The following is a 144,179-nucleotide window of genomic DNA, read 5'->3' on the forward strand; positions in this document are numbered from 1 at the left end:
TTTTTGAATATGTTTTGCACTTAAGTGAAAAGTAGGTTATTGTGTTGATGTGGGTGAAACACTTGTTTCTACTATGGGCTCCTTTCATTTGATAGATGTTTGTGTTTTAGTTGAATTTGACAACATTTGAGTGCCATCAATGGTAATTTGTCTAAACAAAGTAGTCTCATAAAAGTTTGTAGGGACAGTGACACCATCTTTGATAAGGTTTAGGTAGATTTTAGTTTTATTTTCCATAATGAAATTTTCTACCATTTCCAAGTTATATGGGTCTTCTAGAAATTCTTGAACTTCATTAGGAGGATTAGTATCCTAAGTGGGCTCTTCATCTTGAGATTTTTTTTCCTTATTTTGTGTGTTAATGCCCATAGTAGTGTTTTGGAAGGGATTCTTGTATTTCCTCGTTGATGTCAAGCTAGGCATACCAATGTTCAAACTAGGAGAAGATGAGTCCCTTAGTGGTGTTGATCGAGGAGGGAAAGAATTCTCCATCTCCTATTGTCTTAGTGATTCCAAAAAATGAGACATGGGATTAAATATGTATCTATAGGATCATGTATGTACCATATAATTGTTACCATATTATGGGTGTAAGATTGTGGAAGAAAGGGGAAGTGTGAGAGAGAAAATGAACCTATGTGAAAATAGGGAAATTGCCTTAAAGATTAATTGATTTTGATTAATGATCAAGGAATTGATTGCAATATTGATTAGATGTGATGCTAAATATTGTCCAAGGTATAAGACAAATTCTGTGTGAACAAGAGAACTTGTGAGTTTGCAAACCAATGGATAAATGATAATAGTATCTCTTTCCTACTAAGATGGGAAAATAATCTTAAGAAATATAGGACACAAAATAGAGGACTCAATATTCGAAGATGGACTTGTCATTCAAAATGGGTGAGTGCAACTATGATAAAAGTTTTCTACAGTTGAAGGTCTAATGTCTTGCTACCTAAGATTGGATTTGAGAATTCTAAGTTGTGTGATGTTTTCTCTTGGAAAAAGGATTGTGATTAAGATCCTCTTTGTCTCAAGGATTATGGTCCAAAATATGGTTCTCTCTAGAGTAAAGTTAAAAAATGGAAGACTAGAAGGCTTGGAAGGATGGTTTGGAGATAGACCAATTTGAGAAAGGTGAATGGTTTGGTCACTATGTAGGTGTCTAATCAACTCTTTCTAGAAATATGAATCTTTGGTTTACTCCCTGATAAACATACCACTCTAAGAGTTTGGCATTGTATTCAATTTTGTCATAATGTTCTCATCTATCCTCTTTCTATTTGGTTTCCTTAATGGTGTATTGGAATTGATTATCACTATGTGCTAGGTTCTTTCTTTCCTTGTAGGCAAATAATTTTACTAATTTCACCTTCTTATGTTTAATCACTATGGACATGCAAGGACAAAATCTCAAATGTTGAACTAAGCACAAGGACTCTACAAAATGTTTGAAGATCAAAAGGACTCACTCACAAACTAGTTTTGCTTACTACTGTTCAACTCACCATGTCACTTGTTTTGACTTGTTTGATGTTTGGTGTTGAAAACATAATGTAGACAATAGTTGAAAATAATCCTACCAGGGACAAAGAAATTTGGATGATGTGAAGTAAAGTGATAGTTCATTTTAATGCAATTAAGAAAATGTTAGACACTTGTATCCTAGGCCAATTGGTTTCAATATGTTATTCATGAGAACACAACTTGGTGACTCCTAGTTCTAGTGTGATATTTCCCTCTCAATCTAAGAGGTGAGTCAATACAAGAGTTGATTGACAAACTTACACATTAGAGAACCTTCAAGGCATGGAAAATAGAAGTCCTCCTTCTATAGAGAAAATGACTCTTAGTGATGAATTCCAAGAAGCCTTATGCCTCTACTAGGGGAGAAAAATGGTGAGAAAGTTCAAAGGATTTGTTTCCCTTGCATTGTTTAAAACAATATAACATGAGCAAGCCCATACTACACTTAATCAAAATAACATACCAAGGATAAATGGGTGGGTACTAATTGGTGCATAATAATATATGTTGTGTCCTCCCAAATGGTTTTTACATGCATGACCCACTCAAGAGTCTATTCTAACCATTTTGAAATTGTAGGAAATTTTTCCTATCTCAGACTACCATAAAAAACACATTGCCCAAACTTGTGTGGATATAAGGTGAGAGTTCTTTTTGGAACCTTGTTTATATATCGGCCAAGGTATTTATTGATTTGAGGTCACTATCCAATAGGGATGGACTTACCAAAGGACATGGCTCTCTAGAAGCACTCCTAGGTTCTTGTGAATGATCTTGCTAACAAATTTTAGTGCATGCATCACATATTTAAATGGATTTAAACTACAATAAAAGATAGCTTATCTTAAGAAACAATGTTAGAAAGTAAAGTCTACCAAGATAAATGAGAGGGGGGGGGGGGGGGGGGGTGAATAAGTTATAAGATCAATACAAACTTATCAACATTATTAAATCTTAAACATGTGATCAATAATAAAAATAACCATAAGAAGATACACAAACACAATTATACTAGATATGTTAACTAAGGAAACCCTTGATCAGAGGGAAAACCCTTGTGAGGATGGTACCCAAAAAATGATATACTAATATCTAAGTTCCTTGTAAGAGGATGGACTCTGTTAGGAGATAATGAAATATATTTAGTACATTTGAATCACAATTAAGAGATTCCAACCCTATTAGGAGTTGTGCCAACCCTATTAAGAGTTGTAGAAGGACCCATTGTCCAAACAACATCAAGGACAAGACCACTAAACTCACTGTCCAATTGGACTCTGTATTATCCCTTTTAGAATAATAGAAATTTAACCAATCTTAGTAATTAAATACTTTCTTTGTCCTCTTATTGTGCCTATACTACACCAAAACACTTCTTAGATGTCAATACCAGATATGCAAACTCACATCAGAATGATCCCTTTGACCACTTACTCAAATTTACTAAATTTGCATACTACTCACTACTAATACACTACACACATATCATCACAAAGAAAATAAATTTACTTTATACCAAGTCCTCAAAATAATTCATTGAGTCGACCTTGAGGCTTTCCCAATTAATTATACCCAATTAACTATAATAGGACCTCAATAAGATAATACAATTCATTACATCTTTTCATAATTACAAAATACTGTTGTCTCATAGTCTTCACAAATTTTCACATGTGTGACCTCGAGCTTCACACGCTCACTAATGTGATCATCAGGATTATCTTTTGTCTTTGTCTAACTTCACTCATCTAGATTCTATCGTTGGTAGGAGATACAATCTAAATACTAGAAAACCATTTCTCAACTACTCTATCTACACATTGTATTCTATAATTTACAAATAACTTTCACATGTCTTTGACTCACTGTACGCACAGTTTTCCACATCATTAGGAAATACTACTGAATATTTCCTTAATTGTGCTTAATCTCATCATTAATATGTGATCCATATGACCTTGTTTTCTATCTTTTACTCTATTAATCTTCATAGTAAGTTGACATAAATGACAAACATAGTCATGAATGCAACACACAATCATGCTAACTGCTCCAACAATGCTAGAATACTCCCCCATAGGAATATCATCAACATTCATGCTAACAATCTCCCCCTTTGACATTGATGGCAACAAAGATAGAAAATATCTAGACTATAAGAATACCAAATTCCACTCTACTATTGTTGTTGCTTTCATATTTTCAAATCTTGTTCATCCATCAAATCTAGAATTCTCAGGAATAATTGATGCTCACCCAATGATAAACTTCTTGTATTCCCATTCATGCGAGATGCACTACTTCTCCCCATTTTGTATGATTATCATTCCATGCATTCATTCTCCAATATTTAAGAGATGTTTTTCATGCACTTTCTCCCCCATTGACATTAATGAAAAAGACATCATTATGTCAATTAGCTAGTCAAAATATTCAGCTAGTTCAAGTGTTCAAAGAGACTATTCAATACCAACTACCAAGAGTCCTTCATGAACTTTCTCATTCACATATACTCCCCCATAGAGGAAGCATCAAAATTAAGTCCATATAAACAAAAGTTCTATGTACCACTAGAGTGATGCAACCTTTGTATCATCTACTCTGAAGTAGATAGGGACATAACACCAAGAATACCTCTCAAATGCTCAAATGTATCCTTAGGTAAAGGATTTGTAAAAATATCTTTAATCTACTCTTTTGTACTAACATACTCTAATCTAATCTCTTTCTCTGCAACTCTCTCTTAGAACATGATAATAAATATGCATTTTTTCTTAGAATGTAACACATGATTCTTAGGCATACTATACTTGTGTTATCACAAAGTATATAAAAGGTTATGAAAAATCTATCCCAATATCATTTAGCATATATTTCATCCACATGATGTGATTGCAATTATTTCTTGCTTCTACATACTCTATTTTTGTTGTACTCTATGAAATACAATCTTGTTTCTTGCTTAGCCAAGAGACCAATCTTCCTCCAAGGAAAAAAGATTCACCACTTGTACTCTTTACCATACTTCTTGCCCAATCCACATCAGTATATGCACATAGAGTAAAGTCATTTGATCTATCATATCACAACCCAAAATAAGGTGTACCCTTCAAATATTTGAATACCCTCTTTACTATTGCATGGTGTGATTCCTTAGGGTCTTCTTGAAATCTTTCTATTATTCCAACTACATTTTTATATTTGGCCTTGTGTGAGTTAGATATTGCTAACCTCTAATCATCGACCTATACTTCTTTTGCTCAACTATGGGTGCCTCATCTTTGCTAGATAACTTGTGACCAGTTATCATAGTGTACCAACATGCTTACATTTTTCCAAGCCAAATCTCTTCAACAAGTCTTTCAAATACTTAGTTTGTGATAACATAATTCTATGACTATTATGCACAATCTATAAACCTAAAAAATATTACATCTCACCAATCATACTCATCTCAAATTCATTCTTCATTATCTTCACTTTCTTTATCATTTCCTCCAAAGATTATATCATCCACAAATATCACAATAATCAACAAACGATTCTCAATTTCTTTCAAATATAAGTTACTATATGAAGTACGTTTAACAAATCCCAATTTTTCCAAATATTTATCCAACTTCACATACTAGGTTCTAGGTCCTTGCTTTAGTCCATACAATGCTTTCTTCAAATTGCATACCATATCTCCTTTTGTCAAAGGAAATATTTCAGGATTCTTAATGTAGACTTTTTCTTGAAGTTCTCCATTCAGAAATGTTGACTTCACATCCATCTGATACACTTTGAACTTCTTATTTTCTATATAAGTCAAGAACATCCTTACTACTCCAATTCTTGCAATAAGTATAACTGTCTCTTCATCGTCTATGCCTTCTTCCTATGAATATCCTTTACATACCAATCTTTGTTTCTCAAAACTTCACCTTGTTCATTCATATTGTTTCTAAAAACCCATTAGTTCCTATAAAATTCTTATCTTTAGGTCTAGGGACCAATTCCCATGATTCATTATTTACAACCTGATCTAGTTCTTCCTTCATTTCTTTAATCCAATGATTATCCTTGCATGCTTCATATGCACTCTTTGGAGAAATCAAACATAATTCTTCATGTACTCTTTTTCTTGTCATAACTCATTTATCTTTGCTTCTAATTATTGTGATGTGGAGCCTAACTAGACTCTAAGGTTCATTCGACACAGTTCCCCCTAGATTATTTTTGTGCGGGTTTGGGGGTAGCATCCCCAAGAATACTATTGTAAAAGGTGTTGGATGATTTTTTTTATTGGATGAATTATTCTAGCCCTAATTTTGTAAGTGGCAAAAGCTTGTATAAAATGGCTTACAGTTAGGGATTTCATAATGTATGATGACATTGTAGCCTCTTGCGCTAGTATTGAGTTGTAAGGGATCATGAAAATAATCATTAGATAATAATAATATTGGATTTTTTATTGGTGGATGTAGCCCAGGGATTGGTTGAACCACATTAAATCCTTGTGTCTTGTGTTCTATTATGTACGATTTGTGCAATCCTCATATTAAAATTCTCTCTATTTCTTGGCTTTTCCTTCTAATGGCCATCATAAATCCTTATGATAAAGATATTCTTCCATTTGTATTTTCCATAACTAAAAGTTTTTCCCATTAAACATCTCAATCTTAAACTCACCCTCATCTTCCACCACTCTCACTCAACTATGAGACTCCCACTCAACTATGAGACCTTCTTGTAGAGGATAGCTAAAAAAATGACAGTCTAGGTTAAAAAACAACAGTCTAGGCTGAAAATACATGATGAAAGTTTGGCTTTGATGCTACTTGTTAGGATTAACCATGGATAGAAATAATAATAACATACAAATATAACCAATATTAAAAAATAAAATTTTAGATAGAAAGACACTTGGAAATAGTCAACTATGCCTGGCACAATTGGTGACATTTAATATTAGAAAAGTGAAGACGATAGAAGAGTTAATGCAAACCCTAGAAAAATTGTATGAAAAGCCCTCCCCTTCAAACAAGATATTTCTCATGAATCATTTATTTAATATGAAAATGGTAGAAGATGGATCTTTTGTAGATCATTTAAATGAGTTTAATACAATTATTTCTCAATTATCTTCTATAAATGTTAATTTCAATGATGAAATTAGGGCTCTCTTGATTTTTTGTTGTTTGAAAGTTGGAATGGCTTGGTAATGGTTGTGAGTAATTATGTTTCTAGATATAATACCTTAAAATTTGATGATGTAATTGGTATTATTCTATGCGAGGAAACTTGTAGAAAAAGCTCAAGTGGATTAGAAAGTGCAATGAACACATAAAATAGAGGCAGTATGACTGAGAGGGGAATTAATTTTGGAAATCACAGGAAATCAAGAATAAAATCAAAGGGGAAGAGGTCTCAATATAGAGGACCAAGAGATTGTTGGTACTATGTGAAACTAGGGCATAAGAAGAAAGATTGCTTGACTCGAAAGAATAATCAAGGAGACAAGCAAGAAGAGAACAAGGAGGAAAATGTGGTAAGTAACAAATCCAAAGAGGATGCTTTTCTTCTTTCTTTAGAAAGTGTTGATGATTCTTTGGTTTTAGATTTTGGGGCTCCATATCATGCTACACCCCATAGAGGCTATTTTGTTGATTATGTCCAAGGGGATTTTGGGCTTGTTTATTTGGGGGATAATGAACCCTGTCATATTGTTGGAAAGAGAAAAGTTAAGATTAAGTTGAAAAATGAGAATCATTGGCTACTATATGAGGTAAGACATGTTCCATGATTGAGTAAGAATTTAATTTTAGTAGGACAACTCAACGATGAGGGTTGTGTAGTTGCTTTTAATGATAAAGATTGGAAGGTTTCAAAAGGTTCCCTTCTAGTAGAAAAAGGTGTGAAAGTAGGAACCTTATAACTTTTTATAGGTTATACTCTTCCTTCTACTTAATTGTTTCAGAGAAAAATAAATGTTTAGGAACAATTGCTATAGTTGAGTAGGAAGAACAATTTTTGTAGATTCTGATATAATGCTATGGAACGACAAAATTGGGCACATGAGTGAGAAATATATGAAATTACTTCATTCAAAGAATTTTTTACCAAGTTTAAAATGTATCAATATATATTTCTATGAAATTGTGTATGGAAACAAAAGAGATTGAGTTTTGTGAAGAGTGAGAAGTAAAAGAAAAATGAAAAATTAGAGCTTGTGCATACAAATGTATGGGGACCAACTTAGGTATCTTCCCTTGGTGGTTCTCATTATTATGCTACATTTATTGATGACACAACTAGAAAAGTATGATTTTATTTTCTTAGACATAAATATGATGTATTTCAAACTTTTAAGAAATGTAAATGCTTGGTTTAAAATGAGAATTGTAAGAGATCAAAATATCTTAGATTTGATAATGGTGGTGAGTATTGTAGTTATGAATTTGAGGATTATTTCTCTACTAATGGTATTCACATAAATAAAAATATTCCAAGGACTCCATAGGAAAATAGAGTGGCTAAACCCACAAATAGGACAACAATGGAGCATGCAAGGAGCATGCAGTTACATGATGGGTTGTCCTTAAACATGTGGCTGTAAGATATCAAGACTTCTATATATTTGATTAATAGAGTTTCCTCTACTCCTTTGTGATAAGGTATTCTAGAGGAAGCATGGACTGGTAAGAAGATGAGTTATTCTTTTCACAAAACCTTTGGTTGTGAAGTATTTGCACATATAGATTCTAAAAATAGAACCAAGATGGAAGATAAGTCAAAGAAATGTGTATTTTTTGGATATGGCATTGATGAATTTGGCCACAAGATTTTGGATTTTGAAAATCATAAAATTATAAGAAGCAATGATGTCATATTCAATGAGAAATTGTTGTACAAAGATTTGTTGCAGCAACATAAGAAGAAAGAAAATAATTATATAGTGTTGGATGATACTAAAAAAAAAGATGTTTTGACAACCCCCATGCTCTGCAAAAACTACAACAACAAATGCCACCCACCCTAGTGAATGTTAGATAATCAACAAGGCTAAGTAGACCTCCAAAAATATTTTGTCATTTTTTGTACTCTATTTTACTAACTGATGCCGGTGAATTTGAATGTTATGATGAAGTTTTTGTGACATGGAGCTTAATTAGACTTAGAGGTTTATTCAAAGTGGTACCCCCCTAGGTTATTTCTATAGGGGTTTGGGGGCAGCACCCCTATGGGATCCTGGGGCAACACCCTAGTTGTGCTCCCTGTCACAGTACATATTGTAAAAGGCATCAGCTATTATTTTTCTATTGGATGAATTATTCTAGCCCTTATTTTGTAAGCAAAAAAAGCTTTTATAAAATATCTTAGGTTTAGAAATTTCACAATGTATGGTGATATTGTAGCTTGTTGAGGTGGTATTAAGCTATAAGGGATTACAGATTGTAATAATTAGATAATAATAGTAAATTGGATTTTTTGTTGGTGGACATGGCCTAGGGATTAGGTGAACCACGTTAAATCTTTATATCTTGTGTTCTCTTATGTGCAATTTATTATTTTTTGATATTGGTTATATTTTCATGTAACTATTATTTCTGTCTGTGATTAATCCTAACAGAATTTGTACATGTGGATACTAAGATTCAGAGGGAGTCTATGATGATAAAAGAAATGGACTTCTTACTGAAAATCAGACTTGGGATTTACACAAGTTTCCTATAGGTAAAAGGGCTTTACAAAATAAATGGGTAACAGGTTGAAAGAAGAGGCTAGAGGTAAGAAAATATTTAAATCCAGGTTAGTTGTAAAAGGACTTGCATTGAAAAAGGGAATTTATTTTTATGAGATATTTTCTCTTGCTATTACAATGACTTCTATTCATATTGTTTTAAGTATTGTGGATACAAAAAATTTGAATTTGGAGTAGCTTGATGTTAAACCAAGCTTTCTTCATGGTGATTCAGATGAAGGGATATATATGGCACATCCACAGGGATTTGAGGTCAAAGGTAAGGATAACCTAGTGTGCAAATTAAAGAAAAGTTTATATGGCTTGAAGCAAGCACCTTGGCAATGGTATCTGGAATTTGACAGTTTTATGCATGAGCATGGTTATACTCAGTGTCATTCTAATCATTGTGTTTATTTTTAGAGGTTAGATTATGATAGCTACATTACTTTATCTTTATAGGTTGATGATATGCTTGCAACTATTCTTACATGGATCACATCAAGGGGTTGAAATGATAGTTAGCACATTCATTTTCTATGAAGGATTTGGGGGTAGCAAAACAAATCCTTTGTATGAATATTTGTAGAGGTGGGAAAAATAGAAAATTGACTTTATCTCATGCTAATAATATTTCAAACGTGTTGCAACATTTCTCTGCGGAGAATGCTAAAGCTGCCAACACACCTTTACTTGGTCATTTAAAATTGACATAGGAGATGTGTCCCAAGACACAAGAAGAAAATGATAAAATGTCCAACGTACCCTATGCTTCATCTGTAGGAAGTTTGATGTATACCATGGTATGTACTAGGCCATATATTGCACATGTAGTGGGAGTTGTTAGTAGGTATATGAGTCATTGAGAGATTGAGCATTGGAATGTAGTTAAATGGATTCTTAGATATTTGAGAGGAACATATAGTAAGTGTTTACATTATGAGGGCTCTACTACTAATTTATAGGGCTATGTTGACTCAAATTTGGTAGGGGATATTGTCACCAGGCAAAGTACTATAGGTTATGTATTTACTATTAGTGGGGTAGTAGTGATCTGTGTTTCTCAATTATAGAAGGTGAGTGCTTTATCCACTACAAAGGAAAAGTATGTTGTTGCTACAGAGGCATCCAAGGAGATGATATGAATTTAGTTCTTCATGGAAGAATTAAGACACCCATAAAGGGATAATTATTTGTTCACAAATAACTAGAGTATCATTGATATTGTGAAGAGTTTTTCTCTACATTCAAAGAAAAATAAATACAAATGTTGTACCATTTCATTTGGTCAATTTTGGATGATAGAAAGTTAAAGCTAGAGAAGATATACACAAATGATAATCCCACAAATATTTTTACCAAGGTAGTAACAAGGGAGAAGCTAAACTCCTCTTTAGTTTTGGTTGGTCTTAGACTGGAAAAAATAAAAGAACAAAAGAGTCTAGGGTGGTTTGATATTCCAATGGGAGCTAAAGGTTCAATGGTGCTGTGATTAGTCTCCAAGTGGGAGGTTATTATTGTGGTGTCTGATCAGTCTTCAAGTGGGAGATAGTTTCTATGTAGAGCCTAATTAGATTTGGAGGTTTATTTGGCACATTTTCCCCTTAAATTATCTCTATGGGGGTTTGAGGGCAGAAACCCTTACGAGGTCCTAGGAAAATGCCCCCGGTGTGCTCCCACAGCCGAAAATGATGCTACTGTTATAAAAGGTATCAGCTATTACTTTTCTATTAGATGAATTATTCTAGCCCTAATTTTTCAAGTAACAAAATATTGTATAAAATGTCTTAGTGTTAGGGATTTCATAATGTATGATGATATTGTAGCTTCTTGCAGTGGTATTGAGTTGTAAGGGATTACACATTGTAATATCTGAATATAAATAATATTGGGGTTGATGTATGTAGCCCATGGATTGGGTGGACCATGTTGAATCCTTATGTCTTATGTTTTCTTCTATGTGATTTAGTATTTTCTGATATTGGTTATATTTGCATGTAATTTTTATTTATGTTTGTGGTTAATCCTAACACCAATAATCTGATTAGTAAGGCGATTCTTTGTCAAATTCTTATTTGGTGTTGGTGCCAATGTCTCAAATTTTACTTCTTGTCTAGGCTCATATCTTTGTTCTTCTATTTGTTCCACAACTTGAATGTCATTCTATAAATCATTGTTAGTCTCATAGAAAATCTCAACATTTTCTTGGATTGTCTTAGGATTAGCTTCTTCATCATTAGGATTATAATCAAGCATTCTCTCTTTAACTCCAAACTTCTCATCCACTTTTACATTTTTGTTCTCAACAATAGTCTTAGTCCTTTGTTTGAAACATATATAAGTTTTCATTTTCAATGAATAATCAAGGAACATACCTTCCTCGCTTCTTGCATCAAATTTACCATTGTCATAATCTCTCTTGATATAACATTTACTTTCTAAAATTCTAAAATACTTCATTGGCGGTGTATGTGCAAACCATAATTCATAAGACGTCTTGTTCATACCTTTTCTAATCCACACTCAATTCATTGTATACACTATTGCTTTAAATGCTTCTTTGCAAAATGTTTTTGATATATCTGATTAGAAAGAAAATGGAAACCCTTTTTACAACCCTAATTTTCAAAAGGAATGATCCAAATTGATAAAACACAAGAAGGTATTCAATGCAAAAATAGATCAAGTGATTAAAAATAAGGAGAAAGAGGGGGGTTTATGTGTGATCTTTCTATTATGGGAGAGTATGTGTCAAAAACCTAAAATAGATAAAGGAGAAATCTCACCTTGAATTTAGAAAATCCTATTTTTTGATGCCTATATGTAGTTTCTAGAAAATCTGTAACCTGTTCTAGGCTGGAAATGTCGAGACAGAGAAAACACAAAAATATTTTGTCTTTTTGAAGGGAGATCAATCTTGACCCTATTGGTAGGAAGCAATCTTACCCAAGGGCACAATTGTACCTTGAAAAGTTGACCTTGAACTGAACTATTCTTACAAAATCTCTATTCATGGATCTTGCAAGTTCAATGAAAAGGGTATCTAAATCTACTCTTTGATTCATTGTTCCACACGTGTATATGGAAGACAAATGGTTTTGTTTGTTGGATAAGGGGTTTATCTCAGTCAAACCCCAATTTAGAATTAACCTTGAAATATAATTGAAATAATATATATGCATAAAAAAAGTAAGTGGAACTATTCACCTTGCTTATGTGAAAATCCTTATGGAGGATTCGAATCCTTGAATCCACAAGTAAACATGCTCTAAATGTACGTAGGATGTCTCAAATCAATGTTATTGGATCTTGAGCACCACTCTTGAATGTATCTTTGCATAGAAGAAGGTTTGGATGAATGTGGATAAAATCTTCAACAAGAAGGCTCCATAGAGATTGAATCCTTCAATGGCTAACAATGGATCTCCTTGATGAATTGGATGCTTGAATGCTTGAATGCTTGATAGAACTTGACTTCATGGAATAATGGATGTAGTAAGGTAATAGTTAACCCAATACCAAAATGCATCTTCTTTCTTAGAGAAAAATGAGAGGAGGAGGCTTCCTTATATAGAGATCTAGGGTACTACCTCCTAGAGAAGCTCGATATAGGAGAATTAAATCCCATTTAACCTTAACTCTTAGGAATAGACTTAGATTAAATGTAATTTAAGAGTCTACCATTTTGAAACCTGAAACAGTTGACCCGGAAGTGGGAAAAGAAACTTTTCAAAGACCAAGATCCCATAACTCCCAAAAATTGAAAATAGGACCTTGGGTCAAGGATGATGTCGACCCTACCCTAGGTTAGGGTCAAGGTCATCCTTGACCTTGACCCATAAGGTTGTCCTTGACCCAGAGACCAAAGTTCTTAGTTTCACAGAGTAGTTTATCATAAATAGGCTGAAAAACAGAGAGAGAGAAGCCTAACAGGGGGAAAATAGTTAGATCCATGCATAGACCCATTCAAGGCACTTTACATGACCCCAAACCAATTAATTAGAGGGATAAATGCTCTTAACATGAAAGTGCTTCCATTTAAAGATGATACAATATCATTCACAAAAATCATAGCTCTTTATGCTTATGTTATAAACCTATTTCTTCTTTCACCAATTTCATCGTGCTTAGGAGTCTTAAGGGCTCATAGATGCCTCTTAATACCATTTCCTTCACAAAAGATGTTAAACTCATTGAAAATAAATACTCCACCTCTATTTGATCTTAAATATTTAATCTTAAATCTAGACTCATTCTCAACTGTATTCTTAAATAAATTAAACATCTTAAATGCTTTAGACTTTTCTTTATGGAAAAGCTACCCACATCATCCTAGTAAAGTCATCAACAGTAATCATGAAGTATCTTTCACCGTAGAATCCTCTTGTCTTAGTGGGACCACTTAGATCTATATGAAAAATCTCCAATTTTGTTTTTGTAGAAAACTTCTTGCCAGGAAAAGAACTTTTCTTTTGCTTAGCCATAACACATTCCTTGCACACAACATTAGTAGGCTTCACAATTTTTGGTAAATTTTTAACAAAAAATGTACTACTTTCTTTCACAATATTATCAAAATTTATATGAGAATACCTCCTATTTCATAACATTTTTTTATCAACTTTAGCAAGCAAACATGTCATCTCTATAAGGATTAGTTGAAAAACATTACCTTTAGATCTTGTACTAGTGCCAATCGACTTACCATTTTTGTCCTTAAAAATGCATGTCTTTTCTGTGAATTGTAACTAATATACCTTATCAAAAACTATCCAACACTTAATGGATTATGTTTTAATCCATCAACAAAATAAACATCATATGTGTTAGTTTTCTCATCAATATAACAAGCCAAATTGTTACCAACTCTAATAATTCCTCCATCACGGCTATTGAACTTAACATTTTTTTTATATTGCTAGTCATATGATGTGAAAAATCATCTTATATGATCCAATATCTTTATTCTCAACCTATGATACCAGAGCTTTCTCTTCTCTAACTTCCTTTTCAAGATTCTCTTCTTTTATAGCCAAAAATCCTAATTCATCATCACTTTCACTCTAAACTCTCTCATCAAACTAATCATCATCATTTGCATGGAATCATTCTTAGGCCTTCTAGACATGAAATTATTTTTGTAGTTTTTCACTCTTTAGAATATATAGAAGCATAATGACTAAATTCATCACAAGTCCAACATTTAAAGATTTTCTTACCATTTGGTTCTCTCCTCACAAGGAAGGTAATTTTTTCTTCAATCTTTGTGTCTTCCTTGGATCTGGATCTACTGCTGCTAGCATAATCTCCATTGGTGCTTTCACTTCTAGACAAGGAAGGGTGAACACTTGATGCACTAAAAGTAGTTTCAACTCTAGGAAAATCTCTAAATTATTTCAATCTTACTTCTATTGCTTCCAATCTTGCAAGAAGAGTCTCTCTGGAAAATTTCTCAGTACAATGTATCACTTTCTCAATTATCTACATTGTATTTTAGAATGGTGGTGCCAAAGTCTTCAAGATCTTCCATGTAATCTCATCCTCATTTTTAGTTCCATTACAAGACTCTTCTTGTAACAATTTCATATATTCTACCAATATAGCTTCTTATAGGTTCATCTTCCATCATTGTAGCCTCTTGAAATAAACATATCCAATTTGCAATCTAATTCTCTTAGCATGTTTCTCACCCTCGAAATAAATTTTAAAGGTGTCCAAATTTTATGAGAATTTGCTAAGGATTTTACCTAACTATTTTCATTTTTATTAAGAGCTAACAAAAGTTCTCGTCTTTCAAGTATCTTACACATGAACAGATCTCTTTTAGCTTCACTACATTCTTCATTTTTTCTTTCTTCCATAATGGTCTTCTCATTCTCTATCATCAACCAATATCCTAGACCCATGCATAGAAAATGTATCTTAATCTTCACTTTCTAGCTATCATAGTTAACTCCATCAAAGTTAGGACTTTATTTTCTAAATGTCCTTCCATTGATCTCCTTAAGATGTTAAAATTCTCCTTAAAGGACTTGATGCTCTAATACCAATTATTAGAAAGTAAATTCCACCAAGATTATTGAAGAGGGAGGGGGGTGAATCAATTATAAAATCAATACAACTTTTATCAACCTTATTAAGTCTTAAACATATGATAAATAATAACAATAACCATAAGAAGATACACATATACAATTACACCAAACATGTTAACTAGGGAAACCCTTGATTAGAGGGAAAACCCCAGTGGATACTAATATATAAGTTCCTTGTAATAGGATAGACCATTAGGATCCAATGAAATATATTTAGTACATATTAGTACTTGTAAGGAGACTTTGAATCCCTGTTAGCAATTTTAAAAGGTAGAATGATCCACTATCCAAATAGCTTCAGGGGAAAGACCACTAAACCCACTGTCCAACTAGTCTTTGTATTATTCCTATTAGAATAATACAAATGCAACTAATCTCAAAAAATAAATAATTTCTCATTCCTCTTACCATGCCTCTACCACACCAAAGAAATTCTTAGATCTCAATACTAGATTTGCAAATTCACATCACAATGATCGCTTCGATCACTTTCGCATTTACCCAATTTACATATTACTTACTATTTGCATACTACACACATAACATCACAAGGAAAATAAATTTCCTTTATACCAAGTCCTCAAAATAATTCATTGAGTCAGCCTTGAGGTTATCCCAATTAATTACAATAGGACATCAATAAGATAATACAATTCATTACATCTTTTCATAATCACAAAATATTGTCAGCTCACAGTCTTCACAACTTTTCACATGTATGACCTTGAAGTTTGTGCACTCATTGAAATCATCATAAGGTCGTATTGTATCTATATCTAACTTTTCTCATTCAAATTCTATCCCTATTAGGAGATACAATCTGAACACTAGAAACTACTTCTCATCTACTCTATCTACACATTGTCTTCTATAATTCACAAATAACTTTCACATGTCTTTTACTCCTTGCATGCTCACTTGTTCACATCATCATAACATACTACAAACATATCCTCAACTACACTTTACCTCATCATTAATATGTAATCCATTCAACCTCATTCTTTGTCTGCTACTCAATCAATCTTCATAGTATGTTGATACCAATGACAATAAAAGTCATAAATGCAAACACACAATCATGCTAACTGCTCTAGCAATGCTAGAATAATCCCCCATAGGAATATCATAAGAATTCATGCTAACACACATAAGATACTTGGTTCATTTCCATTTGAATCTTTAGTTCACTAATTTATGCTTGAAGACACACATATTTTTAGCATTAAGGTTCTTTCCAATTTGGTAATGTGCACATACTTTGAAAATAAATTGTGAAAGATTATAAAAAAGGGAGAAAATTATTTTTAAGCACCAAGACAAAATACTTTTTTGAAATATTATTTAACCTTAGACACTCAAGATTTGATGAAGTTCTTTTTTAATGCCCAAATTGAAGTGTTCTTTATCTCTACACATGCATTCCAATGAAAAGTTTTATCAATTTACTTAAGGTATTCAAGAGTGGATTTTCTATTCATCAACTTTATTGCAACATTCATTCAATAACAAGTGGTTAAATCATTTGTATTTATTCCTTCCTAAATCTGAGGTTGTCCAAAGAAATATTTCTTCTTTAAATTAAACCGTATTAGTAGTTTTTCCATATGAAATGACCCAAGAAACAAAAAGATTATAAAATTTTACTCAATATCCAAAATGGCATAGACGATGAAACATAGTCGTAGATGTCAAACCACATAGATGATAAAACACACAAATGATAGAATGCAAAATATATTGGTGTATGCCTAAAATTTAAGCACACTTCTAGGAGTCATTATATCCAAGATTGCTCAAGAATGAGGTCTTGAATGGTGGCTCATAGCTCTCTATTCATGGAGTGCAAGGGAGAATAAGACAAGAAGATAGAAGTTCTCCACAAAAAGCTTTAATGCTCAAACTCCTCCAAAAATTCCTCTCCAAACCTGCAACATTACCATAGCATAACTGTGGATCAATCATGGATCAATTGTGGATGTCTAAAATGAGGAGAGGGCTCTCCCTTATAAAGGAAAATGTGGTGGTGGGATGCTTCTTACAACCAATATGGATAATGGAGTTTGATCCAGGTGAGACAAAATTTCACCAATGAAAAAAGAGGAAAATAATTAAATGGAATCCCACTTAGAAATATGTGCATTTAAGTGTAGAGGAATTTTTAATTTTTAATTATTTTATTTCCTCTTTAAGTGGGGATTTATTTAATTAAAAGGGAGCAAGTTATTTTAATTAAATAGGAGATATTTAATTAAATTGGGTTTTTCTCTTAATTAATTAAATGTGGATGAATTATTTAATTAAAAGAGAGGTTTTCTTTTAATTAAATGGGACTAATTTTATTTAATTAAAAGGGAGATTTTCTTTTAATTAAATAAGACTTAGGATAAAATGGTCTACCTTAGGAAAAATAAATAATCAAATTTGATCAAGGAAATTGATTTGAATTGATTTAGTAAAATATTGCAAACCATTGATTTAGGAAATTGACAAATTTACAAATTGAATAATGGGGGCCCATAGTCTAGGTGACCATTTTAGGGTACATACAATTGGCAATACCTAATACTTAACCTTTGAAGCGTAGATGTCAGAAAACGTCTGAACTTGCCAAAATGTGTAGATACAAACCTACACATAAGAAAGAGTTAGCTTTAATAGATTTAAAAAATAATTTAATATGAAAAATGATAGTTTTATCTAGTTTAGGGTATAATTAAATATTAAAAAACCAAAAAGTAAATATGTTTGAAATAGTGACAGATAATCAATAAAAGCTACAAATCCTTAATCCTTGTAAACTCTACTAGAGATGAAAAAATGAAAATGATGATGATATGGAGATGCTAGACTATGGAGATGGAATCAAAGGTAAGGTGAGGTTTAGTTTTCATGCGTGTGGGGTCTTCAAACACATATGCCAAAGTGCCTAGACATCAAAACACAAAGATGAAAGAACATCTTCACAAATGAAACTAAAAGTGATGTAGATGTCAAAGTGTATAAAGATTCAAATAAAAGGAACTAATAACTATCTTGAGTTTTACAACACTAATGCAAGCAATAAAATATAAGCCCCATGCAACCTCAAAGAATATCAAGAAGGGCACCCAAATGGACCTTGTTAGTATGCTCAAGATTGAGGGATGTGGATATGCTCTCCCCAAACACAACTATGGAATCCCAAGATGATTGAAATGAAGTAAAATGTATATGAATGGATGCTAAATGATGGAGAACACATAAAGAAATGGCTATGGAAGAAACCATTCTTGAGAGCATTCACCGATAATGGAAATGGTATGAAAGAAATCAAACTAACAATGCAAACTACTATGATAATGTAAGAACAATGCAAGAATTTTAAAGAACTACCACAGGGTTAGCAAAATGCATAAAAATCTCTAAGCTCTAGCACTAATCTAACACGATAATAATGAAAATGAGGGAGATATGGGGAGGTATCATATATGTGGTATCCACATAGGTACCATAGGGGAGACACATGGGTGAAAGGATAAGCCATGAAAAAAAGTAAAAAAGAAGAAGGTTTGAGTGGCTCAAGGTGTGTTCACACATGTGTGAGAAACCTTGGAGAAAGGAGTTGGGGAAAAAGGTGTAAGTGTACCTTTTGGAGAAGTTAATGAAAGGGGGGTTCCTTGGGATTGAGTTACTTACACATGTGTGAGAAACCAGTTAGGGGCTAAAAGGGTATTAAAATAGTTCTTAGGTTTAATAAGAGGGATTAACTAGTGGGTAGGCTTAGAAGAATGAGAGTGATGGGTGGTAGGCTAGCCTTTAGGTAGAATTTAGAATTAAATTAAATATGATTTAATTTAATCATGGATTTAGAGAATTTAATAAAGTGGAGGGAATTTAAATAAATACAATTTGTTTAAAAGGGGAATTATGGAGCACTATGCATTAAACAAACCTAATACATTAGAGGGATGTATTTAAACTTAATTAAAATACTTTAGGAAAGTTTGTTAGAGTAAATAATTAATTTACTAATTATTTATTCTATTTACTAATCTTACTTAGGTAAATGCATTTTATTTATTAGTTGTAGTCTAAGAGTTTGTTATAAGTTGTTGACTATATAGGAGTTTGTTCTCTCCTAAGTCATACTTATCCTCTCACCTTGTTCGAGGAATTTCCACCTCATGTGGATGTATGCCTAGTTGTCACACTTATCTCCTAGCATCTTCTAGCTCATTCTGGAAGGTTCCTGGAGCTCTTTATATTCGAGCTCCCTCATTTTATTTCATATCACATTCAACATATTGTAAATACATATTTTCTATGTTTGCATATTTTTGTCTCTCATGTTTGTTTAGGGTTTTTCCCTTGCTCCATGCTCTTCTCTCCTTGGCTTCCCTTTGACAAGTTTTTGCCTGCAAGGGATCTTGGGCATCTTTGAAGTTGGATTTTATCAACTCCAACATGGTATCAAAGCCTTCCTACTGCTACTTCGTTGAAGAATTTTTGAAGCCATGATTTGAAGTCACAAACCCTAATTTGTTTGTGCATTTCTTCTTCAAATCAGGGGAACAACAATTTTTTAGAGCACTTTGGACCCAAATGGATGTTACCATTGGATCCGAAAGGCTATTTGCAGTCAGGATTCATATAAAACTTTTCGATTTTGGAAACAGGGCTTTGGAAGGCAATTTTTTTAAAGATTAGGGCCTACCGTACGGCTATATGGACGAGTTTGCGCTTTAAAAATTTAAAAAAAAAAGTTCTTGGGCCACACCACCGCCTAGTACCCACTATAGGGCCACCCGTGCATAGCTTGTGTGCTTCCCACAATCGATAGTGCCACCCTTGGATAGGTGCAGCCCGACTGCCACCTATCCGCTACTACGCCTCCACAGATCACGCCACCTCCGTCGTAGCTCAGCCCCTGTTCCACTGCCTCCACCAGTCTTCGCTAGCAGCGGGCTCCTCCACCACCCAACTCATGTGGATGTTGTGTTAGCTTACATGCAGTGATAGCACAACGATAGTTGTTTCACTCAGCGGGTGACACGTGGCACGAGTGCCACGTGGCATCTACCATGTCACCCTGCCAACTCAGCTACCTGCCATGTGGCATCCATGTGGGTAGCCACGTGGACTGCCATGTGGCATCCACGTGGGTAGCCATGTGGACTACCATGTGGCATCTTTTTTTCTATGATGGTCGTTTAGTCATCAATTTTAGGACTGTGAAATGATGACATCAGCACTACATCATTAGACCTTGCTTGCACCTCTCTAGGGTTAGTTTTTGACCTACCTTCAATTTTTTGGCCATAACTTGAGCATACGGAGGTATTTTTCTGATCCAAAAGAAGCACCGAAATGCTAGTTCTAAGATGGAGACATTGGTGTAGGTATTTTTAGGTTTTGATGCATTTTTTCTACCCTTTTTTGGTTAAAGTCAGAAGTTGTTTTTTTTTACTCCGGCATGCATATCTTTTGCGTCCCATGTCAATTTTTTGAAAAATTTATATTTTTGGAAAGTTGGTTTTGTGTACATTTAAAAAATGTGGTCATTTTCCTTAGATTTTGGTCCATGCTCTCTCTATCATATTTTTAGCATTTTTGGTCTATGGTGGATATCTTGAGTGTTTTAGGTCCGAGGATCATTTTCCTGGCATGGTTTCCTTTGTTTTGGGTTGTACTATATTTTTTTGTAGCTCATTTTCAATTTTGATCATTGTAGCTATCATTTTGAAGTACTTTTATGTATCACACTGAGATAAAGTGCCACTCTTGCATTTTGGGGGTCATGAACGTTGTTTTGAGACAATTGTACTTGCACTATTTTCATAAAGCACCATGGGGGAATATTAGTTGCCATATTCCTTTGTCAAGTGAGTGTCCCTTCCACAACATTAGCCCCATGTAGCATTAGTGTGACTGTGTCTTTATAGGTGTTTGTACCTCTTCCTCTCTTGTCATTCTTGGCTTGTTTGCAGGAGAATTTGGTTAAACTTCTTAGTTGTTTGTCATCACACCCCGCCTGCATTAAGGGGGGGTTATTCTAATGGTCTAATGTTTTCGTGGTTTGATGGTTTGATAGTGTGAACTATGTATTTAGTGGTTAATCCTATATACAAGGCGATTGCAGTAGCTGGCTACCTATGCATTTCGGTGAGATGGATCATCTACCATATAGACACGCTCGGTTCATGCCTTCTTCTTCCATGGCAGTTCTTCAGATCAACAATTTTCTTTTAGATGATAGAGTTTTTGTGGCTTCTTCATGCTTTAGTGATGCTCTTCATGATCACTCCTTGTTCCTGTTTTAGGGGACATTTCCCTAGTTGGAGGCTTCTTCAGTTCTTCACTAGGTTACCTCTTTTTGGGGGAGGGTTTTTCCCACATGGTTTTCTCTCTTTCCCCATTTACAGAGGTTCCATTTTTTTGCATTGTTCATGGGTACCTAACATGGCCTTGTTGTCAGGACCCATTTTGCATTTCATCTTAGTTTTGTGAGCTTAAGGCATTTCCCTAAGTTGCACTTAAGGGGGGGTGTTAGAGTAAATAATTAATTTACTAATTATTTATTCTATTTACTTAAGCTTACTTAGGTAAATGCATTTTATTTATTAGTTGTAGTCTAGGAGTTTGTTATAAGTTTTTGACAATACAGGAGTTTGTTCTCTCCTAAGTCATACTTATCCTCTCACCTTGTTCGAGGACTTTCCACCTTATGTGGATGTATGCTTAGTTGTCACACTTATCTCCTAGCGTCTTTTAGCTCATTCTGGAAGGTTCTTGGAGCTCTTTATATTCAAGCTCCCTCATTGTATTTCATATCACATTCAACATATTGTAAATACATATTTTCTATGTTTGCATATTTTTGTCTCTCATGTCTGTTTGGGGTTTTTCCCTTGCTTCACGCTCTTCTCTCCTTGGCTTCCCTTTGACATGTTTTTTCCTGCAGGTGATCTTGGGCATCTTCAGAGTTAGATTTCATCAACTTCAACATGGTATCAAAGCCTTCCTACTGCTACTTTGTTGGAGAATTTTTGAAGCCATGATTTGAAGTCACAAACCCTAGTTTGTTTGTGCATTTTTTCTTCAAATCAATGGAATAATAATTTTTTGGAGCACTTTGGACCCAAACCGATGTTGCCATTGGATTTGAAAGGCCATTTGCAATCAAGATTCATATAAAACTTTTCAATTTTGGAGACAAGGCTCTGGGAGGCAAATTTTTTTTAGATCAGGGCCTACCGTACGGTTGTACGAACGAGTTTGTGCTTTAAAAATTAAAAAAAAAAGTTCTTGAGCCATGCCACCACCTAGTAGCCACCGTAGGGCCACCCATACATAGCCTATGTACTGCCCGCAACTGGCAGCGCTACCCTTGGATAGCTGCGGCCTGACCGCCACCGATCCATCACTGCGCCTCCACAGATCAGGCCACCTCCGTCGCAGCTCAGCCCCTGTTCTGCTTCCTCCACTAGTCTTCACTAGTAGTGGGCTCCTCCACCACCCAACTCATGTGGACATTGTGTCAACTTACATGTAGTGATAACACAATGAAAGTTGTTTCACTCAGCAGGTGACATGTGGCACGAGTGCTGCATGGCATCTGCCACGTCACCCTACCAACTTAGCCACCTACCACGTGGAATGCCATGTGGCATCCATGTGGGTAGCCATGTGGCACTTTTTTTTACTATGATGGCTGTTTAGCCATCAATTTTAGGACTATGAAATGCTGATGTCAACACTACATCATCAGACCTTGCTTGCACCTCTCAGGGTCAATTTTTGACCTACCTTCAATTTTTTGGCCATAACTTGAGCATACAGAGGTATTTTTCTGATCCAAAAGAAGCACTAGAAAGCTGGTTCTAAGATAGAGACATTGGTGTAGATATTTTTAAGTTTTGATGCTTTTTTGCTGCCCTTTTTTGGTTAAAGTTAGAAGTTGTGTTTTTTTACTCTGACATGCATATCTTTTGCGTCCCATGTCATTTTTTGAAAACTTTATATTTCTAGAAAGCTGGTTCTGTGTACTTTTAAAAAATGTGGTCCTTTTCCTTAGATTTTGGTCCATGCTCTCTCTATCATATTTTTAGCATTTTTGGTCTATGGTGGATATCTTGAGTGTTTTAGGTTCAAGGATCATTTTCCTGGCATGGTTTCCTTTGTTTTGGGTTGTACTATATTTTTTTGTAGCTCATTTTCAATTTTGATCATTATAGCTATCATTTTGAAGCACTTTTATGTATCGCATAGAGATAGAGTGCCACTCTTGCATTCTGGGGGTCATGAATGTTGTTTTGAGACAATTGTACTTGCACTATTTTCATAAAGCACCATGGGGGGGTAGTAGTTGCCATATTTGTGCCATCTTCCTTTGTCAAGCGAGTGTCCCTTCCATGACATTACCCCCATGTAGCATCAGTGTGACCGTGTCTTTATAGGTGTTTGTACCTCTTCCTCTCTCATCATTCTTGGCTTGTTTGCAGGAGACTTTTGTTAACCTTCTTAGTTGTCTGTCATCACACTCCATCTGCATTAAGGGGGGGTTATTCTGATGGTCTAATTCTTTTGTGGTTCGATGGTTCAATAGTGTGAACTATGTATTCAGTGGTTGATCCTATATACAAGGCAATTGTAATGGCTGGCTATCTATGCATTTTGGTGAGATGGATCATCTACCATATAGACACGCTCGGTTCGTGCCTTCTTCTTCCATGGCAGTTCTTCAGATCAACAATTTTCTTTTAGATGGTAGAGTTTTTGTGGCTTCTTCATGCTTCAGTGATGCTCTTCATGATCACTCCTTGTTCCTATTTAAGGGGACATTTCCCTAGTTGGAGGCTTCTTTAGTTCTTCACTAGGTTACCTCTTTTTGGGGGAGGGTTTTTCCCACATGGTTTTTTCTCTTTCCCTATTTACAGAGGTTGCATTTTTTTGCATTGTTCATGGGTACCTAACATGGCCTTATTGTCAGGACCCATTTTGCATTTCATCTTAGTTTTGTGAGCTTAAGACATTTCCCTAAGTTACACTTAAGGGGGGGTGTTAGAGTAAATAATTAATTTACTAACTATTTATTCTATTTACTTAAGCTTACTTAGGTAAATGCATTTTATTTATTAGTTGTAGTCTAGGAGTTTGTTATAAGTTGTTGACAATACGGGAGTTTGTTCTCTCCTAAGTCATACTTATCCTCTCACCTTGTTCGAGGACTTTCCACCTCATGTGGATGTATACTTAGTTGTCACACTTATCTCCTAGCATCTTCTAGCTCATTCTGGAAGGTTATTGGAGCTCTTTATATTCAGGCTCCCTCATTGTATTTCATATCACATTCAACATATTGTAAATACATATTTTTTGTGTTCGCATATTTTTGTCTTTTATGTCTATTTAGGGTTTTTCCCTTGCTCCATGCTCTTCTCTCCTTGGCTTCCCTTTGACAAGTTTTCACCTACAGGTGATCTTGGGCATCTTCAGAGTTGGATTTTATCAACTCCAACATGGTATGAAAGCCTTCCTACTACTACTTCGTTCAAGAATTTTTGAAGCCATGATTTGAAGTCACAAACCCTAGTTTGTTTGTACATTTTTCTTTAAATCAGGGGAAAAACAAATTTTCAGAGTAGTTTGAACGCAAATAGACACTTCCATTGGATCCAAAAGGCCGTTTGCAGTCAGGATTCATATAAAACTTTTCAATTTTGGAGATAGGGCTCCAGGAGGCAAATTTTTTTTAGATCAGGGCCTACCATACAGCTATACAGATGAGTTTGCACTTTAAAAAAAAAAAAAAAAGGTTCTTGGGTCATGCCACCATGCCACTGTCCAATAGCCATTGCAGGGCCACCCGTGCATAGCCTGTGTGCTACCCACAACCGACAGCGCCACCCTTGGATAGCTACGGCCCGACTGCCACCGATCCGTCGCTGCGCCTCCACAAATCATGCCACCTCTGTCGCAGCTTAGCCCTTGTTCCACTGCCTCCACCAATCTTCGCTAGCAGTGGGCTCCTCCTCCACCCAACTCATGTGGATGCTGTGTCAACTTACATGCAGTAAAACACAATGACAATTGTTTCACTCAGTGGGTGACACGTAGCACGAGTGTCGCATGGCATCTACCATGTCACCCTGCCAACTCAGCCACCTGCCACATGGCATCCATGTGGGTAGCCATGTGGACTACCATGTGGCACCTTTTTTTGCTGTGATGGCCATTTAGCTGTCAATTTTAGGACAATGAAATGCTGACATCAGCACTGCATCATCAGACCTTGCTTGCACCTCTCTAGGGTCAGTTTTTGACCTACCTTCAATTTTTTGGCCATAATTTGAGCATACAGAGGTATTTTTCTGATCCAAAAGAAGCACCAAAAAGTTGGTTCTAAGATGGAGACATTGGTGTAGGTATTTTTAGGTTTTGATGCTTTTTTGTTGCCCTTTTTTGGTTAAAGTCAAAAGTTGTGTTTTTTACTCCGACATGCATATCTTTTGCGTCCCATATCAATTTTTTGAAAACTTTATATTTCTAGAAAGTTGGTTCTGTGTACTTTTTAAAAATGTGGTCCTTTTCCTTAGATTCTAGTCCATGCTCTCTCTATCATATTTTTAGCATTTTTGGTCTATGGTGGATATCTTGAGTGTTTTAGGTCTGAGGATCATTTTCCTGGAATGGTTTCCTTTGTTTTGGGTTGTACTATATTTTGTTGCAGCTCATTTTCAATTTTGATCATTGTAGCTATCATTTTGAAGCACTTTTATGTATCACACTGAGATAAAGTGCCACTCTTGCATTCCGAGGGTCATGAACATTGTTTTGAGACAATTGTACTTGCACTATTTTCATAAAGCACCATGGGGGGATAGTAGTTGCCATATTTGTGTTGTCTTCCTTTGTCAAGTGAGTGTCCCTTCCATGACATTAGCCCCATGTAGTGTCACTGTGACCATGCCTTTATAGGTTTTTGTACCTCTTCCTCTCTTGTCGTTCTTGGCTCGTTTGCAGGAGACTTTCGCTAACCTTCTTAGTTGCCTATAATCACACCCTGTCTGCATTAAGGGGGGGTTATTCTAATGGTCTAATGCTTTTTTGGTTCAATGGTTCGATAGTGTGAACTATGTATTCAGTGATTGATCCTATATACAAGGCGATTGCAGTGGCTAGCTACCTATGCATTTCGGTGAGATGGATCATCTACCATATAGACATGCTCAGTTCGTGCCTTCTTCTTCCATGGCGGTTCTTTAGATCAGTAGTTTTCTTTTAGATGGTAGATTTTTTGCGACTTCTTCATGCTTCAATGATGCTCTTCATGATCACTCCTTGTTCTTATTTTAGGGGACATTTCCCTAGTTGTAGGCTTCTTCAGTTCTTCACTAGGTTACCTCTTTTTGGGGGAGGGTTTTTCCCACGTGGTTTTCTCTCTTTCCCCATTTACAGAGGTTGTATTGTTCATGGGTACCTAACACGACCTTATTGTCAAGACCCATTCTGCATTTCATCTTAGTTTTGTGAGCTTAAGGTATTTCCCTAAGTTGCACTTGAGGGGGTGTTAGAGTAAATACTTAATTTACTAATTATTTATTCTATTTACTTAAGCTTACTTAGGTGAATGCATTTTATTTATTAGTTGTAGTCTAGGAGTTTGTTATAAGTTGTTGATAACACAGAAGTTTGTTCTCTCCTAAGTCATACTTATCCTCTCACCTTGTTTGAGGACTTTCCACCTCATGTGGATGTATGCTTAGTTGTCACACTTATCTCCTAGTGTCTTCTAGCTCATTCTAGAAGATTCCTGGAGCTCTTTATATTTGGGCTCCCTCATTGTATTTCATATCACATTCAGCATATTGGAAATAGATATTTTCTATGTTTGCATATTTTTGTCTCTCATGTCTGTTTAGGGTTTTTTCCTTGCTCCACACTCTTCTCTCCTTGGCTTCCCTTTGACAGGTTTTCTCATGTAGGTGATCTTGGGCATCTTCAGAGTTGGATTTCATCTACTCCAACAAAGTTAACCCATTTAATTAAATAAGTAGAAGAATATGACAAGAATAATTCTTAATTAATTAATAAATAACTAATTATAATATCACACTAAATATTAAATAACTTAATATAGTGTTTGGGATAATTTTAAGAGTCTACATTAGTAATGAATTTAATGTGGGGGCATAGAATCTACTCATTCTTCTTTCAATCATGGGGTAGTAAATATAGATTCTAAGTATGGCATAGGATACTTTATCCCTAAATTCTTGGCATTCTTGCTAAGTTATCCACAAATCTATGCATTGCTACTTCATCCATTCTTTTTGTACACATCTTGTGAATCCCTTTATGGATTATGCATAATCCTAAAGAATGGATTCTTCATGCACACCTTTAATTTGGGAAGTAATCATCCTTGACATTGGGTCTCTCTCTCTTTTTCACAAACATATGTAGAATCTCATATGTGTAAAATTTGTACAATCTTGCTAAATCCCATACATGAGTAATATATCCAAACGCATATTCTTAATCTTATATATGGATAATGTGCACAAGCTTGCTAAATCTCATGTATAGGTAATGCATTCAAGCACAAAATGTTGATTCCCATACACATGTAACATATATATATATATATATATATATATATATATATATATATATATATATATATATATATATTTTTTGTGATTGACAATGATATGCACATTTATCATTGGAGAATTAATCACACCCCTTGTCTCTCTACTTCTATCAGCTAATGATTTATCTCTTACTATGATCTTAGGGTTAACAAAAACTCAAACCCTTGAGGGATTGATGAGTTCTTTGTCTCCTTGATTGTGATTATATTATCTCATTCTCTGTGCTCTAATATACCAAGATTTTGGATCAAGTCCACATTCTCGCTAAAGTAGGGGTTGAATGTATCATGTTAAATTGGAAGCACTTCAATTTAATAAAGGTTTGGCACCTATTTAATGTGAGATCACCATATCCTTTGTTTCTCCTTCTTTCTTCCCTTTTATTCTCCTTTATCCTAGGTGAAATTGGGGTAATACCTAATTCATCCTCTTCAAAGATCCTATTTTCATGGTGTAAAGCTCGACATAGGATCTAAAAACCTAGGTCCAACCTTTTCTTCATCCAATCACTTAGAATCTACTTTTTGTACCGAAATGCTAAATCTTGAATTTTGTACCCAATTTTTAGGATCTAGGACATGTTTCAAGACCTCGAGGGAATCCCAATGGTTCAAGGCCATAGTGTGCCCCTACATGTCTTAATTAGGGCCATAGTGTGCCCCTACTTGGCCAATTAGGGATGCAATACGTACCTTCTTGGGCCCTATTTTGGGTATGTTTCTTAGATCTTATGTCTAGGTAGTTTTGGGGTATGAATTCCTAGGTGGGTTGGCCTATGAGAGTTAGTCATAAGCCCATCCATTTTCTCCATTTTTCATCTACAATCTCATATATACAAGCATTCATGCACGCTAGGATTCAAGCACTCAAGTCTTAAAGTTTTCAAGCATCATTCAAGCAATTCCTCCATTAAAGATTAATAATTTAAGCATTAAGTTGTTGAAGGAGTCTATCTAGAAAGATCTTCTTCAAGATCCTTTGTTGCATCTTCTACATCCATTCATCTTCATCTTCTTGATCCAAATCAATTAATGAAGTAAGCACATTGTAGTCAATTTGAGAGATCCTAATATTATAAGTTGAATTTGTACATTTACTTTACATTTCTAAAATTATATTTTTCTAATTTGAGATTAATTTCTAAACTAGAGTTTGAACAAGGAAAATCCCCCATCAACAAACAAATCCCTTTTTTTATTGTAGGTTGCAGATTCAGATACCCTTTTTTACTTTCTTTGGAATTGTGAAATTATAATTAGGAGCACACATAGTTTATGTAGGATCAAAGATATCACCACAAATTATTATTCCATGAGCTCACCCTTGTCAATGCAATTTACTCCTACTAGTTTTTTGAATGATTTTTGAGTTGTGTAGGTTTCAACATTTCAGGCCCAAATCCAACATTATTTATCATTTTTTAGAAGTACAACAAGCATAAAATCATATCTAAAAGGTGTGTCTTCTACCTTCTTTATTTTTATTTCAGCATATTTACTTATTTCATTTATATATCTAGCCCTAGCTCTCATTATCTCATAGTGCTTTCAAGGACTCTGTATCTTTTCCCCTATTCTACCCCACTAGACCTAGTTTGCATTGGCACTCCTTTCTCACTTGGATATCACTAATATTTCTTGATCTAGTCTCTTATAATTAGGATTGAAAGAATCAATTTCTTTGACTCCCTATCTGAGTTGTGTAAGTGTGGTTATTTGATGAACTTAGGGTTATATATCCTTGGTTCATATTTTCCCCTTAACAATATCCTTACGTACCTTTCAATTTACCACTTTAACCTTGAATGGGTGAATTAAATTATATCTCTAAAATTATTTTTCTCTTGACATGACCAAACACTAACTCTCCCTTTTTACCAATATATAAATAACTAATTCAATAGTAAAAGGAAATAAAAAGACTTGCAACCAAATACTAGACTGTAGTATTCCTAAAAAATGACTTCTCATCATATTATTATTCCCACAACTCCACTCAATACATCATAATTCATATATATGATGGTCGATAATGTTCCCTTGAATACTATTAGAGATGGCCACACAACAAGAATATTGTTGTGAGACAATAAATAGTACAGAATAATATTACTTGCAATATTTATAATGACAATATATTTTCAAAGGTATCTATCCATATGGTAAAATTATCCTATAGCTATAAAATATTGATAGATATGCAAATCTAACCATTGATCCACTATTATAAATTCAAATGTTCAAGATAGGATTGAGAATTGGTCATGTGATTCCTCAAAATGAAAAAAAAATACTCAAAATAGAAAGCTTGTAATAAGTTCCACAAAATGATCAAAATTCTACAACTTTACAAGTACAATGAAGCTAACAATAAAACCTAATACAATCCCAAGACAATAGGATTAATACTTCTTGTTGTGTTTTAGGCATTCATAATCACCAAAATTCTTGTAGTCAAATCTATCAATATCAACAACCATATTGTCTTACAATAGATCATTGTGCAATTTGTAGTGTAATTGTTAAGGGGGAAAATGGAATCAATCACCCTAATAACTAATGAAGGTAGAAAACAAAGATACACCTCTTAAGATAGGTTTTATTGGCACAAAAGGAAGTGTCAGGGCATGAACTAGTGCAAACAGATGAATTTCTTGGATTCATTTTCCTCTCACCTCCACTTTAAGAATAATTTAGGCAAGTAGATAGGCAATGCATAGTTGAAATATAAATAGATAATAAAGTGTATTAAAATAGAAAAGAGAAGATGATATACCTCACAAGATACAAACCTAAAAATGAGTTGTTAGATGTTCTCCAAAAGGGATGAATCTTGTGTTTTGTACTAAAAACATCAAGATCTACAAAACCCATAAATCATTTGATTATTTGGAAGAGTCAACTTTCCTTACCAGGGATGACTTTTCCTTGTGAAAAGAAGAAATATGGTCCTAATTAACAATATATGAACCTGATTCTAATTTCACACTTCTAAAGTTTTGCAAAAAGGATATCTAAATCCACACCTTGTTCATCTTTTAAATATCTACAACTTACAAAATAAAGGGTTATATTTGTTTGTTATAGTGGGGGGAGGGGGGTTGCCTCAGTTAAATAAAAATTTAGGAATTAACCTTCAATTGAGATAGAAAATAGAGAATGAGCTAGCAAGTAGTAGAAATAGATTTAACTCAAAGAAATGTAAATATATGCATATGGTCTTGAATTTGAAATGTAATCAAGTATGTAGATGTAATAGCCTTGACTCAACTTCAAAAACCCTATGAAAGGAAATCAATGTGAAACCAAAAACTTCATGAATGAATGTGCTTGAAATCATCCTTAGGAATGATAGTAGGATGAATGTAGAAGATACAACAAAGAATCTTGAGTGTATGAAGGGAGATCTTGGATGTTTAAAATACTAGATCTTGCACAACTTCCTTCAATGGCTTGAATGCTTGAATCATTGGTCTTCAATGGAGTAATTTTCTTGAAATTCTAAAATGCTTTAGTGCATAAGATCTTGAGAGCTTTCTTGATCTTGTGAGTGCATGATGTGAAAAATGGAGAAAACAGATGGGTTTATAAAGGGATCAAAATTAACATTATCCTATAGGTCTACTTACCTAGAAGTTAACACCCTAAGATCAATCCAGGTATGAAACTTAGGAAATAGACCCAAAATAGGGTCTAAGTAGTGACACACTAGGTCCCTAATTCGCCCAACAAGGATGCACTATGTTCCTAATTGGCCCAAAAAGGAAATACTATGTTCTTGACTTGACTAACATGGATGCACTATATGTTCCTAATTGGGAAGGGATGCACTACGTTCCTGCCAACCTAGGCCTAAACCCTCATGATTACTTCAAGATCCCAAAATAGGTCCTGGACCCTAGAAATCAGGTGCATTTTTTGAGATATGACTATTAAAGTTTAGAAAATAGATTCCTAGTATTTGGATGAAGGAAATGGAGGGTCTAGGTGGTTAGATCCTTCCTTGATATTTACACTATGAGAATAGGAGCTTAAAAGAGGATCTATTAGGTCCTACCAAATTCCTCCTAGGAGAAAGGAGAAGAAAGAGGAGGAATAAAAATAAATGATGAAATTTAATTAATGGGTGCTAAATCTTGATTAAATTGAGGTGCTTCCAATTTAAGATGGTACATTTACCCCCAACTTTAGTGAGAGCATGGATCAATGCACACCCATGATAAAGTAGAGAATAAAGAGAAGAGAAGTATCTAATGAATCTCAATGAGATAGAAGATCACTTAGTCAAAGGGAATAATCCCCCAAGACCAAGGGTTCTAACTCCACATCCATTTACAAGGGTGCAAAAATAAAGATAAAGGAAAAAAAAGCCAAAAGTTCAAAGACATGACAAGTGGTTAGTAATTAAAACAAACACAAATCAACTAGTGAAAGAGACCTTGGCTAATGAAATGTCTAACGCTCTAATATCATATTTTGAAAGCTAGCACAAGAGCATATGTTGACATACAATATGGTGACCTAGAAACCTTCCAAATAGAAAGTAAAACTGGGGTGGGGTTGATACCCACAAGCTTTAGTGTTGCAATATAAAGTTAGCTTGTTAAGGCTTACAATGATCACTTTTGATGATCTGACCTGTTAGGAGCAATAAGAACTGTAAGGTTCACCTTGCAAAAGGATTTACAAACATACAATGAAGTATGCACTCGGTAAAGAGATATACAAAAGACTGTTAAGTCTACCTTGTGAAAGGATTTAACTGTTCCACCTGTTAGGATGAACTAGTGGCTGATCTTTGATCTGCAACTTGATTTTTTGAATGAGATTCCTTTGAGTGAAATGATCACCTTGTTATGATAGATAAATCTTTGTTGCTTCTTATACTGTTATAGCCTTTTTTACTACACACTTTTTCTCTTCAAATTTGCATCATACTCATGTTATATATATTTTATGGATGTGATATAATACATTACATATACACCAATCCAATTTACAAATCAACAAAGTTGGCTACAATACAAGTTTACTCAAAATACACATAGTCAGCCCAAATACAGGAACTCAGGTTTTGAAGACTAGCTTAGTGAGATTATGATACTTGACATCCACTCTCAATGCTCAACATCATCATGGATTTAGTAGACATAGAAGCTCAGTCCATAATAATCACTTCTAAGTAGTTTTAACTTAGTTTGCACTGGTGATTGGTGAATACTATAAAACTTGGCATATAACCTGAGTCACTTGATTCACATTGCATAGCTCAGTCAATGCTATTACTATGAGCTTGGTATAGATTGAATCACTTGGTTGAAATTGTATGGCTTGGTTAAACTAGATTCAAATTGCTAAAACTACAAACTTAGTAACCACTGCACAACTCAGTTTGCACTGAGAGACTCGGTAAACCTTATGAAGCTCAGTTTACATTGATAATCATCAACCTAGTACAAACTACGCGACACAAACTAAATATCGTTACTTGAATTTAGTAGCAACTGTAGAACTTGATAGAGTCTAAAATACTTGGTTAACACTATTAACTATACAATAAGCTTGATAGATACTTACTATCTAAATAAGTGTGTGTCACTAATAACAAACTTGACTGCCATGCCAACAATATATGCATTGAAAAACCTCGTTTCTCACTTAAAGATCATAAGTGGTGATTTTCCATGAAATTACATGCAGCTTTAGACGTGTTTTTCACTTCTAAAAAATATGTTTAAGAAAGAGTGGCAATTTTAGATCCATTCATATATCATTTAAACATGCAAATGACTTCTAAAAAACTATTTTTATGGCTTGTAGCGCATTAAAATCCAAAGTGGCATTTTTCAAGCCAATGCATATGTTTTGAACATGCAAATGCAACCAAAAAGTGTGTTTTAATAACATGAGGCCTTTTTTAATCAAAAACTTCAAAGTGGTGATTTTTAGCCCAAAAAAACATATTTTTGGCTCTCAAAACTTCACTTTTTAAGGCATTTTTCTCAAAAATGAATTTTGCAGCCTTCAAATTCTCATATCTTGAGCAACACTTGGTCATTCTTAATGATCTATGGGTCATTTTTTTGTAAAATCACCCAAATAACATTTTAGGCTACTCAAAAAGGGAGTTTGTTGAGTGTTTTCTTCATTTCTCAACCCCATCTACGGCACGTGTTTTCTCAAAATGCCCTAGTTTTTAGCAATTTACACCTTTAAAATAGAAATTTTTTTTGGATTAAGGTAAGTTTAGCTTGCATTCAAGTCTTTTAAATCACTTGGTATGGTTTGGTCACCATTTTCCAAATTCACGACATGATGTAAATTGTTTGGTCAAAATAATTACTAAAATGATACAATTTTTGCCTCTAACTTCCTACACTTGGTGAATTTTGAGTCTTCTCTTGCAAGGATTGAGATAAGATTCAAATTCTATTTAACACTTCATCTTTCAATATTTATAAATCTAAGAAATCTCTTCGATTGGATTTTTAGATTTTTTAAAGTATTTTAAACGACTTCTTTTCTTGCCTCTTGATAAAAGGGTATGATTCGTTTTTATTTTCATAAGTTTTGTTGCATATATCTATTATGTTGTATGTGCAAGTCTCATCATTTCCATTTTCATATGTGAATTTCTTTTTTATTTGTCAAGTTGCTTGTTCTATTCTCCTGTCTACCTCTTCAAGTTGCATATTCAAGGTCCCATTTACTTGCATACGCAGTTGGGGTAAAATCTAGTTCTAATATAGAAGAAAGTCCCTTATTTTCCCTCATGAGAATGCAAGTGAATGCAAGTGAAAGTCCCACCAATATGCATTCCATGAACCTCCATATGGATACCCTATGTTTGAAAAAGAATTTCCCACATGGTTGTCGGATGCATAGCATGACTTATGCCTATTATAACATGCTATGTTTCCATTTCATTACACTTTACTCCTTATTTTCTCATTTTAAAGCTCGCTGTCTACAAATGTAATCCACTCTAAAATATATATTTTGGCTATTCTAGCCATTTTCAGCCATTATGAGCTTGACCCATTTGCTAATTCACTCTTTGTAGTCATCTCATATACTTTCCCTATTCATACTTTGTCCAAATATGTATTTTTACATAGAAATAAATTTTTATGGACTCCTCATATGATGATTATCTTAGATTGTGGAGCTTTCATATGACAGTTACACAGGTACATCATTCTACAATGTCAAAAGAGCTTGCATCAGTAAAAGGGAAAGATCAGAAAAATATGAAGTACCAGTATGACTAGTACCACAACTCCATCCCACCATTACTAGTAACTTCCTATAGTGATTAGGTTTGAGATACAAATGTAGCACACATGAATATGGAATATTTTTCACAAGAGTTAATGTTGAAGCCATCAAGAATATGACTTGGATCAAACAAAGTCATACTCATTTGCTAGCTACCTTATCCTGTGGAAGCTCATGAACCTGAGTTCATCCTTTCATGCCCCAGAAATTTTGATGCAACCTCTAGAACTATTAAGGACTAAGATGGTAATAACATCAATAATCTTGATCTAGATACTATTGAATAGATTTTTCATGTTCCTCACACTACATTTGTCACAAGCATCACTAGATAGAAAATCTTGGAGCGGTGGAATGGAGATCGTTCTTAATACATAAAATTCATTATTAAAAAAAATTAGCTAATTCAAAGGAGACTCAATCTTTCCCTAAAGGCATCCAAAGGTTAGAGTTCAAGGAGGAGATCAATGATCTTATCATATTTCTTAGTCGCCTATCTAGCTCAAGGATTCAAAATTTTTATACACTTTAAGTAAATACAAGTAGGAAGATTACATGTAAAGAGAAATTATATTGTAAGTATAGGATAACATGTCCCTCTACAATCAGCCCATTTAGTCAATTTGAAACTACATTAGGCATGAAACTTTAAATTAGTCAAATAAGTTCGAAGTTTGTTGGAGAATAATTCAAGGTGGTTGAGAGTCTCCCCTTTCCCTCTACCTTTCTCTCACCTATTTTCCTATATAAAGAAGGGAGGTCATTGTAAATAATAATTTTTTGGCAAGGTAAGAAATTTCTGCCAGTTTATATGTGCACTCTAAGACTTTGTGCTTGGATTTAAATGTAAATCGTTATCAATAAAAGAGGCAACTTAATTTCAAAATTTGTATTGATTAAAGGTGTTATGAGACAACATTTTTGGATATTGATTGTGAGTTATGTAGACTTTGAGGTGCCTAATGCATTCAAAACCCATTTCAACTTTTGAAGACTTTGTGTTATTGGATATAATCACTTAGATTTAAAGATTTTTGGTCTTCAATTTTCATGTTGGAGCACCTTAATCAAACTCCCTAGGTCTGGTTCTTTGTTTTGGTTTCTAGTTGGATTTTTGGCATGTATTGGTTGGAAATATAAGTGGAATAACTGAGAGGGGAGGGGTGATTCAATTGCCACAAAAACAAATCCAAGTTCCTTAAGATATCAATAATACAAAACCAAAGATTTATTGAAACTATTGTAAATCATTTAGTACATAATCACTTGGTTAACATAGTATAGCTTGATTAACACTAAGAAGAATTGTCACTCTATAAACACTCAGTTAATACTAAATACATGCATTATTACTTGGTTAACACTAAACATGCAGATCTTAAGATATTAAGTGTGATTAACCTTAATTAACTTAGTTGTAGAAACATAAAGAAAATAATATGAACAATTGAGACACCAAGATTTACCATGGAAATCTAATCTGGGAAAACCAACAATTGTAACTAGTTACTATTTTTCACTCTTTTGAAGTGAGCTCTGTTAAGAACCAACCCTGTTAAAGATTACAGAACACACTGTTAGGTTTGACACTGTTAAAGGATTTAGATCACCCTATTAGGAGTGTCCTTGTTAGAGGTCATCAAACACTTCAATCTAGAAATTCCACCTCAGTAGAGGATTTTCCAAAGCTGTTAAGCTAACTCTATTAGGAGATTTGATTCACTGCTACAATTATTAGTGAGTAATAATGACTTGCCCTGATTGCTAATGCAACTAACTTTGCTTCAGATCTCTATTCTAGCTTGATTACTTGATCCTCCTTGATTAGAATATTATTTGCAGCTTGGTCAACTTAGATACTCTTTTATCCTTCCAATTCTCTTCCTTTATTCATCTTCTTCATTTACATGACTTTCAATCCTCAACTTGACCTTATACTTATATGAATTACCTTGACAAGTAAGCTTGAATAGACATAAAATAAATCAATAATCAACCCTTAAGTCGACTAGAACTAACAAATTAATCAAACATACTCAATATGTTATAATAGAAAAAGCCTTTGTTTGTCGACCCAACTCAGTCAACTTTGACTTAGAAAAGGCTTTCCTTTGGTAACTAAGTAAACTTAGCTAACATTGCATCCTAAAATAAATTTTCTTTGGTAACCAAGTGAGCTCAATTAACACTAGTTCCATGCCAACTTTCCTTGTTAACCAAGTGAGCTCAGTTAAAACTGGATTTCCTTCGATAATTGAGTGAGCTTTGTAGATTCTAACTCTAAAATTGATTATTTGTGGAATGCTCAGCATAAACAGGAGATTGTCTTCATCACCCTAGTGAGCTCAGAAGACACTGACTTGCTTGGTAAGGCTTGACATTTTATGTAACATCAAAGGCAACATATAATTGAACAATTATTTTCAACAATCTCCCTCTTTGGCATTTATGAAACAAAACATGTCATAACACAATTAAATTTTAGAGCAAAATAAAAGTAAGGATAATATCCTTATTTTGATTTTGATTCTCATCCATGAGAACTCCCTCTATTAGTGTGAGCTCCCTCCAACATGAATCTCTCCCTCTAGAATGATTCTTTGATTACTCTAACTACAGTTTCTCCCTTTGTCAGTAAACTCTTCCTCTTTGACATCTCATTCCAAAAGCATAAACTCTCCTTCTTTGATATTTCAATCATTCAAAAAATTTCTCTTATATGATAGCATAAACTCTCCCTCTTTGACATCTCATGCTAAAGACAATATTCATTGGAATTTCATGTACCTGATGTACTAATTCCTATGCAATATGCTCTTACAATACTACATCAACCCTAACTAATCTTCAAATTCTTGGCTGATACATCACCAAACTTTGTTTAGCAAGCTTCAAATAGGGGAATAACCCCTAGCTTACCTCTTAGATACAAGAATGTATCTTTAGGCAATGGCTTGGTGAATATGTCTTCAATTTGTTCCTTTGTATTCACATATTACAATCTCACCTCTTTGTCTTGTACTAATTCTCTTAGAAAATGATATTTTATTGCAATGTGTTTAGTCTTGGTATGTATCATGGGATTTTTGGAAATGTTAATTGCACTAGTATTATCACAGAAAACAACAGCTGGATCCTTGATTTTTTCCTTCATACTTGACAATAGTTGTTTGAACCAAACAATATTTGAATGATTAACTATTGCTGCAACATATTTTGCTTCTATTATAGATTGAGAGATGTATTTTTTCTTCTTTCTTGTCCAAGATACTAGCCTCTTTCCAAGAAAGAGTGCTCCACCACTAGTGCTCTTCCTATCATCAATACTTCTTGCTCAATCAGCGTTAGTGAAGACTTTCAATGCAAGATTGCCTTTCTTCTTATACCACAATCCATAATCTTCAATACCCTTAAGATACCTCATCATCATTTTTGGAAAGCTTATGTCCACTAGACATAGGTATTCCAACTGGTCTAGATTCCTCCATTCTGAACTTCTCCAATATCTCTTTGATGTACTTTGATTGAGTGATGTAGATACCATCCTTCTTTTGTTGAGTATGCAAGCCAATGAAGAATTTGGTCTCTCCAAACATTAACATTTCAAATTCCTTACTCATTTCTTCAAAAAATTATTTGCACAAATCATCATGTCCAATGAATAATATATCATCTACAAAAATTTCTTCCAACAATATCTTCTTTTTCGGTCCTTCCTTGATGTATAGAGTGATGTTGTCATTTGTTCTTTGAAAACCAATCTTTACCAAATAACTATGCAATCTTTCATACCAGGCTCTAGGGGCTTGTTTGAGACCATATAAAGCTTTGTGTAGTCTTCAAACCATATTCTTTTTTCTAGGATCTATGAAACCTTAAGGTTGCTCAATGTAGACTTCTTCTTCTAGGATTCCATTCAAGAAAGCTGACTTTACATCTATTTGATATACTTTGAATCTTTTATGTGTAGCATAAGAAAGTAGTGTTCTAACACCCTCTAGTCTTGCAACAGAAGCAAAAGTTTCTCCATAGTCAATACCTTATTCTTGAGCATAACCCTTGCATATTAGCCTTGCCTTATTCCTTGACACCTCTCCATTTTTATTCAACTTATTTTTGAATACCCATTTTGTGCCAATTACACTTTTCTCCTTGGGTCTAGGAACACAAGATCAAGTCTTATTTATTTGAATTCATTCAATCTCTTCATTAATAGCCTTAGTCCAAATTTCATTTTCTAATGCATCTTTAATAGTTCTAGGTTCAAATTCAGCAAGCAAACATGTACCTTTTAGTTTGTTCCTTTTCATTATACCTTTTGACTAATCTCCAATGATTTTCTTGGGTGCATGATACCTTTTGACATATATAGCAAGTACAAGTATCTTCTCCTTAGATTTTAGACTTGAATGACTTGATTTACCATGATCAAAATGATTTTCTAAATTATGTGTGGGTCCCATTATTTGTGACTTGGGTCCTTCAGACTATGACTCGATTTCCACTAGCTAAAACCCAAACCCTCCTGACAGAGACTTGGGTCCTTCTGACTATGACTCAAGTTGTACTAGCTTCAACTTAGGTTGAACTAGAGATTTTGGGGACTCAGATGGTGAATACTATTGATTCCCAAATGCATTATCTTCAACTTTAGGTAAATTATTAGGTTCATAGTAAACAAAGTTTTTGTAATTTTTAGGTTCTTTGTTGCTTTGTTCTTCACTCTTTTCTACAAACTCATCAATCTTTACATGTGCACTTTCTATAACCTTGTGAGTAGTTAGATTCAAACATTTATATGATTTTCTTTTGTTGGAGTATCCTAAGAATATGCCTTCATCACTTTTCACATCAAATTTTCCTTTCCTTTTCTCTTTTAAGATATAGCATTTGCTTCCAAATACTTTGAAATAACAGACATTAGGTTTATATCCATACCACAATTTATAAGATGTTTTCTCTAAATCTTTCTTTAGCTAGACTCGATTCAAGGTATGAACTACTATGTTGATTGCTTCCTTCCAGTATTTGATTGCAAATTTTTTCTCTATCATCAGTGCCCTTACACAATCCATGATGGATCTACTTCTTCTTTTTGCTATGCCATTTTGCTGAGGTGTACTAGATGTTGATACCTATCTTTTCATTCCTCTTTCATTGCAGAATTCATTGAATTTATTTGAGAAGAATTTTCTTCCTTTTTCTAACCTTAAACATATTAGTTTATTTCCTTTTTCTTTCTCCACTCTAGCCAAATACCTCTTGAATTTTTGAAATGCTTTAGATTTATCTTTCAAGTACATTACTATCATCATTCTAGAATAATCATCAATAAATAAAACAAAGTACTTATCTCCATGGTATCTTTCTATGCTAATAGGTCCATAAAGGTTTGTATGAACCAGCTCCAAAACTTCTTTAGAATGATAAGTCTTTCTTTTGAAACTTTTCTTTCCCATCTTCCCAATTTGATAATTCTTGCACATGCCCATGTTAGGTTTCTTTAGGCTTGTTATGCCTCTCACTCTTATGTTCTTGCTTATGTTGACTAGGTTATCAAAATTCACATGACACAACCTTTTATGCCATAACCAACCTTCTTCTATTTGAGCAAGGAAATATGAACTTTCAGTTAGATCAAGATAGAAGAGATCACCTTTTGTTTGATTTTCAGTCTCAACCAGATTTCCTTTCCCATCTAGGAGCTTGGCCTTACTATTCATGAATTCTACCTTGAATCCAATATTGTTCAATTGTGCCACACTAAGTAGATTATGTTTTAGTCCTTCAACCCAATAAGACTTATCACATCTGAGTTCATTGGTCAATGCAATGCATCCTTTTCCTTTTACATAATAGGGTTCATCATTGCCAAATCTAATACTTTCGCCATCATATTGTACCAAGTTCTCAAAATTTGATTCATCACCAGTCATGTGGTGAGAACAACCACTATGCAAAATCCATGTTTCATTCTTGCTAATATGAGAAATGTGGGCCATCTTATCATTTTCATCATTTGATTCATCTTTTATAGTAATATAGACCATTACATCATCATCATAATTTTTAGAATCTTTAGCCATGAAATGAGATTTCTTACCTTTGTCCTTGTTCTCTTTGTAGCTTTTGAAAGCTTTCTTGCCTTTGTACTTGATATAGTTCTTTTCTACTTTTCCTTCTTTGTTTGAACACCTTGCAACAATGTGACCGAATTCTTCACAAGAAAAATAGATTAGAGGTCTTTTACCTTTGTACTTTCCTTTGCCTTTAGGGAATCTTCTTGCAAGTAGTGCTTCAATGGTTTCAAGATCTTAATCTGAATATTATTCATCTCCACTTTCAAATAATTTTTTAAGATTTTCCTCTTTTCCTTTTGAGTGATAGCTTAGCTTGAAATGTAGACTCAATGCTACCAGAGTTAGGAACATAGTTACCAAATTTATCTAGCTCAAAGGCTATCAATCTTCCCACTAGTGCATCCAAAGTTATATCATTTTTGGGATCACATCTCATCTCTTGAATTGATGAAATTCTAATTACATAAATAGGAAGAAGAGTTATGAGTACTTTGCTTACCACTGTGACATCATCTATTTTCCTTATTGAGGCTCCGATTGCACTTACACTTGCTTTGATTCTTTTACTGTATTTTGCAATGTTTTCATCTTCTCTCATCTTGATCAAATTGGCCTCTTAAAATTTCTACCTTAGCTCTCCTCACATTTTTATCTCATCCATAGATATCTTTTAGCTTGATCCACATCTCATGGCAGTAGGACAATCTTTGACTTCACCAAATTCAACATTGTTGAGAGTAGAGGCAATTTCAATCATCATTATGTTGTGATTCTTCTTTTCTATAATTTGTTCCACAATCAAAGTTCTAGTAGGTTCTACATACTTACTATCTAGTCATTTTAAGCTTGAGTCTCCAATGGTTTCCAAGAGTAGCCTCATGACTTCTTGTCATTCTTTGAAGTTATCTTTTTTCAACTTAGAAATTTCCCTTCCGCAAGACATCTTGATCTTTAGCTTAGGTCCTTGAAACCTTATCTACAAGCACCAACTTCTTTGATACCAATTGTTGGAAATATAAGTGGAGTAACTAAGAGAGGAGGGGTGAATCAGTTACCACAAAAAAAAATCCAAGTCCCTTAAGATGTTAATAATACAAAAGCAAAACTCTATTGAAACTATTATAACTTGGTTAGCACAAAATCACTCGGTTAACATAGTAGAGCTCAGTTAATACTAAGAATAACTATCACTTGATTAATACTGAACATATCCATTGTTACTTGGTTAACACTAAATATGCAGATATTAAGATATTAAGTGTGATTAAGCTTAATTAACTTAGTTGTAGAAACATAAAGAAAATAATATGAATGCTTGAGACACCAAGATTTAATGTGGAAACCCAATTTGGGAAAACCACCACTTGAAACTCATTACTATTTTTCACTCTTATTAAGTGAGACATGTTAGGAGCTAACCCTATTAAAGGTTACAAAATACACTATTAGGTGTGATCATATTAAAGGATTTAGATCACCCTGTTAGGAGTGGCCTTGTTAGAGGTCTTTAGACACTTCAATCTAGAAATACCACCTTGTAGAGGATTTTCCAAATAGTTGTTAAGATAACTCTATTAGGAGATTTGATTCATTGATACAATTATTAGAGAGCAACAATGAATTGGCCTGATTGTTGATGCAACTACCTTTGTTGATTCTAGATCTCTGTTTTAGCTTGATTACTTGATACTCTTTGATCAAAATATTCTTTATAGCTTGGTCAACTTGGATACTTTGTTATACTTCCAATTCACTTCCTTTATTTATCTTCTTCATTTACATGTTTCCCAATTTCAAACCTCAACTTGACCTTATACTTAAATGAATTACCTTGTCAAGTCATCTTTTTTTATTTTTATTTTTATTTATAGTAAAGAGGGGTAAACACTTTGACCTGGAGCTATGAATCAGTGAGGCCACAAATGCGGGACCTCATCCCCATTAGATTTGAACCTTGATGGCAAGGATAACAACCCAATAGCTTAACCATCACAACATGCCACTATTAGCTCCTTGTCAAGTCATCTTGAACACACATAAAATAAATCAATAATCAAACCTTAAGTTGGCTAGAACTAAAAAATTAATCCAACATACTCAATATGTTGTAATAGAAAAATCCTTTGTTAGCTGACCCAACTTGGTCAAAACTAACTCAGAAAAGCTTTCCTTTGGTAACCAAGAGAACTCAATTTCCTTTGGTAATCAAGTGAGCTTGATTAACACTAGTTCCATGCCAACTTTCTTTTGTTAACTAAGTGAGATCAATTAATAATGAATTTCCTTTGATACTTGAGCGATCTTGCTAGATACTAACTTTGAACTTGGTTATCTCTGGAATGCTTGGCATACATGGGAGACTCTCTTCATCGCCCAAGTGAGCTCAATAAACAATGACTTGCTCGGTAAGGCTTGACATTTTGTGTAACATAAAAGACAACATACAATTGAAAAATTGTTTTCAATAGTATGTAATCTAGCCAAGTCGAGAGTGTGAGTATGGACCTTTTAAGGTCATCTCCTTGTTTCAGTTGTTCCTAGGTGAAGTTTTTATTCTAGGTGTTTTGAATTGGTTGTTTAGTGTTGCTGGTTTTAGGGGTCCTGGGTTTGGGACCATAAAGCATGAGAAAGATGTAGGTTTCAACTTATCTTGTCCTCCATGATGTTTTTGCATCCTTTTTGCATGGATTAGAGATTTGACACGACATTTGAAGCAAGAAAGGGAAAATATGTCAATTGTGCAAAAGTTGTCAAATAGACAAGAATGGAAAAATCATGCAAATTGATGTCCTAAAAGATAAATCATGCCTAGACATCATTAATGGCCTATAATATATAGGTTTGGAAGTTCCCAAGTGAAGGAAAGTAAAGTTTCTCAAAGATGCAAAAAGTTGTCAAAGTTGTGCAAATTTTAAAAAGTTGCTCGACAACTTTTTGACAAAAAAAGTTGCATAATGCAAGAAAGAGGTTGATGGTTATTCAAAATTCCTACAACCTCTTTGGGTACTTATAAAATCACAAATTAAACCCATCCCAAGGGTTGGGAGTTGTAATCAACAATTTTGTGCAAGTGGATCCATGAATTATAGTCCAGTTTTTAATAGTTTTTGAGTTTCTTGGTTGTTTGTGAGGAATAATTGATTGAAATAATGATTCTATTGTTGGATCCTTTTTTTTCATGTTATATAGTACTTTTCTATTCAAATTTTAATTTTTTAGGTGTTCATTTAAGTAGGTTTTGAAATTTATCTATAAATACTCTATGTGCTGGTCTAGTTTTAACCATTTGTGCAAGAATGGCTCCCCCATGAGTTCTTCATGATTTTAGGGGACATGGGAGTAGAGATAGTATACATAATGTACATAGGTTTTGGGGCCTTGAAGAGATGGTTAAGCAATTCAAATATGATGCCCTAGGCAAGTCATTGATACTTGGTTAGGAAATCACAGTATTAGCAGGAAGGCTTTGGGGTTTGAATGTGAAGGATACTTCAAACCAAAAGTTGCAGAAGGAGGAGGGGTGAGTGATGCCACTATATTCCAATGGAGAAGGTCTCATAATGCATTTTTTAAAGGAAACAATCAGACCCTAGTCAGCCCTGTCATCCTTATTATGAAACCCTTAATTATATGTTGGAATTAACAATGGGAAAGTAAATTCTAAGCGGGGGGGGGGGTGTGAATCAACACTTCAAAAATTTAACCATAAAAACATTCACCACACATCCATCTCACAATTTATCATATTGATTGAAATAGCTAGCTACATATGTTCATCCATAGCATGAAATAAATAACACATGACATAATAAGTTTGTTACCCAAAAACTCTCCAATGAGAAGGTAAAAATGGAGTGAGGATGACACCCACAAATCTTTACTATTACAATTGTAAAGTGTAGCCAATGAAGGTTACAATAAGTTTGACCATAAACTATGATCTACCTTGTGAAAGGTCTACCCTATTAAATTCTTACAAAGACTATTTGGTCTCACCCTGTTAAAGGATTTAAACACCCTACTAGAAGTGTACCTTGTTAAAGGAATTTAAATTTTAATACAACAAGAAATCAGTTAAGAGATTTACACAAAAGTCTATTAGGACTTGAAACCTTTCAAGACTACTTTGTTAAGAGATTTTCATTGATTCACTTGTTAGAATGTTTCAACATTGATCCTTTGGTTATCACTTCTCTGCTAGATATTAGATCTTCTCTTTCCTGATCTATATTTTATCCTCCTGATTAGATGTATCTCTTATGTCCTTTAACTACTATGTTATGCTTTCTCTAAATGATTCTACAATTATAGCATGATCATAACCTCCATAGCCACCATGAATGCTCTCTTTACACTTAGCATCCTCCCTTATCTTTGCATCCACACACACAAACTCTTTAGGGTTTTCCCTCCTTAAGAAGACTTAGGTGAGCTAGGGTTAGGTAGTAATCAATGATTGTGATTCATCCATTTTTTTCTTAGAACATCCCTTAATCTAATTGGTTGCATGCATTGTAGGGATTCACAATATACCTTTGTATATATCCTCTAGAATTGTTAAAAAAATCCTTACATCAGCCCAAAAATGGTTTATATAGGAGTTTGTGTCATTATAAACAACTATGTCCAAAACTATTTACTCGACACTAGAAAGCTCCGATGCTTGACATTCATTACATCTTTAATGCTCAAACTTAGCTCCTGAATGACTTGACATCCACTAATTTACTCTGCATATGAATCACTTGGCATATATATTTTTCTTGGCACTTGAGTGAATTGACACATACCATCTTCTCAACACATACTAGTGCTTGACACTAATTTCATATATTATTCAATATACACTACTTACTCGACACATACAAAGTTTTGATAAGTAATGACTTGAGTGTTTTGTCATTGCCTTGTCAAAACCAAATTAAAATTAACAATCTCCCCCTTTGACTTAAGTGGCAAAAATACTTTATCATGCATATACAAGCTAACTAATGTTCATAACTCAGATAATCTATATCTCATACAAAATTTTAAAATTTTGCACAACTAATGACTTAACTGTCATACCTCTTCAAAATTTTATAACTCCCCCTGAGTTGAATATTCCTTTTTTTTTTTAAAATTTTTTATAACTCCTTATGAGTAAATATGTTGTAATATTTTTGTCCCTATCTCAAAAATGTACTCCCCTTTCTTGCAAAAACCTTATAATCCCCCTTTTTTGACACTTAATGTCATTTAGGTGGTATAATTTGTAGTGCCTGCCCCTAGTTCGCATTTTTGCTAACATTGTTGAGCTCTTTTAGGGCTAGTTTTATGTTGTTGGTTAGCAACATTCTTTTGAGATTATCAGATATTGTGCTATGGATTCAGTTTATTATGTAATGAGATCACTTAGACTTTATATTTCATGTATGTATGATGATTATTTTTAGTGTTCGCAATTATTGATGGTGATTATTACATTTCTTTCAGTTATTAATGATGATTAGTAAGATGATTTATTATCATATGTGTTTTCTTATGGATACTTACCCCATACTTGCATGTGTATGGTGTGCGTGTTTGCTTTGCATGTTTGCTTTTGTATGGCGTGTCTGATATGGTTAAGGAAGGGAGTCGTAGTCACCTGCTAGTCAGGATCTACACGATGCACCACTTCCTACCATTGCCTATTTAGTTTAATATATATTGTGCTTGTACATGCATGGTTTTTATGCAGGTTGCAGGTACCGGGTATCGACTTCCCTGAATTGCCAGGATGAGCGTACCCTATCACACTATCTCAATGATAAGAGAGGGGAGATAAATTCTCAAGTCCAAATCCCAACCCTTTTAAGCCATTTTGTTCTAATTGGAAAATTAGGACAAGTATCCGAGTTGAGTACCCTCCGAATATGTTGGATAACGTAATTCGTGATTTAAACCTTTGGTTTGATTTTGTATGTATTTTGGCTATGATAGGTTTTCATATTTTATCCTTGTGAGTCTTTGGTGTATTTTCTATTAATTAAGCCTAATTAAAAGATTTAATTAATGGTTTAATTTAATGGAAAATTAATATGGTATTTTAATATTTATTTTATTTAATTAATTGGGAAATTAATTAAATAAAATAATTAAATTTGAAGATAAAAGTTAAAAGTTTAAATTTGGAATGTGATAATATTTATTTTAATAATAATATATTTGGAGTTCATTTTTAAATAAATGACTAAATAATATTGTTATTAAAAGCTAACAAATATTTTAGCAATTAAGTCTTGGAAAATGAAATTTTAAAAGTGGAAAATATATTTTTAATTAATTAAAGATTCTAAATCTCATGTGATTAAAATATAAATATATTAAGATTGCAAAGTGGAATTATTAAAGTTTGTGCATGAGAATTAATAAATAAATATATTAAATTGGAAAGAGTAAATTAAATATTATATTAATTAACATGCATTATTTTTAATATTTTCTCACATAGGAGTTGGCAAATTCTCGAAAATTGTCTTATAGACAACACTGGAGTTTGCACTCTAAGAATGCATAAGTTGTCTACACTTAGGAGTTAGCATTTGTATTTGAGCACATGGTGTCTACACCCTTACGACTTATCTAGAAAGTTGGATAAGGCACATGCTTGGTTGTCATGCTTATCTTCTAGTTGTCTCTAGAGACACTCTAGATGCATCTTAGAGGCCTTTAAATTGAGGCTCTCCTAGTGTGTTTGTACAAGTTGAATGGAAGCTACAAGCTACAAGCTTAAATGAAAGCGGAAGTAGAAGCTGAATGGAAGCTTCAAGCTTACATGCATTAGAGAGGCTCATATGCTCATATGTTCTATATGCTTCTATGCTTCTTCTAGCTCTTCTAGTCACTTGGAGGATTCAGTTGGCTTGGATCTTGGAAGGATTGCGAATGATGGAGAAGAAAGGGATTTTCCATGGACTTCTGAGGCATGGCGGATTAGCATCAGTGTCCAGGTGCACTCGTGATAATCACATATTCTTTTTGCACCATTTCTCTTCCTGTCTTCATCATGTTTGTTATATGTGTCTGATTATATTCCATGAATGAATTTGCAATTTGAATCGGAATCTAGATATGTATTTATTTGGTTGAGTAGAAAACATTAGAAAACCCTAGATCCAATTAAAGAGACATTAGATCTAAAAGGGTTTGGGTTCGAATTAAAATTAATTTGAGAAAGGTGATTTCAAATCAATAGTTAAACCTATTGGATAGATTAATGGATATGTTTTAGGAAAATAATTACTTAAAAGGAAAAATACTTGTTTAGAAAAGTCCTTTAAATCTAAGTATGCATTTTCTTTTGTAAATCTGCATATATATAAAATTATATATGTGTATTTTAAATGCAATAATGGTTGATAACAAATTTTGTATAAATAAATAAATAAATAAATAAATAAATATATATATATATATATATATATACATATATATATACATATATGTAAATACATATATATACATATATTCATATATGCATATATTTGAGATACTTTATTTACAATTCGAATTTGTATATGGTGATAATGTTTATTATAAACCGAATTAATAAAAAGAAAAACGTTTATTTAAAAACGTTATATATATTAATACCGGGGGGGACGGACCCACACCCCGTACCTTCCCTCTGCGACAGTGGTCGCAGGGTACCTGCTACTGCAGGGTACCCGCGACGGGGTGCCCAACCGCCATGGCAGGCCTGTTCTCTGCCACACGGCACTGCCGTGTACTTTAGTGGCAATGACAATGGTCGTAGCGTTTGGTACCCGCGCCAATCGAAGGACGTGCGGGGTACAGCGGCAATATTATAGTATATGTATTGGTTGCAACGTTTTATAAATGGCATTTCAAATTGAATTTTAATTCGATTTTTATGATAGTTTTATATATATATATTAATAATTGTAGTATATGAATTATTAGTATATATATATGAATTATTAGTATATATATATATATATAATGTGAACAAGATTTTAAATATATAAGATTTTAAATAAATAATATAGTTTTAAATTAATCTAAACATTTAATTAGAATTTATTCTAATTAAGGTCACTAAGAAAATATAATGGAGATGAATTCATGAATGAAATTGAATTGGCAATTAAAGAATTATTTTAGATAAATGATTGTCTTTGAGGTGAATGAAAGGTTTATGGTTTGAGTATTAATAAATTAATTGTTATTAGATTATCAATGAGACTATCATTTATTAATAATTGCTAAGTATAACAAGTTACTAATGAATGATAGTATAAATAGTCGATATAATTATTAATTAGTTCAATGTAATTGACATTGATTAATAATTGAAATAATGTTATAAGTTAGGATCAATGGATTTGAGATCAAAATTAGAGGGGAAGTTTTCATTGGAAGATTATTTCAGATGTTAATATTGGTGATCCCATTAATAAGTTGAGATTTATATACATATTTATTAATTAAAATCAATGATTGTTAGTTAATAGATATAGATATGTATATAGATATTAAACGTTATTTATTGGATGTTAGTACTGTTTCAAAGTAAGATTTAAAATTACTGTTAAAGCAAATTTTATTAATATGTTTTGTAGGGTTAACTATTTGCACAGTTGACCATTAATTGGTTTCATATGACCTATTCATCAATCTAACTAAATTAGATTTAATTATGATTGGTTAGTGGTCAAAGGAGATTATAATTTATTTAATGACTTGTATAATGGGAATGTATTTTAAGGAAGTTATAATCAATTGCTAATGACATTGTTGTTAGTAAAGTAATGAAGAATCTACCATCATAGATTGGTATTAGCTACTAAATTATTATCAATTCAATTGTTAATGAAATAGAGTATAGATGATTATTATTAATACGAGTATGTTAAGAAGATATTAGTATGATGATTGTGGTCATTATGGAAAAGATTTCCAAAATAATTTGTTATAAGTATTATTGAAATATTAATATTTGGATTGAAGTTGACTTTTACGTACAAACTATTGCTAGTCAACTAATATTCATTAGGTTGATGGAATGACTGTGTAATTATTAATTTAATCAATTAATAAGAGTTAATTAGATTTAATTAATAATTAAGTTAAGTAATGGAGAATTAATTGATATAATTCTTTCAATGAGATTGCAAAAGTATTGATATCAAAGTTGATGGATCTTATTCTGATAACTTGAATAATGACTTAGATATTTTAACGGTTATTAGTAACGATTTAATTATTAAAATGATTATAATTAAGAGGCTTAAGTGTTAGAGATATTTAATTGAGTTTTAACTATTAGAATGATAATAGGTCACAGATGGTGTGCCTATGTTAATTGATGGATTTAATTGATCATTTTGATTAAGTTAAGATATCTTATACGAAGAATGATAATTGGTTCTCTTATAATTTAACGATTAATGATCCTTGTTTTATGTGAAAAGTTGAAGTAACGATAAGAAGAGTTGATCAATTTGAATATGGATCTTAGTTAAATAAAGAGAACAAGTTAATCAAAGGTCAATGATGATCAGTTTAATGAGTAAATGGTTATTCTTAAGTTATTCTCAGAATGTAATTCTTAATTATGGAAGGATAATGCTATTGGGGAACAATTGGGTTGACTTGTAGGTCAAATGATGGAATTTAGACATTTGAAGTATACTTGCAAATAGAAAACTGGAAACCCCTACACATTATTCAACTATGTGAATTTAGTAAACCAAAACATGTGTCTGCATCGTGTATTCTATATGCTTCTTGTTTTGGGTTTTGGGTTGACTAGTGTTGACCAGTCCTAGGTTGTTACCAGAGGCTCGGGGGTTATGAGATATGTTGGCATGTTGATCTTATTTGGTCTCGATCTTTATAAGCCCAACCATGGTTATGTGATCGTATGCTTTATGAAATGTTTGTATTTGTTCATCAATCTTCATGTGTGAAGCTGAGATGTATGTGTATGAGATACCTGAGCTAATAATTTTTGAGTCATCGATCAGTTATCCTTGGATTATTTTCTAGTCACCATGATGGGTGTGTATTTATATCTTGATTATGTCACTTTGTGAAATGTTTGACTCAACCATTTTGGAGTCTTCGATCAGTATGATTTTGAGATATTATTGGTTGCTTGTTGAGAACCAATGGATGTGATGGTTTATTTTGGTTATTGAGAACCAATGGATATTTATGATTATCAGTGATGCCTTCAGTTGCCAATAGAGAACTGTTGTGGTCATGATTTTCTATGGATATTGCTCATGGAGATTTGATGCTTTTATGCATATTTGATGATTTTATCACGGAGATTTGATGATTCTTATCTTGGAGATTTGATGATTCTTATTATGGATATTTGATGCTTTTATCATGGATATTTGATGATTCTTTTTATGGATTATCTTTTGGATTTTCTTTACAGTCGCTTGTACAGGACTGTGGTGATTTATGATACCATGAGCATTAGGGTAGGTAATCTACTTGTAGTGTCAGGAAGTGGCTTGCAATGGGGGCCGGGGCCCTAAGTGGCTGCCAAGGTAACTCATTGTAAGTTTGGATAATAAGTGATAACATTTACACACTAAATGGGGATTAAATGAACCTAAAAAGATAAATTTTTTGGACGTTCTCGCCCATGCCTTGAGTGCTTGTACAGGCTAGGATGGGAGTAGTGAGACGCATGGTTGCGACCTTGCATTCCATAGTATGCCTCGTCAGTAAGAGAGGATACTAGTGGCCGCATGAGATCTGTATGGACCCGTGGAGTTTAGCTAACTGCCAGGGTAACTTGTATGAGATAAATGCGATGACACTTTCCCGCTTGCAGAGTAGGTTTCCTACATGTCATTGTGTGCCTCTGGGAAGTAGATGTCTGTTTTGTGTGATGGAACCTTTGAGTTAGTATACTTTTAGGATTCCTGGACTTAAGAGATTTATGCTTTGTGGTTTTGATAGCCTGTTTGGGACTTGAGATTATCTCCTCAGCACGGTGGGAGTGGACCACTTAGGTACCACGCGGTCGGGTGGTAGTGTTTTATCACTCTTATCATTTGAGATCCATTGAGACACCGTGGCTGGAGTATTCTTGGTTGGTATTTATCTTCATTATGTTCTTGGATCATTATGCTAGATGATATACCTTATGATGGATGTATTTACTGGTATGTTCCTTACATTGATGATTTGCATATGATGATATCTTATGCTTTACTTTGCATGTTAGTAGGATGTTTGTAGGAGTGACATTCCTACTATGTTTATAGCCGATGATCTCTTCAGTGCTTTGGAATGTTACACACGGAGGGATGGCTAGGATCCATGATGGTCTAATGATGCTATTTACGGTTGGGAGGAACCGTGCACTTAGTTATTTATGTTTGTGATGTAGGATTATCTTTTATGATGGATGTATATATCTTCATGATGATGATGTATCATGTATGAAATGTGGTTTCATTAAATTATTGCATCATGGATTAATATTGGATGACGATGTACTTTATTTACATGGATGTTTATTCTTTTATGTCTTTCATACCTTGTAACATGTATAGTGGATGATTGAGCAATCTAAAATGTACACTTGTATAAGAACGTTGGATGTATCATTGTTATTTCATTGTTAAGGACGTAATGTTAGATGAATAAGTTATGGTTAGAAGTAATTCAATGTTAAGGGATCTCTAAAGTTTGTAATATGTTATGTTATGTTATTTTTAGTTGGATGTTACTATTGCTTCCGCGAATGTTGTGTATGGTTTTACATTCATGTTTTAAAAAAAAAATTGTTTGGTAAACTTAGGTAAATTCTTTGGATCCCTTGGCGGGGCATTACACAATTATAGTGTGTTTGTCCATAAATGTTTGTGGACCTCCATGATTATTTTCAATGTTGCATCCCAGTTATTGCATGCTACCTCTAGAGATCGGTATTGAACATCTAGTTGGGCAATAACGTCAACTAAGCCATCATGTGTACAAAGTTGATTATCTTTCTTCAATAATGTTTCAATGAAGGCTAGTTCCTTATGCAATACTTCCATGTGTGGGGTCAACATGGATTGGATAATTATCAAGGTAGCCCTAATGTTTGTGTCTTGTGAATGTAATGTTGCTAGTTGTCCTTGAGTAGAAAGTAATCTCTAAAAATGAGTTTGGCTTTGACTAGGAGAAAGCTTCAATGTTGTACCTCTAGATTATAAATCTCCTTATAGTCAGTCAATAGCCCTCTATGCTTCTTGTGTCAATAAATTCACATCATAAAGCTTTGTGTATAAAGAAAAGATATTCTCCAACACATTTTTCACATCCTCCATTTTGGTTGCTAAGTCAACCTTTCGTAGTGCAATATTACTAGAAATATTTTCAAGTACCTTAGAGTGAAACTTCTTTTCAAACCATTCTAGAGGTTTAACATTGTAGTCCAAGTCTTCATCCCTAATCTTATCAATAATATTGACTAGTTTCTCAATGATTGGTTTCTCTTCACTTTGTTTTGGTTGACTAAATCCATCAAGAAACATCTCTTTGATGTCATGAAGCACTTGCTTGTACTTATGCTCTTGTCTAAGTAACTCTTGTTGTTTTTTACTTTCAAGAACTTCCTATAAAATACTCATTTGTTCTATGGTGATTTATGCAAGATCAAACTTTGGTAGTTTAATCACCTCATCTAAGTTGACATCTCCATAAGATGTAATTTCATCAAACTTAGATGTGCTAGGATTAGGCCTTGATATTTGTAAGGGTGTAGCATCTATACTAAGTCATTGAAGAGTTTGACTACTAAGAGGTGATATAGAAGATGGTAGGGTAACCAAGATCTGTATAGCAATCTGTTCCTCTATCTTAGTAGTCAAAACTAACTCTTCATTCCTATCCTTTGTTTTCATCTTCACTTGAAAAATGTGAGATAGGTGTAGGGTTGACTTTCTGACCATGTGGATCTAATGAATGATGATGAGTAATAGTTGAATCTATTTCACAAACACCTGAATCTTTTCTCCCCATTTTTCCTTATGCTCTTCATGCACTCTCTTATCTCTGATGAATGCAAATGAGTCAAAAATTGACTATATAACCCTTGATATTTGACAATAAATTCTTAGTGCTTATATAGTTGTAAGCTTAGATATCATAGGATTTCCACTCACTTACACATGATTTCCACTACGCTCGGCAACCACAATGAGCTCAAAAACTACTAGCATGATTTCATCACTCAAAAAGAACATGAAAACTTATTAAACTATAGATTTCTTAATTCATGCATATGTTATCTTTTCAAATCTTATATTTTTGGGATTGATGTATGAAATAACTTTGAAATATCAGTCCCACACATACCTTTCAATTTCGTAGTTAGGGGTGATGTGATCACTTGATCCATTAGATGAAGTGACCTCATCTGAACTTGATGTACTACAATCTTCCTTCTTCTTCTATGTTTTGTTCATTTGTACTTTGACCTTCTCTTTTCCTTTATTGTTTCCATTACCCAGTGTTGGTGATTTGGTTGGACAGTTTCTACTGATATGACTAGTCTTCAAATAGCTATAGCATGTAGTCTTACTCAACCATTTATTATAGTTGCCTTTGAAATGAGTACTAATGCAATTCTTAGGAACATGTCCATTCTCTTGAAAATAGTGACAACTATACCTCGTGTTGTAATCCCAATTATAGGATTTTCCATTATGTTGTACCTTTTTTTGCTTGTTTGATGTCCACTTGGCATTAGATCTGCATTCATATACTTTATGTCCATACTTTTGAAAATTGTTAAAATATCCTTCAAATCTGTGTGTGATAATGGTCTTGGTCCTGCATTCATGTGCTTGATGTCCTTGCTTATTGCACTTATGACAATAACCCTTGAATTTCTACTTAGGGTTCATATTTGCATTGTTGCTTTTGCAAACATTTGTTGTATGAACCAACTTTCCAAAATTATGACAAGTGGGTTTATAGTTATTACCTTTGTTGTTTCTTTATTCACCACTTTTAGATGATTCTCCTTCTTCAATGCTGGTGTATCCCAAACTAGTACTATCATTATTAAATGTAGGAGATCTCATTAGTTTCTCAAAGTATTTGATGGCTTCACTAGGTTTGTTGAAACTTTCAACAAATTCCTTTTCTTTTTTTATTTTATTCTTTAGTTGTTCATTCTCTAACTTTAGGGTTGTGATCTAATTTCCTTCCTATTCAATTCATGATTGACAATCATCACTTGATTCATTATTTCTAGTTGCATGTTAGCAATCCTTTGTACCTTTGATGTCTTCTCTTCTAGTCTATTGGTTAGTGTTCTTTTATCATCTTCAATCATGACTTTGTCTTCCTTAGCTTTCTTTATCTACTCAGTCACCTCACATATCAAGATAGATTGAACTTCTTATTCTATCTTAAGACTTTTGACCTCTTTAGTTAGGGCACCATTCTTTTCCATCAGACCTGAAATGGTTGCATTGCACTCACTTGAGTTTCCATCTGCAAACAATTTAGTGGTGTCATCCTCTTGATAATGTGTGTCATTTTCCTCAATACCTATCTCTTTCCTTCTCTTTAATGAGTTCTTCAACTCATCTCTTACTTCATTGAGTTGGTGTAGGGCAAGCTAGATTTTAATCTTCTAGTTCTCAATAACCTTTCCCAACTTCTAGACTTCCATCTCCAAGATCTTTCCTCAAAGGTACAAAGATTTCCTTTCCATAGAACAAGGATCTGATACCAATTGTTGGAATTAACAATTGGAGAGTAATCTCTAAGATGGGGGGGTGAATCAACACTTCAAAACTTTAACCATAAAAACATTCACCACAAATCCATCTCATAATTTATCAGATAAATTGAAATAGCTAGCTACAAATGTTCATCCATAGCATGAAATAAATAACACATGATATAATAAGTTTGTTACCCAGAAACCCTCCAATGAGAAGGTAAAACTTGAGAGAGGATGACACCCACAAATCTTTAACGTTGTGACTATAAAGTATGGCCAATGAAGGTTAGAATAAGTTTGATCATAAACTATGATCTACCTTATGAAAGGTCTGCCCTATTGTTGACAAAGACTATTAGGTCTCACCCTGTTAAAGGATTTAAACACCCTACTAGAAGTGTTCCTTGTTAGAGGATTTAAAATTTCAATAAAATAAGAAATCGGTTAAGAGATTTACACAAAATTCTATAAGGACTTGAAACCTATCAAGGCTACTCTATTAAGAGATTTTTATTGATTTACCTATTAGAATGTTTTAACATTGATCCTTTGGTTAGTGCTTCTCTACCAAATATCAGATCTTCTCTTTCCCAATGTGTACTTGACCCTTGTAATCAAATGCATCTCTTCTATCCTTTAACTTATTTGTTCTATTATCTCTAACTGATACTGCAACTATAACATGATCATAACCTTCATAGCCACCATGAATGCTCTCTCTACACTTAGCATTAAGCCTTCTCTTCTCATTCACACACACAAACTCTTTAGGGTTTTTTTCCTTAAGAAGACTTAGGTGAGCTAGGGTTAGTAGGAATCAACGATTGTGATTCACCCATTTTCCTCTTAGAACATCCCTTACACTAATTGGTTGTATGCACTGCATAGGGATTCACAATATACCTTCTTATATATCTTCTAGAATTGTAAAACAATCCTTAAGTTGGCCCAAAAATAGTTTACATAGGAGTTTGTGCCATTACAAACAACTATGTCCAAAACTATTTACTCGATACTTGAAATCTCTGATGGTTGACATTCACTACATCTTCAATGTTGGAACTCAGCTCCTAAATGACTTGACATCCATTATTTTACTTGGCATATGAATCACTCAGCTTATACGTCTTTCTTGGTACATACCATCTACTTGGTACATACTGGTGCTCGGTACTAACTACATATATTGTTCAACATATACTACTTACTTGACACATACAAAGTTCTAATAAGTAATGACTTAGTGTTTTATCATTGCCTTGTCAAAACCAAAACGAGATGAACATTATATGCATAATTTTTTTTTTCAGGTGTACATGTGTCTTGGATACCTAAGAAACACAAAATCCTTGAGGTTTTCTAAAAGGGTACTCAAATCTAAAGTTTTTTTCCAATCTTGTTCAGAGAAAATTAGAGTTAAAACTCGAAAACCCAAGTAGGAGGTCTAATTCAATCAGGCCTAATTGGTGCAATTTGGGCAGTTTTGCAAGAATCGTTAGAAAATCCTATTGGTTTTGAGTCCAGAAAGTTGGATGATGTCCAATACTTCATAAAGAAACTCCCCACTCCTTATAGTAGAAAAAATGATGAAGAAATAAAAAATATTGTAATCGGAAAAAGTGACTTGAAGAGGCATTGATGAGTCCAAGAAGCAATCCCATTAGTGTATCTAGGTAGGGAGTAGTTAGAGGATAAGGAAGAGATCCTCTAGGGATTATGGTATCAAAGGGAACCCTAATAGGCTAGGAAAAATACCAAGTCCTTGAGAAGCTAAGGACTAAGCAAGCTACCTACCTTGTCTTACATCAAATTGTAAGTGATTTTATTGAATTTGAGAGTATCCAATAAGAGACTTTGTGCCTTACTGGTTATTCTTCTTGAATCCTCATTTGAGACAAGTGTGGGAGACTTTTTGTTCTTTTTTTTGTTTCATAAAGTATAAAAAGTAAATTGATGCCTTTGGTGTTGTTTTTATATCAATTCCAGGGCCACTGGTATTATTGTAGCAATAAGACACTTTTTGTTAAGTTGGAAAGTTAGAGTTCTATGAAAATCATTCTTGAAAAAAGAGGAATTGATCAAGAAAACCATGCTTTTTGTAATTTCAATTAAGTTCCTATTGAAGTAACCTAGGGTAATAAGAGAGCCTCCCCTATTGTTGAGAGAATAGAGAAACCTAATGAAATGTTACCCAAAGTCACAATTTTGTATGTCGTAGTTAGTGATGTAAAAAAAATTTAGCCAACAATAAGGTTGAGTTGTAAGAAAAATCTGATAGCCATGCACAAAATGAAAACATCTCATACCCAACAAGAAGTATTGTAGAATAATGCTACACCATAGAGAAAATAAAAGAAAAAAAGCATCATAGGATTATCAATCCCAAACAACCTAGGGTGCTAGAAAAGATATTGCATATGAAGTAAGCCATAAACAATTATTGAATGAGAAGAATTAAATTCAAGGCATGAAAAGATATTTTCTAGGAACAAATAAATATTCATGCATGTAACAAAGTAATGGACATCCATAGATAATAATTTTTCATAAAACAATGAAAATATATAGAGAAATGAAATATGAAAGGATTCCATCATAATAGCTAAAGAACATCATACAAACACAAGAAACATAGGAAAGATAGGAACCAACACCGATGTAGTGCAAAGAGATCTAACATATAAAGATAATACATCCAAAGAAGTAAAGAATAAAATCATCATTCACTAAGGAAATACTATAAAGAAAACCAAATTTCAAGAAGGCACAAGAAAGAAATGTGCATCCTAATAGAGGAAAATGATTTGAGAAAAAGATAGGAAGGAGGGATAACAAACTCACTCTTCCACATTAGACTTCATGAATAAGAATTCTTATATAAAGGAGGAATAATATATCCCTAGAAGGAAAGAAAAGGAACAAGCCTTTCTTCCCAGAGAAGGGACAAGAAATAGAAGCCTATTGGGATATTCGTCATATGCATCATGTAAAATAATAGGGAATCCAACCCAATAAGTGAGAAGAAAGAGTAAGTGAAATTATGAAGAAATTGTAACACCTCATGCATATAAGGAATAATTCATAAAGAAGATTTGTCCTTTACAGAGAAGCAAAATAATATATAATAAAAAATCATATGAGAATTATCATAGTGAAAGGGACATTAAAATTTGAAAAGAGACCCATCAAGAGAATGCTAAATTTTTAGGTTCATAAATAACTACTTGAATATGCACCTTCAAAGCTACTTTTTGACAAATATCTAGAAAATCAAGGTCAAGAGTAGGAAATAGAAGATGAACATGAGGTCAAACTAGAGAATGCACTATTTCCTTAGAAGTAAAATAGCCTATACCATGTTTATTTTCCTTATAATGGATATGAATAGGGTTTTTAATGCCAATTTAATTAATACAAAGTGCCAAACCTTTGTAACCTTGTTTAGCAATCATATAATATCCTCTAGTATAGTTATTCTTCAAATCCTCAATTGGAGGATATTTTCCACTAGAATCAAGAGAAAGGGTAGTGTAAGGTATAATAACAGGAGGATAAATAAAAATAACTTTGTGTTTCCCATTAATATCATCATGAGTAGGAAGAGGAGGAGAAGGTTCATCAAAGAACACTTTAACATCCTCATTATGAAATAAGGTTTGAGATTGAACATACATTTGAGAAATTATAGGAGATGAAGAAGGACAAGGTGGGTTAGGTAAAGAAGGGTTAGGAGGATGATTAGGTAGAACATTAGCTAAGGTTCTCACATAATTCAAAGAATAAATAAGCCAAACACATAGATACCTAATCACAAACTTGTAAAAAGGAAAATATGTATTCATTAATCTCATAACAATATAAGAAAGGAGAGTATGAAGAGCCATAAACACCATGAAATTCATAAAACTCTCATATACATCATAAGTACTATAAAGAGATGCAAGAATAAGAATATTAAGAAAGATAGTCATACACCAAAAGATATTTATAATGAAATATGTAAGCTAACCAAGAGCACAAAATCTAACTCAAAAGAAAGGAAAGAAGTGTGTCAATTTCACCAAATATGAGGTGAAATCCTAGTGCCTCAAACTAGGCTATAAAGCATTCTTAAGAGGTCTCCAGGAAACATACAAGTGCAATAACTTTCAAACCATGAAACATTTTGATCTAATTATTTTTCCGTATTGATTGAAATTTCAATTACAAACTTCCCTCCAACTTACACCCTCTAACTCTTCATAATTTTTTCTCTATAGAAAAACAACCCAATTTATGCATTTACACGTATCCCAAGATGCATAAAACACTAACCAAGAAAATTAATAATGGAACTATGAGAGTTGGGATCTCCATTTGGCCCAAATTTCTATCCATAAATGTTGGAAATGTAATGATATATAGGTTACTGAGAGGAGGGCAGGTAAATCAAGAACAACTTAAAACTTTTCTCTTAGAATACTTTTACTTTGCTTTATTAGATTATCTAGTCTATTGTCATGCATGAACATAAATAAAGAAATCAACACAATAACACTTTGAAAAAATATTTGGTAACGTAGAAACCCTCCAAGGAGAAGCTAAAAATGGGGTGGGGATGACACTCACAATGCTTCACTATTGTAGTAATAAAGTTGGCATGTTAGGGATTATAATTGATCACTTTTGGTGATCAACTCTATTAGGAGTATGAAGGACTGTTAGGTCTAGCTTGTGAAAGGATTTTACAATACAATGAAGTATGTAATTTGTTAAGAAATCTTACAAAGGACTGTTAGGTCTACCTTGTTAGAGGATTTACCTAATGCAACTATTAGGATCCAATTAGTAGGATGATCCTTGTTTGTAACTTGATTTGTTGATATATATCCTTTGAATATTGTAATCACCTGACTGTAATAGATGTGTCTCTTCTCTTCCCTTTATATTGCTTGATAGCCTGCTACTCAATTTTCTCTATCTTCTTCTTGTGTTTCATATTTACTTGCTTCACTTTCTTACATCTTTCTCTATTGTTACACTTATTCTCTGTATCTATATTCACATCTTAGACAAAAAAAATTATGTATCTTATATATCCATCAAACAATATTTTTCATTCCAAGTTAGCTTCCAAACAAGAGGTGCCTTTACAAAAATCAAATTACATCTTTAGGTTGGCTGAATGTTGATGTTCAGGTCACACTGTGCACTTAGGTGTTATGCTAATGCTTAGGCAGTTCAGTGAGCTCAGGTGATACTCTAGTACTCAGTTGGCACTAGGTACTCTGGTGATATTTTGCACTCGGATGACAATGTGATTCCTTACTTGAACTAGATGCTCAGTTCACACTAAGAACTCAATGAAAACTACTAGCTCGATTCACATAGTTAACTTAGTTTATACTAGATACTCTCAATCTGCTTGGGCTACACCGAGGCATGCTAACTAAAGGAAATCTCAATTGTTGTATTAACTGACTTTCCTAAATGACTAAAGTGTTTTGTCACTAATTGAAAATATTTCTTTTCATAGGGTCAGCCATATCCCCCTTTGGAATTAGTGACAAAAACACTTATCATGAGAAGTCTTGTTCATCAAAAATTTCACTTGAACTCCAAATTTCCATATGCTTGGGTTTGTAACTTGGTTTAAATTGAAAAACTGTGGCTCAATTAGAACTGAATAGATTTTGGTTTTTTCAAAATTATTATTTTTCAATTGTACATCTTCTTTATATACATATAAATATTTGTTTCCCCTTGTACATATTCCTCTACATATACATAGATGTTACCCACTATATTCCTCTACATTTCACTTATTTTTGTTACAAATGTCATAAACATATATTTACAAGGTTATAAAAAAATGATTGAGGAAATCATGATGCACTTTCAAAATTAGAGACATATTTTTATCCGAATTTTCTTTCAATACCTTTGAAATGTGCAGTTCGATTTGAAGTTCAATTGATAATTCCATCATGAGATCTGCAACTAAGAAATTAGAATCATGAACTAGTGTCTTTGCATGTGCAAGTTGTTTTTGCATTATAACCATGTGAGGAAGCATCATAGCTTGAATATTTGTTAGTATTTCCCTAATCCTAGCTTCCTCTCTTCATAGTCTAGCCTATAAATCTGTCAAAAATCTAACCTTCACAAAATGATTAAAGCTGGAACTGGAGTCAAGTGCCAACTAACTAGCACTAATCTTCAAGTCTTCATCCATCTTGGCCATTTTTTCCTTTATTTTCTTGGTGAAATTTGATGTATCATATAATTTTGCAAATAAGTAGACAACGTTATTTACAACTCCTTCTAATGTAGCAATAAGAGTTGACAATTCCACTTGATCAATGACAACCTTCTTGGATTTCCAAAACTTTATTTTCAAATTTTCTTTCTACCCTTTGTAGAAGTTTATCCTGGCCATCTAAATCCTTATTCAATTTATGTACAATATCAATCAATTTCTCAATCATATGGGATTTATTATTTACCTCAACTCGAATCAAATCCAAAAATATGTCCTTGATGTATTCAAGAACCTTTCCTCTGTGCCTTTCTGCCTTGAGTTTCCTCTATTGATCCCTTTTCCTCCATACTTCACTACAGCAGATAGATTAGATTGATCCTAATTTGGAGCTACAATCTCTTTATCAAGGTCAATCTCTTCTATAACCTTTTTTTTTTCTTTTACCTTGGCACTCAGAGAAAGTATAGTTTCTTTTACTTTGTCTTCATCCTTATTCTCTTCTCCACTCAGTTGATTCTTGCTTTCTTGTTTGCTTCCTTTTTTCAATTGTTTCCCCATCCTTGTCTAATTTATTCTTGGTTATGCTTGGCCCAAAGGTAGTCATAATCTACTACTCGATTGCTACTTGGGTGGATGTAGGAATTTATTTCTCATTTTCTTTAATCTCTATCTTTTCTATATTTTATGGATAAATGGCTTGGTTTAGAGCATTGGGTAGAGAGGCTATTACCATAGTTGCCATCATTTTTTATTCTGATTCTTCAATTGTTTGTACATTTTGTGTTGCATCTTTATCTACCTTATTTCCTTCCTCAAAAATAGTTTTTCACAACTTTTTTTTAGAGTGAACAACCTCTTCTAAATTATTTGACAAAATTTGGAAATATTTGAATCTAGGTGTTTGTCTATTTTCATGCTTGGTCATGGCCTTCTTGATTTATTCTTTAGTGAAATGTGGCATGACACTTTTCAATGTTTATTCTCTGATGTCTCTTTCTATCTTTGCAACATTTGTTTTATCTTTGTTTCACTAACTTAATTAAGACTTTTGGGGCTTGGCTTTTCAACTCATTAGAATCATATTTCCATCTTGCCATCTTCTCAACAAAAGCATCTTCACTATGTTGTTGCTCCTCCTTGCTCCTAGATTCATACCTGATATATTTGAATCTAGCCATGGCACTTCCTTCCTTCAATCTGTTCAAATACTTCTCAAATTATAGCGGAGTCTTTTTCAGTTCGATGATAGGTGTATCTTATTCTTCCTCTTCATCATCATGCTCTCGAAGCTTCAGTTTTGTCCTTGACTTTCTGGCAGTGATGATCACAAAGCTAGCTACCTTTATAAGTGTACCTTTCTTTGGTGTAGACTATATCACTTTTCCATTCTTCTTTGGAGGTTCTTCTTCCTCTTCTTCTTCCTCATCCTCTCCTTTCCTTTGGTGTCCATAAGAGGGTCACCCTTCTTATCAAAGTTCTTCTGAATATTTTCCACTTTTTTCCCTATCTTTAGAATTTGAGGAATCTATATTTCTAGAGATATTCTTGTTCTAGCCTCCTCATAGGTTCCAAAATATGTAGCATTAGGGTCAGCTGGCTCATTTAGTAGATCCTCAATGATGTTCTTGGTATTATCAATCTTTACTTCATAGACCAAAGGTTTTACCCATGCTATCCAAGGTATGACTGCTTGAATATGAGTGTTATCACACTCAACTAGGAAGAAAATATCTTATCCATACTGCTCAAACATCTATTGAGGAATCCTACATCTATTCTAATTATTTTCTTTAAAAATCTCAAAAAATGCATCCATAATGCCATCAAAATTTTCTTCTAAATTATTGATGAAATTACATATTGGTATATGAAAAGTCTATCCTTGCTCCATACCACATTACCCTTAGAAGGAAAGAAATTTTGTACATAGAAACAAAAATATACTAGAAGAGAACCAAACTTAGAAACACTCTTCTTTAATGTCAGAATGCTCAAAATACATATTGTTCTTCACAACCTTGTATTCTAGGTCAACCGCTTCATAGAGTACACTAATAGGTATGTTCAAGCTATAGATCTTGTGGCCAATTACATGGATCCCAAACTTGATTTCCATGTCTATACCACTATTAATCTTCATACCTCTACCATCCCATTTAGCTATATTTTAATTCACAAGTTCTCCTTGATCTAGGGTTTTGGTGGTTTTAGGTCTATCCAACATAGGGTAACCCATGCCTCAATGGATCATCTTGATCTTTTTGATCTTCACTATTTGCTCAAGCCAGAATGACATATCATGAATCCTAATCATTTCATATTTGATCCACTTAATTTGGAAATTTCATGGCATATACAATGCATGAGTCAAACCCTTGACTTCTAGCTAGATGTTTATGTTAAGGTTTTAGCACTCTATTCTCACACATTGCGCCAAATGCTTCATTTAACTCAAAAGAACTAAATTCCTAAATTGTGTAATGATAAAATGACTTAATATCATGGACCAACAATACCTTTGGAGGGATGACCAAGTGATCTCTCATGGGATCTTTCTACTAAGAAATTGTAGGATAAAACTTAAACTTTGGTGCCTTGCAGACTACATTCTTCACCAACATATTAGAACCCTTCTTCACCTTTGCAGTGGATTTGGATGTCATTTTTCTCTGTGAATGAAGAATTTCACTAATAGATAACCTTCTTGAAATGTACTTCTACAAATTTTCTCAACAACACAAAAATTTTCTCTTGATTGCTTGGGGGTTTGAAAGTCACTTTGCACAATCTAATCTCTAAATTCACAGTGAGAAATTAAACCATCGATTCCATCTTTTATTAAAAAAATAAATTTTTAGGTCCTAATAAATGCTTCATATTTGGTAGGTAAGATGACTCACCAAGGTCTTCAAACTTAATCTTGGCATGAATTACCCATTGTGAAGAACTGGTTTCTTGCCTGGCTTTGCTTGGTGATGCTTGATAGCTCGGTTATAAATAGAATTCAACTTGGTTAAAATTTAATTTCTTTTACTTGGCCTTGTGCATCTTAATATGTTGATTGGACTATTCTTTCTTTCTTATCTAAAATTGATGTAGGATCTTCTTTGGATTCACAGTTCTAGCCATCTCCTTGAATGCTTAGTTGGATGTGGATGCTTTACCCAACTCATTAGTTTGGACGATAATAGATTTATTGTCTTGCTTTGTGTTTTCCTCTGATTTCCTTACCCATTTTTTATTCATCTGAGTTTTGATCTCTTCAACCTTTATTTTCCATTTGTTTTCTTCATCATAACTTGTTGTAGCTCAATTCATATAGTTTCTTGCCAAATGACCTATCTTTTTGCATACATAATATCTCACATTAATCTGACTTTTCCTAAACTGTGTCCTTACACAATTTACTCCAATATGGTTGTATTCTCCATATAGACGACATCTTCCCCATGTGTTGCAGTCCCAACCAATAAATTCTCTTTGTTTGGTTCCATTGTGCTGATTATTTGGATTCCATTGATTTGATATGCATTCAAAAGATTTGTGACCATGCTTGTGACATGTGAAACTATTTCCTTCAAACTTTGATCTAGTTTTGCATTCATTTTGCTTGTGCCCATACTTGTTACAATTGCAGAAATAACATTTGAACAGGGGGTGCATAGTATTAATCCAAAAAAAATTTGATGTATGACCTATTTTACCATAATTGGTACATGTAGGTCTCTTTTTATTTTGTGGTCCTTGCTATGATGATTCTCCTTGATTAGTATACCCTAAGGCAATAGTGTCTTTGGGTTTATTCAAATTTTTGATTCACACTTTCTTGTGATCTTAACCTTCTTTCATTAGGTTCCTTTTCAACTCTTAGTTAATTTTGGATTCTGTCATTCTTTATTCTTAGATTGGTGATTTCATGATTTGCATCATCTATCTAATTTACCATATCTACCTGATGTTGTGATAGCTAGTAGATTTCATTGGTCTTTTCTTCTAATCTTATTGCAAGCAATATTTTATCTTTGCTTGCCATTTCTTTATCACTTACTACTTTTTTCTTTTGTTCCATGACTTCACATAGCCTGACCGAGTGACTTTCCTACTCTCTTATCAATTTTCTTACTTCTTCTTGTAGACTAGAATTCCTTCCTAGTAGATCTTCTATGAATGCATCTGCTTCTTCTAAGCTTCTTTATCTACAGAGTATTTATAGATTGTCATTCATCTATGTAGCTTACTCTTTTCTTATTTTTAAAGATTGATTGAGTCACTCCTTGAGTTTCTTGACTTGTTCCATAGCCATATGTAGATATAGCTTGTCATTTTCAATAGCTTTCTCTAACTGATACACTCCCATTTCCTCTAATCTTTACTCTGAAGTTATTAAGCCTTTGATAGGAGAATCTTTCTCTGATACCAATTTTTGGAAATGTAATTATATACGTGTGACTGAGAGGGGGGGTGAATCAAGAACAAATTAAAACTTTTCTCTTAGAATACTCTTGCTTTACTTTATTATATTGTCTAGTCTACTGTCATGCATGAACATAAAGCAATAAAGAAATTAACACCGTAACACTTTGACACAATATTTCGTAACCCAAAAAACCTCCAAGGAAAAGGTAAAATTGGGGTGGGGATGACACCCATAATGCTTCACTACTATAGTAATAAAGTTGTCCTGTTAGGTTTTACAATTGATCACTTTTGGTGATCTATTCTATTAGGAGTATGAAGGACTATTAGATCCACCTTGTGAAAGAATTTTACAATACAATGAAGTATGTAATCTATTAAGAGATCTTACAAAGGACCATTAGGATATAATTAGTAGGATGATCCTTGTTTGCAACTCGATTTTTTGATATAGATCCTTTGAAGATTATAATCACCTGACTGTAATAGATGTTGTTGGAATATTCAAATATGGAAAGAGTGCTTATGAGAGTGGGGGGGGGGGGGGGGGGGGGTGAATCATAAGTATCACACTTTAGCCAATAAAAATTTTAACTAAAAGTAAACTGCATGCATGTAAATACATCAAATAAACTTGAAACTAAAAACATGCATCAATAACTCATAACACTGGAATTTTGGTAACCCAGAAACCCTCCAGGAATAAGAAGGTAAAATTGGGGTGGGGATGATACCCACAAAAATTACTGCAGCAATATTGTTCAACCACTTCTAATGGTCTGCCCTGTTAAAGGCTTTGCACTGTGTCAATAGTAACCTGGTTAGAGGATTTCAAACACTTAACATGAAGTGTTACCTTGATTGATTACAATCCTTGATTGCTGATTGCCGGCACCTATTCTGCTTTCTCTGATCTTGATCCCTTTTCTGTGATCTGATAATCCTCGCTTTTGAAAATAAAATTCCTTGTGAACCCTTGTATGTCTTCTCATACCTCTCATCATCTTTACAATGAAATTTTGTCTTCCTTATGAAGACATTTGAAACTTTTAGGGTTAGGTATGGATCTACAATCCATATTCAATCTTCATTTTCCGCTCAATACTTATCTTTTGCTGATTGCTTGCATGCCTTCATCATTTTTCTTATTGGCTACATGTAGATTGCATAGGAAAAATAAAAGATTCACTCTCATCATTAAATCCTTGGAGATTTACCTTATGTCAGCTGTAAAAACTATTTGCAACATAGTTTGTGCAATTTCAAACTCTTATGCTAATCTACTAAGTTACTCGACTCCTGAAGTATTGCAAATACTCGACACATGCTATTTCCTAGATAGCTCGACACCTTAAGTAGCTCGGAACCTTATGTTGCTAGGCACTTGTTAACACTCGGCACCTGATCTTCACTCGGTAACTGATCTTCACTCGATATCTGATCTTCACTCGGTATCTGATCTTCACTCGGTATCTGATAACTACTTAGCATATGAAGATCACTCGGCATGCATGATGTACTTGACATCCAATGTGGAATATGTTTAAGTGTGTTGGCACTAAAGTGTCAAAAACCATTATGAGGTTAACAATCTCCCCCTTTGACATGAGTGACAAAAACACTTAACTGAACTTATAAGTACATTTACTAATCTTATTTAAATGTATAGATTATAAAGAAAACTTGATCAAAATTTGTAACTTACAATCTTACAATATATACCTCAAAAAAATTATTTTGTAACTCCCCCTGAGTTGATTGTGCCTTATCTGTATATCAAGCTCCTCCTTTGTATCTGTTCTCCCCTATTAATTCATCTCATAATATCTATATCTCCCCCTATTAATCTATATCTCCTCCTTCTATATCTCCCCCTTTTTGACACTTATGTCAAAGAGTGTTTAAGGGTTAAGACCATATTTAGCCAAAAATGTGCTATTTACCTCCATAATCATTCTTAGAGCTACATCCCAATTGTTCAAGGCGATTTCCAATGACTTATGCTGGATAGCAGTCTTGACAGCAAGATGAATAAGTCCATCTAATGTAGAAAGATTTGAGTCTTTCTTGAGAACATTTTCAGCACATACTTGCTCTTTATGGAGTATCTCTAAATGTGGGGTAATGGAGGACTGGAGCTATATTAATTTGGCCTTGATATTAGCCTCATCTGCTGTTAAGACAACTATTTCTTTGTGAGTGTGAAGTGATTGAGAAAAATGCTTCTCACTTTGAGCTGGATCACTTGGTAGTTGCATGCTTGAAATGTTTAAATTTCTTTCCAAGCTCAGTATCTTTTGGCTTGTTTCTTGTGTGAAGTATGAAAAATCACACAACTTTTTGTACAGTGAGAATATATTCTCAAGTACCTTCTTCACTTTATCATTAAGCTTTTCCAATTCAACTTGTGAAAGTGTAATTTGTCTTGATATTTTCTCATTCACTTTCTCTTGAAATTTTCTTTCTGACCATTCCATAAGTTTTGCATTGGTTTCTGGGTCTTCATTTGTCACCTGGTCAACAATATCTATTAATTGCTTTGTGATATGCTTTGACTCATCCGATGATTGCAAACTAAAAGCATCCATAAAGATGTCCTTTATCTCATAAAGTGTTTGCTCATGTTTATACTCCTTCCTGAGTATTTCCTATCTTTTCCTTCTATTCAGTGCATCCTGCACCTCATTGATTTGATCAATGGTTATTGATTTTGAGTCATAGCTCGGTATGACTATCTCCTCATCTAATTCAGGGTCTCCATAGTAAAGTACCCTTGCAACTCTAGTAGTATTGGATAATGGTATAGAAATTTGAAATGGCTGGTGTGAAGGAGTTCCTGAGGTAGGAAAATTTATTAATGTTTGTATTGCCTCCTGTTCTTTAGGGGTTTTCACTGTTTCCTCCTCCTTCTGTCTATCATGATCAATTATTGTAATTAGTGGAAGTGCACCTTGTGTTTGTGCTATAGGATCAGATGTAATAGTCTGTCCTGTTTATTCTATACCTTTTTCTACATTTGCACTTTGCTTCTGTCTTGCAGCATCAATTATGCTTGTTGGTATTTGGAATTGATTACTAGTAGTTGTGATAGAAGGTGGTTCTTGTGGATTCACCTTATCTTTAACTATATTTTCTACTAGTTTCTACAATTCATCTATACTGACCAATACTGGATCTGTACATAATATTGCTTGTTGTGTTGATTGGTCAAGAATTCTTTTAAGATCTTCTACAGTTAATGGGTTGATATTCTGACCAGAAGTATCAGGAACATCAGTAATTGTCATAATTTTTGCAGGTGAGATGGATGCTTGTGGAGGGCTAGGAGGTGGCAATTGTGTGTCTTGCACACTCTGTTCTGGTTGCTGCTCTTGCTCAGCTGTTGCCATTTTGTCCTATTTTTGTGTCTCTTCCTCCTCTCCATCTTTCTTTTCTTCTTCTGTTTCCTTTTCTTCTTCTTCTTTCCTCTCTTCTTCTCTTCTCTTTTCTTCTTCTTCTTTCCTTTTTCTCCTCTCCTCTATTGGTACAACAGCTTCTTCCTTGTATTCTTCCTCAAGAAAATCTTCAATCCTTTTGTACAAATTTTTCCATGATTTCATTGTTCTTTGAACAATCTCTTCCATTCTGTTTTGGAGTATGAAGAATGCCCTATATTTGGGTGTGAACCTGTTATTGTGCCTTTTGACTGCTTTTCTGACTTGTTCTCTGGTCAAATCTGGAAATACATTGGCTAGGGTTGATTCCCTCATCTCCTTCTCCATTTTCAAACAAAAATGCCATCTGTCTTCTACAATTTTTGACAGTTCTTTTGGCAATTGACCATCTAGTTCAAGTGGAGTGTACTTGAACTGTGCCATCATTCCATACACTGTTTCTTCTATTTTATTTTGTTCTTCTTTATTAAATTTACTAAAATCAACTTTATTTAAATTATTCAAGTCACCATTTCCAATCTTTTTACATAAGATATCGACTGATGAATTGCTTACCTTTTCAGTTTGCTCTTCTTCATCAGTGTCAGGTTGAGCCACATACCTTCTTCTTTTCCTTGGCTCTTCCTGTGATTCCTTGACTTTTTTCTTCTTGGTAACTTCCTCTTTAGCCTTTTGAGTAGAGGCTCTTGTTGATGCTCATGTTGTTGGCTTTTGTGGTGATGGCGTGGTAGCTTTCTTTGATCTGGGCTTGGCTGAAGGCTGTTCTGTTGCCTTTCTCTTCTTTGGCTCAGCTATTGGCTCAGCTTCAGTTGGTGCTTCCTTGGCTTCTTCTTCCTGTGCACCTTCCTCCTTGTCTTCTCCAAGACCTTGAGTTAGTTCCATTGGCCCTTGTTCCTGCTCATCTTCATCATCACTGTCATCTTCTTCTTCTTCTGCCTCAGCCTCAATTTCCTTGCCAAACTTCTTCTTAATCTTCTTGATTAATTTATCTTTCTTCTTCAATGTAGAAGCAATTTTTAATTCCATATTTATCTTTGATCTTACCACATCATAAGTGCCAAAATGTGGTGCACTTTTATCTGCTTCTTCTGCCAATAATGCAGTTATTGATGCTGATGCCTCATCAATATTAGTTTCGTATCCAAATGGCCTTAGCCATCTTACTCTTGGTATTACTGCTTGAATGTAGGTAAAATCAATGTCAACTAAGAAACATATATCATTAGTGTGCTTTTCCACTAATGAAGCTGGTATCCTTGACCTTTGCTTCATGAATTTCTTGAAATCCTCAAAATAGCTTGTCATCAAAGTATCAAAATTTTCTCCCATTTTCTCTATATATTCATTAATTTGTGCAATGATGGTTCTATCATTCCTCCATGATACTTTACCAAAAGAAGGAAATTCATTCTATACATAAAAGAATATGAAAACTAGGATTGCTCCAAATTTGCATTGTGTGCCCTTTGTTCTTCTTATAGCAGCTAGGTTTTCATTGATCTGTTGCAATTGCAGTTCTGCAAGATCATAAGTATGATCCTTTTTCACCAATTTGTAGCCTACATCTACTACAATGCATGGCACACTGTTAAGTCTACTGGATTGATAGAATTTATGGGCAATGACTCTAACAACAAACTCAACTAGAGGATTCTGTATGGTATGAATTTTCATTCCTCTTTTGTTCCATTGTGCACCAGTATTCCTTTCAATGACCTCCTTTGATTCACTTCTTAGGGTTTTGTATTGATCTAGGGTTGGGTACCCTGATACTCTATGTATAATTTCCTTTGTCAATTTGATGGGCATATCTTCTAACCACAAGTTTCCACCATGGATTCTGCTTAGTACAAGTCTAATCCATTCAGTTTTGAATACAGTAGGAAAACTTAAAACTCGGGTCAAACCCTTTCTTTCTATGATTTTAAATTCTTCCTTCAAGACCCGATCTCCACATAGTTTATCATATGCTTGTCTAATTTCCATATCTCCTAGGGCTCCTATCTTGCAATTGTAACATTTCCTCACATCTTGAACCATTATAACTTTTGGGGGAATGTGGGAGAGAGCTCCAGCTGGGTCATTTTTGTAGGCAACTTCGGGAATAGGGCAAAAATTAGGTTTCTTCACCTCATTTGAAACTAACTGGACTTCAAAAGATTCTTTTTCCTCGATTTTCTTTGAACTTGATGTCATTTTTGCAAACTAGGGTTTATACAATAAATGGGTATGAAACTATGTAGCTTGGCACAAATGAAAATACCTTTAGATCGATGAAAAACGTGTTGAATGAGGTTGCAATCTACTTGAAACACTGGATTCTTGCTATGAAGTCGCTCAGCTCTCTTTCTTCTCCTTTGCTTCTTGATCGCGATGCGAAAAATTGATTGAAATCATGATAATATACCCTAATTTCATCGCATTAAATGCTCAACTGCCAACTCGACTTCTAAAAAAAATTTGACCTAACTCGGCTTCCACTATACTTCCATTTTACTCGGCTTCCTTTGGAGTTTTCCAACTCAGCATTGGTTATTAGCTCGGTTGCTGTTGGGAGCTCGACATCTGTTTTAACTCGGCATCCAAAGATAGCTCGGCAACAATATTTAGTTTTTGTCTTGACATCTTGTTTCATGTAGATTTATACCTTGCTTAGCTTCTTTTTCTTGAGACTGATGTGTGATATAGCTTTGTATATTAGTCTTGTGTACTTCTCATGCTTAGTTTGATGAAGTGTGATCACTTGACCCATTGGGTGAAGTGATCCCTCCACTTGATGTGTTGCACTCTTCCTTCTTTTTCCAAGTCTTATTCATTTGCCCTCTCGTCTTTTCAACATCAATCTTTTGTTTTCCTTTGTTATCTTCAGTCTTGGGTGCCTTTGATCTTGTAGGACAGTTTCTGCTGCTATGACCAGTTTTCAAACAACTAAAACATGTAGTTTGATTCAACCATCTTTTGTAGTTCCCTTTGAAATGTGTTCTTATGTAGTTCTGTGGTATATGTCCATATTCTTGGCAATAGTGACAACTGTAGCTGGTGTTGTAATCCCAATTATAATGTATTTCATTCCCTTTTGTTTTTGCTAGATGATTTGAAGTCCACATAGGTTTTGATCTGCATTCAAATGCCCTATGTCCATACTTTTTGCAATTATAAAAATTTCCATCAAATCTCTGAGTCCTTGTGACATTGGATCTACAATTTTGTGTCATATGTCCTTGCATGTTGCACTTGTGACAGAAACTTTTGGGTATGTTTGATTGATTGAATCTTCTACTCCTGCACACATTAGCTGTATGTCCCTTCTTATTACAGTAATGACAAGTGGGTTTTGAATTCTTACCTTTGTCACTTCTTTGTTTAGCACTTTTTGATGATTCTCCAACTTCAGTGCTATTGTATCCTAGTCCTGATGTATCATGGGTAGATTTTGGTGATTTCAGCAACTGTTCAAAATACTTGATGGCTTCACTTGATTTATTGAGATTCTCTGCTACCTCTTTTTCTCTGTTCAATTCATTCTGCATTTGTTCATTCTACATCTTCAAGGTGGAGATCTCAATATCTTTTACATTGAGTTCATGATGAAGGTTCATTATTTGGGCAAGTGTATCCATCTGTATGTTTGAGATCCTTGTTAGTTCAGTACATTTTTCTTCAAGTCTATTTGCAAGATTTCTTTTATCATTTTCCAACATCACTTTGTCTTCAACTGCTCTTTTGTTGTGTTCAGTAATTTCACATATCATTATGGCCTATGATTCATGTTCCATCTTGAGAGATCTTATCTCATATGCTTGAATTTTATTTTGCTCCATCAGTTTTGCTATAGCTGCATCAAACTCTTTAGTGTCTCCACTGGAAAATATGTTGGTGGTATCAATCTCCTTGTAATGTATATCATTTTCAGCTATGACTAGATCCTTCCTCTTTTTTAATGAGTTTCTCAACTTGTTTCTGAATTCCTCCAAGCTATGCAAAGCAAGTTGCACATATATTACCTGATTTTCAATGATCTTTCCAAGTTTGAAAGCTTCCATCTTTAGATCTTTTCCTCCAAGTTGTTAGGCTTTTCCTTGTGAGAACTTGGATCAGCTCTGATACCAATTTTTGGAATATTCAAATATGGAAAGAGTACTTATGAGAGGGGGGGGGGGGTGTGGGGTGAATCATAAGTATCATACTTTAGCCAATAAAACTTTTAACCAAAAGTAAACTGCATGCATGTAAATACATCAAATAAACTTGAAACTAAACACATGCATCAATAACTCATAACACTGGAATTTTGGTAACCTAGAAACCCTCCAGGAATAAGAAGGTAAAATTGCGGTGGGGATGATACACACAAAAATTACTGCAGCAATATTGTTCAACCACTTCTAATGGTCTGCCCTGTTAAAGGCCTGCCCTGTTAAAGGCTTTGCACTGTGTCAATAGTGACCTGGTTAGAAGATTTCAAACACTTAACATGAAGTGTTACCCTGAATCATTACAATCCTTGATTGCTGATTGCAGGCACCTGTTCTGCTTTCTCTGATCTTGATCCCTTTTTTGTGATCAGATAATCCTCGCTTTTGAAAATAAAATTCCTTGCGAACCCTTGTATGTCTTCTCATACCTCTCATCGTCTTTATAATGAAATTTCGTCTTCCTTATAAAGACATTTGAAACTTTTAGGGTTAGGTATGGATCTATGATCCATATTCAATCTTCATTTTTCACTCAATACTTATCTTTTGCTGATTGCTTGCATGCCTTCATCATTTTTCCTATTGGCTGCATGTAGATTGCATAGGAAAAATAAAAGATTCGCTCTCATCATTAAATCCTTGGAGATTTACCTTATGTCGGCTGTAAAAACTATTTGCATCATAGTTTGTGCAATTTCAAACTCTTATGCTGATCTACTGAGTTACTTGGCTCCTGAAGTATTGCAAATACTCGGTACATGCTATTTCCTGGATAGCTTGGCACCTTAAGTAGCTCGAAACCTTATGTTGCTAGGCACTTGTTAACACTTGGCACCTGTTAACACTCGGCACCTGATCTTCACTCGGTAACTGATCTTCACTCGATATCTGATCTTCACTCGGTATCTAATCTTCACTCGGTATCTGATAACTACTCGGCATATGAAGATCACTCGGCATGCATGATGTACTCGGCATCCAATGTGGAATATGTTTAAGTGTGTTGGCACTCAAGTGTCAAAAGCCATTATGAGGTTAACAGATGTGTCTCTGCTCTAGCCTTTATACTGTTGGTATCCTACTACTCAATCTCCTTTATCTTCTTCTTGTATTCCATATTTATTGGGTTCACTTTCTTACATCTTTCTCTCTTGCTACACTTATTCTCTATTCACATTCACATCTTGGATAAAACAATTTACCTTTCTTATATAGCCGTCAAACAATATTTCATTCAAAATTGGCTTCAAAATAAGAGGTGCCTTTAAAAAAATCAAATTACATCTTAAGGTCAGTTGAATGTTAATTCTTGGGTCACACCATGCACTTAGGTATTATGTTGATTCTTGGGAAATTTAGTGAGCTCAGGTGATACTCTGTCACTCAGGCGACACTGGATGCTCGAGTGTTATTTTGCACTCGGGTTACATAGTGATGCCTTGAACTAGAAACTCAATTCACACTATGAACTCAGTGAAGATTGATATCTTAGTTTACATTTCTAATTAAATTTACATTGGATACTCTCAATCTTGTTGGGCTACACTAAAGCATGTTGACTAGAGGAAAGCCCAGTTGTAGAATTAACTGACCTTCCTGAATGACTTAAGTGTTTTGTCATTGATTAACAATATGTCTTGCCACAGGGTCAACAATAAATACAGACACATTAAACATAAACTATCATTAATATTTTTATTTTTTTTGGGTGATACAAGATTTCCCTTACACCACTAGATGCTCCTACATAAAACAACTAGGGTAATTTGAAGAGTGACCCTATCACTTCTCAGTTAGTTGAGGAATACCTAAATGGTTAACCTCCACCTTGGTTATTCAAGTTGAGTCTTCTATAGGTTTTTCTTTCCATGTCACAAGCTAGATACTCCTCATAGTGCCTATTTATAGTACTCCTTCCCACATGATTATCCAAGATTTCTTCAATCTCCTCCTTCACAGAAGTAGGAATTGGACATTGTTCTAGTATTGAATCCTCCTCTGCACCATCTTCACGATATTATATTTGGTATTCAATATTGAAAACATAGGAATATGGATTCATTTTGCAAACTCCACCACATCTATATTCCTTGAATCATGTTTCTTCAAAATCTTGCAAGTACCAAATTTCTTGATCTTTAGCTTATTATAGGTGTCCACTGGAAATTGTTCCTTGCTTAAGTACACCATAACCCCATCCCTAACTTGGAACTCCTTGTGTCTCCTCTTTTGATATGTTATAGCCTTATATTGCAAATGAATCTTGATAATATGCCCATGTACTTCCTCATGTAGGTTTTTTACATGTTTAGCAAAGTCTTTTGACTCAGTACTAGGCCTCCCTCCTTGCTCCATCTTCCTCAACTCTAATGCAAGTAATGGACTACTCCCATACACAATTTGGAATGGTGAACTACCAGTGCTCTTATTCATAGAATTATTATAAGAAAAGGTAGACTCAAATCCCATCACTTGGGCCTATCCTCTACTAATCACCTTACAAAATTATCCAAGCTTGTAGCCACCACTTTAGTTTATCCACTAGTCTATGGGTGATGTGAAAAACTAAACTACAAATTTTTCTTCAACTTATTCTGCAAAGTCCTCCAAAACTCCCAACAAACTTTGTATCTCTATCCAAAATAATACTTTTTGGGAGACCATGTAGCCTCCCCACCTCCCTAAAAAAAAAATGCACTATGAACTATGTCATGGAACTTGTGATAAGGAATGGAATGAGCCATCTTCAAAACCCTGTCAACCACCACAAATATTGAATCCTTACCCCTATGTGTCCTTGGAAATCTAAGAACAAAATCCATACTTATCTCTTCCCAGGGCCTTGATGGAATAGGTAATGGCTAATAAATTTTGGTATTCTAACTAGCTCCCTTAGCCATCTGACACACTTCACAAATTTGCACAACTTCTTCACATCTTGTGAGAATTGCGGCCATAAATAATGTTCACTCACAATAGAAATAGTCTTGTCCTAACCAAAGTTTATTACCATTACTCCACTATGATTCTCCTTGATCAAGTTCTCCCTTATAGAAATCCTTAGAATACACAACTAACTTCCTTTGAACAATATATCATCTTGGACCATGTAGTCTAGCCACCTTGTCCTATTTGTTAGTGTAGTTTTTTATTTTTCCTATTTTGTTAGGTTTTTCCTACACTTTTAATAATCTCGCTTAGGTTAATAAAGCATGTCTTATTAGGTGAATGGTTGTGAGGTGTCACCTTCCTACATGTGAGCATCCATTAGCTATCTTGGGAAGATACTTTGCTATCTTTAGTCCGATAGATGGTTGCTCCTCATTGGTTGGTGTTGCCACCTCCTCCCTCTTCCTAGCCTATATAAGCATGCTACCTGCCTTGTATTTGCATCTCTTTTTTTGCATCCTCTTAATGCTATTTTACTTCCAGCATTTGCTTTACTCTCTTGGAGACTAACTCTATGATGCTATTTTGATTTTGTATCATTTGAATTCATAGTTTAGATATTTATTCTTTGCACTAGTTTTTTGGGTTATTAATCTTTTTAGATTCTAACATGGTATCAGAGCTTTTCTATGTGCAAGAGTAGATTTTAGTTTCCTTATTTGAGAGATTCGGGGGGGCTAATAAACTTTATTGTAGTTTTTTGAAAAATGAAGTATGCTCTACTCTTGCATCTTTGGATGATCTTGAGAATCAGAAAAGTTTTGACAAAAACAATTTTTCTTTGGGGTTTCAATCTCAAATCTGACAACCAACTTGCATATTTGGAGTTTTCAATTAGTATTGTAGGTTCCAACATGCCATTGATAGACTTAGGAAGCTGATCTAGCATTTGCATGTCATATTTTGGTTGCTGGGGTTGGTTTTTGATTTTTGGAGCCATTTTTTACTGTTAAAGGCATCTAATTTACACTACAACAGCTTCTTTTGTACATCAACAAGAAAAATGCTTTTTGGGTTTTGTTCACAACCCCAAAAAACCATTTGGGTATCTTTTAGATTTTGCATGCAAGCTGTATATTTTGTAGAATCAAGCATGAAAGGCTACAGCCATACCCCTTTCCATTGGCAGTCACAAATTTGAATGTAGTTTTCAAATGTCTCGTTCTTGCTCATACTGACTCCGATTTTGATGATTCTTGTTATGAAATTGGCTATGTTTTTGTGCTCTATCCACTAGTGGAGTTGTTTTTTGATTTTCATGCATGAACTCTTCAAAAATTGTAAATTCTCAGCCATGACTGTGCACAGTTCTCATTTTGGAAACTTCGAAGGATCATAACTTTCAAATACGACCTCGTACCGAGGTGATTCTTTTTTTGAAAGTACATGATTTTTTGAGTAGATAACAGTGGTGCTATTTGTTTCTATGATTATTGTGCCCAAGTTTCACTTTTAGCATATGCTCTTCATGAGGGTTTGTAATGCATTGAAATCAAGACCATTAAGTATTTCTTTCTAGTCGTAGTTGTAAACGCACTAAAATAAAGTGCCAAATCATATTTCTTTGGGGGGGGGGGGGGGGGGGGGGGGTTCTTTGATTGAGTAAAAGGGGGGGGGGGGGGGGGGGGGGGGCATTGTCGTGGCTGGGTTCTCTTCTTTTTTTAACATCCTCTTAATGCTATTTTGCTTCCAACATTTGCTTTCCTCTCTTGGAGACTAACTCTATGATGCTATTTTGATTTTGTATCATTTGCATTCATAGTTTAGATATTTATTCTTTGCTCTAGTTTTCTAGGTTATTAATCTTTTCAAATTCTAACACTATCTAGGGTAAAATGTTCCTTGCAATCCTTCCAAGATTCTAAAAACTAAGATCCTCTAGGTACAAAGCCTTGAGTTCATTAAACCCAACCACTTTAACTTGTATTTTTGTTAGTAATAATTTTCCCCTACTTAACTCATTTGCAACCATATTAGATCTTCCATTTCTATGTTTCAATATAAATGTATAGCTCTGCAAGAACTTGACCCATTTTAAATGTTTATGATTCAATTTACCATGGCTATTTAGGTATTTTAATACTTGATGATCAATATACAAAACAAATTCTTTTGGAAACAAATAATGCATCCATTTCTTTGAAGCCTGAACTATTGCATAGAACTCTTGATCATAAATACATTACTTCTTTTTGCATCATTCAATTTCTCACTAAAATATACAACATGCTTACATTCTTGGCTCAATATAGCTCCAATGGCACTACAACTAGCATCACAATCCAATTGAAACAGCTTTTTATAATCAAGGAGTACTAGCACAAGTTACCATGTCACCTTCTTCTTCAAAATTTCAAAACTCCTTGTAGCTCCTAGTGTCCACTTGAACTCCTTTTTATCCCCTCAACTCATTGTTTTAGTTAGTGGTGCATAGATACTACTAAAATTTGTAATTAACTTCCTATAAAATCTAGCCAAACCATGAAATGACCTCACCTCAGTGGAAGACCTTGGGGTACACCATTCCAGGATGACCTTCACCTTTTATGGGTCCATTTTGAGACCATCATATGATACAACAAAAACAAAATAGACTAAATCATTTTTTTACAAAGTTATACTTCTTCAAATTAATCAACAATTTTGCTTCCCTCAACCTCTCAAGGACACTACAAATTTACAAAAAATACTCATCTATAAACTTACATAAAATCAAAATATCATCCAAATAGACAATAAGAAAAATTTCCTATAAATATGTTTAGTACCTCATTCATAAGTCGTGTGAAGGTGCTTGATCCATTGGTCAATCCAAAGGGAATGAATAACCACACATATAGACCCTCCTTTTCCTTGAATGTAGTCTTCCACTCATATCTAACTTGTATTTAGTGATAGCCACTCTTGAGGTCTATCTTAGTGAAGTATCGAGCTCCACTCAAACAACCCATAAGATCATCCATCCTTGACAAGGGAAACTGGTACTTGATGGTTATTTTGATTATAGCCCTAGAGTCTATACACATCCTCCATTCACCATCTTTCGTTTGTGCGAGTACTATAGGTACTACACATGGAATCAAGCTTTCTCAAATAAGACTTTTCCTCAATAGCTCCTAAACTTATCTATTCAACTCCTTAGTCTTAGTGGGATTCATCTTATGAGAAATGTTGTTGTGAAAATTGGCTCCAAGGACTAAATATATTTGATGACTAATTTTCCTTACTGGTGGAAACCTTTCTAGGACATTATCAGATAGGATATCCCCATACTCACTCAACAGACCTAAAATTTCTACTAGAACTTCCCTACCACATTCCTTATCCACTCTAGAAGTTAAAGCATAACACACATTTTGATGTTTCATGCCATCCAAAAAAATTCTTCCATCAACAAAACATACCCTGGCACTATTGCATCAGGATAATACTTAGCTAAATACATGATAGTTCATTATGGTTGGATAATGGACCTATCAAAATTACTAAGAGGATAATCCATAGGGTTTCTAGTTACCCAACCCTAGATTGGCCTAAATCACTGAGAAGTGATTAAAAGGAAGTGATTGAGAAGAACATTGGAGCTATATGGAACAAGAGAGGCATGATAATTGATACAATTATTGATCCATTGATTGAGTTTGTTGTTAGGGTTATTTAACACAAATTTTACCAATCTAGTACATTAAACAATGTGTCCTATATAGCTATGGATGTGGGATACAAAATTGTCAAGAAAGATCATACATATGATCTAATAGAACTCCAACTACAATAGCTAGTAGAAAACCTCAGAGCCATCAGAAAGACAAGGAGTGCACAATGAAAAATTGGTTCTATATTGATATGCATATTATTTTATGTGCAATCCAACATTTGGAATAGTTGCATGGAAAACCAACAGGTCAGTAGTAGTTTAGATTGGTGAATACATTGAGTAGTTAGGAGAAAACTTTGAATCTATGATGACTAGCTACTTTGAAAATTTCAAATAGACAATGAAGAAGAGGTTTAGAATACCAATGTCACTAGTAGATAAATACTATGATGATGTATGTTTTCTAGTGATGTTGACCACACTTTTGTACAAGCTACTACACCAAGGGTGAGATGGCTGAGACCCTTAGGTTATGAAATCAATGTGGATGAAGCCTCTGCAGCTATTACTACATTATTTGTAGAAGAGGTAGATAAGAGTGCAAAGGTATCTGGAAATTATGAAATAGCTAAATCCAAAATCACAATGGAACTCAAGACTGCCTCTGCCATGAAGAAAAAGGAGAAGATAGTGAAGAAAATGAAAGCTAAGTTTGGAGAGGGTGCTGAACAAGAGGAAGAAGAGGGTGAAGAAGATGAAGACATTCAAGCACAATCACCTCTTGCATTAACTCATGGTATGGGTAAAGATCAGCCATAAGAGGAGGAGATTCAAGTAGCTAAAGGTTTTGAGGAAGAAGAAGCTAAGGAAGCACCTACATCCACTAAGACAAAGAAAAGGAAGGCCAAGGAAACACTAGTGGGAAGGGCTAAGAAAACTCTAAAATCAAGCCAAGACAAGCCTACTACACCTACTACAAGAGTTAGTACACATCCAACTACACAATATGCTAAAGGAAAGACCAAACAAGTAGAGTAAGGAGGTCAATTACAAAAAAGGCCAAGGAGGATGTATGTAGCACAAGCCGAGTTTGATGAAGAGAAAAATGAGTCAGATGACAACAACCACTTTAAGGTGGCGAGTCACAATCCTCTTTTAGACCTAGAAAAGTTATGTTAAAAATGGTAAGAATAGTGTATATTTATTAGGATTTACACATGTAGATTTTGAAAATCTTGGTAAAGTGGAGGAGGCTATCTATGCCATGATGGGAAAATTCAAAACCACCCCACTAGAAATTGCCAACTCAATGTGTAAGAGTTTACATGATATAGTTGAGCAAAAATGGCACTATTATCTAAACTTGGATAGAAAAATTAGGGAGACCTCACTAGCACAAGTGATGCTTGAATTAACTAAGGTACAAATTGCTAATGATGTGAAGAAATATGCAGCTAGGTTCACACCTAAATACAAAGCCTTTAGCATATTGCAAAACACCATTGAGGATGTAGTGAAAAAGTCCACAAAAATGTGGGAGCTTACTTATGGGTTGACTATAGTGAAGGAAGGAGAACCAAAACCCATTGAAGTAAAGGATGATGACAAAGATAACACTGTTGAGGAAGAAATCAATTCAAATAGATGACAAGGCAACATCTGAGCCAAAGCATCATGAAGAATAGAGTGTGCAATACAGACAATTATCGAGTGTCAGTCCTCAACATTTCATAAGTAAGACTACTAAAATAGTAACTATTAAGGATGTTTCTAACCTATTAGTTTATCACAAATATCCCCTTACAAAAGATTATTTGAAGAAGATACTTGATTAGACTATATTGTATGCACAATTATGTGCTACTCCTATTTTGGTTAATAGATGAATTGCGAAAATTAGTGATTGCTACTGAAAGGGAAAAGGTGAGTCCACAAGAACCACCTTCTATCATCCCTCAAGTCACTCATGCACAAACTTTGAAAAAAAAACTTGAAGCTAAATTAGACAAGGTTGGTAAAATTGCAAAGGATACAATGGAAGCCCAGACCACAATAGAAACACAGAGTGGAATAGGTTAGATAAACACATTTGCACCTACAACACAAGATCAAGGTGCAAGTCAAGTCATTGTGACAGAATGGGGAAAGCCTAAAGAGAAAAAGAAGACACCTAGAATGAAGGAGCAAGCAACTATACAAGTACTGGTAACCTTAACAACATTTGGTACTCCTTCCACACAAACTCTTCAGAAGTTGAGCATAGATGCAACCCCATTACAGATCTTAGTGCCAAGCCCAAGTTCATCAAAGGCTAAAGAAGTAATCCAATATGGAGATGTGAGCCTTGATGAAGAAATCATTTTTCCCAAGTATGATTATGATATAATAACCATAGAAAAAATGGGCATATTGCAACATGCTCTAGGAATGAAAAAAGCACCAAGAAATGCTTGGAAGGGAGCATAGGCAAAAGGAAGCACTGTAGGACATCAAAGACATATTTTTAGATGTATTCAGTCTACCAACTCCATATGAGACAAAGCCACTAATAGAAAAACTAAAAAATATAGTGGAAAAGGTGAGTGATGCTAACCTAAACACAAATACCAAATTATTAGAATAATTAGAAAAGAAGTTTCAAAGCAAAGGCAATGAGAAAATATTAGGTGACATAGCACTAACACAAGTTGCATTGGCAACTAAGGTTGATGATGTGAAGAAGGTACTTGAGAATATTTTCTCATTATACACTAAACTATGTAATCCAATACTCTTCACCCAAGAAACCAGAAGTCACATCTTGAGCTTGGAAAGTCAAATAAGTTCATCAGATGCCAAACTACCTATGAATCTAGCTCAAAATGAGAAGCATTTCAGGACATTGCTTCAAACCTAGAGTTAGTTAGTTGTATTGACAATAGATGAGGCCAACATAAGGGCCAAGCTAACTAGCATCCAAGCCACTCTAACCCCTCATATGGAAATTTTGCATAAGGAGCTAGGCTATGTTGAAACCCTAATGAAGAAAGACCCAAATCTTTCAACCTTAGATGGTCTAGTTCACCTTTCTATCAAGCTAGCCATCCAAATCAAGTCTTTGGATGTGGCATGTGAGAACAAGGATGTAACTCTCAAGATAATAATAGATGTCCATAGTTCCTTTTTGGAAAAATAGACAATACGTGTATAGCCCATTGACATAAGTGTTAAAAAGGGGGAGATATATATTTTGGAGGAGATATAAGGAGAGTGAGAAATAGGGGAGAACAAGCAAAGGGGGAGATAAAAAGAATGGGAGAAAGTAGAAAAAGGATAGAGTAAAGTCAGAATAAGCTAAGGGAAGAGCAAGCACAAGCACAAAATAGTGCATGAAGTCAAAGAGTATCAAATGAGACACATTTACTCAATAGGAGTACATAATTTTGGATACAGAATAGGCATATCAACTCAAGGGGAGATATCAGATTATGAGGTATCTAAGTTGTTACACAATTTTGAAAATATGAAGTTATGTATATAAGCCAAGTTAGAGATATGTTATGCTCATGAGATTAAGGATAATTAATGAATAGACAAGTGTTTTTGACACTCATGTCAAAGGGGCACATTTTTATTATCTCAGATTGGTTTTGACAAGTGAGTATCAACACACTTAAGTTATTTACTTAGTTTATGTTGAAGCAATACATGTCAAGCATAACATATATATTATAGAGCATGTCGAGTCACTCATGTGTTGAGTCACTCATGTTCCGAGTCACTCAAGTGTTGAGAAGATAGTGTATGCTCAATGACACAAGAGCTGAATAAGCAGTACATGTTGAGTAATACAGATGTCAAGTCACATCATAGAGAATAGTATATGCTGAGCATTAGAGACTTCAGATGCTGAGTGATACAACTCTGACATATTTGTTCTTAATGGCACAAATAACTATGTAAACCATTTTTGAGCTGACTTAAAAGATGAATTTCAATATTTTGGAGATAAGGACAAATCTCAAGTTGGATTTCCTATGCAATTACATGTAGCCAATTAGAAAAAGGGAAGGTTTAAGTGGAAAAATGGATGAATCTCAACTATAGATTCATACCTAAGCCTAAGTCACCAATTTATTTTTAAGAAGGACAAAATGTAAACTATCTAAGTTGTGAGGAGAGTAGTTTGCATGCAAAAATAGAGCATTCATGCTAGCTAAGAAGTGATATTTCATTAAAGAATTAGTTAGATCATAATAGAGGAAAAGAAAAGGATACAACAAAGAGACAACTGATCAAGAATGATCAAATATATATTAGTTTAGAGGTGATCTAACATCAAGCAATCAAGTGTTGACCAAAAGATCATTGCTAAGACATTTTAATAGGTGATTTTAGTCGAAATATCTTAATAGAGTAGTCCTAATAGGCTATATGAAATCCTCTAACAAGGTTCTTACTCAATTGTAAGTTAAAGTACTTTAACTAGGTATACTTCTAATAGGGTGTTTAAATCCTTTAACAATCTTTGTGAGCCTTTAATAGGGTAGACCTTTCATAGGGTAGATCAGGTTTCATGGTCAAAACATTGTAACCTTCATTGGATACATTTTATTACTGTAGTAGTTAAGATTTGTGGGTGTCCTCCCCACCTCAATTTTACCTTTTCATTGGAGGTTTTTTGGGTGATCATATCTGGTGTTAAATGTGTGAATGTTTACTTGCTTACATGCATTAGATATACATGCTTTACATGGTATTTTAGTTTATTTGTTAATATATGAGATGGATGTATGGTGAAAGTTTTATGGGTCCTAGTGTAAATTATTGATTCACACCCCCCCCCCCCCCACCTCAGAAGTTTACCTTTCCTATTGTAATTCCAAAAAATCATCCTTTTTCAAGTTTAATCTCACCACTTAGCAAGACTTTTTTATTAACTAGACCTCTCCTCTTTCTACTTCCTCTAAATGTGATGACTTGACATCATCATCCACATGAGAAACCCTTTCTTGGCCTTCAACTTTCTTATCTTTCCTTCCTTGACGGAGGGCACTCATAGGAATGATGATCTTCTTCTCTATTGTAAAAACATGTACTATAAAAGCCTCCTCTTCCTAACCCTTATCATCTTCCTCTACCTCTTCCTCTTTGGTCTCCATAAATTTGATTTTGGGAGTGGCTAAAACCCTAATTCCTTTGGTTTTGGGCGGTACCCACATCTTCATTTTTACTTTGGTCCTCATTTTGTCCTCCAAAATACCTACCACCACTCATTCCTCCTTGACCCCATCCTCTTTTCTTTCCATCAAATTTTTTCTTAGCTTTTCCTCAACTCACAAGGAAAATGCATATGCATCTTCAATACTGGTCATTCTAACCACACTTAGATCCTCCTAAATGCTAGATCTTAACCCATTAAGATAATAGGAGACCTTCTTCTTATTATCTTCAACACACCTCGTTGTAATAAGGACTCAGTAAAAAGCCTTTGTATTCCTAGACATGTTTTTCCACTTGCTATGACCCTTGCATCTTCTTGAACAAATTATGTTTAAATTCAATTGGAATGAATTACTTCTTTAGTTTGTCCACCATATTATCCCACCCTGTGATTTTCTTCTTTCCTCTTCTATTCCTTTATAATTGAATCTCTTGCCACTAGATTTTGGCATGGCCCTTGAGTCTGGACTTCAAAAATTTAACCCTACCATGGTCCTCAATATCCTCATACTCAATATATTCCTCTAGTTTGTTGATCCATTCAATCAACTCATCCGAGTTATGATTTACAGAAAACATGGGGACCTCAAGTTTAGCTCTTTTTCTTATCCTAGAAATGATGCTAAAAATATTTTTCTCCTCTCAATTCATGATTTCACCTTCTTCTTCTCCTTCATGTACAATATTTCTTTTTTCTTCATTTTCCTTCCCACTTTCATCTGTTATGGTACGATTTGTCCCTCTGTGAATCTCCTCTTGTAATTCTTGAACTTGTCTTTAGAGGGCTCTAACCTTTGGGGGAACACCTCTAATCCTTCCACCATGTTCTCTTTGTGAAGGCATCTTCTCACTCACTTAGAACCCACAACCACACAATCTTGGAGAAAATTGCCTCATAGTCAGTGATTTGTCTACACACTTAGTAACTCCTTCTCTGATACCACATGATGAGGGTACAACACAAGACAAAAAGAACACAACAGGAAAGGAAACTTTTATTATCTAGAATAATAATCTATTAAATGCATTCCAGAAAAAGAAGACTCTACTACATGCTCTATGGGCTTACAACATTATCATATTCTAGAGAAAAAACCCTTTTCATGGTACCTTCTCCCAAACTCCACCAAAAAGTGCCTTTGCATCACAAGAATTGACCTTAAGTAACCCAAATTAGGTTTAGGGTTAGGGTAAATTTTATATTATTCCATTTTGGTAGCCACCACAAAAATATAAGGTTCTAGAAGTCACATTAGAAGTCAGTGCAAAATTAGAAGATTCTAGAAACCCAACTTCCGAAAAGCATAACTTTTGATCTAGGACTTTGATTGATAAAAAATTTACATTTCTAGAAATCTCTCTAAGTTCTCTATATTCCTATGGGTGGAATTTGGTTTGGTACCATCTTTTGGGGTTTTACGAGGCCATTTAGTGCCTCAAACTATGCTATAAAGCATTCTTAGGATGTCTCAAGGCAACATAAAATTGCAATAACTTTCAAACTGTGAAACTTTTTAATTTGATTGTTTTTCTAGAGCAATTGAAATTTCAATTAAAACCTTCCCTCCAAATTATAACTCTTCATAGGTTTTTCTATTAGAAAATAACCTAGTATCTAGATTTTCATGTATCTTGAGGTGCACAAACACATTAACCCAGAAAAGTAATAGTGCAACTATGATAGTTAAAATCTCTATTTGGCCCAAATGGGTATCCAAAAAACACAAACACATTAAATAGGAACTACCACTAAGCATTTTTTTTTGGTGGGTGGGGGGGTAATACAAAATTTCCCTTACACCACTAGATGCTCTTGTATCATATTGGAAGTCATTAAATATTGTATAGAAAGACTTGCATGTAGCTAAGAGACTTTCATTCAATCACCATTGTTACTTTCATTCAATCACCATTGTTCATATCAACTCAATCCATGATTGTTGGTTCTAATATCAAATGATAAAATATATATTAGGCAACAAGAATAATAATGAAATGTTCAATTTTAATTAGATGTATTTAGAGAATTAGTATGTTTCTACATATTTCTTATAAATCCTTATTTTAGGTAAAAACTACTAGCAAAAGTTACATTCCCAAAAACTAAATGATATTGTATTAATATAACTAAAAAGCTTAGTTACTGGATTCATGTGGATTCTTCCAAAAAAAAAAATAATTTATTAAAAAATATGGATTTTTTTTCTAATTATTTTCTTATATAATCATAATGTCTTTGATTCATAGATTCATACTATAAAATGATTTAGTTTTAGAATTATGCATATTTCTCCTTTTTTTAGTATATGTAATACATGTGTGCATACACACACACACACACACACACACACACACACACACACACACACACACACACACACACACACACACACACACACACACACACACACACACACACACACACACACACACACACACACACACACAAATCCTCCATAAATCATAAGTGGGAAAAGAAAAATTCACAAGTCCATAGATCTAATTCACATGCTTGAATCAAATTTGTTTCACGAATCAATAACTAAGCCAAAAACCAAACCAATATTAGTGTAATATGCCTACAATTCCTAGATCCAAATTATTTGTTCTTAGTTTTTTGTACCTAATATTTTATTTCTCATAAACTTTGTACACTTTTCTAGACCTGGGACCACTTCACAATGAATCGTGTCATGACTAGGTCAACCTTGTCCTAGAATAGGTTGATCAAGTTTGGCATTGCCCTAAGGCATTGATTATAAGTATGATTTGGGACAGATGCAGAGGTTATTGTAAACTACAATTGGAATTTTTTTATGTTGTCATTGATGTCAAATGTTATTGGTAAGACAATTGTTAACTGAGTAAAATATCATATCAAGATGATTGATGAAGAGGATTTGAGAAGAAGAAGACATAACAAAAGGACTTGGAGGAAAGGTTGAGGTATGGGGAACTAATATAGAAACTTGATTAGTTAGACTTTGACAAGATAATAAGATTGTTTAATCATGACCCAAGTGGAGAAGACAATTGTAATAAATACTATAAGAAGTGATCAATAGAAGACAAAATGCATAGGCTTAACCGAGCAAAAGAGAAAAAGATTAAGGAACTAGAAGTTTATGTAGAGTAACTATAGAGTTTATTGAGCGATAGTATAAGCCAAGAAAAATATAGTGTTGACTGAGTATCAAAAAGTATACTAGATAGAATAGTTAGTATTGACCAAGTAATTTAGTGATGACCAAGTGTCAGAACACACTATTGGCCAAGGGACAACATTTGACAAATTATGAGAAAATATTTATTTCTAGCCCACACAATTGAATTCTTGGAATATGGAAAGCATGTTGTTGATAAGGATGGATGACCAGGAGTATTGAACACAAGGGAAATCATGTTTGAGCATTTATATGCATGAATTCAAGGAGAAGTTTGGAGTATTTTCTAGAAAAGAAAAGAGGAGACAAAAAGATGGAAGGATTTGATGAATCTAACCAAACCCTAAGATATACGGTGATGTTTAAGTGGAAAATGATCATAATTACCTATTTAAGGAGGTACAAGGAATAAACTTATAGAGCTTAGTAGAGCTACTGAAGACCTTAAAAAGGTTGGATAAATTGTTGATTATGTTGATTGGAAAACTTGAGCATAAGACTGAGCAGTGAAGTGTTGAGGTGAAGAGGGATTGCTTGAAGGATTATCAAGTGAATTAATGATAGAAATGTTAATGGAGGCCATTCAATGAGTTAGTTTTTGGATCAAAATGTGATCTATATTTGTGAAGTAAGTTGTATTTGTTAGATAAACCTACTTTTACTTTCTAACCATTGTATCAATTTTGAAATCCTTTGATCAAGGTTGACCTAATAGTCATATGTAAATCCTTTAATCAAGGTGACATTCTAATGGAATTTTCTAAAGCCCTCTAAAAATACCACTCCTAAAAAGGTGATTAAATCCTTCAACAAAGTTACATTTATCAGTGTGTTTTGTAACCTTTAACAATGTTGGCTCCTAATAGAGCTCACTTCAAAAGAATGGTGGGTTTTTCCCAAATTGTTTTTCCATATTAAATCCTAGTGTCATACTTGTGTACAACTTATTTGAGATGTTTTACTTTTTTCAAATTTTTAACTATTAGGATAGTGGACTACAAGTTTATGTTGGTGATTATTTTCTATCGAGATCAAGCTACTAAATGTTTAGATTTGGAGCATTTGAAGTGATTAAAAGTTGAACTGATACATCTAGACTTGAGGATAACTTATTCACCCCCACCCCCTACTTATTCTAAATCAAAGAATTGGTTCTTCTAGAGAAAATTTTGAAGGTACTTAATGCTAAAGATCAAGATGTACAAAAAGGAGGTGCCAAGACTAAACATAGAGAACTTCCCTACATGGTAGAGTTTGATGAAGTTGCAAGTGATAGGAATTGTAGAAGGTGCAATACACTATGTGGAACATGTATGTGTATAGATACCAAGACCTCTAATAGCTCAACAAATGAAAGAGAAGAAAGAACACAACCAGGCTATGTTGGATATTGTGTTAGACCTAAGCTATACCGAGTTTGATGAAATAAAGGAGTACACTACTACTAAGAATATGTAGGATATATTGCATACTATCTATGGAGGAGAAACAAATGTTTTGAGAGAAAAATCAAAAAGTCTCAGAGGAAAATTTGATGAGATGGGAATCATACAAGGTGAAACCATTTCTTAATAAAGAGAACGAGTCAAAGTGGTAAATACTATAAGAGGATCAAATAGAAACATTGATGATGAAACTATGATTAGAAAGGTGCTGAGAACCCTACTTCCTATTTATGTTATTAGAGTCTTTGCAATACAAGAACTGAGATGTACACTTGGTAACAATCTGACTTTGGAAGTATTAGATAGTAGACTTATTGCTTTTGAATTGTCAAACTTTGATAATTTTAATCCTACTAATATTAGATCTTCTTTTAAATCTCAATTGGTTCTTAATAAGAAAGGAAAAGGAAAGTGTGTGAATAGTGATAGTGATATCTCTAATGGTGAACTTGATGAGATTGAAGTATTGATGACTAGAAGACTTCCAAGAGGCAAAGTAAAATACAAAGGTAAACTTCCTATAATATGTTTTTCATATAACAAAGTTGGTCATATTGCTACAAGATGTCTTGACAGAGAAGACAAAGACGAGAGAAGGGAAAGATAGTACAAGGGTAGAAGAGATGATAGAGACAATATAGAAGAAACAAGGCCTAAAAAGGCAAAGGTAAGAAATCTTGTTATATTTCTGAAGAAGAAACTAGAAATGAGTCTGATAGTAATGATGAATAAGTTGTCTATATTTCTATGAAAGAAGATTGTGATGAAGATGAGAAGACTATATTAATTTCATATGCGAGTAAATATGATAGATGGATAATTGATAGTGGATTCTCAGATCACATGACTGGTGATAAAGGTAAGTTTGAAACATGGAACACTATAAAGGTAGTTGTATCAAGTTTGGTAATGATGCACTAAGTCGTGTGAAAGGTAAAGGATTAATACAATTGACTAATAAGATCAAGTGTGATAACATTTATTGAGTTGAAAAACTTAACTATAATTTGTTGAGTGTTTCATAGTTGAAAAAATTATGGTATAGAGTTTAATTTCATCATAGGATAACCAAAATATTTGATGCTAATGGTGAACTAATTGGAAGTGGAGAATAGACAAGAGGTAATTTGTCCTATCTAGATTTATCTGATGAGAAATGCTTGTTTTCACAATATGATGAATATATATGGTTATGGCATAAGAGGTTGTGTCATGTTAAATTTGATAATTTGGTAAGCATTAGCAAGATAAAAATATTAAGAGGATTACCAACATTCAAGAAACATGATAATACTATGTGTAAATAATGTCGATTTGAAAAAATGACAAAGTCTAGTTTTAAGAGAAAGACATATTCATCCAATGGTATTTTACAATTGGTTCATACTAATCTTTATGGACCTATTGGAGTAAAAATATATTGTGGAGACAAATATATACTATAATATTTCTTAAAGAAAAATATGATGCTTTTTAGTTGTTTAAATGGTATTTGGCCAGAGTTGAAAAGGAAATAGGTAAGAGTATGAAGTGCTTGAGATTTGATAGAGGAGTAGAGTTTATCTCTAATTAATTCAACATGTTTTGCATTGATAGAGGAATCAAAAGGTAGATGTCAACACCTAGGACCCCTCTCCAAAATAGAATAGGTGAAGGGAGAAACAGATCAATCATGGATTATACTAGAACACTAATGATGGAGAAGAATGTGTCACAAAAATACTAGAGAGAAGCTGTAAGTACAACAATCTATACTTTGAACTGATTACATGTCAAGAAAGGTACAAACATTAAACCCTTTGAATTATGGTATGGTTATGCACCTAATGTGAAATATTTTAAAGTCTTTGGAAGAAAATACTATATACAGTGAAGGACAGTTGAAATGGAAAACTTGATCTAAAAGTGATGAAAGAATATTCCTAGGTTATTCCACCAAGAGCAAAGCTTATAAGTGTTTGAACTATAACACTAACAAAGTTGTGGAAAGTGCAAATGTGAAAGTTGATGAATATGAAGAAAGGAATAAATTTAAATGTAAGATAGAACCTAAAGACTACAACATATTCATATATGTCAATGAAGGTGTTCCATGCACCTTACCTAAGCCAAAGAAAAGGGCTACTGAGAAACAAAAATTTGTGAATATTGAGCAACAATAGTAGGCTTCCAAGAAATAGATTGTAGGTGTTGAGTTTCAACAAAATGATGTCAAGATACAAGAAGAAGTTGTTGAACAAATATAGTAAGCTAGTGCCAAGAAACTAGAAGAAGAAATAGAAATACAAAATGAACTTGAAATTAATTTTCAAGATGAACCTAAACAAGAAGAAACAAGAAAAGAACCCACACTAGTATGTGAGAAGACACCATACACCTAAAAAAATCATTGGAAAAGAAAATGACTCTAGAGTTATGACATGGAAAAGACTTAGAAGTGATACATGTTTAATTTTTGAGTTTAAGCATACATCAATTAAGGATTCTTTGGACAATGAAGATTGAATTCAAGAAATGAATAAAGAAATTGAACAAATAGAGAAGAACAAAACCTAGTCACTGGTACCTAGACCAAAGGACAAAAATGTTATTGGAACCAAGTGGGTATTCAGGAATAAAATGAATGAAAAAGGAAAAGTCACAAGGAATAAAACTATATTGATATGCAAATGATATGCACAAGAAGAAGGTATTGACTATGGGGAAATTTTTTCCCCAATTGCAAGATTGGAAGGAGTTAGAACATTACTTACATATTCTCTTTATAAAGGATTCAAGGTATATCAAATGGATGTCAAATCTACATTTCTAAATGGAATACTAGAACAAGAGGTTTACATTGAACAACCAAAAGGATTTGTTGATCCCAAAAAAAGGAATATGGTATGTAAATTAAATAAAGCACTGTTGGAAATACAATAGGGAAAGTAAAATCTAAGGGCGAGGGGGTGTTTGGGGTGGAGGCAGGGGTGTGAATCAATACTTATAAATTTTTACCATAAAATCATTCAACTCACATACATCTCATAATTCAATAAGTATACTAAAATACCAAATCAAGCATATACATCTAAAGTATTTAAATAAAACATTCAACACATGTATGACACAAGATATTTGGTTACACACAAACCCTCCAAGGAGAATGTAAAACTAGGGTAGGGATGAAACCCACAAATCTCCACAACTGAAATAATAAAGTGTATCCAATGAAGGTTACAATGTTTTGATGTTTTGATCTTTCTTGATGTGTACTTGATCCTTTCTGATCATATGTATCTTTGTTGTCTTTTAATTTCTTTCCTATGTTCTCCTCTTAACTAATTCTGTAATGTATTTCAATCACAACTCCTTAGTCACCATGAAAGATTTGTTTGTGCATGTAAAACCTTCTCTCTTCTCTCCTTCCTAATATATTAAAATTTTAGGGTTTGTCTTCCTTAGGGTTAGGTATGAATCAACAATTGTGATTCACCCATATTGTCACTTAATCCTTCCCTTTTTCTAATTGGCTACTTGTAATGCATAGGGATTCACAATAAAGATTCATTCTTATCATCTAAGATCATAAAAAATCTTTAAGTTGTTCCAAAATTCGTTTACATAGAAGTTTGTTCCATTACAAACAACTATGTCAAAATTGTATAACTTGACATCTAAAGTCCTTGATGCTCGGCATCAACTAAAACTTTAATTTTGTAACTTAGCCTCTAAATGACTTGGCATCCATTGATCACTTGCAATATAAATAACTCGACACATACTATATGCTCGACACTTGAGTGACTTGGGACTTACTAGTTACTTGGCACTTGAATCCCTCAACACATATTTTTGCTTGGCACTTGAGTGACTCGACTTGCACTATCTGTCATGTTATGCTTGGCATATATTATCTAGTCAACATGAATTAAGTACATAACTTATAAATGACTTAAGTGTATAGACACTCATTTGTCAAAACTAATCTGAGATCAATAATCTCCCCCTTTGACATGCGTGAGGAAAACACTTGTTCATGCATGAAAGATCTTCATTTATGAGCATAACTCAAATATTCATTATCTTTGTTCAGCTTATATACAAAGTTTCAAAAAATTTTAAAACATGACTTATCAATCATACCTCAAAATTCAATAACTCCCCCTAAGTTAATTATTTTTTTTGTATCTGAACCAAAATCATTCCTCCTGCTAATTAGATTTGCATAAGTTGATCTGTTTACTCTATTTCTATCATTGACTCCCTCTTTCTCAAAAATAGTAGCTCCCTCAAAAAAAAATCTCCTTCATTATTTCTTATTTCTCCCCTTTTCATATTTATCCCCCTTTTGACACTTATGTCAAAAGGTTATACACTTATAGTGTGTTTATCCAAAAATGTTTTATCGATCCCAAGGATTATTTTCAAAGTAGCATCCCAATTGTTACAAACTAACTCCAATGATTTGATTTGGATGGTCAGCTTGGCAGCAAAGTGTACTAAGCCTTCAAGAGTAGAAAGATGCATATCTTTCTTCACAAGTGTTCTAGCAAAGGTTAGTTCCTTTTGCAATATCTCTATATGTGGAGTCAGCATAGACTAGATGTTGATTAGTTTAGCCTTTATGTTTTCTTCATCAACATGTAGCACTACTAATAGACTTTGGGAGTTTAGGAGATTCCTGAAATCTTTCTTACTCTGGGCTAGAGAACTTGGTAGAGTTATGCCAGATGATTGCATATGACTCTCCAAAATTATTATGTGGCTCCTGACTTCCTTTGTGAAGAGTTTTGGATTGCACAATTTGGTGTACAAAGAGAAAAAAAAAAATTCTACTACCTTCTTCACATTGTCAATTTTTGTTGCTAACTCAACCTATGATAGTGCAATAACACTTGGTATCTTTTCGTTGATCTTATTCTAAAACTTTCTTTCAAACCATTCAAGTAATTTCACATTTGAATCCAAGTCTATATCATTTACCTTCTCAACTAGGTTAATTAGCTGCTTTATGATAGGCTTTATTGCTTTTGGTGCTGGTAGGCTAAATGCATCAAGAAAATTTTCCTTAATATCTAGCATGGCTTTCTTCTACCTATGCTCCTGTCTGAACAGTTCTCAGTTTTTCTTCTTTGCAAGAGCATCCTGTAGTATGGTCATTTTTTTAGTAGTGATGGTTGCAAAATCAAACTTGGGCAACTCAATCACTGCATCCAAGTTCAAATCAACAAATGGTGTAACTTTTTATACCTTGGATGTGCTTGGACTTGGCCTTGATGATTGTAGGTGTATAACTTATGTACTCAGCCTATGAAGAGCTTGACTAGGAGGAGTACCAGTTCTAGGAAAAGTCACCAATGTTTGTATTGCTAGTTGCTCCTCAAGTTTTGTAGTTAAATATAACTCTTTAATCCTATCCTTTAGTTTCTCTACATTCTTAGTTGCACCTTGATCTTGTGTTGTAGGTGCAGGAGTATCTACTTGACTTGTTGCAACTTGTGGTGTACTTTGTGCTTCTATAGCAACTTTTGGTACTGACATGATTTGTACCAATTTGTTGATATTGGTCATGGATGGCTCTTTTTGTTGATACACTACAAGGAGTAATGTAGGTTGTATCATGGTCAATTGAAGAGGGGTTGTAGATGTCTCTTATGTGTAAATCTCCTCCCCTATAGATGCCTTATCTACATTCTCAATCTCATCAACATTTACTAGTATAGGATGTTCACAATGTTTTGCCTGGGTAGTGGATTCTACTAGTATCTCCTTCAAATCTTCCTCTATAAGGGGGTTGATGCTCTGAGTGATAGTATCATAAATATCCATAATCTTTACAGTATTAGTGTATGTATTTAACACATCTTGAGGACTGGCACTTGGTATTAGTGTATCCAATACACTTTGTTCTGTCCACTACTCATCCTTGGTTGTAGCCTGTGTATCTTCATTTGTCTTAGTGCTTTCCTCTTGTTCAATTGTCTTAGTGTCAACTGTAGTAACCTCAGTTACTTGTTGATGTCCATATTTTTCCTTACCTACCTCAATAGGTGTTTTCTCTATTGCCTTGGGTGCTATCAAACCATATAATGATTTCCAAATCTACGAGGTCTTTTGTAAAACATCCTCAATATTATTCTGCACTATGTTGAATGCTCTATATTTAGGTGCAAATTTCTCTGCATGCTTCTTTATTTCCTTTGTCATTATGGACCTATCCAATTTTTGCATCACTTGTACAAGTGTAGTCTCTCTAATTTGTCTTTCTGCATTGAGACTATATTGCCACTTTCGCTCAACTCTGTCATATAGATCTTTTGGTAATGAGTTAGCAATCTCAATTGGAGTTTGTTTGAATGTTGTCATCATGACATATATCAAATCCTTTACTTGGTTCATCTCAATTTTTCCAAGTTTATCAAACTCAATATGTGGGAGACTAGATAAATCAACATTATTCCTTATGTTTTCACACACATATTGTCTAAATCTAAGGAGGGACTATGACTTACCACTTTGAATTGGTTGTTTTCATCAAATTTGGTTATCTCTTCATCAAATTTAGCTAAAGAAATATACTTTCTCCTTTGTCTCTTCTCAGACTCTTCTTCTTTGCTAGTTGATCTATCCCTCTTCTCTTTTCGCTTTACTATTTCTTGTGTCTTCTTAGTAATAGCTCTTATGCTGGTTTGAGTAGCTTGAACTATAGGCTTAGGTTTTACAACCCTCCTTGGTTTTCTAACTACTAGGGCTTTAGATTTCCTCTTCTTTTTCTTAGGTGCTTCACTAGCTTCTTCTCCCTTGACACCTTCTTCAATTTCTACCTCTTCTGCTTGATATTCCCCTTGACCTTGAGTTAATGCTAGTGGTGCTTGATCATAAAATCTTCTTCTTCTTCTTCTTCATCTTCTTATTCTTCATTTTCCTCTTCTCCTTCACCAAATTTCTCCTTAAGCTTCTTGAAAATCTTATTTTTCTTTCTTATGAATGAGGTAGTCTTTAAACCCATTGGTATCTTAGATTTAGGCACATCATAATTCCCAAAGGTTGTAGCCTTAGTATCTACATCTCTTGCAAGTAATTTTGTAATTGTTGCAAAGGCTACATCCACATTGATCTCATAGCCTAGTGGCCTTGTACACATTACCCTTTGAATGATGGCTTGAACATATATAAAATTAGTGTCAACTAGAAAGCAAACATCATTGAAATGTTTCTCAACTAGTGAAACTGGTATCTTTAGTATTTTCTTCATTGACTGCTTGAAATCTTCAAAGTAGCTAGTCATTAGAAACTCGAAATTCTCTCCAAGTTGCTCAATAAATTCACCTATTTTCACTGCAATAGATCTATTTGTTTTCCATGAAACTTTACCAAAATTAGGGAATGTATTATGCACATAAAAGAAAATACATACAAGAACTGAACCAAAATTACATTATGCACTCTTGATCTTCCTTATTGCTCCCAAATTGTCTGTCAATTGTCGCAACTGCAACTCGGCAAGGTCATAAGTATGATCCTTAACTATTTTATACCCATGCCAAAAAAAATACATGGTACATTGTTGAGCCTATTGGCTTGATATAATTTGTGTGCTATAATCCTCACTACAAAAGAAATTAGGGGATCTAAAATAGTGTTAATTTCCATTCCTCATTTTTCCACACTACCCTTGTATTCTTCTTAATAACTTCTTTTGCTTCACTCCTCATAGTTTTAGGTCAGTCTATAGTTGGATACCTAGTTACTCTGTATAAAATCTTCTTTTTTATCTTTATCATTCCATTATCCAACCATATAAAATTATCATGAATTCTACTCAGAACTATCTTTACCCATTTAGTTTTGAAAATATTGGGGAAATCTAGGGCATAGGATGATCCTTTCTTCCATGTAAATTTGAATTCATCTTTTAATGCTCTATTTTCATATAATTTCCCATAGGTTTCCTAATCTCCATGTCACCTATGCTACCCACCTTGCATGTGTAGTAACATCTCTCATCTTGAATATTAACACTCATGGTGGTATTATCAATAACACACCAGATGGATCTTGCTTGTAAGAAATATTAGGAAAGGCTCTAAAGTTTGGTTGTTTGATCTCATTTCTTATCAATTGTACATTCAAAACTCCCTTCCCTTCTTTAACCTTAGTTGCTAAAGAACTAGGCACCATTATGAAAACCTAGGGTTTACAAAAATTCAAATTGCGTAGCTCGACACATGATAAATCCTATGTAAATCTATTAAGATGATATCGAACAACTATTGAATCCTATTTACAAATTCTTAGAATGATCTCTTTAATTCTCCTTTATGTCCTTATGCTCTCATTCAAATTTGAATGATGTCAAATGAGTGGAAATCAATCATATAGACCTTTAAACTTTGCATTTAATGCTTTGTGCTTACATAGTTGTAAGATCAACTTCAAGAAAGATTTTAACTCACTTGGCTTCCATGAAGTTTACTTTATGCTTGGAAACTACTATAAGCTCGGCCAACACTATCGTTGATGATAGCTTGACATCAATTGATATTTCACTTGGAAGCTAAAGTGAAACTATTCATGCTCGATAGTAACATGAAAACTGTCACAACTTAAATATTTCTTCTAGGTTATAATCAACACTTTGTATATTACTTCATGCATATATAATCTTTTCATAACCAAATCCTTGGAACTAATTTGTAGTATGCCTTTTAAAATATCAATCCCAACATACCTCTCAATTTCTTAATTTGAAGTGGTGTGATCACCTTACTCATTAGGTGTGTTGGATTCTAAATTAACAACTTTTAAATAACCTAGTGGAACAACATTTACACCTAGGGGTAGCTAACTCCCATCCTTAATGCACCTATTCAGACACCAGGGCCAACTATAGGGCTATTTAACTCTCCTTCTTCTTCTTTAGGCTTTGCAAGACCTAGGCAGGTGGACCTTAACTGTAAAGGCATACAATTGAATCTAGATGATAGATAAAGCCCCTGAATCTTCTATGTTTATGCAAGCATTCATGTATATGGAATAGCTTATAATAGAGCACATGAACTTGATCAACCAAGTGAGGGAAAATCTTTCAACTCTTAAACATAAAGGGAAAATATATTTGATTAATGATTAAATCATTAGCATAATCCAGGTATGCAACAACAAAACATGTAATCTTCAAGCTGATCATCCCTTATCCATTTGGAAAAAACTAAATCAAAACATATAGATGGACACATAAAGTATACTTGTATATCTAGACATCTTATCTATCTATCTATCTTGCAAATAGACATCAATCTTGAAACAAAGTTTATACTTATCAAATCCTCTTATGACCTCTACAATTCTATTAGTGGCATATCAAGAAAATTACTTAGGTCCTTGATCCAATAACAAGACACACAACAACATAAAACTTCCACACAAGCTACAAATGCATGATATGCACTTTGGGCATATATAACAAAAAACTATAGACTAATAGGAAAGGAGATAAACTTCAAAATGAAACTATAAATGAAACTCTATATTAAGTTCTTTGAAATCAATCGTCATCTATATGTTAAAACTTAGAAAATAACACCAAGGAATGATTGTGTAATATAAAAATCCTTCAAAAGAAATACACTATTGTTGTTCATAACAGAGGAATACTAAGGAAATGTGGAATCGCGATTGTAGAGGAAATTTCAATTAGGCTAGAACCAATAGAGTGGTCACACAGTAATGAAAAATGTCTGAAACCTTTACAAAGAGAATAGAGGAGAGATTTATAGAGAAGGAGGAACTCCCAAATCAAATTTTGAATTTGACATGTCTCCTGCTAAAAACTCCCCTTTCCTATTGTTGTTGAAACTAAACTTCTTCATCTGTTGACAAACAAAACCATAAATATTGTTGCAGAGCATTTGATATATCTATTTAAAATAATCAACAAAACTTATTTTTGAAGGAAACTCATAGGCATCTAGAAAGTGTAGATCTCTCAATCTAATCTTAGATTGTCATGTTTTGCCTTCAAACATGAAAATCCAACTGCCCCTTGCTGAAAAAACTTCATTGCTTCCAACTACCTTTAAGACATTCAATTCTACCTTTATAGCTACTCAGGGCACTTGATCACATCAAAATCTGATCTAATCTTGATATTAATTCATCTAAAAACATCAAATCTTCCTTTGCACTAAGGATGCCCCAAAATCACAAATCTTCTTGTAGCTCCTTCTAGTGAATACCTGTGTAAAAACCAATTGTAGAAATGGATAGTATATCTCTTGTTGATTCCAACAATTATTACACTATATATTTTAGGTAAAAATAATTCCTCTAATGTGTGTTTGAAAAATTAGGCCTGGGTGATGAACTACATAAATGAAAAATTTAAATGATCATATACTATAAACTATATAAAAGCATTAAATTTATTTAAACCTTTCAACTCTTAGATGTGCATTCAGTTTTGAGAATATTTGACATTTAATATTTCATCTTATTTTCATTTTGCCTTATCTTTCTTGTATATGTATGAGTCTACGATATTATGATAAAATTGTATTATCTTATGCCTTTATCTTTCTTTCCACGATCTCATGCCAAACTCCCCTTTTTGTAGCATCGTAATACTTTGAAAAATCCTTCTAAAATCCTACAGTATCTTAACCTTATTATTTCCATCAAAAATCATAGCATCTTACTTTTGAAATTACCTAACTAATATCTCATGACATCTAGTGGTTGCCTCGTAGCATCATAATCCTCCAAGAGAAGCTCCCTGATCGCATGGTATGATCATAATATTGTACACCTCCAATTTTAGATTTGTGATTTCCTAACAAGCCTTGGAAGATACCATGCCACCCCTCTTGTGATTATTTGGTCAAAATTCATTTGACAATGCCCTCCAGCTGGGCACAACGGGCCTCTTCACATATGAGTTTGGTCTTCCCGAAAGGGCTTGTGTCTTTAAGACACAACAACACTGAGCCATGAGACACTTAATAACCATAACATACCTACCCATAGTGAATGTGGGATAACCTGTAAAAAAATTCTCTGTGTCTCCAAGTTTTGGCCCATGGAAATGCCTTTTTATCCCAATCAATACTCAAGCATTCATATGAAATAATACTTCTTCAAAAGCACAAGCGTCCAGACTAGATATTTGGGTGTTGTCAGTGAATAGGAGAATGCAGGGGTTGCTTGAATAAGCACCAACATGTCCTCCCTCTTATTGCATAGAGTGATCCTCCTATCCAATTCCATGAGGCTCAACCTTTGCTATGGTGTTGCCTCTAATTGCCATGGTGGTCTCTCTTTACATGTTATGGCCTCAAGCATTTGCCGCTAAGGATGCTCTAACACTTCCTTGCTGTGAGAGACCTCATTTTCTCCTTTCTTGTCATGAGAGACCTCCCACCCCCACCTTTGACCATTGTGGTGCTCTACTCCTTTTGATGCCTTGGAACTCTACATTTTATTTCATAAATGCTATTATGTAGATCTTACCTCTCTTTGTTATGAATTTCTCTTTATGTTGTATCTTTACTAAGATATGGCTCAGCCTGTATTACCCTAATTTGGCTAGTCAAAATGTCCCCCACCAAAAGAAGATTTAACTTCGCAAGGGTAGTGTTGTTCTTTGTGATTGGTTATAGATAAGTTGAGGCAAAACTGATCCCCAATAGGAATAGCCATCAAAGGGATTCAATCAATACATATGCCATATAGCTACTCAGTAACATTTTGGGTTAATGACCGAAGCCCTATTGGTGTTGGTGTTTCCATTTGACAATAATACTCCTCCAATTTTTTCTACCCAAACTCACTATGGAGGAAATTAGCCTTTGGTTTTTTCTTTTTGAATGATGACACCCAATGATCATATTTTTGCTTCATAATCCCTTCATTGCATTGAGAGATGGACCTGCATTGCTAGGAAACCTGGGACCATATGTATAGTGTAAAAATTCTCCTCTCAAGACTATTTATGATCCATGACTTTTGATTTAAATTAGAGTGGAATCTATTCATATTTATTTTTTCTTTCATCCATGGCTTCAAAAATGCCTCACAAATCACTAGTCTCATCTCAATCAATGGCTAACAAACCCATTTGTCCCCTCTTTTTAGATTTGTCTTTATCAACACTTTTGTAGGCCATTTCTCTCCTTTTTATTCAAATTATTTAATCCAATTTATTTGATTCCCTATCACAAACATTTAATGATCATAAGAATTAAAACATCTAAAAAATTTCACTCCCCAATAGCTTATCAACTTGATGGAATCAATTGGGCCCCAAAGTGGGTCTGCCTAAACAATTTTCATTTTTGAATAACTGACATTGCAAACTGATCCATTGATCATTTGAGAATGATTAAAATCAAAATTGACCACTAAAACATCATTATAAATAGAGTTTATCACTTATCTGCAAATTGTGATTTGATGATGGAAGGCCTGAAAGACAACTTTAAAAACTAATAGAAATAGATAATAGGGCCCTAAAAGTTTACATGTTGATACTTTGCTCTATATTCTTGCACCCGACTAGGTCTCACCTCATGAAAACTTTGGGGTCAAAAGATATCGACTATCAAAGTTGCTTAGTTAAAACTATATACAAATAAACATGTTAGAAAATAGGAAAGTGCATTCAGTTTCAGCTTTGAAAATAGGGCAAGTAGATACTTGAGGGCTCAAAAACTAGGGAAATAGTTCATTGACATGAGGAGAAAATATATATGTGATTTGGGCTCATGAAAAAGAATAGGATGCATTTGGCGAGCACACGAAGTAGGATACTTAGAATTACAGAACAAGGGACATTAGTAGAACAGTGGTTTTTGCAAATGGAATAGGCTTGGGAAAGTGTGCAAATGAATTGGTCAAGACATGAAAACTAGCATACCTAAATTATTTTTGGAGTAAAACATAGTGGTACAAACCATTTGATCTCATCTATTAAGGATTCAAAAATATGACATCCCAAACAGGGGTACCAATCAATCTATAGATCATGACACCAGTGAAAGTTCTAAATTGCATTTAGAATCACATTTGAAAATGGATCAAATAGATTTGCTACAAGCTTAAATCTGAAACATAGCAACTGTGTGACCTCTAGAATGCAATTCAAAAATAATTTTCTCAATATGGTAAATTGGGTCAAAGTTACAATAGTTCAAATAGGCCCTTCCGAGATTTAGGGAAATTTGCATCAGCATGACAGAGATAAGTAACCAACTTTGGGGAATTCAAAACCTAGTCAAAACATATCAAAATGACTCAAAAATTGAAGCATAGGTTCAATTATATGCATGTTAAATAATTCAAAAATTGAAAGTCATGAAACTTTATTGAGTACAAGATATTCAAATGCAAACTAGGCCTTCTGTCGTTGTTTGACATTTAGGCGAAAATGTAGAACTGAACACTACTCAAAACAGAGCTTCGTAGAATGACTTGGAATGTTAGTTTATCATTATAGAATGCATAGATATTCTAAATACAAGGTGTTACAAACATTAAACACCTCTTAGGCCTTAAAATGACATTCAGGTACACAAGCAAGAAAATGCATTTATAGGTCTCAAAAGTGACTCAAAATTTTGGGATGGTACTCAAAACAAGAATGCAATTTTGAGTCCCATCAAGGTGAAGTGACCTCATTTAAACTTGGTGTACTACAATATTCCTTTCTCTTCCATGTCTTATTCATCTCATTTTTAACATTCTCAACATCCATCTTTCCTTTGCCTTTTTTGAATTCACTGCTAGGTGCCTTTGACCTTGTTGGACAATTCCTACTTATGTGACTAGTCTTCAAACAACTAAAACATGTAGTTTGACTCAACCATCTTTTGTAGTCACTTTTGAAATGTGTTATGCACTTTTCAACAACATGTCCATACTCTTGACAATAGTGATAACTATACCTAGTATGATAATCCCAATTATAAGAGTTGCCATTGTGCTTTACCTTTATCTTCTTATTTGATGACTATTTAGGCTTGGATCTATACTCATATGCTCTATGTCCATACTTCTGATAGTTATAGTAGTATCCTTCAAATATTTGTGTGCTTATGATCTTAGTTCTGCATTCATGTGCCTAATGTCCTTGTTTGTTACATTTGTGGAAGTGACCCATGAACTTTTGCTTAGGATATTAATTTGTAGTCTTTCTCCTATAGACATTAGTATTATGAACTATCTTACCACAATTATAACAATTAGGTTTTGAGTTCTTACCTTTGTACTTCTTTCTTTACCACTTTTGGATGATTCTCCTTATTTAATACTAGTGTAACCTAATCCAGTATATCACTATTGGATCTAGGAGATCTTATCAAATTCTCAAGTACTTGATAGCTTCATTAGGTCTACTGAAGCTTTCAACAAACTCTTTTTCTCTTTTCAGATCATTTCTCAATTGTTCATTCTGTAACTTCAATGTTGTGATCCCAATATCTTTTCCATTTAGTTCATGATTCAACATCATGACTTTATTCATTATCTCCAATTGTATGCTTGTAATTCTTTGTACTTATGATGTTTTCACCTCTAATTTTTTGACTAGTGTCCTTTTATCATCTTCAATCATGACTTTGTCTGTATGGCTTTCTTTTTCTATTCAGTGACTTTACAAAACAATATTGCTTGGACTTCTTGTTCTATCTTGAGATTTCTGACCTCTTCAATTAGGGTTCCACCCCTTTCCATTAGATTTACAATTGTTGCATCAAATTCACTTGTATTTCCATTTGCAAACAATTTAGTAGTGTCAATCTCTTGGTAATGTGTGGCATTCTCTTCAATAGCTATTTTCTTCCTTCTTTTCAATGATTTGTTTAACTCATCTCTTGCTTCATTCAACTGATGTCGGGAAAGTTTTATTTCAATCTTCTTTTTCTCAAGTCTTTTCCAAATTGTAGACTTCCATTTCCAAGATCTTTCCTCAACAAAACTTTACTTTTAGAGAACTTTGGTTTGATACCAATTGTTGGAAATACAATAGGGAAAGTAAAATTAGCACTTAAAACTTTTAACCATAAAATCATTCACGTCACATCCATATCATAATTCAATAAGTAAACTAAAATACCAAATCAAGCATATACATCTAAACCATATAAATAAAATACTCAACACATGTATGACACAAGATATTTGGTTACCCAAAAACCCTCCAAGGAGAAAGTAAAATTGGGGTGGGGATGACACCCACAAATCTCCACTACTACAGTAATACAGTGTATCCAATGAAGGTTACAATATTTTGATCATGATACATGATCTACCTTGTGAAAGGTAAGCCCTATTAAAGGCTTACAAATACTATTAGTCTTACCCTGGGAAAGATCTGCCTTGTTAAATGATTACAAATACTGTTAGGTCTTACCTTGTTAAAGGATTTCAACACTCTATTAGAACTGTGCCTGGTAAAAGGAATTTGACTTACAATGAAGTAAGCACCATGTTAAAGGATTTACAATAGCCTGTTAAGACTACTTTTTTAAGAGATTTAATTGATTCACCTATTAGAATTTCTCAGCAATTATCCTTCGATCAACACTCTATTGCTTGATGATAGATCACCTCTTTTCTGATGTGTACTTGATCTTTTCTAATCAGATGTATCTCTATTATCTTCTCATTCCTTTCCTCTATTCTCCTCTAATTGATTTTGCAATGTATTTTAATTCACAACTCCTTAGTCACCATGAAAGCTCTATTTGCGCATGCAAAGCCTTCTCTCTTTTCTCCTTCCTAATCTATTAAAAGTTTAGGGCTTATCTTCCTTAACAATACCTAGGTGACTTAGGGTTAGGTATGAATCAAAAATTGTGATTCACTCATATTGCTACTTAATCCTTCCCTTTTTTTTATTGGCAACATGTAATGCATAGGGATTCACAATAAATATTTGGTCTTATCATCTAAGATCGTAAAAGAATCCTTAAGTTAGCCCAAAATTTGTTTACACAAAAGTTTGTGCCATTACAAACAACTATGTAAAAACTTTATAACTCAACATTTGAAGTCTCTAATACTTTGCATTAACTACAACTTTAATGTTCTAACTCAGCCTCTAAATGACTCAACATTCATTGATCACTCAACATCTAAATAGATTAGAATATACTATTAGCTTGGCACTTGAGTAACTTGGCACTTACTAGTTACTTGGCACTTGAATCACTTGGCACATACTGTTGCTTGGCACTTGAGTGACTTGATATGCACTATTTGACATGTTATGCTTAGCATACATTATCTATTTGGCATGAATTAAGTACATAACTCATAAATGACTTAATTGTATAGACACTCATTTGTCAAAACCAATCTGAGATTAACAAGAACTATATGTATTGAAACAAGCCCCTAGAACATTCCATAAAAGGTTACACAACTATTTGGTTAAAATTATTTTTGTAAGAACTAATGATAATAGTAATCGGTACTTGAAAATTGAAGGTTGTAAAGGGATACTATTGGCTGAAACATTTTTGTTGATATCATATTTTGAGGACAAGATGTATTATGAAAATCATTTATGGATGAGATGAAGAAGGAATTTGAAATGTCCACGTTTGGGGATTTATCAAATTATTTGTTGGTTTACAAGTACATCAGATGAAGCAAGGTATCTACATCACTTAATCAAAATAGATCTAGGAGATGGTGAATTTTTTTGGGATGCAAGATTCAAGACCAATTAGCACACCTATAGAAATTGGACATAAGCTATCTAATAATAATGATTTTATTGATGTGAACTAGATATTATAAAGATCAAGTATTGGGAAACTACAATATGTTGTTCACAATAGACCTAATATTGCACTAGCAATTGGAATTGTTACAAGATTTTCTACAAATCCTATGGAGAATCATATGATGGCAGTGAAAAGGATACTAAGATATTTGAAAGGAACAAGGGACTATGGCCTATACTACAAGAACAATGACAAGTTTGAAATAAAAGTGTACATAGATGAGGGTTGGGAAGGAAATGTTGATAACATAAAAAGTACAAGTGGTCTAGCTTTATTTCTAGGAAAGAGATTAGTTTCAAGGACAAACAAGAAGCAAAACTCTATTTCACAATCAAGAGTAGAAGTTGAATATGTAGTAGCAATAGTAAATTATTCTAACATTGTATGGATCATGAAATTGTTGAAAGGGATGAAGGAAGAGATCACTAATCATGTTGTTATCTATTGTGATAACACAAGTGTTAGAAATATATCAAAGAACCCTGTAATGCACACAAATACCAAGCATATTGCTATCAAGTATAATTACTTGAGAGAGTTGGTTCAAGATAAAGAAGTGAGATTAGAATATATGAACACCAATGAGCAAATAGCTGATATTTTTACTAAGGCTTTATCTAATGATGCACATGAATATCTAAGAGGTAAATATTGGCCAAAAGTGCCCTCCCACCAAAAGACTAAATTCAAATGTCTAAAAACATGCAACAGTCACAAGATTCAATTCAACATTTTGAATAATGTACAAGGGCACATTATAAAATTAGGTTATCTTTTACCCTACGTACTAAATCATTTCATGTTATATTTTATGTCTCAAAGCTACGACAAGCCAATACAGTCCTGATCTTATGATAACCTTTACATCAAAGGACTGTCAAGTGAATCAAGCAATGGTACGATGTTGTGAGGCTCCTGTTGATTGTGTTGTTGGGTTGACATAACATCACAGATAGTCAAATTATTGTAAGCTAAAGAAAGGTCTTGCCTAATGATATGATAGTCAACAATCATGAGATTGTAAGTACAATAAGGATGTCTTCTGAGGATACAACTTAAAGGATTGGCATAGCATCAAGTTGTCATGACATTAGAGGAGTCATAAGATTGTGAGCCTAATGAATATGTGTTCTGACACCATGAAGGGTCAGCAATAGTAGGATCATGGGGTTGACTTCCTAGGTTGCCAATGCTACACAATAGGATGTTTCAATCGTATGTTACACTTCTATCATAAGGTCATAAGTGCAAATGTGGAGACTATCGAAGTCATGACAAAGGGCTAGTTAAGTGCAATCATAAGATCATAGTGGTTATTACTACAATTGTCAATGTTATGATACATTACACCTATAACATCACAGGGGAAGATGGATGGTACCATGTCCCTACACTAAGAATTTTATCATTTCATCGTGTTGTCATGAAATTGGATGTTTGATACTATCAAAGAATCATAAGGAGATTGAAGGATGGGCTTGATGCTATGAGGTATTGATGATCATATTATACATGAAAATGAGACCTCAGATCTTTCACCTACACTTCAACATGGTCATTGTATGCAGATTCATCCTAGAACGAACATGGGATAGTTAATCCAAGAGGTCTGACAATGTAACTTGTTGCCTTCTATCTAGAAGGATTTTGCCTATGTGCTCTCAGACTAAGATGCAGGCGACTAGACCTTTCTAGAATGAAGGATTTATGCAAAGTATGAGTTTGCAAGTAATCTATATGATGTGCAATTTATTCTATTAAACAATAAAAGAAACTAAGCTAGATGTATGCATTATTAGACTAAATGATATTAAGATATTAAAAAAAAACAAATGTAAGAGCTATGAAAGTAAGTATTCAATTTGACAAAAATTCAATAGCATCAAAATCCAACCTCTGTAATGAGGGATTGAGAGCCCCTTAAATAGAATCTAGGAATGGATCAATGACCAGGATCAATCTTGATGAACTGTTAAGATTAGACAAAAGATTTAGTTAAGATGGAAACTTCCTTGTACAAGTGAAGTTAACTATTTCAGCTCTGAGTGTGATAAGTAGTTAACTGAACTTTTCATAAGTGTGAGAGTAAGTTAATTGGATTGATTCTAATTTTGAGAGGTAATTCACTCATAGTTTTAATTTTAGAACTGAAGAGAGGATTTTGAAGATAATATTTAATTTAAAAAAGTGAGACATGACCTCATAAATGTATTTTCCATTTAATTGAATAATCTCATTCAATTACTTAAAGTGGGCATAATTATTAAATTAAATATTTTAATTCCTTAGTACATTAGTCTTAGTATATAATTTAATTTAATTAAAGTATAAACACTTTGAATTAAATTAAATCTCAATCAAATAGGTTTAATGTGACTAATTTGAGTCAATACTTAGGAATTAAATAGGTAGTCTGATTAATGTAGATTTAGGGTTTTCTGCAATTGACACTTAGGTCAAGTAGCAATAATCAGAACTAGAATTGCCTAGTGATATAGGATTTTAGAATTGATTAGAATAGACCAGAATTGGTGATCATGGCAATGAGCCAATTTTGGGGTATTACATTTTGCCCCTCTTTGAATGAATGTGTGAGCAACACATTTGATTCAAAGAAAATTAGAAAGCATGATGCGAAGATCAATAAGCAAGATTGGTTCCAAAATTGATGACACAGAAACCAATTGATAAGCTTTTCAAGATTATCTCTATAATGGAGCTTAATCTTAAGGAATCTAGGTAGAACACCTAGTTACATGAATTAATACACATTTAAAAGGTTTTCTTCAAAATAAAGCCTAACCTTGAAGGATCTAGATAGAATGCGTAGATACCTAAGATTGATAAACTTTTAAGGATTATCTCTGGAATGGAGCTTAATCATAAGGAATCTAGATAGAACATCTAGATACCTAAGATTGATAAGTTTTTAAGGATTATCTCCAAAATGGAGCTTAATCCTAAGGAATCTAGATAGAACACCTAGATACCTAAGTGTAAAAGATAACATGATCCAATCATGAGCTATAGAACCATCCCCAGAACAAGGCTTGATCCTTAGGAGTTGGGATTTAGACTGCCTCAATACCTGTCCATTGAACTCTGATAAAGACTATTATAAGATATAATCAGCTAATGAAAAGATGAGATAGATGAAAAATGATGCCAGATAGAGGGGAACAAGATGCCCCTAGTGATGAGATACCCCTAGCAATGAAGACATAAGATGGTAACAAGATGCCCCAAGCAATGGAGATTTAGATTGAATCAAAATTTAGATTCAATGATGTAATCATCCTACCCCCTTGGGAGGGAAATCGAAAGATAACACACCAAAAATGTGAAATAAAATAGTATGTTTGAAGACATAAAAGAAATTGAAGAATCAACAAAATATAAAAGAGAATAGAATGATTAGAAGAAAATTCGGAGTTAATTTAGTATGATTGTGGGGTCTAGATGACCAAGTTTGACCAAAAGTTGACTAAATTTAACTACAGTTGACTTGAGTTGACTTTTTGCAAAATAAATTTGAAAAAATTGAAGAAATTTGAGTTGAAAATGTTCTAAAATTCATAAAGTATTAGAAGAATTTGGACTGCACAAGCATTCAATCGCATCGGTCCAAAAATTTTTAAATGTGTTTTTTAGCTACTTAGGTGTGTTAGATTTCAAATTCAATCCTGAAAATGGATTCAAAATGGTTAAATTAGCTAGGGGTGATTTTTGTGCAAAATAGAGCATTTTGAAAAATTAGGTCAAAACCTATATAAGGGCCCAAGGGGTCATTTTCAAATCATTTGTGCATTTTTCCTTTAGTGGAGAAGAGAGCTTTGAGAGAGATATGGCAGTTCTAGTGTGTTTACACCGTTTCGAGCACTCCAGACAACATAGTCGGCCGATAGACTATGGACATCTAGTGAGTAGTCGACAAACTTGCTTCACATTCAATCTTTCATGCATTTCAATGTACTTTTTGCACATTTTTATTATGTTTGCAAGATAGGTCAATCAATTTTTGTGCGAGGGTGTCCTTCCTCACACAAGCCCAATTCTTCTTCACACAAAGATCCACCAACCCAATGTTTCTTCACACGTGTCAATGGGGAATCTCATGCAGGAGATACCCACCTTTCATGCGAGATGCATGCGATTTTGGGCACTTTTTGCTCAGACTCTTATCACTTCTCACATGAGATCGTGTTTCTTCATGTGAGAATGTGTTTTCTTGCATGAGAAAATGTTTTCTCACACGAGAACATGAATTGTCAAGTGAGATTCTAGTGTTTAAAAATTACATTTTTTATTGTTTCACCTTAATTTTTCAGTTGTTTTGTCATCTTTTTGACTTCTCAAGCAAGTACTAACTATTTGTGTGTTATTCTTGTTTGTGTGTGTAGATGGTCTTTGATGACATTGCATTTAGATCACACTATCCACCTTATGTGGCTTTGTTGTAGAGCCTAGATGATGTCGATATGGCACACATTGATAGATTGGGACTTGCCTCTCTATGCCACATCCTAGTAGTGCTAGTGAATCATGACCTGTTGACTGCCTTGGTGGATTGTTTCCATTTAGAGATGAACATCTTTCATCTTCCACTAGGGGAGATGACTATCACACTGAAGGATATCTACAGGATACTGCAGATACATTTTCATGGACTACAATTTGTATATGACATAGTGCCATGGATAGGGATGGAGGCTTTGTGAGCTATCTTCCAATGGGAGTTGGCGATAGGGCTAGCTATCACATGAGATGAGCTTGTCCATACATATGGGACCATGCACAAGTTGGCATTAGTGTTAGACATCTTCATTAGCTACTTCTTGGTGCCTGACAGAGGATAGCATGGGCTAGAGTACAAGTGGGGTATCATGCTACAGAGGATGCTTGATTCGCTTGAGTGATTTGGATGGGGCCAGTGCATGCTCACCCACATGTTCTATGAGATGCATGAGATAGTGTATCACAAGAAAAGGAGTATGGTTATTGGAGTATATGTGCTACAGATCTGGGCATGGGAGCACTTGCCCATGAAATGACCAATTTTTGAGGATGCTCGAGATCTAATGGAGCCGTACATATGCAAATATAGGGGGTAGCTTACCCAGCTAGACCTGGGTAAGATGGAGCATTGGAGGACGCATCTCAATGACCTAGTCTCTATTGTATGGTAGACCTAGAGAGAGATAGAGGATTGGGATGATGCTCCCCAACAGCTTGGTTGGATTTTCTCCTTGGAACTAATGTTAGGGTGATCCACATAGATCATAGAGAGGTTTCCTATCACATAGGTGTGGTGACATTATAGGTAGCCATATGATATCTTGCAGGAGTACTACTGTTATGCTAGGTTGGCAAGAGATATGGATCGAGAGTGGTTTGCGAAACTAGATCCCAGAAGATTGATGATAGATGTACACAACCTAGTTGTTTCATAGTGGGATTGCCTCCCAGAGATAGCAGATGTTGGGATGATGCTTGCATACCAGGCATATTTTATTAGTCACCCCTTTCCACAATTCATGGATCCCATGGGGTTGGTGGTGTAGGGACCACAAAAGGCACCTATACAGGGTCTAATCCAATAGCCAACATAGTAGTAGCCACCATAGGTAAGACATAGGGTATGGCAGATGTAGATTCCCCCATGATAGATGGGATCAGATGCAAGTGCTGGCAACAGTGAGGTGAAGTAGGGCTGATGGCAGGGACCACAAATAGAGCAATGGGTACTTGTAGAGTAGCAGCCTAAGATGCTAGATGAGGAGATGTAGGAGTAGCCTACTACTGGGGTACAAGATGCATTGAGGAGGGCAAGAGAGAGGATCAAGTAGGCCTCCCATTAGTTGGGAGATTTACAAATACAGGTGGTCGTGCAGGACACCAGGATAGCAAAGCATGATCAAGAGATCTAGCAACTACGAGAGTAGGTTTTGGCAGTTGAGCAGAGGGTGGAGATGTTGTAGGATGTGGTTAGACTTTAGGTGGCCTGAGTGTGGCCTACTATTTCATAGCATACTCTACAGTAGTGCTTGATAAGACTCAACAAGTACCATAGTTTTCTCAGTATGCTCAAGATTCTGGAGGTGCGCACCTGCCAGCCAGGCTAAATATGCCACCTCCTCTTCCTCCTCCTTCAAAAGGTGAGGGTGGTGGATAGAGTTAGACCTTTTATGCTCTTACCTCTAAGTTTTTTGATTCTAGCTATGTATTGATTGGTGTGCCAACACCATTTTGTATCATTTTTGATTGACAATGCTTGAGTAGCACCCATTTTGTACTAACACATTCTTTTGATACCAATATATATATGAGATTTTGAGCCAAGCATATTGTGTTCATGTCATTGTCAGTGTCTATCTTTCAATTTTATTTGCATGAGATGTTATACGCTATGAGTATGGAATGCAAAATATGATGCTGATGTATGAATCCATGTTTGATTTGAGTTATTTATGTAGATGAGATGGATGTATGGTTTTATGAATGAAATGCATAGGTAAATGGACTAAAATCTCATGTATTGTTTCATTTTTTTCTTGATAGTAATAGGTATCTAATCAAGGAGCGCAAGAGGACAAACTAGAGAATCAAATGCTTGTGTAGCCATGAAGAATCATGATATGTTGAAGAGACTAAGAATCCCTCATCGTAGTAGGCAAAAGTAAATTTGCAATTGAATCATCTATTGAACCAAGAAATACAATCTTATGCTATATGCAACCCTAGGTTTTGTTACCAAACCTCAACAATTATCATCATTGAGCATATAGCCAAAACCCTAGATGTCAAACTCTCATTGACATTGTAATCATGAGAATATGAATAGGACATCTGCTCTAGTTTTGTTGCGATGAAATGTAAGTATGCAAGGCACACGAAGCCAGAATGACCAGAACATTTGTCCCTTTTAATGTAGCAAGTTAACATAAGAATCAAAACATAAATGTCAGGATGACCAAAATGTTTCTTGCATGGTAGACACACTAAACACGCAAGAGATCCATCTCATGCTAAGTAACCAATGAATATTCTATTTGCAACAACCATTATGTTCGTAATCTGAGACAGGAGTGTGCTAGATATACTCGCAGTGACCCGTACATTCACTTAGTAGGACGAGTATCAATATGTACTATAGCATGAAGAGTTCACTCCAATAGATAAGGATAAGAACCATCGTTATTGATGTATCCATATAAAAGGAGTCGAGGTACACTTCACCATCCATTAGGAGATGGAGGCTCTTAAAGTGGACACCCCTTTTATAGAAATATTTCAACTTATTGGAACTAAACTACAAATAGAAAACAAAGAAAAGATCATGCCCCTAGTCATTACTTCTCTAGTCAGAAATGACATCATTGAGTTATTTTAGGAGGCATGATGAGAGTGAAAGAAAAACAAACAAAGAAAATGCTCAATATATCCAAACATGTCATTTTGAGTTCAACATCTTTGGGATTGATGACAAGTATCAATGTCCAGAATATAGATGAAAGGTATCTCTTTAATAGGGTGACAATAGTAGGTAGATGCAATCAGAATGGTTGTGACTATTGTGAAAGATTTTCTATGAGAAGAATCTCGATAAGGAGTGACACTGGTGATAGTAGGCAGACATGGCTAGAACGACTGGTGACTATTGCAAAAGAGATTTTATGAGGAGACTCTTGACAAGGATTGGCACTAGAAACAATAGGTAGACATAGCCAGAATGATTGGTGACTATCGTGAAAGAGATTCTATGAGGAGAATCTTGAAAAGAGTGACACTAGTGATAGTAAGTAGACACAACCAAAATGACTAGTTACTCTTGCAAAAGAGATTCTAGGACATTGAAGGGCGGTGCCCCCAAGCCATGACAAGACTTGATCCATGGATACATGAGAAAAAAAGTAGGAAAAGTAGGAAAGCAATTGTACAGGGAGCCAAAAGATGTGCTACAAGATGAAGCATTGGGAACAAAAGGCGCCTATTTGCTAGTTTTCACCTTCTTGGCAGGGTTTTCATTTTATTTTATTTTGCTACCATGATGCCTATTTCCAAGTCTTCATTGATTGTAATTTTCTTATTTTTTCAATTTTTTTGTATTTTTATCTTTTTTTTTATTTTTTTGTAATTTTTGGATTTTTTCATTTTTTTTGGATTTTTCTCTTTTTTTATTTTGGTTTTATTTTTTGGTGTTACCAAGGTGCCTATTGCTAGGTTTTCACTAGGGTAACAATTTTTTAAGGACTTTTAGATATGTGCAGAGAGCTTCTGAGATCAAATCAACTATAAAACTATTTCAGGTGGAGAGTTTTGATAGGTTGTTTGAGCACTTCTCCCTTGGCTGTAGAAAGCTAGTAAGCACTAGATCCATACACTACAGTGATTATGTGAGGACCAAGCCATTTTGGTTCAAACTTCCCCGTTTGAACTCATTGTTGTTGATTCTTAGGATTCTCTCTCAAGACAAGATCACCTAATTGGAAGTCACATGGCCTAACTTTCCTATTGTAGCTTCTTGACATTCATTGTTGATAAGCTCATAGATGATCATACACCACTTGTCAACATTCATCTAGTAGCACTAGCTCTTGAAGCTAAACTATCCTATAATCTTCATCAATAATAAGGCCTTTCATAGAGATTCTCAAGCTAGGAATCTCAAACTCTATTGGAAGCACAACATCTTCTCCATAAACCAAAGCAAAGGGCATTGTACCCATGGAGTCTCGATGCTTGTCCTATACACCCACAAGGTTGGATTGATTTGGAGGTGCCAGTGCCTCCCAGATTTGTTGACTATGCAATGGAGGATCTTGAAGATCCCTTATTGGATACCTCTACCTGACTATTACCTTTGGGGTAATAGATAGAAGACCAACGTTGTGTGATTTTGAATCATTTGCATAGCTCCTTGAGGTCTTTGTTTTTGAACTGTCCTCCATTGTCAGTAATGATCGAGGATGGTACACCATACTTGTAGATGCTGTAGTTTGTGATAAAAAGAGCTACTTTTTTTTCATTTGCTATTGTGAGAGGTACTACCTCTATCCACTTCATGAAATAGTCTGTAGCTATGATAATAAACTTATGTCCATTAGGAGAAGTTGGGTGGATCTAACCCACCAAGTTAAAGGCCCATTGTTGAAATAGCCACATTGTAATAGATGGAATTAGCTCCCTAGTTGGAGCATGAATTAGATTCCCATGGAGTTGGAATTTCTTACAGGACTTACCATACTTGATTGCCTCTTGCTCCATTTTAGGCTAATAGTAACCAGCTCTAATGAGTTTGTGAACTAGTGTCAAGCCATTTGAGTAGGATCTAAAAATGCCCTTGTAAACATTAATTAATGAACATTTGGCCTCTTTGAGTTCTAAAAACCTAAGGAGTGTTTCATTGAGACCTCTCCTAAACAAGTTGTCAGCAATAATGACATATCATGAAGCATTATGGATAAGGTAACATTTCTCATTCCAAGTTAGACCATTCAGAATTGTTTGGTTATGAAGATAGGAATAGATGTGATGGTAGTGAGATGAGTCTTGTCCTATAATTGAATAGACCATACTAGAACCAGGGGTATCATAGGCTGGGTAGTGTAACGCTTCCACCAGGAACTCATGTCAAAGATCATTTTCAGGCATCTGTAATAGGGAGGCCAGAGTAGCCATGGCATCAACCACTTTATTATTTACTCAAGGAATTTTTTGGAAGGTGATGTGTGCAAAATACTTCTTTAGGTCATCAACCATGCATTTGTAAGGAATCAACTTCTCATCCTTTGTTTGGTAAACATCATGAACCTGGTTGATGATGAGCTGAGAGTCCCCAAAGATATCTAACTGATCCACTCTCCATTTAGCTGCCATTTTCATGCCATTAATCAAAGCCTCATATTCTGCAATGTTATTTGTATAAGGAAACAAAATTTTGTATGCTTTGGGTAATGAGTATCTCTGTGGCTTTATGAAGAGTAATCCAGCACCAGATCCCTGTTGTGTAAATGACCCATCGAAGAATATGACCCACATTTGGTGTGTGAGTGTTAGAATTGACTCATTAGGAAAATTGATGTTCATTGGTAGGAGACTCTGCATAGGTGCATCTACTAGTTGATCTTCAATTGTCTATCCCTTAATAGTCCTTTATTCAACATACTAAATGTTGAACTCACTGAGTATCATGACCCACTTAGCTAATCTTCCTATGAGCGCTGCCTTACTGAGCAAGTACTTTAGTGGATCTATTTTAGCCACCAACTACATAGTATGGGCAAGCATGTAGTTTCTCAATGATGATGTAATTCCTCTCATAAAATATTAGTATGCAACTCAAGTAGTAAATAGCTCTTTCATTTTTATTGTTTTCCTTTTGAGCTAATAAGATTCCCAAAGATGTTTCAGTTGTTGAAATGAAAAAAATTAAGAGCTTCCCATAGGTAGGAGGCATCCAGATTAGTGGATTAGCAAGATATTGTTTTATTTGTGTTAAGCTTTGCTTGCAATCCTGACTCCAGTTAAATTTCATGCCCTTATGTGAAGTCTTTGTAAAAGGTTGTGATCTATCTGCGAACAATGAGATGAACTTGTGAATAGATTGGAGTCTTCCTTGTAGGCCTCTCATCTGGTTGATGTTTTGAGATGGAAGCATATCCATAATTGCTTGATCTTTCTTTAGATCCACCTTAATTCATTTTGTAGACATGATGTATCCCAGCAACTTTCCTAATGTGATGCCAAATGTGCATTTCTTAGGATTGAGCCTAAGACTGAATTTTTCCATGCTATCTTGGATGGGTCCCAAATCTTGTAGATGAGTATTGTGTTTTGCACTTTTGACCAAGGTATCATCCACATAGTCCTCCATGGTCTTATGCATCATGTCATGGAAAATGTAGTTATTGCCCTCTAATAGATTGCATTAGTATTTTTCAAGCCAAATTGCATTACATTCTAGTAGAAAGTTCCCCATGCGCATGTAAAAGTAGTCTTTTCCTGATCTTCTGGTGCAATTTTCATTTGATTATAACCTAAAAACCCATCCATGAATGAGTACATCTCATATCTTTTTTTCATGTCCACTATCATATCAATGTTGGGAAGTGGAAAATCATCCTTAGGACACACTAAGTTGAGATCATGGAAGTTAGTACAAACTTTGATAGATTTATCATGCTTGGAGACTACAAAAATGTTGGATGTCCATTCAGCATAATCAATTTCATGGATGAATCTAGCTTTCAAAAGCTTCTCTAGTTAAGCTTTGACGAGAAATGCAACATGAGGATGCATTTTCCAAAGTTTTTGTTTAATTGGTTTAATGTCTGGTGCAATGGACAAATGATGCATAATAAGATCAATATCTAGTCTTGGCATGTTATAATATGTCCAAGCAAAATTTATCTTCTTCTCTTGGAAGAAGGCAATGAATTCTTCCTTTTCTTCAGGAGATGGTGACTGTGCCAAATGTATCATATGAGGATGTTTTTCCATACACAAGTTGATCGACTGTGTCAGCTCTATCAACACTGATCATCTCTCTTGAAAGTGACTTGGAAGTGCATCAAATATCTCATCTGCATGCACCTTAGAGAGGTTTTCACCCTTGGATACATCTTTTTTTTTTTTTTTTTTTTACTTTTTTGGGTTTTGACACTACCACAGTTTGGTTTTCACCATTGGACCTTTTGCATTTTTTATTTTAAATTGTATTACTGGGATATTTGATGTCAAATTTAGTCATGTTGATGCTCTACTCACTAGTGGAAGATGTTACAAGTTCAACAACATTTAGGTAGTAGGCAAGAGCATAGTCATTCTGGAAAGTGGGGACTTCACTAGATGCATTAGGGTTCCAATCTATAAGCTCAAGATGTGTGAGTGAAAGAGTAGTGACGGGTTCAATTGCATTCACAGTATAGTCATTAAATTCTTGGACCAACAATTCAAGACCTATGGTGAGTTCATCCACAAGTGTGTTTGAATGCCTTTGAGAACTAATGCCAACAACTAATGACTCAAGGACACTAGTTGGATCAGACCCATCCAGCCAAACCCTAGACATTTCACCCACTTCGAGTTGGTTTTCATAGACATGAACTTTGTCAATGTCTTTATCAGTAGTTGCTTCTAAAAGAGAGTCAAACTCATGTCCCTTAGAATCAATGCTACATGGCGAGAAGCTGTAGAATTCCCCAATAGTGATAGGGACATACTCACCTTCATCATCTAGATTTTTACACAAGTATTCAAAAAAAATGCCTAACTAGACTCTCCGCTTTCTAAATGAGCTCTGGGTGGATTAATATTGTCCTCAGAAGAATCACCAGTATCATGCATAGTGCTGACATGTGGCACAAATTCATCTGGCTTAGCAAATAATTTAGCCAAATCATGAGGAATAGGATAAGGATAAGGATCCTCATCATCTAATTTATCATCTTGAGTATCTAACTCAGCTTGTGGCTCATTTCTAGATGAACCCTTGGGCTCTAGTATGATTTTTTTAGCTCCCAAATGGAAGGGAACCTTCTTAAAGCATAGACCAGATGTATCTCTATTTCTTTGAGCTATTGCTTTGACAAGATCAACTAGACCATTGTTATTGCATCCAATAGGACTAGTTCCCTTATAGCCAAAGTGCTTCATGAGTCTAAGACTAGGGCCATATTTCTTAGGAGTGATCTCATGAGCTTGTTCTGTGAGGTCAACCAGAGTCTTCTCTTTGTAAAGCCATGCTACAATGGCTATGTTTTCACTTTCATCCTCTAATGGGACTGTAGCCTTGACAAAAGTACCATTGTACTTGGTTTGAGGTGTCAGCATAAATGGCTTCTTTTCCTCAGATGATCTCCCATAATGATAAGGAGACTCAAGGAGATATGTTAATGATAATACTAGTTTGATATGGTACTCACCCATGCTAGTTTCTTTCAGCTTGAGTGACTGCTCAATTTGTTTTAGCTTGTTTTCATGATAATCAATGGACTCCCTGTTAGCAAGAACAAAATTTTTAGCAACTTTGAGCATATTGCAGGTATAGCTAGTAGTGGTAGGAATAGTGACTTCAAATCCATGAAACAAGAATTTTACACATTGGTGGTATGTGGATGGCACAACACACATTTCATGTATCCATGGTTGTCCTAGTAGAATTTTATAAGCCAAGGGAATGTCAAGGACCTGACAAGTGACATTTCTTTCCATAGGACCAACATGAAGAGGTAAGACCACAAGACCTAGAGACTTTTGTTCAACTTCATCATATGCTTTGATAGTGATCTTACAATGAGGATTAATATAGTCCTCAAAATAATTCAATTATCTAAGCAAAGAAGTAGAGAGAATGTTCAACCCAATGCCATTATCAATGAGGACCCGACAAACATGTGTCTAATGTATCATGACCTCGATGTGTAGGGGTTGATTATGTGGGTGACTCAATGAGTTGTCATCCTCATCGAAGAAGGACATAAAGTAAGGAAAGGTTAGGTGACCTCCATATATTAAAATTGCTGAAGATTAAGATCTTGAGGAACATTTTCCTCGGTGAGGGTTTTGTCCAAAATCTACCAATGAGCAAGTGAGATTTTAAGCATCTCAAAGATTGTGATTTGAGCATTAGTTCATTTCAATTGATCGAGAACACTATCACTGGCTACTGTTGAATTCATTACAAGTTTTGCACCATTTCCAGATGGACTAGCAATGGTTTTTTCTTTATGTTGTTCAAGATTAGGAGTAGAAGGCGTAGGACCTTTGAGCACCAACTTGGTGCAAGAGCATGTAATAGTGTTAGCATAGTGTTGTGAAGATGTGTTGTCTATTGTGTTGGAAGTAGGGCCCCTCGAGACAAATGGTGTCTTGGGTTTATTGTTATCTTGCTTGCCCTTAATGGTAATGACATCACAGTATTCAAAAACCATAGGTTTAACCATGTTAATCACATTTTTGTCATTAGGGTATGTATAGTTGACCTTGTTGTTGGGTTTTAGTTTTGAGCTTTCTCCCTTTTCATATGTTGGGAAGGGCTCTTTGAAGGCCTTGTGATCTAAGTTATTGTTATGTCCATCTACCACAATGTCACCCACATCAATCATGTCCTAGACTTTGTGAGTAAAGTTTATGCAGTTGCTAGTTTTGTGTCCCTTATTTTGGTGGTACTCACAAAACTCAGTTTCATTCCACCATGGTGGGTATGGTTGCAGATCATAAGGGTGGGAGTTGTCTAATGGTGAAATGATATTATATTGTAACAACTTTTTGTAAACCACATCCAAATTTTCACCCAAAGGTGTATACTCTCATTTAGGGCATGTGGCCCATGAGTTTCTCAATTTGTTCCCAGATGTCTTGTTGTTAGGAGGATGTTTCTTAGCATTTTTGGCCACATTGAGACCATCTATAAAATTAAAGGTTCCCTTAGCAGGTTTAGGAGTGACATTTTTCGACAACCCCATCATGTACAATTTCCTAGTTCTTGTTGATGTACTTGGTTTTTCCCTTGTTAGAGTTGGAGCCTAATTTTGTGTCCTTCTAAAGAGTGAGTTCACCCTTCTTGACCATGAATTCCTCTATGCAGATGGCCTGTGTGATCATGTCTTCAAAGGTACACAGACCTTGAAGTTGGACTCTATACCCAAAATTAGGTAAGAGATTATCAATGAAGATGTCAAGCTTTTCCATTTCTGGAATTTTGCACGAATATTTAGTGTAAAGTTGTCTACACCTTTGGAGGAATGTGAGAAAGGGTTCCCCAACCGTCTACTTAAGGTTACATAAATCTCAGATATTGATAGTGTGTTGAATGTTATGAGAATACTATTGGACAAATAAGTTAGCTATTTCATCAAACATTTTGATATCGGGAGGCAACTGTGAGAACCACTCCAAAGCCTGACCACCTAGACTTATGGGGAATAAATGCATGAGATATGTCTGGTTATGCATAAATTCTATAGACAAGGCATCAAATTCTCACAAGTGATCTTGGGGATCGGTGGTTCCAAAGTATTTTTCATACTTAAGTAGTTATACTCCTCTTGGGAAAGGAGGCATGTCTATGCACTTGTCAAATGGAAATGAACAAAGAGCATCTAAGGTGTATTTTTTTGTGAGTTTTTCCTTTCTCGCGCATCATCTGAGCCAATTGGTCTTGAATGATTTTTAGTTGTTTTTGAGTTTGGAAGTCTTAGTTTCCTCTTTATGTGTGATGATGGTTTCCACGTTGAAATGAGATGGTAGCTTAGCTCCCTCTTGGGCAAGTTTGAGAAAGTACTTTTCTTTCTCTTCATTGAGTAGGATTTCCATGACCTTTTGAAAGTTTTGTCTTTTTAGCACTTTTCTATGTGTTTAGGAAGTATTTCCACCTCTCCCTATTCCCCATATGTGTCACGGTCTTTCTCTATGTCATTCCTAGGTGGATCTTGGTGTTTGCTATGACTACCATGTTAGAGTTCATGATCAACCATTATAGGAATGTGTTCAATTTCAGTATGTTGTGATTGAAAAGGTCCTTTGAAAAGGAAGTCAGACATTTTGTTTAGAGATTCAGGACCTTTGCTAGTCTTAGGATCCTCTTGACACAAAGGGTTCTTTGTTTGTTGTAGGTTTATGGAGAATGTTTTCTAGACTTGAGGTGATCTAATGGGTGAGGGAGATCGTGAAGATCCCTCATTAGAAGAACTAGGTGCAGACCATGTAAAAAAAACAAGGTGACCTCTATAGAAATTATGACCCCTAGCATGACCTCACCTAAGTTTAAGTGGATAAAACAAATTTCCACTTCTTGTTGCGATAGTCATAGACAAGGACAAGAAGAAAAAACCAAGACCAAGATCACACTAAAATGTAGTCTCAAAAAGAAAAGGGAAGATTGTTGTATACCAAGGTATGAGTAGTTTGAGTGAAGGCTAGATCATCCAATGATTATGACTATCATGACATGAAGTATAATGAACACTAGAAGATAGGAACAAGACAATGAGAGATGAGACTAGTTAAAGTATAGACCACAAGTCATCAATCAAGTGAAATGTCACTATTTGCGACTATTTATAGATAGAGAAGAGGTAACTTGATGTAGGAAATAGACTAGATGCAGATCACAAATTTTTCAAACAATGTGATTTGATAATTTTGACTCAAGTTCTCGTGTGAAGATCCTCTGGGAGGTGCACGAGAAAGTTCACAGGCGGGCACAAAGACTCAGATCAGCAATTTAAGCTTGTGCGAGGATGTGCTCCAGATCATACAAAGAAGTGATAGATTTGGCAAACAAAATAGAGGGTTGTTAGCAAGATCTCGCATGGAGATATGCAAGTTCTCATGCGAAGATTTAAATAGACCTGTGTGAAGATATGACTGCTCATGCGAAATGTTGTAAAAGTTTGCACAAAATTTTAAGACCAGATAGATAGTAGACTTGGATTTCAAAGAGATTTTGATAGTTTTGGACTATTTTGGATTAGAGGTTTTTTTGATAGATAATAGACAAATTTCAGGGTTGATTTCTAGATTTGTGAAATAGCATTGGGTTTCAAATAAGACAAAGTGTTTTCAACAGGACATAGGAAATAAGCAATAGTCGAATATAATCTAACTAAGGGAAAAGAAACTTAGAGGGACAAGGGAGTCTTGATTTTTAGTTTTCTTAGGTAGTTTTGGACATGTTTAGGACTTGATAACAAACACACTTTATCCCTAGAAACATAAAATGGTAGAGAAGGCAAAACCTTTGTCCCACAACTTATGCACATGCATGCACCTCGCACAACTGTGTCATCCCCTAGAGGGTGCCCATGTTTTTGGTGTATTTAAAGGGCTTAATAACATATACGTTGAGTGTACACCCTTGTGAAAGGATTCAAGCATTTATACCACCTTCCAATGCCCAGTAACATGCCTATGGTGAGTTCTACAGGAGAGATTCTTCCCCCTCCTTGCACAAAGATTATGCCTCCTTCTAGAGGTGAATTGAGTAGCTTCTAACTAAAAGTTTTTACTTGGCTTCTATTAATATTAATCCTTAGTGGCTCTACAAGTAGAGTTGAGACTACTAGCCCACACTAGCATCTGAGAGTGCACACACTTGCTTAGCAAGACTAGGGCCGACATTGGCTAGTACAACAGATAGAGCTTCCTCTTGATAAGCAATATCAAGAATCAAGGGAAATAAATTAATATGACTTTGGAGTGTTTTTCTCTATAAAGATTCTTTATTATAGTGAGTTGGAATCTTTGGCTAAAGGAGTGTGCTCACTTGGGTCATTCTTAGAGGTTGGATAACTCTGGCAGGCCCTCTAAAGGATTTACTCAAACTAGTGGTTCAAACATAAGAGTCAAAGTTTTTGATTTCTCTCAAGGGGAAAGAGCATACTCCTCTACCTTAGTTTCTCACCCAAACATGTAGAACACATTAATTACTGACTTAGCTTAATCAATCTAGACTCGTCCTTTCTAAAGATTTTGATCCCCTTGAAAGGAATCCATCATCTCATCATAGAAAAGGATTAGCACTAGAGAACCACTAAACTACTTGCCTCCCTCGAATGTCATCTTTCAGAAGCTTCTAGGTTTCTAATTCACCCTTGGTTATGACCTCCAAGTGGTGAAAAGCATAATCCCCTATTCTTCTATCTCGCACCCTACAAAGTTCACAAGCCCTAATTAGACTATGTTTAGAAAGCAAGAAAAAGACACATTGTTTTAGTGGGTTTTAAGATTGATCTTTGACAATCGTATCTTTGACAATGTCTTGAAAATACACAGTCAATGCATGTTTTGGGAAAGTTTGCATAAAGGAGTCTTCATCAAACATTCTGCAGACAACTGTTAGGCTATTGAAAACCCAAAAAATTGAAGTAATAATGCTTCATAGAAAAGACATCAATGAAAAATGATAAACATTTTGAAAAACTGAATCTTAACTATGTTGTTTCAAGATTTTGCATGAAATCTTGTTCAGGCCCACACGAAGTCTTTCACTATCCCACATGAGAAAATTATGTTCCATGCAAGAACTTGCATAATAGGGAACTTTTTTACATGAGAAAGCTTATAGAGACATGTGAAACCCTCAAATATTTGCACAAAAATCTAGAAAATTGTACAGGTTACTACAACAGAATGATGAAAATGACAAAAAATAAGATAGATGAGGCTAGAAAAAATATTTTTCTTGGCCCCATAGTGGGTGCTAGAAATGTATACGTGAAAATGAGGCCTTAGATCTTTTATCTGCACTTCAACATGGTCATTGTATGCGGATTCATCCTGGAATCAACATGGGATAGTTCATCCAAGAGGTCTGATAATGTGACCTATTGCCTTCTATCTAGAAGGATTTTGCCTATATACTTTCAGACTGAGATGTAGGCAACCAGACCTTCCTAGAATGAAGGATTTATGCAAAGTATGAGTGTGCAAGTAATCTATATGATGTGCAATTTATTCTATTAAACAATAAAATAAACTAAGATAGATGTATGCATTATTAGACTAAATGATATTAAGATATTAAGCAAAAACACATGTAAGAGCTATGAAAGTGAGTATTCAATTTGAAAACAATTCAATAGCATCAAAATCTAACCTCTATAATGAGGGATTGAGAGCCCCTTAAATAGAAACTAGGAATTGATCAACAACTAGGATCAATCTTGATGAATGGTTAAGATTAGATAGAAGATTTAGTTAAGATGGAAACTTCCTTGTGCAAGTGAAGTTAACTATTTCAGGTTTGAGTGTGATAAGTAGTTAACTAAACTTTTCATTTAAGTGTGAGAGTAAGTTAACTAGATTGATTCTAATTTTGAGTTGTAATTCACTCAGAGTTTCCATTTTAGAACTAAAGAGAGGATTTTGAAGATATTATTTAATTTAATAGAGTGAGACATGACCTCATAAATGCCTTTTCCATTTAATTGAATAATCTCATTCAATTAATTAAAGAGGGTGTAATTATTAAATTAAATGTTTTAATTCCTTAGTACATTAGTCTTAGGATATAATTTAATTTAATTAAAGTATAAACACTTCAAATTAAATTAAATCTCAATCAGATAGGTTTAATGTGACTAATTAGTGTCAATACTTAGGAATTAAACAGATAGTCTAATTAATGTAGATTTAGGGTTTTTTGCATTTGACACTTAGGTCAAGTAGCAAAAATTAGAACTAGAATTGCCTAGTGACATAAGACTTTAGAATTGATCAGAATAGACCAGAATTGGTGATCATGAAAATGAGCCAATTTTGGGGTATTACAATCGTAAGATCGTAATTCCTAGTGTTGACCAAAATATAAGAGCTTCACCCACTTGAGCTGGAAAGTGAGGAACCCTTGACCAATCTAGAGGTAGGAAAGGTATAGAGTGATAGTTGAATATGATTGACCTACGTCTTTATCTGACTTGGCATGCTGGTAACAAAGAGTAAGGAGCTCTTTAATGGTGAATCCAATCTTTCTATCAATTGCAACCACATTTCAAGGTTCTCCATGTCTGTTAGATGAAAAGAAGTATGTGCCCACCACCTGTTGATCCATCTACTCTGTCATAATGTTAATGGCCATCGTTCTTGTCCTCTTAGTGATCTGTTTAGTGAACAAGTGATCTTCCTACATTTGGATGTGTGTCATGATCATATTTTTTCTTAGCTTTATAGTAATTTTTCTCTGCAAGTTTAAGGTAGTTGTTGAGAGCTATCTAAGGGTAGAAGCTATCTAAGTTAGGCTGGTACTATTAAAGCAGATTTTGTAGCCTTTCTTAGGGTTGGGTCTTCTCTGTTTCTTTAAAATTTCTCTAGCATACTACTATAAATTCCTTTTTGCCTCTGAACTATATGACACTCTATCTTATCTCTTTTAGCTATCGATGTACTGTGTAAGCTGTATTTGCCTCTCTTCGATGTATTATGGATATTTGTAACCTACATGTATGTATCTCTTTTGGCCTATTAATGATATAAAGTAAATGTCTTCTTCCTTATTTCACTCATTTGGTTATCTAATCTACATGTAGCTATTGGGCTAAAACAATTATTAATATATATATCTTTGGATTGTTATTATTGGGAGTAAAAATTGCATGGTCAATTTTGAGTACCATTTAGAATTTTAAGGCCTATAAATGCTTTTTGATGAGTTTTTACCTCGCTGTACCTTTGAACCCCATGAGTTGTTTAATGCTTCTAGCACCCTCCATCCAGCATATCCACATGTTCCATAATGATAAACTATCATTTTGAGATATTTTGTGAAGTCCCATTTTGAGCATTTGTCAAATCTGTATTTTTACCTGTGTGAAACAGTGACAAGAGGCCATGTTTGCATCTGAATATCTTGCACCCAGTATTTTTTCATGAATCATGGCTTTGGGAGTATCTATTTTCCATACCTAAGAGCCTATGTTTCATATTTTGAGTTGTTTTGAGTCCATTTGCCTAGGTTTTGAATCCCTCAAAGTTGGTTAGTTATCAACTTCATGCTGATATGAATTGCACATAATTCTGGAAGGCCCTGTTTGATGTGTTATAACTTTGACCTAGTTGACTAAAATGCTAAAATTCCTTTTATGCTGCATTTTTTAGGTCAAATACTTGTTATGTTTCAATTTTGAGCTTATGAAAATTCTATTTGATTAGTTTCTAAATGTGATTCCAAATGCAATTTCTAGCTTTTTACCGGTGTCAGCATTTGTAGATTTTTTGGAACCCTTGTTCGTGATGTTATAACTTGAAATTCATGATAGATGAGATAAAATGGATTGTACTACTATGTTGTACTCGAAAAATTCTTTATGTGTGTCAATTCTCAAATCTTGACAAATTTGCACACTTTTCCAGGTCCATTTCGTTTGCAAAAATCACTTTTCTGCCATTGTTTCTAGTTTGCAAATTTGAGTTGCCCAATTTGACCACTCACCATTTACGCCATGTTATTTTTCATAAGCCAAAATTTTAGATCCATATTCTCCTCGTGAAAGTGAACCATATGTCTTAGATATTTCATGCTTTTGCAAACCAAATGATGAGGATTTGATTGTGGTAGTTGAGGAGAGAAAATAGAGAGATTCTTTTCAGCTTCTTGAGGGAGAATTTTGAAGGGACACATTTCAATTGCAAATTCAATCTATTAATGGCCCTCTTGATACATATTCTTTCTTATTCTCTGAAAAAAGGTTATTGGTTGGTTTTAAATTTCCAGTTCTAGGAGCTCTACTTAGGCTGTGAAAGCCACACACCCAACATTCTCTCTTGTATTGAACAACAATTTATGTTTTATGTAGATAGTCCTTACTTGTTAGGTGATTTGTGAATTATTTTTTGTACATATTTCATGTATTTGGTTTCAAGGAAAACAAATAAAGTGTAGCAAAGGGTTTTAAATTCAGTCTAAATCTTGTGCTCATGGATTTGTAATCTTTTCTAGTTTGTGAACAAAGAGCATAAATTAGGTTGCATTTTATTTAGTAATGTATGTGGTTGAAATATCTTGTTGATGGAAAAAAGAGCCATGTAATTTCTTGAAGCTTATCATAGGGTTTATAGATTTCATGATGGGATTGTATGAGTATGAGATTCAAATTTGAAGTAGATGTCTATTCACAAGGTGAAAGATTAGGGATCTTGATATAGGAATTATGTCAAATATTTCAATGAGATGTATAGTTGTAATTCATTTAATTTCCTAATAAATAAGGAAATAATTAGAGATAGGATCATTAGGTTTTGTTGCTCATACCTAGGTCTTACTATTATCAACATATTAAATCAATTTTCCCTTTTATGTTGAAAGCTATTAAAAGTTCAACCTGCACTTAGCTTATCAGTTTCATGAGTCATGCTATTAGCTATTTCATGCTTGTGATTTTCTCAATTAATTATAGTAGATTTAGGGGTTTCATCTATTGTTTCTACATCCTAATTATGCTAATTACACTGGTCACATAATCAGATCTTAAGAGGTATACCCACCTAGGTTTTGCAGAGCCTGAAGTGAAGAAGGGTCAAGCCTTATAGTTGGCCCGGTATCTAAAAGGATATGTCAAAAATGGGAGTTAGTTGCCCCTAGATATGTCTGGTTCTTATTGGGGTAATTGGAAACTTACAACATTTTCAAACACCAAGAGTTATGATAGTTGTAGTGTGCATGTGTGGGTAGAGATTGGTTTGAACACTCTACTTTTGTGCATCACCTCCTTAGAATAGATTAGGTAGCTTGTTTTTATGAATTCATTCTCCCTTTTCATGTCCAAATGTAGTCTAGGTGCATCTTGATAGAAAAGGAAGACAACCTTCTCCAAAGACTCAACCTCATTTTTCAAGTCCCACAACTTGGAGGTTATTTCCATGTTTCACAAGGTTGTCCTTAGGTAAACACTTTGGACAAGGGTGCAAAATTTTGTGACAACAGTAAATTAGGGTTGATTCCCCTAGCTAAGCCTACTTAATGTTAGATGGAGCTCTACATAAAATGAGTCGACCAAAATATCTTACAAGTTGGTTCAAAGAGTCATACTTTAGGAGTTGCCTAAAGTAGTGAAGTGAGAAGACCGAAATGTTGTATCAATCATAAGAATAGATGATAGATGGTGAATAAGATTCATAAGTACTAACATGAAGATATATACATGGTAAATATGAATGAGAAAAGTGAAGTGCCTTTGGCATTGTTTTCAAAGAGGGAGATAATATAAAATTACCATATGAAGAGGGAGATATTCATAAAAAGTTAAGATGCAAATAGTAAGAGATGTTGCAAAGAGGGAGAATGTATTAACCATGAAAAATATGTGAATGGTGTTGCCAATGATCTGATATGATAGAGGGAGTCTATTTATTGCATAATAGAGTTGCATGGATGAGAATCATAATGAAACTAAAAAGGAGAAATGATTGTTGGAAATCAAAATGAGAATCAAAATTAAACTAAGGATATTAATGAAGGTCTGATACTAAACACAAAGGGAGATTCTTGAAGCATTTACATTTTTTTGGATTGTATTGGATTGCATGGTAACTAGAGGTGTTGCCATCAATGCAAAAGAGGGAGATAGTTGGAAACTCCAATTGGAGAAATTGTTATGTTTTCATTGATGTCAAACCTTATTGGTAAGATAATTTCTATCTAAGTAAAGTATCATATCAAGATGATTGATGAAGAGGATTTGAGAAGAAGAAGGCATAACAAAAGGACCTAGAATAAAGGTTGAGTTATGAGGAACTACAATGGACACTTGATTAGTTAGACTTTGACAAGATAACATGATTGTTTAGTCATAACCTAAGTGGAGAAGATAGTTGTACTAAAGCCTAGAAGTAGTAATCAAGAGAAGACCAAATGCATAGGCTTGACTAAGAAAAAGAGAAGAAGATTAAGGAACTAGAAGTTTATGCCAAGTAATACTAGAATTGATGGAGTGATAGTATAAATCAATAAAAATGTAGTGTCGACTAAGCATTAGTATCAACTAGGTATCAAAAAGTATGTTGGATAGAAAAATTAGTATCAACTAAGTAATTCAGTGATGATCGAGTGTGAGAAGCTAGTGTTGGCCAAGGGAGAGAATTTGACAAATTATGAGGAAATCTTTATTTTCAGCTGACATAATTGAATTCTTGGAATGTTCAAAATGGGAAGAGTACTTCTGAGAGGGGGGGTGAATCAAAAGTACCACACTTTTAACCTTTTCTACTCCTTTCAATCAAATAACTAAAAATAAGATGCATGCATGTAAAAATATTAAGTAGACATAAAGTAAACACATGCACATAATATACATAACACTAGATTTGGTAACCCAAAAACCATCCAGGAATAAGAAGGTAAAACTGGAATGAGGATGATACCCACAAAAATTACTGCAGCAATGAATGTTTGACCACTTTTGATGGTTTTCTCTGTGAAAGGCTTGCCCTATTAAAGTCTTTACACTATGTTAATAGTGACCTAGTTAGAGGCTTTACAAACACTTTACATGAAGTTTCGCCTTGTTAAAGGATTTACAATAGGCTATTAAACCAACCTAATACAATAAGATTTTCAATCACCTTCTCCAAAGGTTCTCCCACCTAACCATTAAGCTAACCTATCAATGTAGGATTTTCAACATCTAATACAATAATAAGAAAGCATTAGAACAATAAACTTGACAAAATGCAATCTTTAATTGCTAGATTTAGGCACTTGATCTGCTCCTTCTGGTCTTGATCCTCTAAGATTTGATATCTGATAGTGTCCCTTGTCCCTTGTACTATTTTGATCAACTGGATATGTAATTGCTGCTCTGTTGCTCTAAGTCTTTCTCACTTCGCTCTGAATTTCACTATAGTTTACCCATACACTATTCTCTTTCACACTTACAATGGAGTTTTCAACCTCCTTTTAAAGATTGTGAAGACTTAGGGTTAGGAATGGATCTATGATCCATATTGAATCTTAAATTCCCACCTATTCCTTGCACTTTTCTCATTGGTTGCATGCCTTCTCCATTTTTTTGAATGGTTGCATGTTGATCGCATAGGAAATGTAAAAGATTCATTCTTATCCTTTTTTGCCTTTGAAATACTTCTATGTTAGCACCAAAAATGGTTTACATTTGAGTTTGTGAGCGCACAGAGTCATATGCTAATTCTATGTTACTCAACACATACTGGACTACTGATGCTTGGCACATGCTTGATCTTGGATTGCTTGGCACCTATTACATTTTGTCTTGTTTGGCACAAGTATAGTTTTGAATTGCTTGACATATGAAGCATCTTGGTTTGCTCAGCATCAACTATGACTTGGCACCTATATATCACTCGGCACTTATATAATGTTGGGCACCAGAAGTCACTTGGCACCTGAAGGAATTCTAACTCGGCACCAACTGTGACTCGACATACAGAGTGTACTTGGCTTCAATGTAAGAAGTGGTTAATTGTGTTGACACTCAAGTGTCAGACTATTCTAAGACCAACAATCTCCCCCTTTGATGTGAGTGTCAAAAACACTTAACTATGAATTATTGAACTAACCTTATGAGTACCCTATCCAATATGTTCTGCATATGTACAAAATTTCAAAATTGTTCAAAACTTGTTCAAAGTACCTTGTTACTCCCCTTGAGCTGATTGTGCCTTGTCATTCTTGAAATCAAAATTTTGTGCTGATGTGCTTGATACTCTTTATCTTTTGCCCTGTTCCTGTATTATGTACCTATAATCTGTATCTTCCATATGATTGCCAAAATTTTGTATCTCCCCCTTACTTTATCTTTATAGTATTCTCCCCCTTAGTTATATCTCCCTTATTTCTCCCCTAAAACATATATCTCCTCCTTTTTGACACTAATGTCAAAGGGTTCTAAGGAGTAATTCCATACTTAGCCAAAAAGTTACTATTTACCTCCATTATTATTTTTAGAGTTGCATCCCAATTGTCCAAGCAATGTCAAGTGACTTGTGTTGGATGACAGTCTCTGTAGCAAGGTGTGCAAGTCCATCAAGTGTAGAAAGATTTGGATCTTTCTTTAAAATAGTTTTTGCATAGACTTGTTCCTTGTGGAGGACTTCTAAATGTGGGGTAATAGAGGATTGAATTTGCATCAATTTAACCTTTATATTGGCTTCCTCTGTTGTGAGTACAGCTAAATCCCTTTGAGTGTGAAGTGATTGTGAAAAATGGTTCTCACTTTGACCTAGATCCTTTGGCAGTTGCATGCTAGAAATTTTCAAATTTCTTTCCTAGCTCATTATTCTTTGACTTGTTTCATGTGTGAAGTTGGAAAAATCACATAGTTTTCTATACAATGAGAAAATGTTCTCAAGTACAACTTTGACCTTGTTTATTTTCTTGGCCAACTTAACTTTTTCAACTACTATTCCACTTGATATCTTCTCAATTACTTTCCCCTAAAATTTTCTTTCTGACCATTCCCTGAGTTTAGCATTATTATCCTAGTCTTCATTGGTCACATGGTCAATTATATCTGATAGTTGCTCTATTATTGGTTTTGCTTGATCTGGTGACTGCAAGCTGAAGGAATCCATAAAGATGTCTTTAATCTTATGTAGTGCTTGCTTGTGTTTGAACTCTTTCCTGAGTATTTCTTGCCTCATCCTTTTGACTAATGCATTTTGCATTTCATTGATTTGTGCTATTGTGATGGTCTTTGAATCATAGGAAGGTATTACAATATCTTCATCTAATTTAGGGTCTCCATAGTGAAGTACCCTGGCCAATCCGATTGAGCTAGAGCCTGAAGTTAAGATTTGCAAAGCTGTGACTTTAGTTCTTGGCTTGTGAAGGGTCTTTGTAGGAGTGCCAATTTTTGGTAGTTCTACCAATGTTTAAATTGTGGCTTGCTCCTTTTCCTTTGAGGTATCCTCCTTCTCATCTAGCTTTCCTTCCACTATAATCGGCTTCTGCAATGTATCTCCTGCTATTGGGGGTGTTGGAAGCATCAAAATTTTAGTGCTAGTAGATTTATAGGTGAAAGGTGGTTCTTGCGGTTTCATCTTTTCTCTTCGTGGTGCTACTACTACCTCTTGTAGTTCATCAACACTCACCAATATAGGGCTTGTACATAACTATGCTTGAAGAGTAGATTTGTGAAGGATCTTAGAGAGATCCTCTGTAGTTAGGGGATTAATATTCTAAGATGATTTATCAGGAAAATTCTCAATAGTTGTTGTCTCTGCAGGTGTGATTGTTATATGAGGTGGACTAGGAGGTGGCATTTGTGTGTCTTGCACATTATATTCCTCTTCTTGCTAATGTTTAGCTATTGCCATAGTTTCTTCCTTTTGTGTTTCTTCCTCCTCACCTTTTTCTTTATCCTCCTCATCTTTCTTATCTTCCTCTTCTTCCTTCTTTTCTTCTTTAGCTCTTGGTCTTCCTTACTCCTCCTCTTGCTTCTCTTCCTCTCCTTTCTTCTCCTCTATTTTCTTTTCCTTGGCACTAGTTTCTACCTTATTTAATCTTGTTTTGAAGGATGCTGAAGGCTCTATACTTAGGTGCAAATTTGCCACCGTGTTTATTATTAGCCTTTGTTATTTTCCTTTTGTCATGTTAGGCTTTACTTGAGCTAGGGTAGATTCTCTGATCTCCCTTTCCATTTTTAGACAATAATGCCATTTATTCTCAACTATCTCATATAGTTCCTTAGGCATGGTATTGTCAAGTTCTAGAAGTGTGTTTTTGAATTCTGCTATCATGGCATACACAAATTCCTCTATTTTATTTTGCTCTTCCCTACTAAGCTTATTGAAATCAAGAGTCTTTAAATCATTTAAATCTACAATTTTAACTTTTTTACAGAGTTTGTTAATTGCAGACTTTGGAGGATGAATTACCACTCTAAATTGGATGCGTTCCTCTAATGTTTTTCTCTCTTCATCATCTATATTTGGTTGTGCCACATACTTTCTTCTCTTGTATGGCTCTTCAGCAAGTTTTTCACTAGCCTTCTTCTTCTCTTTTGATTGTTCCTTGGCCTTTTGTGAGGAGGCCCTTGTAGTAGCCCTTGTTGTTGGAGTTGGCTTGATTTGAGCTAGCTTAGTGACCTTCTTGGGTTTGGGCTGAGCTGGGGGCTATGTTTTTGCCTTTCTTTTCTTTTGCTTGACAGGTGTAGGTGCTTCCTCAACCTCTTTTTCCTCAATACCTTCCTTCTTGCCTTCTCCTAATCCTCGTGTCAACTCTATTGGATCTTTCCCTTGCTCTTCTCCTTCACTTTCTCCTTCTTCTTCTTCTTCTTCTTCTTCTTCACTTATTTCTCCTTCAATGCTTGCTCCAAATTTCTTCTTTATCTTCTTTACTATTTTATCTTTCTTCTTGATAACAAAAGTTGTCTTTAAGTCTATCTCAACCTTTGATTTGACAACATCATATGCTCCAAAGTGAGGAGCTATCTGATATATTTCTTCTGCAAGCAATGTTGTGATTGTTGTTGAGGCTTCATCTATATCAAGCTCATATCCTAATGACCTTAGCCATCTTACTCTTGGTATTGCTGCTTGGATGTAGGAGTTGTCTATGTCAACCAAGAAGCATATGTCATTTATGTGATTTTCCACTAGAGAAACTGGTATTATGACCCTTTGCTTCATGGATTTCTTGAAATCTTCAAAGTAACTTGTCATTTGTGCCTTAAAATTTTCACCCATCTAATCAATAAACTCATTGATTTGTGTAATTGCAATTTTATTAGGGTTCCAATTCACCTTTCCTCTAGAAGGAAACTCTTCCATAAAATAAAAGAATATACACATAAGAACTGAACCAAATTTACATTAAGCACCTTTTGATCTCCTTATTGCTCCTAGGTTTTCATTAATTTTCTATAACATAAGTTCTGCCAGATCATAGGTGTGATCTTTCTTCACCAATTTGTAGGCTACATCAATAGCTATGCATGGCACACTGTTCAATTTGTTGGTTTGGTAGAATTTGTGTGAAATCACTCTAACAACAAAATCTAGAAGAGGATTGGTGACAGTATCAATAGTCATAGCCCTCTTATTCCATTTGGCTCAATATTCCTTTCAATGATTTCTTTCGAATCACTACGCAGGGTCTTAGGTTGATCTAAGGCTAGAAAACCTGTAACCCTATGCACTATCATTTTTGTGATCTATACTAGTCCTATTTCTAGCCATAAACATCCATTGTGAATTCTACTCAAAACAATCTATATCCATTCAGTTTTGAATCCTGTAGGGTAAACAAGGGCATTGGTCAAACCCTTCTTCTCAACTATTTGGAATTTGTCCTTTGGAATCTTATTCTCGCATAGTTTTTCATACACTTGGAATATTTCAAGATCACCTACTACACCTATCTTGTAGTTATAACATTTTCTCACATCTTGCACCATAACAACTTTAGGCAAATTCAAGAGGATTATTCAAGAAGTTTCTAGAGGAAACAAAATATGGGTTAGATGTGATGAATCCTACATAATCCATACAAATTGAAATCAAAAGGAAGGAAGAATCGAGTGAGAAAAGAACTCCAAGACTTCTATTTAAGGAGTCATAGACCAAGAAGCAAATGTTGCTGATGTTGCTGTTGTCAAAGAGATAAATTGTGAAGTAGTTAGAAGGATGTAAAGTAGAAGGAATCTAGGAGAAGGAAGAGCACAGAGGCTCTACTTGTACAAGTGGTCATGAAGAGATGATTGCATTGGTACATTGAGCATGGAGACTTAAGGATACTAAGCTTGAAAGGAGGGCAAGCTGTCAGAGTTGCAGAGATTAAAGTCTAGATAATGGTATGTGATGAGAAGTGATCTAAGATCTGTAAGTTAAGTTGTATGTTATAGTCAAGTCAAATATTCTCTAATACTCTCGAGGAATTTTATTAGATATAAAATCCTATGGACTTAGGTTGGTTTAATAGCCATTTGTAAATCCTTTAATAGGGTGGCATTCCAAGTGAATGTTCTAAAGTCTTCTAACTAGGCCCACTTCTAATAAGGTGGTTAAATCCTCTAACAAGGTCACATTTAACAGTGTGGTGTAAGCCTTTAAGAGGGAAGGCCTTTCATAGGGCATCACTTCAAAAGAGTGAGAATTGAGTAGCATGTTACTGGTGGTTTTTCCCAAATTGGGATTCCACATAAATCACTGTGTTATGTGTTGATTTCTTATGTGTTATGCTTGCATGTTGATTTATAGTAACTTGTTGATTAGAAAATTTAATACTTGATGAATGAATGGTTGAATGGGCTCACTATACTTTGTGAAAAATTTTGAATAGGACATTTGGACCTTGAATAATTGATACACCCTCCCCCCCACCCCCACTCAGTTATTCTAAAGCATTTCTAACATTAATATGATTTGAGAGTCACCTTTAATTACCAATTTTTTAATACCCAATTATTTACTAAGGTTTAAAACCTCGATCAAGGCTTATAATTCTACAAGGTTATTATTAATCACCCCATATGTTTGGTACATTTAATTAAATAAAATTCTTTATCTAAATATATAATGCATCCTAACCCTCTGGGTCTAGAATTAGCCCTAGAGGCCTCATCAAAGTTTAGCTTTTCCCAACCTACTGGAGGAGGTTAGCTTTTGCATTAGCCTTAGCCAATCTATATGTTTTTTGAGTAAGTCATAGGTGGATTGATTAAGTTGAACCAATTCTTACACATTTCAACATCTTATTCAATGAAAGCACCTTCTTCCTTATATGTGTTCCTGGGATTGTTATTAGCCACATCTATAATGCATGATTCATGCTCTTTAAGAAAGGTAGATGCCTATGTTCTCTCATTATAGAATATCCTTTTGTTTATCTCCTTCCATAATTCCCATATAAGTATGGATGGAGATATTTTCCATAAATTTCCATAGACTTTAGAGCCTCTGTATTTAGGCCATCATTTGAGGAAATTTATAAGGTTGTCAGGAAAAGTTGTTTGCTAGTTTAGTGTGTGACATAACCATTGCCAAAAATGACTAGCATATGAGTAGTTAGACAACAAGTGCTCTGTTGTCTTAGATTTTATTTTACATAATGGTCATCTTGATGGCCCCTCAAATCTCATCTTGGTGAATCTATTTGTTGCAAGAATTCTGCTTTGAAGTTTTTCCTAGAGAAATATGTCTTCCTTGGGAAGGCATGCAGAGTCCCAACATATATTGAGTGGAATGTCAATATTTTTCAATTGTTGGGAATTTATTATCTTTTCAAAAAATATTTTAACATTGTATTTACCATCCTTTCGAGCCCCCCATATCAATTTGTCTTTTCTTTCTTTGTGATTGACCTTCCATTTATTTAGTAATGAATTAAAAATGTGTTTATCTTGTGGTGTAATGGGGTATTTGGGTAATGGGGTGTTTAACCTTTTCTAATCCTTTCAATCAAATAAGTGAAAATAAGATGCATGCATGTAAACATATTAAGTAGATATAAAGAAAATACATGCACATAACATAACACTAGATTTTGTAACCCAAAAACCCTCCAAGAATAAGAAGGTAAAATTGGAATGGGGATGATACCCACAAAAATTACTGTAGCAATGAATGTTTGACCACTTATGATGGTCTACCCTATGAAAGCCTACCCTATTAAAGGCTTTACACTATGTCAATAGTGACCTGGTTAGAGGCTTTGCAAACACTATTAAATCTTGCCCTATTAAAGGATTTACAATATGTTGTTAAACCAACCTAATACAATAGGATTTTAAATCACCTTCTCCAAAGGTTCTCCCACCTAGCTGTTGAGCTAACCTATCAATGTAAGATTTTCAACATCTAATACAATGACAAGAAAGTATTAGAATAATAAACCCATTAGTATGCAATCTTTTATTGTTGGATTAAAGAACTTGACTTGCTCCTTCTAGTCTTGATCCTTTGAGATCTGGTATCTGATCGTGTCCCTTGTCCCTTGTACTATTTTGATCAACTGGATATGTAATTGTTGCTCTGTTCATCTAAGTATTTCCCACTTCACTCTGAATTTCACTATAGTTTCCCCATACACTATTCTCTTTCACACTTACAATGGAGTTTTTGACCTCCTTTTAAAGATTGTGAAGACTTAGGGTTAGGTATGGATCTATGGTCCATATTGAATCTTAAATTCTTGCCTATTCCTTGCACTTTTCTCATTGGTTGCATGCCTTCCCCATTTTTCTAATTGGTTTCATGTTGATCACATAGGAAATGTAAAAGATTCATTCTTATCCTTTTTTTCCTTCAAAATCCTTCTATGTCGGCTCCAAAAATGGTTTACATATGAGTTTGTGAGGGCACAAACTCATATGCTAATTCTGTGTTACTTGGCACATACTGGACTATTGATGCTTGTCACATGCTTGATCCTAGATTGCTCGACACCTATTACATTCTGTCTTGCTCAACACAAGTATAGTTCTAGATTGCTCGGCATATGAAGCATCCTAGTTTTCTTGACATCAACTGTGACTTGGCACCTATATATCACTCAACACTTATATAATTATGGGCACCTGAAGTCACTTAGCACCTGTAGGAATTCTAACTCGGCACCAACTGTGATTCGGCATATGTAGTGTACTTGGCTTCAATGTAAGAAGTGGTTAAGTGTGTTGACACTCAAATGTCAAACTATTCTAAGACCAATAGAAGATAAAGATGGATGACCTAGAGCATTTAAAATGAGGGAAACTATGCTTCAAGGAGAAGTTTGGAGAAGTTTCTAGAAAAGAAAAGAGGAGACGAAATGAATGCATTCAAGGAGAAGTTTGGAGGAGGTTCTTGAAAAGAAAAGAGGAGACAAAAAGATGAAAGGATTTGATGAATTTGGCCAAACCCTAAGATCTAAAGTGATATTTAAGCAACAAAAGATCATAATTACCTATTTAATAAGGTAAAAGGGCTAAACTTATAGAGGTTAGTAGAGTTGGTGAAGACATTAACAAGGTTGGATAAGTTGTTAATTTTGTTGATTGGTAAACTTGAGTAGAAGGTTGAATGATGAAGTGTTGAGGTGAAGAGTGATTATTCAAAGGATTTCCAAGTGAATCAGTGATGGAGATGTTAATGGAGGTTAGTCAACGAGTCAGTTGTTGGAGCAAATTGTGATTTGAATTTGCAAAGTTGTAGTTTCCATATCAGCCTACTATTACTTTCTAACCATTGTATCAGTATTGAAATCCTTTAATCAAGGTTGACCTAGTAGTCATATGTAAAATCCTTTAATCAAGGTAACATCCTAATGGAATGTTATAAATCCCTCTAATAAGGCCACTCCTAATAGGGTGATTAAATCCTTTAAAAAGGTCACATTCAACAATGTGTTTTGTAACCTTTAGCAGGGTTGACTCCTAACAGAGCTCACTTCAAAAGAGTGAAAATTTGGTGACATGTTACTGGTGGTTTTTTCCAAATTAGATTTCCATGTTAAATCCTAGTGTCATAGTTGTGTGGATGTTATCTGAGATGTTAATGATAATGTTTTATATTTTTCAAGTTTTCTACCATTAGGATAATGGACTGCAAGTTTATATTGCTGATTATTTTTTACAAAGACCGAGCTACTAAATATTTAGATATGAAGTATTCAATTTTTTTAAAAGTTGAATTGGTACATCTGGACCTGAGGATAACTACTTCACCCCTTGTCTTAGTTATTCTAAATCATTTTAACAAATGTGTCCCTTCATAATTATTTTCCTAGGTCAAACTGATAATATTGAATCCTAAAATGAGTATAGAAGGAGCCTTCTTCCTCTATTTTTTGACAAATACAGTTTGAGAATGAAGAATAAGAAGTCAAGGTGGTTTCAAGACCTATTTTTGATTTTAATCAAACTCATATGAGTATTTGGATTCAATATTTGAAGGAAAGCATCCATTTAATATCTCCAAGTCTCTATCTATTCAAGAAAAGGAGATTGTCTCTCATTTTTGCAAAATTATCTCCCATGATGGAAAAGTATTTGGATTCTCATTCAAGAAAGAAAATCAAGAATTCCATTCTTATTTTTCTCTCCTTCTCTATTCAAGATCACAAGCATACATTCACTCATGATCTAAGATTGAGAAGTGTAGATCCATGCATTTGTGAAGGAATTGTTGATTCTATAACACATTTCAAGAGTACACATACATATGTAAGCAATATTCATGGATATGATGAATTCTAAAATCCATCCATGTGTGTTTTACATGAAAGTTGAATACTGATATTTATCATGTTTATGATTCTTTTCCTTATGAAATTCCTGTTTCATTTCAAGTTCGACTACTATTTCAGGGGTTTGACCAAGGAAAATCCCTTTCACAACCTTTTGCACTTCTTTTTTTGAATGGTAAAATTTCAAAGCCAAAAATTTGTATTAATTACTAAAATGATTTTACATGGTTCCTCTATTCAAATGACACTTGTAGAAAATAATGATGTCAAGAAACTTATGTAACTAAAATCACAATCAATATTGTAGGGCATTCCCTTATTTACAAATTTTTGAGATTATAAGGATTACTCCTCAATTTTCCCAAAGTTTTCATTTGATCTATCTTTCCTTGGTAATTCTACAGTTTCCCTTTGTTGGATGTTCTTCTCTCTACTTTTCCTTCTTGATTGAATTCCCATTTTGTTTAGCCTGCATCTAATGACCTCTTGATCAAGATCATTGTTAGAATTTGAAAATTAAAAGGTAAATATAGATTTAACACAAATTTATTTGAAGGATATTAGTTCAATAAGGACACTTCATAGATATTTCCAATGCAATGTCAGATTTTAATCTAGATGTTAACATTGTAATCAAATTATTACTATTATTAAATTGTGTAGAAATCATAATATATTGATGCAAAGTAACTTTCTAAAAGAAATCTTATACATGATTAGTAAATTACAATGGTGAATATGATATGTTGATTATTATAAATGTGTTATTAATATTTATTTTGAGAGGTTTTTGTAAAGTACGTCTTCTTAACTATTCATTCTAACTTTAGTGATGGCCTAACTATTTTATTAGTGAAATAAAGAACCTCTATTATAATTTATAGTTCTCTTAGTTACCTTTGCATTTTTCATGGGAAATACTCTAACGAAATATGAGTTGAAATGTACTAAGGATCAATAATATGGTCTTTAACAATGGGATTTCAAGGTATATGTTGACTATAGCTTACTTTTAGTTAAGTAAATTATTAATATCTTTAAATTCTTAAATGACTTAATAACTATTCTTCCTATTATAAAATTCTATTTTGAATGAGGCTGACAATCATATAGAAGGTTGTGATTTGATTGGATCCATGTTCATATACCCTTATTATCTAGAAGTTTGCATGTTTACTATCAGATATATTATAATTTGATTGAGCTTCATGTTTACTTATTTTGATAATAGTTATTTTGTTATAGTGTGCAAGAGTATTGTTTATAGTCTAGGTTGATCTAGTATGATTGGCTACTCTTACAAGGATATCTTCCATGTCTCTGTTGTTTTTTGTAAGGAGGTTTACTTCTTTGTTTCTTCTCAATAGATGTATTTTATGATTATTTCTTTAAAATTTTCAACTATTAATAGTGCTTACTTAAGTTTGTATTTTAAGATCCAATTAGGGGTATACCTTTTCCTAAGTGTGTTTAATTATTGGAAATCTGATTGAAAAGATCATTGTTGAAGATCAAAGAGGGAGATTGTTGTGAAGAAAAAAGTTTGTTGTTAACAAAATGTTTTCAATCATTTTTTTGTCATTGATGTCAAACCTGCAATTTGTAGGAATGGCATTTTCTTATAAGATCCAAATACTTTAACTTAGTTGATTAATGAAGAGGATTTGATCAACAAGATGTAACAAGAGTACCTAATGGAAAGGTTGAGTTATGATGTTGTAATGAAGTGCAAGGATCAGTTAAGACAATGGTTAAATGATGTATTGATAACATACCCAAAGATTGAGAGGTTGGTCACACTTAGAGACATTGGAGGAATAAGTTGTAACAAGGTTCACTGCAAAGCTTAAACTAAGATCATTAGTGGGTGCGAAGCAAGTTAGTTGAAGCCAAGAAAATTCTCAATTGGAGCCTAGTAACAAGAAATTCTAGTGTGTGTTGAGTGATCTTCAGGTGCCGAGCATCAGGAAAAACATAGTTGATGCTGAGTAACATAGTATGTACCAAGCACCAATATTTCAATAGTGTCGATTTGCTTCATTATTTCAAATGACAAAGATTTTCCAAATCTAAGCATAAAAAGTTATTATCTTGAATTTTTTGAACTAGTTGGAAGATAAGGATGATGAGCTAGTGGCACAAAATTCTATGTAAACCATTTTTAGGCAAATTCAAGAGGATTATTCAAGAAGTTTCTAGAGGAAACAAAATATGGGTTAGATGCGATGAATCCTACCTAATCCATACAAATTGAAATCAAAAGGAAGGAAGAATCAAGTGAGAAAAGAACTCCAAGACTTCTATTTAAGGAGTCACAAACCAAGAAGCAAATGTTGCTGTTGCCAAAGAGATAAATTGTGAAGTAGTTAGAAGGATGTAAAGTAGAAGGCATCTAGGAGAAGGAAGAGCACAAAGGCTCTACTTGTACAAGTGGTCATGAAGAGATGATTGCATTAGTACATTGAGCATGGAGACTTAAGGAGACTAAGCTTGAAAGGAGGGCAAGCTTTTAGAGTTGCAGAGATTGAAGTCTACATAATGGTATGTGCTGAGAAGTGATCTGAGATCTGTAAGTTAAGTTGTATGTTATAGTCAAGTCAAATATTCTCTAATACTCTCAAGGAATTTTATTAGATATAAAATCCTATGGACTTAGGTTGGTTTAATAGCCATTTGTAAATCCTTTAATAGGGTGGCATTCCAAGTGAATGTTCTAAAGTCTTCTAACTAGGCCCACTTCTAACAAGGTGGTTAAATCCTCTAACAAGGTCAAATTTAACAGTGTGTTGTAAGCCTTTAAGAGGGAAGACCTTTCATAGGGAATCACTTCAAAAGAGTGAGAATTGAGTAGCATGTTACTGGTGGTTTTTCCCAAATTGGGATTCCACATAAATCACTGTGTTATGTGTTGATTTCTTATGTGTTATGCTTGCATGTTGATCTACAGTAACTTGTTGATTAGAAAATTTAATACTTGATGAATGAATCATTGAATGGGCTCACTATACTTTTTGAAAATTTTTGAATAGGACATTTGGACCT

This window comes from Cupressus sempervirens, chromosome 3 (assembly GCF_028749045.1).
Source record: "Cupressus sempervirens isolate cs-2001-9-10 chromosome 3, ASM2874904v1, whole genome shotgun sequence".
In the NCBI taxonomy this organism is placed as follows: Eukaryota; Viridiplantae; Streptophyta; class Pinopsida; order Cupressales; family Cupressaceae; genus Cupressus; species Cupressus sempervirens.